At 42.8% G+C, this 144,179-nt stretch overlaps 2 long non-coding RNA genes across 2 annotated transcripts; both read right to left on the bottom strand.

The window, feature by feature from the left end:
- Positions 1–42,562: 42,562 nt before the first annotated feature.
- LOC117021480 (uncharacterized) lies at positions 42,563–74,812 on the bottom strand. The gene is made up of 3 exons (XR_004422864.1): positions 74,754–74,812; positions 47,781–47,905; positions 42,563–44,756 (listed from the first exon to the last, which is right to left on the bottom strand). It is a non-coding gene; the product is annotated as an uncharacterized LOC117021480 (long non-coding RNA).
- Positions 74,813–74,882: 70 nt separating this feature from the next.
- Positions 74,883–112,886, bottom strand: LOC117021329 (uncharacterized). Its single transcript, XR_004422845.1, has 4 exons — positions 112,688–112,886; positions 105,090–105,237; positions 80,291–80,475; positions 74,883–74,934 (listed from the first exon to the last, which is right to left on the bottom strand). It is a non-coding gene; the product is annotated as an uncharacterized LOC117021329 (long non-coding RNA).
- Between the last annotated feature and the right edge of the window lie 31,293 nt (positions 112,887–144,179).

Below are 144,179 nucleotides of genomic sequence, written 5' to 3'. Positions count from 1 at the left end.
GTGAAGTTCTCTCGTTTGCTTAGGCTGGCCACAGCATTGTTAAATTTCAAATAAGAAAAGAACTATGACAGCAATGGAAATAACAAAATATCTAGGATTTACAATAACAAAGATCACACAAGATCTTACAGGAAACAACTAAAAACTCTACTAAAGGAGATAAAATATAATTAAAAATGACAAAAATGGACAGGCATACCATTTTTCATAGATAAAGTGATTTAATATTGTAAAGATGCTAATTTTAGCCAAATTAATGTACAAATTCAAATCCATTTCAATTCATCTCAGAATTGTTTTAAGGAAATGAAAAAAGTTATTGTAACACTCTATGGGAAAATAAGGGCTCATCAGTAGCTAAATCAATTTTGATTACAAAAAGAATAATTTTAATATGTGGTACAGTAGAAGAAAGAGTAAAATAGAACTCTAGAAAACAATAAGGAATTCAAAAATATGTTTATGTACATATGGAGACATAATAGAATACCACCACAAACCAGTGACCAAACAATGGATTTTTTTTAAGTGTGTTTTTCCAGGACCCATCAACTCCAAGTCAGGTAGTTGTTTCAATCTAGTTGTGGAGAGTGCAGTTCACAGTAGCCCATGCAGGGATCGAACTGGCAACCTTCTTGTTAAAAGCACCACACTCTAACCAAGTGAGCTAACCGGCCACCACTGGAAAACAGGGGAAAAACCTGTTAGATCTCTAACTTAGATTACATAGAATAAAATCTATGGATGAATTAAATACCTCAATATGAAAGATGAAACTATAAATATAATTTTTAAATGTAAGAGAAGTGGAGAAGAACTTAAATAAGACCCGAAACACACAGATCATAATATAAAATATTTTGTGGATTAAAGTGCATCCAGTATTTCTATTCTGTGAACATTATAAACAAAATAACAAATGGGTGGGAGATAGGAAAAAGTTGTTTTAGATGCTTAAAACTAACAAATGGATTATTGTCTATAATATACAAGCAATTTTCACAAATAAGTGCAATAAAATGAGAACCCAATATAAAAATGGAAAAGGTATGTAAGTAGGCAATTCACAGAAAGGGAAATCTAAATGGCTAACATATATACAGAGATATTCAACTTTATTAACAATTAAGTAACTGTAAATTTAAGTATCAGTAAGATACTTCTTGATCATCCAAATTTCCAAAATCTAAAGATCATATAATAAGTTTTACAAAGATATGGAGAAATATGAACCCTTATGCATTCTTGGTGCACATATACACTGGTGTTTACAATATGGAAAACAACATGTCAGTACTTAGTACAAGTAAGAATATACATGGTCTAAAATCCAGCCATTTTCAAGCATCATAATCTCACAATTGACTAAATTAGCAGGGATTTGGAGGCAGCTTAAAAACTCATCCTAGAAAAAATGCTACAAACCTCATTGCTGAATATCATTATGGTCACCTTAGAAGTACTCCCCGTGGGAAGCTATGCACCAATGCCAGCACCTAATCCACCCTTTAAAGCAATTTTGGAACTCTTTTTCTGGAATGGCCATTACCCTTGATGTCCTGAATGTCATCAAAATGTCTTCCTTTCAATATTTCCTTTCTCTTTAGGTAAAGAAAGAAGTCATTGGGGGCCAGATCGGGTGAGTAGGGAGAGTGTTCCAATACAGTTATTTGTTTACTGGCTAAAAACCCCCTCACAGACAGTGCCATGTGAGCTGGTGCATTGTCGTGATGCAAGAGCCATGAATTGTCGGCGAAAAGTTCAGGTCATCTAACTTTTTTACACAGCCTTTTCAGCACTTCCAAATAGTAAACTTGTTAACTCTTTGTTCAGTTGGTACAAATTGATAATGAATAATCCCTCCGATATCAAAAAAGACTAGCAACAGGGTTGCAACAAGTTCGTGAACTTAATTGTCAGATCTCATACATACAAAGGATGCCAAAAAAAAATGTATACACATTTTAAGAAAGGAAAAACTTGTATTAAAATTACGCTGATGGTAACTGCTTTGAGAACCTCTTGTAATTGCAGTAGTCAAACGTGACCTGTATTCATCTTTTGTTATCGATATATATTGAGTATTACAATTTTAATACAGTTTTTTCCTTTCTTAAAATGTGTATACAAGTTTTTGGCACCCTCTGTATATATGTTTATAACAAGAATCTACAAAAATGTTCATAGCAACACTACTTATAATCATCCTAAACTAGAAACAATCCAAATACCTACCAAGAGTAGAATAAATACATTTTGATATATTCATACAACTGAATATTACATTGCAATGAGAATAAATGAACCACACGGATTAACCTCACAAACACAATGTTCAGTGAAAGAAGTCAAACAGAAAATAAAACATAATGTAAAATTCCATCTGAATACAATTGAAAACATTGATCTATGGTGTTGACAAGCAGAACAGTGGTGACTAACACTGGGTAGAGGGAGGGATGTGGCTGGAAGGAACACGTGGGGTCTTCCCAGGTTCAGGCCATGCTGTGCTTCATTATCAAATGCTGGTTAACTTTGTTAACTTTGTGAAAATTCATTAAGCTGTATCCTTAGAATTTGTGCAATTTTCTGTATGCACATTGTATTTCAATAAAAATTTACATAACAAAATTCAAAGTGTTGAGTAGCACAGTAAGAAAGAATTAATTCAGCCCTATGTGCCTGAGGTTATAGAAAGAAGAAAAGGTAAAATAAAAACAAAGGAGATTCTGAGGGGAAAGAGAGTACAAATAAAAAAGGAAGAGAGAGGGGAAACTATTTGAATTCTCTATAAGTCAAATCAGTAGTTTAAAGGCAGAGCACCACAGTAATAACACAATATTTACAGATGTGAAAGCCTTCTAAGCATGGGGCCTGATTGCTGCCACCGCCATTAATCTCTTTCACTAACAAATTTGTTTTCACAGTGAAAGTAGAAATGTAATTATTACTGTATGAGTGGGGGGTTTTTTAAAAAGAGAGAAAGGGAGAAAGAAGGAAGAATGGAAAAGGGAAGGAGGAAAGTACGTAGGGAGGGGAAAAGAAGGGAAGAGAGAGAGAGAGAAAAAAAGGAAAAAGGAAAAGACCTCAGTACATTTGACTTTCCATGCCTATTTAAGTCTGGGGAGCCTACTGGCCCAGTGTTATTTGGCTAGATTTTTAAAAAGCAGGAGATGGGGGAAGATTGGGTGGGGAGTATTGCTCAGTTTTTCTACAATTAGTACAGCACTGTGGGCCTCGTGGACTTTTTATTGGACGCAGGCACATCATTTTATCACAAACATCAGATACTCTTTCTTAGTGCATAGTGGGAAACAGTCTCATTTGGTATGAAACGACCTGCCCCAGGCTAGAAAGACATCGATTCCCAGAAATCACACTTTGTTTGGGGTGTTCAAGTTTTTGGTTATGGTTTTGTTTTATTCCTTTTGACCTGGAAGACTTAATTGAAATCAAAATGCCTCCTAAGCAAATTGAGGCTGCATTTTGAGAAGGTTGTTTTGAGCATGGCCCTTTAGGTGTGGGAGCTATATTAGTGTCAACCAGCTTTTGCTCTTTGTATTATAAACTCATTGTGTATTTTCATTCAGCCTTTTCAGAACGTTTCAGAAGAGTCCCCAGTATGAAGAACTGCCCCCACCCCACCAACCTCCCAGTCCCTGCCTTGAACATTTCACACACAAGGATGGAAAACTTTCAATGTTTGGAAACCATAATGATGACCTGCAGTATACCTAAAATGGATCATAATTCTTCTTGTTTCTTTTTTGTACTGAGGTCTTCAAAGTGTCCAAATTGATCAAATCATGTTTCCTTGAGATATTCCCAACTAATTCCCAAAGTCATTGCTCACGGGATAAATGTCCTGTCCCTTCTTCAAAACCCTCTTAGTCACCACCTCTTCTCTACTCCTAGATCACATGCATTGCACATCTGCACTACATGTTCTGCACACATCTGTCATTGCATACATGTTATACTACATTAAACCAATGTGTATGCATGGCATGGATGTCTCACTGACTGGACTATGAGGTTTCTGAGGGCATGACTCTGTTGTATTCACTTTTGTAAAGTCTAGCACCTAACACAGTATCTCGCATTTGATAAGTACCCATGAGTATTTGCAACATCATCGTGACTTGGTGAATGGATTGTGGATTGTGGAAGTAACCATTCATGTGGTCTATTTCTAATTGTAAGAATGGAGTTCCGCCTAGAGGTTAAAACAGTATGAAGGTTATGAAAGCAGGTACCACTGTTCCACTAAGGATCTGTTCTGCAACCTGCTTCAGTAAAATCTCAACAGATCTCTTTCTACTCCACAGTGCCATCTCTCCTCTAATCTTTACCTCCAAATACTTTCTCAACTCTTTCTTATTCGTTTTTAATTTCCTTTTTTTTTAAAGAAAGACTTGGTCTTGCTGAGAAATTTACTCTCATTAAATCCCTTGTCTCTCAGCAAATGGCTTTATACAACCTTAGTCCAAGTATCAAATATGTCTCCTTTCAGAATGCATTCTTTACTCTATTCAATTGCACAGCAACAGAGCTAGATGGCACAATAAAGTGTTATTAGTTTTTCCAATTATTTGAGCAGTTCAAGATTTGCAAAGTACTTTTATGTATTATCTCATTTTCCCTTCATATTAATTCTTAAAATAATTCCAAGTTTACAAATAAATAAATTGAGACTCAGAAAGCTTTAACAACTGCTCAAGACCATGGAGCTAATAGATAGCAGAGTTAGGACCTAAACCCAAATCTTCTGCCAAGATACCATATTGTAGCAAATAACTATGCTTCTGATAACAACCGTCATTCATTCACATGAATACATGTACCTAGCCACAAAATCTTTATACAGATAATACTGTAGAGTTATAATATACATCTATACACTACTTAAACTCTGTGGTATTATTAAGAAGTATAAAAACCTAGCCCCTAGTGGTTGGATCCAACAATACACCCAGTTATACCAATCAAACATTCTGGACAGGAGCAAGTTCCCTCTTCCATCTCCCTCTGCAAGAGGAGAAAACAGAAGCACCAAGGACTGCTTGTCCTTCTGGTAAAAAAGACTCCATTGCACTTTTGAGTAATCATTTTGACAAAGTGATTTAATGATCTGCTCCTCTGGAAGTAACCCCCATTTTTGCAAGTCAGGATGGCAGATAAACTTCCCTGGTAGGTACAAGGTTTTTCCAGCTCCTCTCCCACGGGACTATGCAGACACACATCCTACCAAAAATACACCTTTTAGATGCCAGCCTCACCAGGCGTGGGTGGGTATTTGCTTAGAACAGATGCTGAGCACCATGTGGCAGAGGGAGGGAAGGCTGGGCTGATCATGCTCCTATCGTGGTATTTACTGGGGTCTAAACTCCCTTCTCAAACCCTCTGTTATTGGCCTGGGTGTTTTTGTCCTGTTTTGCTCTTAGCTCCAGCTAAAGTAACAATGGCTTTCAGCCAATGCTCTGGTAGAAGATTTAAGTCAATCAACAACAGCCTGACCTGTAGCCAGGACACGTCCCACAGTTAGGGCCCATTCTTTGAGTCCTAGAAAGATTGCAACCACATAGAGGCTTCAGAGTCACTAGCCACTCCATTATACAATTTTAAAGCATTTCTAAGCATGTACTATGAAGTAATCACCAAAAGAGGCAGTAGAGAAGATACCAATGAAGTCAGCCATTTTTGTCCCTTCAAAACATACACGTAAAAATAGAAAGAATCCATCATTCATTGAGTGTCTACTATGTCAACAGTCTACTAGGTCTTTTGCATTCATCATCTTAGTCAGTTCTTCCAATAACACTTTAAAGCTGAACATCATTTATCCACATTTTAGAGATGAAAAATCTAAGGTTCAGATAGACAAAGAAGTTTGCCCAAGTTAACACAATTGAAAGTACAGAGCTACAATTCAACCCAGACCTGTCTGGCTCCAAAGCATACTGGGTTAGACAGAAATAATACACATTATTTGATGAAGGACATGATAATGGGGGCCAGGTGGTGGTCCTATAGAACCAAGTACTCTCCTGTCATATAAGCAAAGGGAATCCAGTTCTCACTTCAGGATCCATGAGGAAAAAAGTTCAAATGGCCAGATATTGGTCCCAGACCAAGAAGAAATTGAATATCTCACAGCCTTGCTGATACCTAATTCACTGGGGTGAGCAAGGGGAGGGGCCTTCCTCTCGGCAAGATTGAGAGTGACAGGAGCTTTGATGGTTTTCTGTTAAAGGCAACTTTGTCTGAATCATGTTTATATTCCCCACAGCACCTTATACCAGGTTTTGCAAAAACTAGGTGCTAAATGAATATTTGTAGAAGGTATAAAGGAATGGAGGAATAGAAAAAGTCAGTTATTTGTGGAATGGCAAGCAAGAACAGCAGGAAAATAAAAACAGGGTAGGCTCGAAGAGTAATTTATCACCCTTTCTTTGTGAAATCTTCATGGGCAGCTCAAGTTCTCAGCAACTTTTTCCTCTTCTAAACTGCCTAGAATTTTATTATAGTGACACTTCGTTATTAACATATGCTAACTTATGTTTATTCAAGTATTTAACAAATAATAATTATCTGTAGAGGATACAATTATTGGTTATTCTTTTATGCAGCTCTCTGCCAGTATCTCCCCAATTCATGTTTAAGGTGATGTAGAAAGGAAAGCTCATTTAATTCAGCTCTGTATTCCCTCTGAGTGCTCAGGGCAACACCCATCTATAAGAAAAGTGTAATCAACATTGGCTTAACAAACAAGCTTCCTTCTAGTAGGTACTCCATAAATCCTCCTAAAGACCAAGTTCCCCATTATCCACTGCTTGCTTTGGCCGCCAGAAACAAATCATCTCCACCTACCCAGGCTTTGGTAAGGCTTGCCTGGTGGACTCCAGAGTCTCTCCTTTAAGGATCTCTTGAACCTCATAAGGTAACTACAGGAATATACTCCCCACTCTTTACCCATATGCCTCAACAGAACCTGCTTGGAAGGGCCCACACTGGAGCCATTGCCTATTTCCTTTAAGTGAGAGGGAAGCCTGGCTTTGAATACAACATGAGTTCCTTGAAGCTTAAAGTGTTCAATTTTACTTCGCCATGCCCCCAGTATAATCCATTGAAAGGGCACTGTCCTTCAGGCCTTTCAGCTGGGTTGACAGCTGCCCGCTGATTAATTGACAGGTTAAAAAGATTGATTCCACATGTCAGAGCTGTAACCCTGCCAGAACAATACAGCTGTCACTTGGGCTGTAAAACAGACGCTTACATTAGCAGTCCTGACAGAGCTGCGCACGGACACATGCACCTGCCTTTATGGAGAGCCTAAACACACAGCCACGCGGAGATTAATCATCTTGAAAGCAACATTGGAAGATCAAAGAAATGTTTCCATGATGGAAATAGTGGTAGCAACACTGCCTTGGCATGTTCGTGGTCTGCAGATGGTGCCCAGTGGGCATGCCAAGAACGGTGCAGGGGACAAGGTGGGGCTTCAACAGTTGTCTGCGGTGACTGCCTGCACCACTAAGCCCCAGTCCCTCCACAAGCACTTACACAGTCCCTTCCATTTACAGACAAATCCCCACGACTTGCCTAGGACTCCATCTCTCTGCACAGGGCTATGCCTCCTTCGGCTAATAACAGGCACATAACCAAGCCACAATCATGCCAACGTGTTTGTGGAATGATTATGAAAAACTTATGTCATGCAGGGTGTCATGCGGAGTCTCTGGTCCCACTCCCCACATAAGAACGCAGGATACAGTGAGGCCAAAAAGGAACACCCACGGAGCCATAGATAGGGGAGTCATATCACTATAGTCTCGCTGGCGGCTGGGTTGGAGACACAGGAAGCAGGAGCCACACGATCCGGAACCCGCTGTCTGCTTCTCTGCCAACCAACCTCATTTGCTAGCTGCAATCCACCGTGTTGACTGCAATCCGCTCTTGCTAGCTCAGCCACCATCTTCTTGCTAGCCCCACCATTTGCTGCTAGTGTAGCCACGGCAGTCATATCAGTGGCCAATGGCTCGCTGGTTACAGCTGACGGCCAACTAGCCACAGCTAATGGCCATCCAATCACAGTTGATGGCTATTTACTACCCGAGTGAGTACCTTTCCACATGAGGCCGAGAGCCTGGAAACTGCACACCTGGCTCTGTCCCCACAACTTACTTCGATGAGTGGGTGCCCTAACACCAAAAGACTGAAACCTTAAGTATGTCAAATGTGGGAGAGACCCCAGCAGCCTGGAGGCTACTGTTTTCCAACCAGAAAACACCTGGGGGTACCGAGGACATCTGAAATTGTATGGGCTTTTTCAAAGCATTTTAATTCTTTGGGAGGAATCTTTTGTATTGGGAGAAATATCACCAACCCATTTCTTATATATTTAAAATCTAAATAGCCTGAAAGTGTCACAAGATAGAGTAATGAGGCTACACTAGTCCCAGGAAGAATTCATCAGGAGGATGCTGGGTATCTTTGGATGTAAAACACTAAACCAGAGCTCCTATTCTCCCCCGGAGCTTGGCCCCATTTTACGTCCTCCCATTCCCCTGCAAACCTGTCCAAGGATTCCCAATGTGGGTACATGGCCTTCCCTCCAGGTAATGGGCTTCCCTCCAGGTCAGCAGTAAACTGCACGGCCCACTGGTCAGGTTAACATCTTTACCTGAATCTGTTCAGGGCATCTCATCTAAGTATTATTTATTTATTTATTTATTTTACAAATTTCATATGCTCTAAATATCCCAGAATTGCTCATCCTGAAAAAACTGCTTCTGGAATAAGAAAAAGATTCCTGAGTACAGGTTTTAATGAGAATCTTCTGAATCCCACAGAGTAGTGGTCCTCAAACTTAGCTTCATATTATAATTATCTAGGGGGTGTTTAAAAAGCTCACACACTAGGACCCACAGGAAAGGTGAGTGAATCAGAATTTCCAGGTATAGGGTCCGGAAATCTGTATTTTTAATGTTTCCTAGTTAATTCTCTGCAGAAAGACTTACCTGCTTTCCAGTAGATTCTGAGGATAGAATATGCAAGGAACACAATTACGCCCTCCCCTTTGCATCAAGACAGAAAGAAATTGATAAAGAAAGGAAAAAAAAATTACTGATTTATTCTTCAAACTTAACCGGCCAATAACTAAATTGAAACAGAGGGGATAGGTTTGTAACCAATAGAAAAGACAGTGTCTGTCTTAATACCAGTTTAAGCCAGTGACCTTTGTACAAGTCACAAAAGAATACTTCCATTACTTCAAATCCCATCTCATATGTGTACCCACATCCTGTACAGCTACTCTGAGCAGAGCACTGTGCCACATGCTGGTAAAAGAGGAATAGAATCTACTATCTACAGATCACATACAAAGGAGATGCTACTCAGTTCTGTTATCGATCCTTCTAAGTGATACATGAGTAATATAGATGATACCATCAGGATGAGTCATCTATCACTGGCATCTCTACAAAGGGAAACGGGATGCCATCTCCATCCCTAATTAACACTGACTGAGTGCCAATTACAGGCCGGGTACCACAGGACAATAAACAAACTTAAATCGAGCCACACGAGGAAGGCTTACTTTGAAGGGGAACAAAACATAGATGAGTTGCATGCATAGGAGAAATGGTCTGCATGGAGGAGAAGGAGCTCAGACTCCAGCCCTGGCTCTCAGACATCATTTCTCTAACCCTGGTTTGCTTACGAGCCCAAGTACAGTCAGACAGAATTCCTGAGTTTTCTTCCCGAGGATTCCCCATATGTGGGGATGCGATGGGAACGTCATGCTAGTCATAAACATTAGGACTGTGTTTCAAAGCATCAGAAGTATCTGCTTCACCCACCTCCAAGTCATGAAATTATAGAACTTCTAATCTATCATCTGGTACCTGAATCTCCTCACAACAAGGTTTGTCCAGCTACTGCTCTACAGTCATCAGAGGTAGGGAGTTGGTTACTTCAGCAAAGCAGCCCAGTCTATCTGCTCTTAGCTTTTGACAGTAGTGTGTAAAGATATTTTGATGTATTATCTGATGTGGTTTAGGACATCAGGAGAACCGCCAGCGTCTGCCAGGTGATGTATTATCTGAGATTAGTCCAAGCAAGGTTACCCTCATTAAAATAATAATAATAATAATATTTATTAATAATTATTATTATTAATAATAAGTATTATTATTATTACGTTTCCTTAAACTGAGAGGAAGGGAACCATGAGCCCAAAAGAAAAGGAAGAAATATAAAAATAAATGCTGGATTATCCCTGAGAGGAGACTCCCGTTGGGCCAACCCTGGGGATGACGATAGGCCTTTCAGAGTAGCATGAGGACAGAAAGTCGTCTGTCCCCCTCCACCTGAAATCCCTTCATCCCTGTGATAGAGCCAAAGGACACAGCAGGATCCCCCATAATCTCGCCCATTTCCACTGACATGGGGGGGAATTAATTGAACATGATGGGAGCTTCATACTAGTCATAAACACTAGGACGGTGTATCAAAATAGTAGAAGTTCAAAAAAGAAAAGGAAAAGGAAAACCTGTCCTTTACCAGGAATAATTTGAGAATTGAGATAGTATTTCAAGAGAATGACTCAGCCTCCTCCCACCCCACCCCACTCTACCCTTCCTTCTTTTTTCTAAGTTAAACCACATAGTTCCTTTAGTTATCCCACCTATGACAGGCTAAAACCCCTACCACCCTGGTCATTTAATTCTCGTTGCTATCCAGGAAATTGGGATGGAGAGCCTGAGACAGAAGGCTCCTGTTTCTTCCCAGCTTTTTGCAGTTCCCCAGGCCTGGAGTTCCTCTTTGGAGAGGTTCTAACCGTGGCTGAGTGGCCCCAGAGAAACGTGATTTGGGTCTGAACAGGCTTTGCCACAAGTCTCTTCAAAGCTTTTATGGTGAGATTCAATACAGATATACAGATCAATTATCTTAAAAGCAGCAAGGAGGCCCATCAAATATTTCTAGCTTTAAACAGGTTTATTTCCATCTGCACTTATCTCTGCTATTTAAACTCCATTGCTTGCAGTTAATCTTATGTAATGCAGCATAAGAGGGCTTATTTACTTTCTAATGACATCAATTGGCCATAAATATTAGACATCCAAGGTTCGTTGAAGCTGTGGGGACAGTTTTCCATTCTTACTTGACATTTGACTATTTGCAGAGCTTTCTCTTCTGTTTGTTCTTGTGTGACTCACTTATCGGCTGTCATAGGCCCATGTTCGATTTATTTAAATTGAATGAATAAGTACATTAGGCAAAGCTGTCAGGAAGAGAGAGAGTGGGAACTTATTGGGATGAGTGATAAGTCAACATGCTGCAACAGAGATTCTCCACGAACTGCACAATGCTAAATCAAAATGCTAAATGGAGGTGAAGAGACAGCCCAGGGTGACCAAAGGCAGGTGCATGGAGAGACCAAGGCCCTTCACCCTGAGGATGGACGACCCCTGGCTCTGAGATTACTGTGGGCCTCATTAAGTGGTGGGAGAAATTCTCCCAGCAGAGTGGACACTAAATCTAAAAATGATTTTAACATCCAGAAATGTAAATAAGCTAATATCTAAATAGTTTTGAGCTGAACAGTCAATTTCACATCACCGATTTAATCCTCGTCACAGTGCCTAATTTCTGTCCCCATTTTATAGACCAACATCCTGAGGCTCAAAGGTTCTATGACCTGCCTGAGGCCATAGAGCTCTGGACCCTGACCCCACTCCCTCCACCCCTTTCTTCCATCATCCACCTCGAAAGCAGAGACCCTCAAAATATAGGGCAGTGCGCTTCTTCTCATTGAGATTTCTCCCCTGCATAGATTAATCAATCAGCTAATTTCGTGAATTTACAAAGAGGTTAGAGGCCCTTTGATTTGTAAGTTGCTAGGTGTTTGCCTGTGGTTGGGCCTCTCCCCCTCACGTCCCCATTTTTCACTACAGAATTCCCTACCCTTTGGAGACCCCCAAGACCTAAGTCAGCTATGCCCCTCATTAGACTCTCGGCCTCAGCAAACACTTGTTTGGGATGTTAGAATACAACTCAGTATAAAATTATTTCAACAAGTATTGGTTATCCACTAGGTGTCCAGGATTATGTCTTCTAAACTGCCCCCCATTTTCTCCTGCTGGTTAGAAAGTACATATTGGGGAATGTGCCAATAACGCAGGCCTCTAGATTTCTCTGAACTTCTTTTTAGAAAGGAGCAGTGACAATTTTGGAAAGGATAATGGTTGTCTCTCATAGGGGGCAACTTATTTCCTTTTCATTCATCCATCCATCCATCCATCCATCCATTATTTCCTTCATCTAGTGCTCAGACCCTGCTAGAAATTGGAAATTCAATGGTGAGGAAAAAGAGCTAAAGTCCTCACATTCAGGAAGCTCAATACCTAGTAGAAGAAAAGATGTGAACCCAATGACCCCACAAGTAAATAGACAATTACAAACCATTCCTACTTTGTGGAAGCATGTGACTGAGGGGAGTGGGCAGGAAAAGAACAGTATTAGGGAATATTTCCTCCTTTAGCTAAGAAGCAATTAACTATATGAAGAATTGAATAGTGTTTAATGAATGAAGAGAGGGAGAAGGATCTCATATAGAAGAAAGAGCTTGTGCAAGGGTTCTGAAGTGACACAAACATAGCCCAGAGAACTAGAGATAGTGGTATAACATGAGATTGGCAAGCTAATCGGGCTGGACTGCAAAGGGCCTTCTAGGTTGTTCAGTCATTTGGCCTTTATCTTAAGACCAGTGGGAAACCCCTGGAGAGTTTAAAGCAAGGGTTTGATGCAAACATAATCAGATTTTCATTTTGAATAAAAGAACATCATGCAGGCTGCAGTGTGGACAATGAACAAAGGGAAGACAAAAGATTTGCAAAGACTGGTTAGAAGGATTGTGGAGTTGCTGAGTTGAGAACAATAGTAGCTCAGACTTGCATACTGGTGCTGGACACAGACAGCAGTAGATGGATTCAAGAGTTTGTTAGTATGTAAAATTGATGAGACTTGGTGAGGGGCTGGGTACACGCGGTGAGGCAAAGCGGTGTCTCAGTTGTTACTCAGTGAGGTCCTTCCTCAAATAGGCACTAGGAATTTCTCAAGACCTTTAGCAACTCTTCAAACATTGTAATTCTACTGCTTTGAATGTAAGCCCCGTGAGGGTTAGAGTCTCTATTTTTTTTTCCATCATTGTATTTCAAATATCCAAAAGAGTGTCCGGGTCATAGTAGGTGCTCAATAAATATTTGCAGAATCTCAGCTATTTCTGTTCCTCTCTACTCTACACAGATCACTGCAGCTGAAGGAATTTCCTTAGATGTAGCTACAGTCTGAAAACACTTTCTGAAAAATTTCCCATCTCAGAATGCTTGTAGATACCTTCAGCTGCCCAGTAGAAATGCCTCTTTGTCTCAAATGGAGGAGATATATAGACCTTTTGCTGGATACCTCTCGGGGAGCCAACAGCCCCCAGTGGCCTCCCTTTTCTGGGGAATATTACATACCTCGAGCCATTGCCGACTGATCAGAGGCCGACATCAGACCCAGACAGGCTCAATATAATTCTCTCTTCCAAAAATTTGAAATTTGGGAGAGAGACATAAAAACTGAAAATAGTTGCAATCAAGTCCCTTTGATACTAACAATTTGGTAGAATTCCCCTGAAGTCATTTTGCAAATCCCAAAACTGGTTGTTCAAATTTTCTTTCAATTCTAAGATATTATATTAATTTCCAATAAATCTATTTTGGGGACTTAAACTAGCAAAATTTTGTTTTGTTTCTTCCTGAAATCAGGAAAGGAAAGTTTTAGACACAAGAAATGTTAGGGGACTTACTCAGAAGCTCCTGTGGCTCTTTCTTTCCTGTTTCTTATGATCAGCTGTCCTTTTGACTTCAGCAGTCTGTTGAGGTTTTGCCATGTAACTGCTTATTCTTCAATAAACGTGTGTTTTAGCAGCACTGTTTTGCTATGGCTGGAGATCCTGTGAACACATTCCAGAGGGCTTTTGTGGCCAATTTTAAGAACCACTGAGCTAGGGCTTGGTTTGCCTGGTTCATGCCGAAGAAATGATCCTCTATTGTCCAAATGCTGGATGACATGAGGACTTGGCCACGGCCCCCAAAGCCCTAACAATGATAGCTTGAGCCCCAGAAATGCTTTTCTCGGGTACTGTTTTCCACCTTTTGCTACATCCCAGGCAGGCATTTAAATCCCACCAGCTTATTAACACAAGTTTTCTTTTCTCTCAGTCACGTGAGAGCCTTGGTACCAGATGTAGACAAGGAGCCTGGATTTACACCCCAGAGCCAGGGCTGACAGCCATCATCATGTGTGAGGATTATTTTAGAAGGAGAAACAAGCCAAATATGTATCAGTTAATAATGGCCGGGGCCGGTAGCCTCCCCACACCAGAAGGAGAGCAGTGCTGACTGCTATACTTCCAGCTCTGACCCCAGGGCAGACAGAAGCCAGCGCCTCCCAGCCACTGGCCAAGCAGCCGCTGCAAGGAAGATCCAGCTCTGACCAACCTGTGCAAGAGTCAGATGCATGAAACCTAGCACCCCATATTCATGAGTTAGAAGAGTGGAGGAAGGGAATATGAGAAAAAACTATCCTGAATAAATCAGCTCAGAGTGGACTAAATACAGAAGACTACAGGGTCCCCCAAAGCCATTTACAGATGATCAGGCCTTGAAAGTACTCGGCAGACTGGAGAAAGAGTACAAAATTGGGCACTGGGAAGCTTTGGTTGTGAAGGGGCTGCCCCAGTGATCGTGTGCTTATCTGTCCCTTCCCAGCTACAGCAGAGTAGTAGGCATTGCTAAAGACAGGCCTTGCTCCATGTCTTAACAGAGAGTGGAATAAGACCTAAGGTGCAAAGCAAAATCTGGTAAGTCTGTGGACAGTAAGTATTAAGAGATCTTTATCTTTTCTGCCCCTTCCCCATCATCCCTTCTTCCCACCAGACACTCATTCTCCCCTTCCCCACACTGCAGATTGCTAGTTTTCACCTTGATGGATGAATCTTTGGTGACATTAGCTGGCTGGCAAGTCCACCAAAGCCAGGAATTCCTCCATCCCTTCCTCACAGAGGGAGTTGGAGACAGGAAGTAAAGGAATCCACGTGTCTTGGGCAGCTCTCCCTGCACCACCTGGAAATACTGGCACCTCCTCAAAGGGCTGCCTTTCCAAGAGCCAAGGAAATCCCAAAAGCTATGGCTTCAGGCCGCAAACAAGGCAGGAGATCTGGCTCCCCTCCCTCTGCCACTCAGCTGAAATGCCCACCCGTGGCCTCGGAGCTGCCAAAGCCAAGAAGTGACCCTGAGTTTTCCCTAGAGTCCTCTCTCTCCTACCTCCTCCTAGTAGAACAGCCTAGCTGACAAGGGGCTCCTTCCTCCTCGCCCACTGGAAGCAGCCAGGCCATGCAAGGATGAGCACCCCAGCAAAGGAGGCTCAGGATCCGAGCCAGTAGAGTGCAGACAATCTTGGGAGACAGATGGCCAGGCGGATGGGCCGGCAGATAGAGGCTCCTGCTCCTTGTCAAGATGACACTCAAAAGTACATCCCCGTCATCACAGGTTGTCAGTGGTGTGTCAGCGTGAGATGCCGAGTGTGTTTTTGGACACTCTGTGAGTTTGGAAGGCTGAGCTGGTTCCCACTTCCATAGCAACAACAAAATTCCAGCCCCAGACACAAGTCCGTGAGTTAGTGTCAGACAACAGGGGGGAAGTGGCAGGCAGAGAGGGGTGTCACTCCCAGCAGAGCGAAGCAGTAGAGTGGCAAGGGTGGGCAGCAGGCAGATTTCTAGATGTCTGTGGGGAGACCGTGTGTGGGCACAAAGTGACAGAAGGCAGGAGCTAATGGCTGAGCTAACGGGAAATGCAATCTGTCGGCTTGAGCAAGCTGGGAGTAGGGGTTTCCTGAGTGCTGGTCCATTCCAAGATACCTGAGGGTCCTCTGGTGTCCAGAAAATCCTGTTGATTCGAACTTTGTGAAGAGCTATGGAGTAATGAATTTGAAGCTCTTATAGCTCCTGGAATGGAATTAAAATTGAAGGGAAAAATATAAGATTCTTCAAAGACAGTAAGAAGACACAGAATCATGAAATGCATTTGCCCCTCTTTGACTGAGGGAGCTAAATTTATCCAGACTCTGAAAATAGGCTCATTGCATGCAAATGGCTGAGGCTTTGTGAATCTAAAGAAAGAGCTCTGGACGCAATGGCCCCTTCACCATTTCTTCTCCTGCCCTGCTTCCTCTGGTCAATCACTAAGTCACTGAATCTTTGAATTCTAAATCAGAGAGCCTGTTCCTAGGCTGAGCTCTGCCAACCACTAGCTATGTGAGCTGAGGAAAGTCACTCTCTCCCCTGGTTTCAGTTTCCTCTCTGTAAAATGAAAAGGCTCTGAGATGGAAGGATGACTTGCTACATGGATTGGACCATAGAAGTGGTGGCAAGGGATCAATCCTCTTTGGTCAGTAAAAGATCCACTGTCCTTGTGGTAGGCTGAATAATTGCCCCCAAAGGTGTTCATGTCCTACTGCTCAGAACTTGTGAATATATTACCTTACATGACAAAAAGGACTTCAAAGATGTGATTAATTTAAGGATCTTAAAATTAAGAGATTATTCTGAATTATCTGGGTGGGTACAGCATAATCAAAAGGATTCTTATAGGTGAAAGAAGGAGGAAGGAGGGTCAGAGTCAGAGAGAAGATGGAACTACAGAGGTTGGAGTACTGTGATCGCTGGCACCACAAGTCAAGGAAATCAGGCAGCCACCGGAAACTAGAAAAGGCAAGGAAACACACTCCCCTAGGGCTTCCAGAAGGAACACAGTCCTGCCAACATCACGATTTTAGCCCAGTGAAATGCATTCTGGATTTCTAACCTCCAAAAATGTGAGATGATAAATTTGTGTTGTTTTAAGCCACTAAGTTTGTATTTGTTATAGGAGCAGTGAGAAACTAATACATACCCTGGCCTGAAAACTTTCCTTTCTTGGCTTATCATAAATACTATGGGGAAAGGAAGGTGCAGAGTCAAGTGGAGTTCTTGTGTGCTTCCAGAGCTCCTAGCAATGTGTTTGGCACAGAGAAGTAATTCAATCATCTGAATTTATTGGCTTGATTTGATTTAGCAGTGAAGGAAGAAAAGGGTTTGGTGGCCTGGCATCACTAAAGCTTTTGAGCAAATAGAACAGGGAATCCAGGAATGAGAGATCACTTTTTAGTGACCTCCCACTTGTTTAATGTGTTAATTGTCGAGCATGGTGAGTGGCTATTCTCTGCCTTGATGTTCATGCATGATAAGCAGCTCAGAAGCCCCTCCCAGCAGTATCATATGTCAAATGCAGTAGCCAATGGGGGGAAGCTAAGCCAGAGATTTAAAGAATGCTCAGGAGATGATGAGAAATCAGAGAAAGTTAGTCACCCAACATTCTCCCAGCAAATATCTCTTGAGCACTATCCTAGATTCTTGGGATAGCAAAATGATATAACATAATCTCCATACTCAAGGAGATCACAGATCAGCAGAGTATATAGACATAAAAGCAAATAATTATAAGACAAAATCTTAATTACTAATAGCTTATAGCTTATGGGGGCTCAGAGGAAGTGACATTTGGGTTGTGCTTGAGGAAAGATTTCTTTACTCAGAAGACCACGGCAAGTAAATTTCCAGGCAAAAGGAAAATTTTAAGGAAATCGTTAGCAGTATAAAATTGCACTAGGAAACTCAGAAAACCAAGAATATAAAAGAACTTTCTCAATATAATAATGGGTATTTTTGAAAACCCATAACTAAAGTCATACTTGCTGGTAAAAGAGTAAAAGCTTTTCCCTTTAAGATCAAGAAAAGATAAGATGCCCCGTTCTACCACTGCTATTCAATATTGTACTGGACGTTCTAACCAGAGCAATTAGACAAGAAAAGAAAAATTAAAGGCATTCAAATTGAAAAAGAAGAAGTAAAACTATCTATATTAACAGATGGCATGATCCTATACGTATAAAACCTGAAATGATGCAAAAAAAAGTTACTATAACTAATAAATGAATTCAGCAAAGTTGCAGGTTACAAGATAAACACACAAAAAAATCAGTTTTCTTTTTATATACCAACAATGAACAACAAGAAAAAGAAATTAAGAAAACAGTTATATTTTAATAGCATCTAAATGAATAAAATACCTAGGAAAAAATTTAACCACGTAAAATATTTTTACACTAAAAACTACAAAACACAAATGAAAAAAATTAAAGAAGACCTAAATAAATTGAAAGATGTCCCATGTTCATAAATTGCAAAACAATATTGTAAAAATGTCAATGCTACTCAAAATAGTCTATAGATTCAATACAATCCCAAAATCCCAACAGCCTTTTTTGCAGAAATGGGAAAAAAAAAAAAAAAAAACAATTCTCAAATTCATATGGAATTGGAAAAGTCCCTGAATATCCAAAACAATCTTGAAGAAAAGAACAAAGTTGGAGACTCACACTTCCCTATTCCAAAACTTACTACAAAGCTATAATCATCAAAACAACACAGTACTGCTTTAGGATAGACATACAGCCCAATGAAATAAAATTGAAAGTCCAGAAATAAACCCGTAGATCTACAGCCAATTGAATATTGACAAGAAAGCTTTCCCTTTAATGGGGAAAGAATACTCTTTTCAACAAACGGTGCTCGGACAGCTGGATTTCAACATACAAGAGAATGAGGTCAGACCATATGTTACACCATATACAAAATTACCTTAAAGTAGATCAACAACCTAACTATAAGAACTAAAAGTGAAACACTGTTAGAAGAAAACATAAGGGTATATCTTCATGACCTTAGATTTGGCAATAGATTCTTAGATATGACACCAAAAGCACGAGCAACAAAAGAAAAAAAATACGTAAATTGGACTTCATCAAAATTAAAAACTTCTGTGCATCAAAAAACACTACCAAGAAAATGAAAATACAACTTACATAATGGGAGAAAATATTTACAAATCATATATTTAATCAGCGTTTAAAAACCTAGAATAGGGCTGGCTCGGTGGCTCAGGCGGTTGAAGCTCCATGCTTCTAACCCTGAAGGCTGCCGGATCAATTCCCACATGGGCCAGTGCCAGATGGCTCAGTTGGCTGGAGCTCGGGGCTCTCAACCACAAGGTTGCCGGTTCGACTCCTCGACTCCCACAAGAGATGGTGGGCTGCGCCCCCTGCGACTAAGATTGAACATGATACCTTGAGCTGAGCTGCAGCTGAGCTCCCGGAGGGCTCAGTTGGTTGGAGCGCATCTCCTCAACCACGAGGTTGCCGGTTCGACTCCCGCAAGGAATGGTGAGCTGAGCTCTCTGCAACTAATGGCAACTGGACCAGGAGCTGAGCTGCACCCTCCACAACTAAGATTGAAAGGACAACAACTTGACTTGGAAAAAGTCCTGGAAGTACATACTGTTCCCCAATAAAAGTCCTGTTCACCTTCCCCCCAAAAAATAAAAAGAATTAATTCTTTAAAAAAAAATAAAAAAATAAAAAATAAAAAATAAAAACCTAGAATACATAAAATACTCCTATAACTGAACAACATAAAAAAAAAGCCCAAATGGAAAATAGGCAAATAGACTTGAATAGAAATCTCTCCAGAGAAGATATAAAAATGGCCAATAAGCACATGAAAAATGCTCAACATCATTAGTCATTAGGGAAATGAAAATCAAAACTTGGATGACAACAAAACACCATTTCACATCTACTAGGATTGCTGTAATTTAAAAACGGAATATAACAAGTGTTGACGAGAATGTGAAGAAGTTGAAATGCTCACATATTGCTATTGGGAATGTAAAATGATGCAGCTGCTATGGAAGACAGGTTGGCTGCCCTCAAAAAGTTAAACATAGAATTACTATATGACTCAGGATTTCAACTCCTAGGTATAATATATATCCCAAAGAATTGAAAACAAGGACTCAAACAAATATTTGCATGCCACTGTCCTTTGCAGCATTATTCGCAATAGCCAAAAGATACCATCAACAGATAAATGGATAAACAAAATGTGGCTTATAAATACAATGAAATATTATTTAGCCATAAACAAAATGAAATTGTGATACATGGATGGACCTTGAAAACATGCTAAGTGAAGTAAGTGAAACACAAAAGGACAAATATTCTATGATTGCATTTATATGAAATATCTAGAACAGGCAAATTCACAGAGACATGAAGTAGGTTAGAGGTTATCATAGTCTGAAGGGTAAGGGGAATAGGGAGTTATTGTTTCATGGGTACAGAGTTTCTGCTTAGTGATGAAAACATTTTGGAAACAAAAAACATTAATGAATTTATATCACAAATGTAATTAATACTACTGAAAATTAAACATAGTTAAGATGGTTTTATATATATATATATATATTCATCATAAAAAATATTAAAAAGAAAAAGTGGTTTTGGTTTGGGAGCAGACGCCAGGGAAATGTGTGACCTGGAAAAGCCTAAGATGCTCTAAGATAGTGGGGTATGGAGGAAAATGGATGGCCCAGTCATGCTGAAATCAAATGGTGAAGGAGTTTCAAAGTCATGCTAGAGAGTTTGGACTGCAAAAGAGTGCAATGTCCTTAACTATTTTATTATTGTTTCTGTTTTTATTTTAATGTGGAGAATGGATTGACTTGGAGAGAAACTATGGGCATAGAGCTCATTGGGCAACCATCACGAGGGTACAAATAAGAAACCAGAAAGGCCTGATATAGGGCAGCGGCGGAGGGGCAGCAGAGAGGCGGCGGCTTCAAGAGAGTGGCGGAGACTGAATCAATGTGATTCAGAGCAGAATAGAAGAGGACGGTGAGGAAGAGCAAGAAGTTGAAGATGACTCTCCAAGAAATTTCGTCCACTGCTTTTTTCCCACTTGAATCATCCTGAGGCTGGGAGAGATTAGGTGGCCAGAACAACAGTAAACAGCTAGTTACAGGCAGAACCAAGGCTCTAATCCGGGTTTCCTGACTCCCGGTACATTTGACTCATACACATCATCCTTGAGTCGCATAAGTTTTAATCTGGTTTGAAAACTTTGAATACAGTTTGATCACTTTGAGGTTGGGGTAATCCTTTGGTCTTTCGACTCAGTTTTTTTTTTTTTTGTTTTTTTTTTTTGAGTTTTAACTCTTTCAAGCCATCCATTCCATGGAGCCACTTGCTTGGTCAAGAGGATTCTTCCCAGTTAAGCTTTGGCTTTGAAAACTTCTCCTTTTCGTTAGTTCCTCTGTTCCCCTGCTTGCAGACTCCCTGTTTCCCCCTTTCAAAAGAAAAGCGTGAGCCCTGCCAGGTCAAGAAAAAGTATGTAGATGGTTGTAAATTAATTTCCACGGTTTCATCATTACTAATCTTGTCTGGGCTCGTGATTAAAGGCCAACGACATATTAATTAGTCACTGTAATTAGCAAGTGTCAGAGCAAGTCTGGGGCTCCATGGCATGGGTTGCCTTTGAGAGCAGGGTAGTTCAAGGCCAGCCTGCCTCCTGTCAAAATCTACTTTTATTCAGCCCGTTATCCAACCCAAGGCACATTCTATGTGTCTTACAGGTTTATTGCATTCTCACTGTAAACAAGAGTTTCCTTGTATATATCTTATATAAATGGAGATCTTATATATAAGTGGAGATACTAAATGATGTGATGGGTGTGATTTAACTAGAGGAATACAAAATGAGGCAGAGGGTAGAACTGCAGGGAGTCCAGAGAGGCAGGAAAATTGAATCCATATCTGAGCTCTGCCAACGCCTGGTGTGTGATCTCAGGCAAGTCACCTCACCAGCCCCATCTAAGCTGGGCCTCTGTTTGCCAGATCTGGAAGTGGGAGAGAGGACTTTTGTGTATAATTGCTGTATTTTGACTTACCACTCTCTCACAGATCTGGCAGTGAACACAGTCGGTTACTCAGTACTGCCCCAGTGTACAGCAGTTTTATACCTTATAATGGAGGCTAACTCATTAAATATAGAAGTAAATATATACAAGTAAATGTGATTTCATTTTTATTCCTCTGTAAGACTTCTTCTTACAAATAAACGTCTAAGACACAAAAACAAAATTGTCGAACTATATATCCTGAGGTTTTTGTTGCTGTTGTTGTTGTTGTTGTTGTTGTTGTTGTTTAGGGAAATAAATCCACAGATTATTACATTTGGATCCTCCTCAATAGAATCATGAGAAGGGTGACCTGTACAGGCAAACTCCAGGCATGATGGGATAACTGGCCTCAGAGGTACCCCTTCACATAGATGCTGCTTCTGCAATGAGACAGCCCTGGTGAGTCCACTGATTAATTTTCCTACAACACCAGATCAAGCACTGCAAAAGAACCTAGAAAAATCTAGACAGACTGGCAGTCTCAAACTATCTTTTATAAGATCAACATAGACTCTCCTTCTGAATTATGTCTGTCCCTTCACTTCTTTTAACCATGTTCTGATTATACAAGCAGATAGGGACCTTCTTCCAAGGGTGGCCAGGGGAGGAAACATGCTTCTTACCCATTTAGAGAGTTCCCTCAATCCATTCTGGTTGGCACCTCCCTCATCCATGACCATGCTATGCCTAGAACACTGCTCTGAAGGGAAGAATGCCCACTGATGTTTATTTGCATGCCCGTAGCCACCTGGCCAGCAAGTGATAGATACCTTCTTCATTGGAGTGCAGCTAATCCTTTGCTTAGGGGTCTTTCCCTAATCAGTGCATTATGGGATGAAAAAGCCAGGAACATCAGTGTTGGGTCTCCATGTGTCTCTCTGGGCCCATTACCCTGTCTGTCATCTCAGCCTTCATCCACCACATGGCCTGATGGTAGTTGCTTGATAACTACTTCCTTTCCCTCCTCCACAATGAATCTACCAAATTCTGACAGATTTGTTTGTCTCTAGTGATAGGATCCCTGCAGCACAGACAAATCATCAGCATATAGCACATTTACAGGGCCAGTGGTGACCAGTTCCACCTCTCAGGCTGGATTCTCCCCTCATTGTAGGTCACTGTCACCTCTTTCCCATTCAAATACTCTCCATCAGCCTCCAGATACTCAAATAAATGAGGCTTTTTCTGGCTTAATCTTTAGGTTCAAACTTCAGTATCAATAGCTAACACTGCCAGGTTGCATCCTTAGCTCCCAGTTGCTACCAATTTTCCAGACCCAGAAATCTTCTTCCACATGCCTTTTCCTAGGATTAGAAACCAACTCAACCCTTTAAGTCTACTGCTCTCTCATCTTGGGTTACATCTTCTGACTCATTCCTTCCTGTCAACAATGTAATAAAGTTCCTTTTTGTAACTTAGACATTTTTGCCTTGAATTCAAATATGTCAGACACTAAGATTACTATCCCAGTTTTCTTTTCTTTTTTTTTCTGCTTTTTTTTTTAATTTATTGGGGTGACAATTGTTAGTAAAATTACGTAGATTTTAGGTGTGCAATTCTGTATTACATCATCTGTACATCCCATTGTGTGTTCACCACCCCAGAGTCAGCCCTCCCTCCATCACCATACATTTGATCCCCCTTACTCTCATCTCCCACCCCCCAACCCCCTTACCCTCTGGTAACCACTAAATTACGTTCCCCAGATTAATTTTCAAACCCCGTGGCCATCTTGTGGTTAGTTACTGGTTGTTTTCTAATCCCCTCACCTTCCCCTTTACCCCCACCACCCCCCCCGGCCATCTAGCGACCCTCAGTTTTTCCTCTTTGTCTCCAAAACTGTTTCTGATTAGTTCATTCACTTATTCTTTTCTTTAGATTCCGCATATAAGTGAGATCATATGGTACTTATCTTTCTCTGTATCCCAGTTTTCTTTTGGTTTGTATTTGCCCAGAATATCTTTTTCCACCTCCCCTTTTATTTTCATCCCCCTTGTATCATTTAAGTGTGTCTCTTGTAAACACTTTTTATAATCCAGTCTTAGAATGTGTCTTTTTAGAATTGTGGTAAAATAGACATAACATAACATTTACCACTTGAGCCATTTTTAAGCACGCAGTTCAATGGCGTTAAGTGTATTCATATTGTTGCGCCACCATCACCGCCATCCATCTCAGGAACACTTTTTTTATCTTGAAAAACTAAGACTATATACCCCTTAAATAATAACTCCCCATTTCCCCTCGCCCACAGCCCCTGGCAACCACCATTCTACTTTCTGTCTCTAGGAGTTTGCCTATTCTAGGTACCTCATATAAGTGGAACCATACAGTATTTGTTTTTTTTATGTCTGACATATTTCACTTAGTATAGTGTCTTCAAGGGTCATCTATGCTGTAGCCTCTGTCAGAATGTCCCTCTTGTTTAAGGCTGAATAATATTCCATTACATGAATATAGCATATTTTGTCTATCCATTCATCGGCTAATGAACAATTGGGTTTGCTTCCTCCTTTCAACTAATGTGAATAATGCTGCTATGAACATGGGTATGCAAATATCTCTTCGAGCCTCTGTTTTCAATTCTTTCTGATAAATACCCAGAAGTGGAATTGCTGGATTATATGGTAATTCTATTTTTAATTTTTGTGGGCGTTCCCATACTGTTTTCTATAGCAGCTGCACTATTTTACATTCTACCAACAGTGCACAAGCGTTCCAATTTCTCCACACCCTAGCCAACACTTGTTGTTTTTCTGTTTTTATTTTAGTAGTCATCCCAATAGGTGTGAGGTGGTAGAAAATTTGCCTTTTAATTTAACTCATTTAGATTTATGAAGTACTGTTACATTATGGATTTATTCTATGGTATTTTAATTTTTCATTTTCTATAATGCTTTATTCTTTTTTCTCTTCTTTCCAGCTTTATATTGAGCAGATCAAGTGTTTTATTTCTGAAACTCTTATTAAATAGGTAGTCATATTTCTAATTCTCTTCTCCATAACTCTTAGCATTCTGAGAGGGAGAATTCTTCAATCTTATATTTCACTACTATTATTGTTATTTTATCCTGCATATTATGATCTTTGTTGCAATAATATATTTGTAATACCTAATATTTTCACTTCATTCTTTTTTATAATTTATTTTGTGTGTTACATTTTGCTAATATTGTTCTTTATTGCTGTATATTTATTTAGCTTATTTTAAATTCTTTGTCAATCTGTTCTAATGATTCTGCTTCAGTGGGGATGTATAATTCAGTTTACCTCTTCCTTTTTTATTGGTTTTGTCTCTCAAATGTTTCATTATTTTAACCTGAAAGCTCATTTCCTTACTTCTGGGGATTTCAGCTACTTCATCTGGTAATGTATACTGGTGAAGGGCCACAGGTCAAACCTTAGTCTTTGCTCCACTCAGCAAAATTTAAAAGAGAAGTAATGAACCCAAAAATGAAGATTTCCAGGCACCACAGAACCACTGCTGGTTCCCGTTTGATCCACCTCACCTGTGGAGAAGTGAAAGTCTAAAGGCTTTGGTCATCCTGCACATACTTCCATAAATTCCTCACCCCATCAGGGCTTGGCACTGCCCTGAGAGAAGAATCCTAGACTGCGGCTCTCCATTCATCACAGTGGGACAGGAGATGATGTCTCAGAGAACGTGTGAGATAGGCAAGAGCACATAGATTTCTTGGTCTCTCCTCTCATCTGCATCTGAGGCTTCAGTTACTCCTTGTGCATGCGCGCGCACACACAGCAGTTCACCACAGCCTTCCCTATCCTTCAGAGTTGTCCCCAGTTCTCGTGTGATTATTCGTTCCTCTGATCATGTTTCACTGTCAAATGCTAGTTCTCCATCATGATAGAAATGTCCAGTGGTGTTGAAGGCTACTTAGCACTAACTGGGACTTGATCAGATTCTTGAATGCTTTATGTCCCTGAATGGACAACTTTAGAGTTTGTTCAACCCAATTTGTTTTTCTTGGGTGTTTTTTTTTTTTTTTTAATGTGTGCAGCGTGGATATACCTCATATTGATGTCAAAACACAAAACACAGCCATTCAGGTGTACTCATATGTGTGAAGGTCCCAAATGCCAGGTTGTGTCCATTTCTTTCCATTTGTACAGTCCATCACGGGGTGAAGCCACATGGTCTTCACATCAGTGCTGTGAGATGAGTAGGTCAGGAAATATTGATCTCCTCTCACCTGAGAGGAGACTGAGGCCAAGAGAAATAAAGAGATTGGCTGTACTAGCACAGCAGCTCGTGTTCTTTCTGCTGTGGCTTACGTTCCCTGAAGACAGTATTCAAAGAGCCATGTTTTAGCTTAGGAAGTTAACTTACTGGTGCCAGGCATGTGGAAGGGTCCCGATAAGGGCTGCACAAGTGCACTCACATGCTTCACAGTCTAGGTCCAGACTAAGAAAGAATTATTTAATATCACCACAAAACTCTGGGTTTTATCAATGTCATACTGATTGTCATCTCATTAAATATTTCTCTGCCAGAAGGAGACTGATGTTATACTAACATATGGATCAGATGATGGAGTAAGGAGGTATGACAAGGCTGTCGAGGGTGTTATTATTGCAATTGTTCAACCCAAAAACCTTTCCGTGATCCTTGACTCTCCTCTTTCTGCCTCACCCCAGTCCCAACCATAAGCAAATTCTATCTATTTTACTTTCAACAGATATTTAGCATCTGACTCACCACTGCTAGGGAAGACAGCTGGCTCAAGTCATAACATTTTTCCTCCGGATTTTGGAATAGGCTCTTTTCTGCACTGCTACCTATACAGTGGCCAGAGGGATCATTTTAAACAGAAGTCAGATCTCGTCATTGCCCAGCTAAAAATTCTCCAGTGGCTTCTTGTCTCACTCAGAATAAGAAATCAAATTCCTAACCATAGGCTATGAAGCCCTACCTGGCCAACCACCTGCCACTTAGTTCCCTAACCTGTGACTATTCTTTCCCTCATCCATTCCACTGGAGCCACTGACTCCTACTTTCCTGAAATATGCATGCTCACCTACAGCTCTCACCTGTTCAACCTGCTGGAAACATTCTTAACCAAATATTTGCATGCCTTGCTCTCTCACTTCCTGTAGTATTTGCCCAAATGTCATCTTATAAAATAGGCCTTCGATGACCTCGCTAAAAATTGAAAATACCCCTACCTACATTCCCTGTTCTTCTTACTCTGCTTTGTTTTTCTCCATAGCTGTATCACCATCTGATATAGTTCCTGTTTATCAGAATAGCCATTTATCAGAATGCCTATAGAAATAACCATTTGCTAAACCATCCAGAAAAACAGGCAAAGGCTGATAAGTTTCCAAAGAAAAAGATCATGGAAAATCAATATCACTATCTTACAGACTGCAGTGGATAGGCCGGCAGGAAAAAAGAAAAAAATGAAGATGGACTAATGAAGGAGGGACTCAAAAGCAGACCTTTTTGTCCACATGAAAGAATGTCAGATCCATACTTCCGCTAGCATGGACTCTACTAAGTAGAATCGCAGGAAGCCATCCCACTGCAGTCTAACCCAGCAATGGCTTTAGCTGAATGAGTTCTTATCATTCAACAAGAAGATAGCCTTGCACGTGTTCCTTGCCTCAAGTTCCATATATTAATATTTTCATGGCATCTTGCAGCTTTTTAAAAAATTAACCAACTAATACAGTTGTTTGACAGCCATTGTTATCTGAGATGCTTTTTCACATTTGCAAAACAAAACTTTTCTTCAGATAAGTATTTTTTTAAAAGCAAGGGCAATTTGGAATTTGGGGGAATCTAAAGAAGATTATATCGATTTTTCTCCATTTTTTTTAAAAAAGAAACCAAGATGGCAAGTAAGAAGTATGTATACTAATTATCCATCAGATTGATGTAACACTTTACAAATCATGAGGCACTTTTCACATGTAGTATGTACTTGATATACATAGAAGCTAAATAAGGTAGGGAGATATAATTATACCTATCTTATAGATAAAGAATTGAGGCACAGAGAAAATGGTTAATTTGCTACCTTCACACAAATGGTTAGAGTACAGATTCAAGACTCAGACCTACACACTGAGATGTTAAGTACATTGTTCTTTCCACCATATATAGCTATGCCTCTATTCAACTTGACTTTAAGAAATTATGTTCTATATAAATATATTATGAAATGGTCTTGAATAAGGCAATACAGATGGGGCATGAGCTGAAAGCCTGCAGAATTTAGATGCAAAATGCATGTTAGTGTCAAACCAACTTGTCAGAGAGACTTCTCACCAAACAAGGCTGATCACAAGGCCTAATCTCTCCTTCTCTTTGCAGAATCAGTCTCTCTCTCCTGCAGAAAGGGACTTGGAAGATACAAAGAGAGGCCTGAGCACTAGTCAGCACCACTGCAAAACCAACATTTTCAAAAGAATCAGTCAAATCTATAAAAGATCCACTTTGGGAGCCAGGACAGATTGGCCCAGCTGAGGTCCCAGTGTCAGGCTGGCCTGTGATGAATCACACCCTAGTTAGTTGTTAACTGTGTGACCTCACATAAGCTGTCTGATTCCTCTGAACCTAAGTTTTCTCAGCTTTAACGCAGAATACGATTTCACCTATCTCAAAAGTATACTGTGATGCTTCAGTGAAGGGATAGCTATGAAACATGAGGCTTTAGTTCTATACCATAGATAATGCTCAAGAAGTGATCATTTCCTTTCTTACTTCTTATGACCAATAGAAACAAGAAAATGGGAGATGACCGACCTTGCATTCTTATTTTCAAACTTGTTCATTGGGACACACAATTCTTGTCCCTGTAGCCCAGTGGCTAGCCTACAACCTGGTTCTGTCTGTGTCTATTGAATTAGATTTGTAGAAAGATGATTTATCTGTCTGTATAGCTGTTTCTCTATAGTCATCTCAGCAACCAACAAGTAGCCACGGGGAAGGAAACTTCAGTAGGTCTTCACTTAGGGTGGATAATAAAAATTAATCAAAAGGCTAGCTTCCTGTTTCCATCAGTTTACAACGTAGAGTAATAGAAAGAGCAGTAATGGAGAGTCCTGGGTTCCATCTGGCTATACCACTTGAACACATTGTGCCTCAGTTTTCTCATCTGTAAAAAGGGGATACTAATCTCTTCCTCCATGGTAGAGAGTGTGTGTGTATGTGGAAGTAGAATATGAAATGCAGCCCGCGGGTAAGATACTAATACTACTAGTAAGGCTAGATTTGTTTTCAATTTCCCAAGGGGTGCCTATTGTGTGTCACAAGTCCCTATCCCACGTCACTAGCTCCAGCTCAAGCACGACTTTGGGAAGCTGATTTGGAAAGCCCTGGAGTTCTGACAAAGGGATATGAAACCTTCCAAGAGGCAGGGAGAGGTTCAGGCCTGAGTGCGCCTTTCTAATGAGCCACTAAACAGAGTAGATTTATAGGTCAATAAACATGGGCAGATTGAGAGTGCAGGGTCCGATGGCCCCGCTGGAGAAGACCTGCGTTGGTTGCATATCTGGCAATTCACCGAAGAGGACCGAGGGACTCTGGGGAAGGGAGCATGCGCAGCACGCGCAGGGGACTCCGCTGAATCTCTACCTCCACCTCACCCCTTTACCCTCCTAAGAGATGGAGTGCCAGGCTCCACTGGACCCATTCGGTAGAAGGAGCACCCAAGGCAGGGAACACAAACCAAAAGGATGCTTTGATGCAGAACAGGCATTTGAGATCCTCACCACAAAACCCACCACAGAGGAGCTGGGCCTCCCATGTCCTCACCTGGAAAGGAAGGACAATGGTGGTCCAGTGTCCGACTCACTCAACCTGCTCCAGGAGCAGCTAGTCCTGGCTCAGAGACCTGGAGAAGGCACCAGATGCCCCTTTCAGGGGGTGTGGCCTCTTTAGGAAGACCCATTCTTCAAGGACCCTGCAGGCTGCAGCTATGCTCCCACTAAAATACACGTATATAAAACGAGAGTTTTATGATTTAAGCAAGAGTTGGAAAGAGCTAAAATCCATATTGCTAAAAGTATTTTTTCCTCACCAAATATTGAACCAATGCCTTTCCCTACCTAGTTCCTTTAAACGGAAAACCCCCATGGTGCAATTAATATGACCTTTTTTTGGCGAGGTGTGGGGGGTGGGAGGAATGGGCTTTCTAAGCACTCTTCAGTCAAAAGTAGGTGCTTCTCTAGTGGGGTAGAAAGTGCCCCTGCCTCTCTCCACCAGGACCCAGGGCCTGATCTGAGCCTGGCTATTGCTGTGCATAGGGGAGGGTTGTCATCTCCTGTCACAAGACTTCAGGGGCGTGCCCACCACACAGACACCCCCCAGTAGGACAGTCATAGTTACTGGAGCCAAGCAGGGGCATGCCTTACCCCTGTCTGTCAGCTGCTATGGCTGGCATGCTGAGGTCTCACATCAGAATCTGAGGATATGACACATCTTCCTGTATGTCAGCAGTGGGGGGACACTTACGTGTCCGGACACAGGCAGCTGATCAGCAGGCCATTTGTTTCATTTTAGCGGAGGAGGGGAATGTAGTATAACAGCCTCAAAAAGCACAAGCCAGCAGGAAAAGCTCTCTTCAAAACCTTCTTAGCCTTCAACCCATCAATTCAGCATCATGTCAAAACCAATGTAAAAACAAAAAATGTCCAGGGAGGGGGGAACAATTTTTGCTGGAAATCTGAAAACCTCCTTGATCCTGGGAAGCTGGTGCTGCTAGAGGCCCCCTTCCTGCAGTTCAGCTTCATACTCTCTGAATCCTTATGTGATTTTCCCTTGACTCACATGCAGGTAGCTCTGCCAACCACGCTGATGAGAGACCAGGAAGGAGCCTTGGGTCACAGGGTCATCACCGCTTCATTGCTTTCCTGGCTCTTCTCTCCTGCCAACTGCCCTCCTGCAAGGATGTTTGGTGTTTAGCTCACTGGGGGGCACCACAGTTACTGAGTGACAGGGAGAGAAGCTGGTTATCTGCTCACCGTTGACTTTAAGTAGTAGTGTGGGACATGTGTTGACCTTGCTCTCCTCAGGAGCAAACAGTCCTAAACGTCTTTGTCTTCTTTGTCACCTGTATTCTGTTGACAAAGAGCACCCCGGCTTCCTTACCAACCTCCTTCCCAGCCTATGGGCAGAATAGATGTAAGATGTATCTATTCAAAAAGGTACCCATATCACAAACAGGCAGAATAGATAGGTCTTCTCCAGCCAGTAGTTTCAGAGGCCAGGGTACCTCGCCATCTGATGCCCCACACACCCAACAACTATCTCCCTCAACCAAATGACTAATCACTTGAAATTCCACCATTAAAGACTCCCTCTTTTGTTTGGGGGCTCTGATCAGCTATAAATACCCAGGACAGACAATCCGACGAGTTCCCCAAGGTGTTTAAATTTTAGAGAGAAGCAGCCTAGGAGATCTTTACTTGAGATGAAATTTTAGTAAAAAAAAAAGCAAACTTGAAGAGGAAGGAGCTTCCCTGAGGGAAGTAGACAAAGGCGGCAGAGAAAAACCTTACCTTCCTCACCCAGCCTTCTCCTTACCTCACAAGTGGCTCAAGGGAGGTGGAGGGCAAGGGTTGAGGCGGGATGGGAGCAAACATCAAGTTGCCAGGAGAAAGCGCTCAGCACAGAGGCAGGCCCGGGAGCCACCTCCGGTGCCCACCTATGGCTCCCCCGACAGGATGTATGGACTCCCAGTGCCACCACTTGAGGTAAGCATCCGACAAAGCTCTCAGCCACTCTGGGCATTTGCTGATGTATGGCCCGAGCCATTTCCACTGTTTCCTTTACTCTGTCTCCGTATAGAATAATATGCGATTAATTGATTTTCTGTCACTCTTTTAGTACAGAAAATTAATTTCATAGCAACCTTGTTTTCTCAGGGTATGAATCCTCTACACACAGAGTAATTCAGCTGTTCCATTATTCATGAGAGAAAATGGTGATGGAGTGTGCGACGGAGACGCCCCAAGGCCACAAGCTGATAGTCTGTGTTACCGATACAACAATATTCCACCAGTGCCTCTAAATAATTCACATCTACAACTCAATTTGGGCCTGTGAACCACTCAGGATGTGGCTGGGGAGGCATGACTGCGAGATTTTGGAGATTGTCGATGACAACGAGAGGTGAAGCAGCAGAGCCTGTCGATGCCATCCATCCCGGGGACTGTGGGAGACAGGGACTTGGGCCTGAGCTTCCTACAACCTGTTGCCCCAATCCCGGGCTCCCTTTGTACTCTCGCTTATAGCAAAGCTCACACACATTCTATGAGAGGGCTAAGAAGCAGGATACTGGACCCCAGAGAGGGAAATGGGAAAGCGGGCCCTATAAACCCCAAACCTAGTTCTAAAGAAGGCAAGCAGGACACCGCAGGCAGTTCAGATTAAGCAGGTCAGCTCTTTTCTCTGAACCTCAGATTTTAAGGTTTCTGTGTGTTTTGTTTTGTTTGTTTTAAACCTAGTTGCTCAAATTCATCTGAAGCATTTGTTAAAAACAGAGATTCCTAGACCCAAACCAGACCTACAGACTCAGAATCTCCTCTTACTATGTAGTTTATACGAGTTCCCATTCTCATAGGAATGGCAGGACTGGATGATGGCCGAGGGCCCTTCCAGCTCTGACATTCTCTGATGATTCTAACAAAGAAAAGCATTAACCCAAGCCTGTGGAGGGAAGGGCTGCCTTGCAGGACCATTGGTAACCAAAGGAGTGAGTGGATCACCTTGTCTGCTGGGGAGAAATAGAGGGAAAGGAACCAGGCCTCAAAGGAGTTAGGTCCCCATTCACCATTGCCTCCAAAAGAATGACAGAGGCTATCTGGGCTCTCATGACCTAGACATGGTAAGTAGGATTCTAAGATGGCCCCAAGATCCCTGCCCTCTAGTGACACACCCTGTGTAACACTTTCCCTGGGGTTTGGGCAGGAATGGTGAGTAGGACGGGATATCACTCCCATGATTATGCTAAAAATCATTTGACTTTGACTTAATCCAAAGGGAAATAATCCTAGGGGGGTGGTGACAAAATCAAGGGAGCCTTTAAAAGAAGTTCAAGGCAGAGAGTCGTGCATCTGTTAGCCTGGATGAAGCTAGCTGCCATACTGTGAGAGAGTGGAGTCCCTGTGACCAGAACTTGTACATGGCCTCTAGTTGCTGAGAGTGACCCCTAACTAACAGCCAGTAAGAAAATGGAGACATCAATCGTACAACCACAAGGAACTGAATTTGGCCAACTTGGATGAGTTTAGAAGAGGACCAGAGCCTCAGATGAGATCACAGCCCACAGACTGACCTTGATTTAGCCTGGTGAGGCCCTGATCAAAGGACCCAGACACCCCACACCAGGACTCCTAGTGCACAGAAACTGAGAGATAACATGTGGGTGTTGTAGCCACTAAGGGATGGCGATTCATTTGTTAGGCAGCAATAGAAAATTAATATAACATGCAATTAAATAAAAACAATTGGACGTGCATGCCCTTTATAGTTTATAAAGTGCTTCCAAAGCCCACATCTTATCCATCTCTGCCTGCCCAGTGGTCATCTCCACACAGCGCCCAGGAAGTATTCACAGAATGAATCATCTCACATTGACACTCAAGGCACTACTGTGAAGCTGAGAAGGCAGTTTTGTTTTGTTTTGTTTTGTTTTGTTTTTTTGTTTTGTTTTGTTTTTAATTCTGTTTCACAGATGGAGAAATCAAAGCTCAAATAAAGTGCTCTGAGGTCATACAGTCTGCAACAGAACCAGGACTCATGGTCAGGCTTTCTGATTCCAAGGCCAGAGATTGTGCCCTGTAGGGCCTATCCTCTCCAAGAAGAGAAGGTTGTTTTAAACTCAAGTCCCAGGGCCCTGAGTGTCTACAACTCTCTAAGAAAAGGAAAGTGAGTGTGGTTGGAGGAAGCCGAGTGCCACTATCTTGTTAGTAGCCCAATCGGTGGGCAGGGGCTTGGCACTTAGAGGGCAGCCGTGTTCTGGGCTCCAGGGCTATAGCTGCCCTGCTGCTCACCCACCATCCCAGGGCCCTCAGCTGAACCTCCATGTACCTCCCAGCCTCCCTGTCTTCTCCCAACCCAGGGGGACTGAGGGCGCAGCCTACCTACTCATCAACAGGCCTATTGTCATTTGTCACTAATGGTGTCTGATGATAAAATCCAAGCAACAACTGCAAAACCAGACTATGACATTGTGCTCTTTATTGCTGGTGTTTCTGTGGAATATTAGCAATGAGAAGCCTCCAGAGAGAAGCTGTGAAGGGGGAAAAAAAGAGAGCGTAAAAGAAAGCTTGAAAGGTACTTCCCTGGCTGCAAACTTCACGACACAGCCACTTTGTAACATGCACCATATGCAGCAGCCACGTACAAGGCCCAATAACCGCCTTCCAAATGGTAATAAATCCCCTCAGACCCCGACACACTTGTAATTTACAACTTGGCTAAAATGAACATTATTTCAAGCTAAGCGTATTCTCAGAGGTGCGGGAAAATGTGGCAGCTTTCCTGCTGACAGAGGAGTTTCTTTTTAAATGTCATGCATTCACTTTCATTACTTCCAAATAATTGCCCGAAAAGATTGGCTGCTGGACAGGGCTGCCCACTTTACATCACTATGAGTCAATTTCATCATCATCAAAGGAGCCCCTGGGAGCTGGTTTCAGCCTGGGGTGGGCTCAGCCCTCAACTGCTGGCTCCTATTGGTCTCCTGGCTGTACAGAAAAAGGTACCTCCATCATTCTCTTGAGACAGCTCTGGGTAAGATGGAATGTTGTCTATAGGTAGACAACATGATCTGTCATCACTGTCACCGTCAAATAACATTCTCCTGCATCCACTGGATCATAATGTTATTGGCTGCCCATCCCCAAACGTGGGGCCTGTTATCTGGAACTAACTGAGGGAAATGTATTCCTGTTCCTCATGGAAGATGGCCCTTTGGCCAAGAATTAAAAAGCAAGAAGATGTAACTCATTGGGGTTAAATAGGGTAATTTCCCTTCCCATTCCCACACGAATATATTTTGTAGAAAGCCTGCTTTCAAAACTAATACAGTCTTTGCTTTCAGAGCTCTGATTTTGGTTATCAATCACTGCATAACAAGCCACCCTAAAACTTGGTGGCTTAATTGTTTCTTACGATTCTGTGGGTTGACTGGGCTCAGCTATGTGTTTGTCCTTCTCCATGTGATGTCAGCTGGGGTTGCAGTCATCTGGGGATTGGACTGGGCTGCAAGGTCCCTGGTGGCTTACTCATGTGTCTGGTGTTTTGGTATGGAAGGCAGGAAGACTGGACTCAGCTGGACGGATGGCCAGCTGGGCCTTCCTCTCTCTCTATCATGTAGTCCCAAGTCCTTTCTCTCTCCACATGGCCTTTCCATATTATCTCTCCATGTGGCTTCTGCAGGGTAGCTGGACTTCCTACATGGTGGCTGAGGACCCACAAAAGCACAACAGTGAAAGCTACCAGGACTAATACAGGATCATTTTGCCACATTCTACTAGTTAAAGTGAATCATCAGGCAGGCTCAGGAGAATAGACAAGGGTGTGAACACCAAGAGATGTGATGCGTTGGGGGCCATCTTTGGAGACTAGCTCTAAATCAGGAAGATGGAGAGGAGAGAGCAGAAAGCCCATCTCCTTTGTGAAATATTCCCAAATAACTGCCATCAATCCTAATCTCCCTTAAAGAGTAAAGAGGATAAATATAACAAGTTCCTTAGGGAGTCTCAACTCATTGGGATATAAGCACAAAACAATTTTATTTCTTCCAATCACTGCCTCAAACTGTGATAAGTTTAATCCTCCTCTCCTGTAACTTAATGACATTCCAAGCAGATTCCACAACTTTCTAGTCACGTTCACTGATTAAAATTGTCTGGTTCAGTGTGTTAAGATGACATTAGGGAATTATTTTCTTCAGGTGTGATCATGGTTTTGAGATTATAATGAAGAATATCCTTAATCTTAAGAGATGTTTAAGGTGAAGTGTTATGACAGTGCAATTTACTTTGAAATTGATAGGTAAGTAGATAGATAGATAGATAGATAGATAGATAGGTGATAGAGAGACAAGTAGACCAACTAATCGTTAACAATTAGTGAAACTCAGGGGTGATTAGATGGGTGTTCATTGTTCTTATCATTCAATGTCTCTGTATATTTTTAATTTACATAATAAAAAGTTGAAGAACAAATCCAGTCCACTTTACAACTTCAATTTTATATCCAATTTAAGGTTATCCTTCTCCCGCACCATGGGCACAACTTGAGGTTTTAGGAACTTGCAACCTGTTGTACTGGAGAAGGAAGCATCCTTGTACCTAACTGTGTGATGATCCTTCTATCCATGTCGGGTTTGTATTGCTCCTCTAGTCAACAACAACCAAAAGTTACTATTCCTTGTATGGCCAAATTGAGGTTTTTGGTGGATCCCACAGGTCCTCCCCACCACACGGTTCTCTGATAGGTGAGACCTACCTCTACTTTCCCTCCTATATACCACCTCCCTCAGCTCCTAACACCAGTGGTCCACTTCAAAACTTCTTGCTCCTAGGACCCTTTTTGTGAGGAATATCTCTAAGTGAAATACAGGCAAGATGGCCCGGGCCAACTCTTCTCCACTGTGCCTCCTTGATCAAAGGAGGACTTTCCAAGGTATGGTGGGGGTACAGGCTACTGCATGGCTGCCGTTTCTCCAAGCCCCACCATCTCCAATTCCCTTTCCCTTGCTCTGAGACAGGTCTTTGAGTCCTTTGCTAAGACATCCAGCCAGGGAATAAGATGCTAGTCTTCAATGTTTACAACTGGGTCCTCTGCACTTGGTTTGGTGGGGAGAAGAGGGGGTTGGAAGCTCCCCTTTTCTCCCTCCTTTATTATTGACATTGCACTCTCCACAAAGAAGACAATCCCGATGATGCCCTCCCTAGTCCCCAGTTCTCTCCTTATATGGACTAAGGTTCAGTGGGAAGGGGGATTGATGCCAGCAATTTCATGCTGCCACTTCATAGGAAGCTCTGGGAGAAGGTGCTAGCCCAGTTGTAGGGGCTCTCTTTAAAACGTAGTGCTCAGGGCCTCCTATCTTCAGCAGTGGGCCTTAATCACTAATTCTAGTGCAACAGGAAAAGCATCTACTCCACATCTCATTATAGAGGCATAAATATGGCTAATGTATGTGGACAAAGAAAACCCAGTTTACAGACCTACTCAACTGCTAACTTGCTATATGACCTTGATCAATCACTTAGCCTCTCTTACAGTTGGTTGATACGGGCTCACCAACTGGTCCAGTAGGTTTCCAAATGAATATTACAGACTCCTGGGGCCCCTGAGAGCTACTTTAGAGGCACTGCAAACATCAACATGAAACTAACCAAACAGTGATGAGTTAGATTAGCCAGGAAATTAGTTCTTCACTCAAATCTGTTTTTCACATTGGAGTTCCAAGTAAGATTTTCATTTCAAAAAAGAGCTCTGCTGTAAAATGTTTGAAAGCTATTCATCAGGCCAACTGCCTCATTTGACTGCCATAGAAAATGCCAGCCTCTGAGGAATGGTTGATGTGGGATGTGCTGTCATGCCCATTTAACAAACCACTGGTCCTCTCTGCTAGAACCAGATGAGAAAACAGTTCCCAGCTTGTGGTCAAAGAGAAGAATTTTTTGACTTGTTATGTCCAGGGAAGAATCACTCTCTGCTTAGGTCTGGGGTGTGTGTGTGTGTGTGTGTGTGTGTGTGTGTGTGTGTTATTGTGTGATAGGATTAAATTTAAAACTGCACAAGATCTCTGAGGCAGGGTAATCAATCACTTCATCACTGCCACTGCAGATAAAGAGAGAGGCAAGACAGGAGGAAGGATGGAAAAGCATGTAAGTGAGAGCGATAAATTCCCTGCCTCAGAGTCAGCCTGAGCCACAAGCCACGTTCCTTTGGTGCTCATGGCAGGGATTGGATAGTGAAGAAGGAAGTCCCCAACAGAAATCTAAATTCACTCTGAAAGAATTCCAGGGCTGTCTTCAGACTTCTGGTGTGCTGGGAAAGACTGGAAAGGAAAAGGGCTCTGTAAGATCTTGAGTTGGAAGAGAATTCGTTCTGCACACATAGGATCTCCAAGGAGGTCACTACACATGTACCTGCTCAGCTAACTAACCAGCCTGCCCCATGCGTGTATTCTGGGATGTTCCCTTACTACTGAAACAGCAGCAAGCATGGCAGGGCCTCAGGAGCTGGGAGGACCCCACTGTCACCTGGCTGGGTCATGCCTCCATCCTCCCAGAGGAATGTCAGGGCCAGGCTCTGGCAGGAGAAACTGCAGTCTGTCAACTCTGAGTGGCATCACTAGAGTACCACGTTCCAGCGCCCTGTGTCCTCTGCATAAATGCAATTTCCCCAAATGTCAGGAGGAAAGCATTACAGATAACACATTGTGTGTGTCTTTGACCCAGTAAGTGCTGAAATCACAGATCTCATTATTCTGACATGATAGAATTTTCTCTTTCTCTCTCCCGATGCAGGCTGACTGCCGCTGTTTTCTAGACTGCAAACCCAATTGCCAAAGGTGCAAAGCCACCATAGGAAAACTAGTCTCACTTATGTCTTCCCTTCGAACAAAATGCCAGGTCTCCTCATATGAGAAGAAAACTATCTTAAGGGCAGCTCATAACAGTACAATAAGTTGCAGATATTTTTGGTCAAGAGCTTTACTGAATGGCTGAAGAACAGACAGTATGTGACCTTGAAAGCAGAGTTTCAGTGTATAACTCCACCTGTACCTCTGACCTCCAGTTCTGGGACAGACTGGGAGGTGGGGCAGGGGCAAGGGCACTGAATGTGCCAGAACAAGGCTTGGATTTGAATTCTAGTCCTGCTACTTTCTGTGTGCCGTGCTCAAGTTGTTAACCCTCCTCAGTTTTTATCCCCTCATCTATAAAATTAAAAAAATGCTCTCCATATAGGAGAATGTCATAGGATAGATATGAGGAATAAAAAGATATTGATTGCATATAAGATGCTGAGCAAATAATTGATGCTGAAAACATCTATTATAGTCAAATCTGAGGTTCCACTTCAAGGATGTAGTCAATAAATCACCCATTCAATCAACAAACAAAGAAGTATTTACCGAATGCCCTGATCTTGAAGCCAGAAGACATGGGCTCACTAAATATTTGTTGAATGAATAAATTGCTTTTCATCCATCACTAGGTGACTCTGAACCAGCCACCAAATCTCTCTCACTGTTTCACAGCTTCTAAAGCACAGGGTTGAGAGGGATCATCTTGAGGCAACCTCCCAGTTTTGATACTCTGTTAGTTGAGTGGGACCGCGTGGCAGCACCAAGGGATTTAAGACAGAGTTCCAGCTCTCCCAAGCCTTAACACCTAGTGAATAAGATGTGTCAGATGGACCTGTATGATGGTAGCCAATAACCAAAGGCCATGTGTGAGGAGTGCAAGTAAGAAGTAGCTGTAGGTGCTATAGGCATCCACAGAGAAAGAGGATGCCAGAGGGCTGGTAGTTGGAGGAAGTGAGGCCAGGCCTGAGCCTTGGAAGAGAGAAGGTATCATATTAGCAGCAAGAAGAGTGATGGCATTCTGGGCAAAGTGTGCTGAAATGCATAACAGAAGCTAGAATGATCACATTCCCTGAAATTTCAGTTAAATTCAAGTCAAGTTAAAGGAAGTCAAATTCTCGGATACGAGGGCCAGGTATTAAAAACTGATCCACACGGTGACCTTTCCCTACCTCACATGGGCATTCTAACAGGGGCTCTTCAATCATTCCATCTGGCCAGGCCAGCACATGCAATGCCAGCGAGAGCCTGGAACTGCTGACCTTCTCACCTGTTTCTCCATCACCTCTCTGCAGAATCTTTCTGAAAGGTTCCTGCCCCATGTTTGTCTCTTCTCTTGCCCAGCTTCCCTTCCAGGCTTAAGGGTAGAACACCAGAAAGCCATAAACACTGGACAGGTTCTCTTCAGTCTTAACTCCCCGCTTGGATTACAAATGCAGTATTTTCCCCAGCCAGATTGGTCTTGCCTTCTCCTTTCCACCACAAAACCAAACAAAAGAAAAATATGTAAATTGAGTTTTTGATTATAAAGAATAATACTGCTTTACATTCATTGTAAATTTTGGAAAACATTGACAATCATAAAGAAAGTACTACTCAGCAGTGTTAAATATAGATATAGATAGATAGATAGATAGATAGATAGATAGATAGATAGATAGATAGACAGATGATAGATGATATTCATCTATCAGAAGGATGATATTCAAAAGTGGATATGCAGCTTGAGATTTTGTTTGGTTGGTTGGTTGGTTTCACTTAATATCCCATTATGAACATTTTCCTATGCCCTTAAAACATTATTTGAAAGCATGTTTTTTAATGACTGTATAATAATCCATTGAGTAGATTTAATCATAAATAATCTAACTATTCCTCTATTGTTCGACATTAGGGTTATTTCTCAGTTTTAGATATTATAAATAATGCTACAACAAACATCCTATATCTTTTCCTAAGATTATTTTCTAAGTTAAATTCCTAGATATGGAATTTTTTTTTTTGGTCAGTGTTTTCATAACTTAAGGCTATCGATACATATTGCATTCCTCTCTATCTTTTCAAATGTTCTATAATTCATTGATTAGCTAATCTGATACAGCTAATGATTACAATGACTCTTCATGAAGATGTTTTGTCTCCCCAACTAGACTGTGCACTCCTCTCAAGCAAGAACCAATTACCCCCTCACTTGCACAATGGTCAACAGATGGGTGTTGAGGGAGCAAATTAGAATAAAGAGAATCTCAATGAATTTCCTCCCTACCAGAGGAGCATTAAACAGGGCTCACTTTAATATCCCTCCCAGGGAGTTTAGTTGCTCAAGTGCCAAAAACTTCGTTATTACTTGATCTCGCCTGAAAAGAAATCCCACACCATAACTTTTAGTTCCTGGTGATTTCATCTCAGCCTAAAGAAAAGCTTCCTGACAGCCTGTGTTCCCCCCAAATAAAATAAACTTCCCTGAAAGATGGTGAGTGGGGACTATGTGACAGGGATGTGCTAAAGGGATTCAACATGAGATGAAATTTAAGGACCATCCAATCCTGAGACCCAGGGATTCTTTTCATTATTATCAATTCTCGTAACCTCGAGGGATAGCAGACTACCTCAAGGGCTTTCTCAGCAAATGCTGTGGACTGAATGACAGAATCCTTGACCAGCTCAACAATTGACAGAAGTGGGTTGAGGGCTAAATCCACGGTGTTCACAAACCGAAGGTGCCTGTTAAATCTTTCTTCACAGTATCAGTTACACGATGGCCATGTAAATCTTTTAAAATGGCTCCAATATTTCATTTCAGCTGTGGCTCTACTGCAGGAGTTAGTCAGTGGTGTGCCTCCCACAGGTTAAATTCTACCCAGGGAAGCCTCAAGACACAAAGAACCAAAGGGCATTGCATAGAAGACCAAGGAGCAGACCCATCCCCAGCTGAGGGAGTCCCCCAGGTGGGGCCAGAATATGGTTTGAGGATACACAGTATAATCTCACTAATTTGGACTAACTGAAGCCAAATGAGGGGACACAACCAATTCCTTTCAAAAATCACTGACTGATTTAAGTATAACAGCTTGGAAGTACCAGTAACCACAACCAACTGAATGACGTCCTTGTCTGGGAGGTCCTGGGGGAGCTTGCCCTGGGGCAGGAGTACATTGTAAGCAGTGCACCACCCTTAGGTAAGTGGTTGTGGGGTATGTGTGTTGGGGTTTCCTCTAATAAAAAGCTTATCCTATCTTTAAAAAAAAAAATCTTTTTTAATTTATTGAAACTCAGATTTATTTGTACCACTTGGAATCCGCATGTGCTAAGTGAAGATAGATTTTGAAGCATTTCCCTCTGAACTGTCACAGCTCTGTGTTGAGGTCAGAGTTAATGAGTTTTTTTCTAAGCCTTTCAAGGAAATGAGCTGTAAGGTTTTTCCACAGTGTTTAGCTGTGGGACAGGGGATGAGGACCCTGTCCTCTGTCTCCCCAGCACTCCAAAGCCTTACCAAAAGAGAGACAGAGAAGTCTATAATTAATGTGGCACTGTTATCCCTAGCAAGCAAAAAGATGATCAAAGGAGCATGAATGCTGCAGCCATCCTTAGTCCCTGAGCAGATCTGGCAGCGCAATGGAAGGGAAAGAGCTTTACTTGTGTTCATTAGTAACAACCTCTGCTGCTCATCCTCCAGGAAAGGTGGGGACCAAAGCACATCTCAAGCGTGGACCATTTCAGGTGGTTCTTGGGGCTCTTCTGTTTCAGCATCTTGTTGCCTTTGTCCCTCTCCCATTGCCACTGTATAGAAATGAATGATATGCTCTGGACAGCAATTTTGCGGTAATTTCCTCAAAGTCCAAGGCCCTGGGGACTCCTGATCTTCCTACCAAATAACTCAGCCTCCTAGACATCTTCAGAGCCACTCTGGCGCGAGTTCTTTTTTCCTATTTTTCCCACCTTTCACTCCACTCCACCCCCGCACAAGCACCCACAACATGTTCATTAATGAATGCATTTAATCAAGTTTATGAAGCCTCTTTATTATCAATAACCTTAATCACTCTTAATTGCTGCATCATTAGTTCGGCCACTCTCAGATATAGCAGTTAGGCGGAGCAGTAAATGACAACTCCAGAAAAATGACTTGCTGTATAAAAGCCTGGGAGGAAAACACCGACAGGAGAAGAGGCAAAGAGAGGAGAAAAGAGTGAGAGTGCTCAAGCTGTGCAAGACAGCCTGCTGCTGGGCAGAGTGAGGCGTGGGGAGGCTATTAAGAAGTTCCGCCAGGTGTAAAGATGCCGGTGAGCCAGTTTTGCATATTTCTAAACTTTGGGGAGCGCCGCATCAGCAGCCTGAGTGTGCTGTTCTGCTTCACAAAAGTTGATGTTATGTTAATATCTAGCACCTGCCACCCTCGGGGATCTCCAAGTCCTCTGCAAGCTCCATCGTGTTCAAAGCCAAATGCTTGGTGGATGAGAGGTGAAAGATGCACCTTGTCATTGGGAACGCAGCAAGGGGTGGCCTGCTGCTGGTCTTTGTTGAGATGTTAACTCTCGGGCCTTTCCATGTTCTCGAAGGCTCTGCCCAGCCAAGGAAACCATTGAGATGCCTCCGGTCAGAAAGAGGTGATGGCTGGCAGCATGCTCCTCCCTAGAAGCTCAGAGTTCTAAGACCCTGTTCAAACACAACCTTAACTTGTTATCTTAGGTCTCTAACTCTTCATCTGCCTCATTTCCCATTCCATAAAGAAGATTTCATGATACCCATGGCAAGCCAACTTCAAACGGAAGCTTAGAGTAAATGAGATCACATTGTGGGAGGGTTGTGAGAAACGCATGGGGTACTCCAGTGTGGGGGAGCTAGAGAAATTCTCACTATTTGCTGGTGAGAATCTCTACTTGATGGGTCCCTCCATCTTTGCAGTTGTTCCTCTCCTGTTTGCCTTTGTCTTACCATGTATGAATATCTCCGTAATAAGATTTCATATGCAGGAAGTCTGAATCCTAGAGGCGCAAAACTCTTCTAACCTCCAATCTCTAGAATTTTCTTTTGCACCCCACCCTTCTCCAAAATGTAAAACCAGCATTTCTACCTCCACTGTTTGTTGTTCATATTCATCTTCAAGTGTTCATGTTAATTTCCTACCTCTACCACTTAATTGTTCATTGAAAAAACATTTGTTAACACCTACTATGTGTCAGGCACTGGGAGTATAATGGAACCTGTCTTGAAGGAGCTTATGGTTTAGTAGTGAACCTAATTAACTCTAATATATCTGTGTCCCAACTCTACTCACCACTTAGGTGCTAAATATTCTGTAAAGAGACGCTCTCAGTACTAAATAAATAGCTAGTGTTTTATCTTTCTCCCATCCCTTTTGTGTCCTCACATCTCAAGGCTCCACCAAAATCTTTCCAAGGGCAAACCGTCTTTGGGTAGTACCCGGATACCTGCAGGGTCAGTCCTGCTCCAGATTAGGATGTTCTAAAAGCTTCACCCTCGGCAAGAGGGGTCTGGAGCTCTTGAGCCATTGGCTCACCAAGCTGTTCTCTTTCTCCCCCATCACTCGCATACCCGTCCCATCCACGTGATTCCTTTTTGAGTGCTGAGTCACGCATTGCCTGGCCACAACCAACCTACCTGCCCAGGGACTGGCCCTATCCCCATCCCAGTTGAGGGCTGAACTCCTGCTCCTGGCCTGATAGTTCACCTGTAGCCACACCTCTAGTTTCCCCTTCAAATGGGCATCAGCCCTCCCACAGCCATGGAAGCCAGCTTGCCTGACTTAGAGGCTCTCCATATCACAAATCCGCAAAAAATTAAATTTGTTAAAGAATGCATGGGGGCTTTTGTTGCTCGGGACCCAGCCCTTGGCACTGGCACAGAGTAAAGCAATACCACTGTAAACATTAGTACTTGTGGCTAATGTTGTCCAGGCTCCAGAAAAGTTTCTCTCCGTCTCTTGTCCTCCAAACACAAAGAAGGTTTGTGGATTGTGTCACTGCTGTGATCAGAGACTGATACCGCCTGAGAGTATAGAGATGATCTGAGAGTCAGAGGCATTTAGGTAGAAGTGAGCACAAAGTCATTAAGCAGTCCAGTCCTTTCTCACAAACAGCACGAGTGCCACAGATTCTTGCATAATGAAGTATTATTTCCAGTAGAGGCAAGTATCCATTCTATTGCTTCTTTTCCTGTTCTAACCCATCGTTCCAGAGGCATTCATGAAGTACGGCTGTATCTATAAGAGCTGCACATAGTGACAGAGGTATATTTTGCATTACTAAACAATTCATATTACTTTATATATCTATATCTAAATTTAAATGGGTAAAGTGTGATACTGACTCCTCACATTTGTGAATAGATCTAGATATTGCTTTAAAAGACAGTGAAAATCAAGATATAACCAATAAATGGGATGAAAATGATATACTCTGTAATATTCGCTGAACTAAGGATAATTTATCATATGTGACCCACTTCAGTGTTTGAACAAGATATGCAAAATTCATGTTCATTTCTGAATCTATATATTATTTTAAGACTTATATTGACAATTGCAGTTGCTACTGCCTCAGCCAAGCAAAATTGCTCCAAACTGGAATTAATAAGACTACACAAGAACTACAGTGACTCAAGAAAGTTTGTCTGTTTTGGCATTGTTAATGCAATACACATTGTGTGAAAATCTCAATTATAACAATATAAGTAGTGATTTCGCTGAAATAAGGAAAAATAATAAATTTTATGGAATAAATGCATAGCTATTATGAATTAAGAATGTCTTTTTGTCACTCACCCAAAAACCACACTGACCCATCAACAGCGCACCAAGACATGCAAAATAACAAGTAAATTTGGTCATCTTTGATATTTGCCCAAATTCAGCTAAATAAAACTAGAGTTTTACCCATGTTTGAAGGTATATTTGTCAAGGTGGGAGAATAGAATATTTTTAACAGTTCATTTATTTAATTTAACATCGAGATATGTCACTCTCTATTTGTACTCTTGCCTTCAGCCCTGAAAATGTTCGGTGCAGGCCTGCAAATTCTTAATGCTAATCCATCAAGGTTTGAATCAGTCATAATGTATTAAAACAAAGCCCTAACTGGTAGACCTTTAGGTCAGTTAAAATTCTTTGCTATTGTAAATAATATATCAGTTAACATTGCATGTGGATCTTTGCGAATTTATGAGATTATTTTCATAGAATAAATATATAGATGTGTAAATGCTAGGTCAGAGGGAATGCCCATTTTAAATTTGATGTGCATGGATAAGTTGCCTTTCCAGATGATTGCACCAAGCAATTCATACCTCCACAAAAGCATGTTGCCACACACTCTTAAAACATAAATGTTACCATTGTTTCTAAGAGGTACAAAGTGGGATCTCCCAAATTTAATATGAATTTCTTTTCATTAGTGGAAGATCTTTTCTTACATTTATTGAAAATTTGTATTTCTTTTTCTGTGAATCACTAATTCACATCAATTTGGTGCTATTTATTTTTTTTCTTATTGGTCTGTGGGAGTTCTTTACATATTATGATTGTTAAATCTTTGCCTAACACACATAATGCATTTTTTCCAGTTTGTCTATTAACTTTGTTTACAATGTCTATTGATGTGGAAAAGAATATAATTACGGTGTAATTACATCTGTCAATTTTTTAAATATTTCTAGCCTTGATGTAATTCCTCAGAAGATCTTTAGAAAGATGCACTCTCACACTAAGATTAAAGAACATTTTCCTGTATTTTATATTAGCATTTAAATCCAAACCCCTCTGGAATTAACTTTGATAAATTAACTAATTTATCAATTCCTATGCCAATAAAATATAATTGAATTACTACAACTTCATAGAGCATATTTCATAGCAAAGCAAATCCTACCATCATTATTCATCTCTTTTCCAACATTGATAACTATTTTTATACATTTGCTCTTCAAGCTGAACTTTAGAATTGATTTATAAAGTTCAAAAATATCCCACTGTAATTTTGAATGGTGTTCTATAAATTTACATTAATCTGGGACAAAAGACGTATTTACAAATATGAGTATTTCCAGCAAGAATATCGTATGTTTTGCAATTTTTTCAGTTATGTTCTTAGCGCCTTCAATAGTGTTTCATAATGTTGTTATATAGTTCTCTCATATTTAACATTATTTTAATTTCTAGCAACTAGATACATTTGTGAATAGGATATTTTCCCATTCTTAGACTCCAGTTGGTTATTGTTAATGCATAGGAAAATGATTGAGTTTTGTCTTACATGTGTATCAGCCAATTTGCTGAGCTCTTATCTAGGAGATTCTCATTTGATTAACTTAGATTTTCTAGGTTTACCATAATACTGCTATAAATAATGTACTTTTTTGGCTCTTCCTTTCCAATATTTATCTCTTATTTACTTTTCTTTGTTATTTCTTTAGTTAGACCTCAACAATAATACTGAATGGCAACAGTATTGGAGAGGAGACTCCATTTATCCATTTCAGCTCCTTTACTCTTTACTATGATGTTTAGTATTGGTTTCTGATACTATTTTTGGTTATGCAATTTCCTTCTATCTATAATGTACTAAAGTTTTCTAAATTACTATTTTCAGTTCTGAATATTAAATTTTGTGAAATGTAGCTTTAGACCCTAATAAGATGTTCCTATTTTTCTGTTTTAACCTATTAATGTAATAAATTATATCACATTTTTTAAATTACATAAATTTCCTTTAAAAAAATAATAAATTTTCTAATTTTGAAACAAGCCTCCATAATCTTTCTTAAAATAAATCTTCCTTGGTTATGGCATATTTTTCCTCTAATACATTGCCGTATTTGATTTGTTAACATTTTTCTCGTGATTTTTATGTCTCTTGTCAATAGAACTTGCCCACAAATCTATCTAGACCTGGTATATTTTTTGTGAGTCTCTAAGAGAAGGGGCAATTTATTGTTCTACTTATTGCATATTCTTGAGTCAATATTGGACATTTTCAGTTTTCCAGTGGGGAATACCATTGCATTTAGATTTTTAGATTTATTGGAATCATGTTGCATATAATATTTCCTTAACACTTTTAATGTTTAATTTGTGGCTAAACAATGTAGTTGGCTGAATAATATTCCCCCAGAGATATCCATGTCCTAATCCCCAGAATGTTACTTTATATGGTAAAAGGGACCTGCAGATGTAATTAAGGTAAAGATCTTAAAATGGGAGATTATCCTGGATTATTCATGAAAATCTACATGTACTTACAAAAGCCCTTATAAAGGGAGGCAGGAAGCTCAAAGGAGGATGTAGGAGATGTGATGACAGAAGCAAAGGTTGGTGTGATGCAAGGAAGAGGTCAGGAGCCAAGGAATGAAGGAGGCCTCCAGAATCTAGGAAAAACAAGGAAACAGATTCTCACATAGAAGCCCCAAAAGGAGCCACCCCAGCCAACAACTTGACTGTAGCTCAGTGAAACTGATTTCAGAACTGTTAAGAGAATGAATCTGTTATTTTAAGCCACCCAGTTTGTAGTAATTTGTTACACAAACCATAGAAAACCAACGCATGCAGTCTTTTTCTTATCAAAGTTTTTCTTTTTTGGGGGTGGGGGATATTTTTAAAGAACTCACTCTTTTTTTCTGATTCATTTGTTTCTGCTTTTATCTTTGTTGATTTTTACCTCTTACTTTCCTTGTTTTTCTTTATTGTTATTTCATCACTTGAATTCAATTATTATATCATTTACTCTTCTTTTTCTCATTACTAAAGTCATCTGAAGATTTGAATCATCCTTTAAAGAATATCCTGCCACATTCCATAACTTTTGATATGCAGGGTTTCAGCTTTTAATAATTTTAAATAATCTATCATTTCTATTTTTATTATTTTTCTGACCCATCAGTTATTTCTTAAAGTTGTTTTAAGTTTTAGAGTTTTTTTAATCTCAATTTTTTTTAAGTGTTTGGCACATATCATTGTATTAGTGAATTCAAATTTTTTTTTTTAATTTATTTTTAATGTATTGTGGTCAGAGAATGTGACCAATAAACTTTCTGAGGAAGTTATTACTATAAAAGTTCAGTTTTGTAGATGTTTCACTGGTCTTTGGAAAGAACGGGCATCTTGGTTTTATGGGAAACTTGATTTCATATATAACTGGGAACACACACCTCTTGATTTTGTTATCACATCTTCTATGTCCTTATTTATATTCATGGCAAGTTCTGTCTTTATCCCATAAGCATGAGGGTTTTAGGTTGAGAGTGACATGATAAAGTTTACATATTCAGAAAGACCACTCTGATAGTAGGATGACAGAATATGGATTAAGGGACAAAAATGGAGGCAGTTAGGAGACCCCACAGGCAAAAGGGAGGAATGCCTGAATGAAGCCATGCAGTGGAGATGGAAAGTAAAAACAGAAAAGGCCCTTAGAAATCCGTTAGCCCAACCCTCCAATACTATAGATGAGAAAACCAAGGCCAGCCAGAAGATGCAAATAACTTACCCAAGGTCACATGGGCAATTAGCAACAGAAGAGGAGACTCAAATCCAAGCCCCCTGACCAGCAGCCTTGCGTCCCTTGCACCATGTAATGGTTTTGGAGTCCCTGGGAATAACTACCCAATTCTATAGACTTTCCCTTGTCCATTCTGCAAGGGCACCTAAATCTCTTCATTCTTCTTTTTTGTCATCAAGGACCAACGTATTCAAGAATGTGACTGTGCCCTCATCCAAAAGAATAAGTTAGGCCCCACCTTGATGAAGCACTGCTAAGGCACTGTTCTGCGAGTTTGTGATACTGCCCCACCCAAGACACACAACGCAAACAGCAGTGAGCCCAACGAGCATCCACGCTGTGTCAGTGTTAACTTCTTACATCACCAGACCTGCAGAAGCACATTTGCATCATGCCCATGTCAAGATTAAATGCATTTTGGCACACTTGAAAAAGCAATTGGTCTTGGACATCGGGGGCATTAATAAATGTCACATTATTTTTTTAATAGGATAAAAAAATGTGTTCCTTCCTCCTGCTATGCTGCGCTGAACAATCATTCAGCCAGGCTTCATTCTTCTTACCTCTCCTTGTTGTCCTGACCAGTTTTGGGGGGCATTTTAGAGAGAAAGTCCTTCTGAATTTGTTTAAGTTTGACTATACTTCAAAAACATCATCATGCTCATTATTGTCATGTTGGTAGTTGACACCACTGCCTCCACTGGAGGGTTATTCCCTTAACCTCTCTAGGCCTCAGTTTCCTCACCCCAAAAATGGGGATAACCTACAACCAAGGGTACTCTACCCAGCAAGGCTGTCACTTAAAATTGAAGGACAGATAAAGAGTTTCCCAGACAAGAGAAAGCTCAAGGAGTTCATCACCACAACACCAGTATTACAAGGAATATTAAAGGGGCTTCTTTAAGACAAAAATAGAGAGAGAGAGAGATCAACATTATGTATGATAAAATGGCAATAACTGCATATCTATCAACAATTACTTTCAATGTTAATGCATTAAATGCTCCAATCAAAAGATATAAGAGGGCTGAGTGGATAAGAAAACAAGAATCTTACATATCCTGCCTATAAGAGACTTACTTCAGATTGAAAGACACACACATAGACTGAAAGTGAAGGGATGGGAAAAGGATATTTCATGAAAATGAAAAAATAATAATAAACAAAAAAGCTAGGGTAGCAATGCTTATACCAGACAAAATAGACTTTAAAACTGAGACTACAACAAGAGATAAAGAAGGACCCAGTAATCCCACTTCAGGGTATTTGTCTTTAAAAACCCAAAATGCTACTTCGAGGGGCCATGTGCATCCATATGTTCATTGCAGCATTGTTTACAGTGATTAAGACGTGAAGGTAGCCTGGGTGTTCGTCAATAGAAGAATGGATAAAGAGGAGATCGTACATATACACAGTGGAACATTGCTCGGCCAGGGAAGGGAATGGGTTCTTGCAATCTGCGGCAGCATGGATGGACCTGGAAGGTACTGTGCTCAGTGGAGTGTCAGACAGAGAAAGACAGATTCAATGTTATTTCACTTATATGTGGAATCTAAAGAACAAAATGAACAAACAAAACGGAAACTCTTAGATACAGAGAATATTTTTTTTTCTTTTTCTTCTTTTTTTATTAGTTTCAGGTGCACAAGACAAAGTAATACTTAGACGTTTATCTTTTATATCCCTCACATTGTGTGAACCCCGCTCCCCCCATCCACTAACCCTCTGACATCGCACAGAGCCATTACATTTCCACTGTCTCTATTCCTAATGCTGTACTCCACTTCTTATAAGTACATATATATATATATATATATATATATATATATATATATATATATATATATATATATATATATACACATACATATACATACAAACTTGTAGTTGACATTCATTATTGTTCAGCTTCAGCTTCAGGTGTACAGTGCAGTGATCAGGCATCTACATCATCCCTGAGATGGTCTCTCTAATGAGACAAGTGTCCATCGGATACCCTACAAAATCTTTACAACATTATTGGTTACGTTTCCCAAATTAATTTTCAGAACCCCATGGCCATCTTGTGGTTACTGACTGTTTTCTAATCCCCTCACCTTCCCCCTTATCCCCACCTCCCTCCCATCTAGCAACCCTCGGTTTTTCCTCTATGTCTCCAAAACAGTTTCTGATTAGTTCATTCACTTATTCTTTTCTTTAGATTCCACATATAAGTGAGATCATATGGTATTTGTCTTTCTCTGTCTGATTTATTTCACTTAACATAATGTTCTCTAGGTCCATCCATGTTGTTGCAAATGGTAAGATTTCTTTCTTCTTTATGGCTGAGTAATACTCCATTGTATAAATGTACCACATTTTCTTAATCCAGTCATCTACCGATGGGCATTTCGGTTGTTTCCATGTCTTAGCTATTGTGTATAGTGCTGCAATAAACATAGGAATGCATAAAGATTTTTGAATTGGAGTTTTGGATTTCTCCGGATAGATACCTAGGAATGGAATTACTGGATCATAGGGTAGTTCCATTTTCAGATTTTTGAGATACCTCCATACTGTTTTCCATAGTGGCTGCACCAATCTGCAATCCCACCAACAGTGCACAAGGGTTCCCTTTTCTCCACATCCGCACCAACAGTTGTTGTTTGTTGATTTATTGATGATAGCCATTTTGACTGGGGTGAGGTGGTATCTCATTGTGGTTTTTATTTACATTTCTCTAATGATTAGTGAGTTTGAGCATTTTTCATAGGTCTGTTTGCCATCTGTATGTCCTTTTTAGAAAAATGTCTCTTCATGTCCTCTGCCCATTTTTTAATTGGGTTGTTTGTTTTTTTGGAGTTGAGTGAGTTTTTTATAAATTTGTGACATTAACCCCTTATCAGATATATCATTGGCAAATATCTTTTCCCATTCAGTAGGATCCCTTTTTGTTTTATTGATGGTTTCCTTTGCTGTGAAAAAACTTTTTAGTTTGATGTAATCCCACATGTTTATTTTTTCTCTTACTTCCCTTGCACGAGGAGATATATCAGTAAAAATCTTACTCCAGGTAATGTCTGTGAAGTTTCTTCCTATATTTCTTCTAGGAATTTTATGGTTTCAGATCTTACATTTAAGTCTTCAAGCCATTTTGAATTTATTTTTGTATATGGTGTAAGGAGGTGGTCCAGCTTCATTTTTTTGCATGTGTCTGTCCAGGTCTCCCAGTACCATTTATTGAAAAGGCTGTCTTTACCCCACTGTACATTCTTGCTTCCATTGTTATAGATTAAATGGCCATATAGGCATGGATTTATTTCTGGACTCTCTATTCTGTTCCATTGATCTATGTGTCTGTTTTTATGCCAGTACCATGCTGTTTTGATTACTGTAGCCTTGTAGTATAATTTGAAGTCAGGTATTGTTATACCTCCCACTTTGTTCTTATTTCTCAAGATTGCTGAGGCTATCCAGGGTCTTTTATGGTCCCATATAAATATTAGGATTATATGTTCTATTTCTGTGAAAAACGTCATTGGTAGTTTGATAGGAATTGCATTGAATATGTATATTGCCTTAAGCAGTATGGACATTTTAACTATATTAATTCTTCCTATCCATGAACATGATATGTGTTTCCATCTATTTATATCTTCCTTCATTCCTTTCTTCAGTGTCTTATAATTTTCTGAGTACAGATCTTTTACTTCTTTGGTTAAATTTATTCCCAGGTATTTTATAGTCTTTGGAGCAATTGTAAATGGGATTGTTTTTTTAATTTCTCCTTCTGATGTTTTATTATTGGTATATACAAATGCAACTGATTTCTGAATATTAATTTTGTATCCTGCTACTTTACTAAATTCATCTATCAGCTCTAATAGCTTCTTGGTGGAGTCTTTAGGGTTTTCTATATATAGTATCGTATCATCTGCATATAATGACAATTTTACTTCCTCCTTATCAATTTGGATGTCTTTTAGTTCTTTTTCTTGTCTGATTGCTGTGGCTAGAACTTCCAGCACTATGTTGAATAGAAGTGGAAAAAGTGGGCAACCTTGCCTTGTTCCTGATCTTAGGGGGAATGGTTTTAGCTTTTCCCCATTAAGTATGATGTTAGCTGTGGGTTTATCATATATGGCCTTTGTTGTGTTGAGATATGATCCCTCTATTCCCACTTTCTTAAGGGTTTTTATCGATACAGAGAACATTTTGATGGTTGCCAGATGGGAGGAGGTTTGGGGGGTGAAAATGGGGAAGGGATTAAGAAGTACAAATTGGTTGTTACAAAGTACTCATGGAGATGTAGGGTATAGCATAAGGAATATAGTTAATAATATTGTAATAACTATGCATGATGTCAGATGGGTACTAGATTTATCGGGGTGACAGATGGGAGGGGGTTGGGGGACAGGGTGAAAAAAGTGAAGGGATTAAGTAATAGAAACTGGTAGTTACAAAATAGTCATTGGGATGCAAAATAAGGCACAGGGAATATAGTCAGTGATATGGTAATAACCATGTATAGTGCCAGGTGGGTACTAGACTAGTCAGGGGGATCACTTCTGAAATGATATAAATGTCTAACCACTATGCTGTACACCTGAAATTAATATAATATTGAATGTCAAAATAATGGGGTAGATTTGGGGAGAGATGTTATAAGCAGTAAAAAGTTGATATATGTAAAGTGCTTTCAACAAGGTTGTGTTAACTTCTGCTAGTAGTATAATATCTGTTGTCAGACTAATTTAGTAGTAGGAGTAGGAGTAGTAGGAGTAGTAAGTAATTTTCTAGAGGGACAGATTGCCTGAACCATTCAGCCAGTTTCTCAGAATCCACGCTGGTAATATTCTTTCTTGTAAGAGACAACTTAGTGTAGTAAAAAGAGCTCTGGAATCAGACAGAACTGGGGTGGAATCTCACCTCTGTCCTAGGCTTAGCTATGCTATCTTGGGCCAGTTTTTTAGGGCCTAGGAGCCTCATTCTTATCATACGTAAAATAAAAACCACAATCCCCAACCTCTAGAGTCAACAAACACACTGATAGAACAAAGGAACCCCATTATTCCTACCCCCAATCAACTTCCTTACTTAAAATAGCTAAGCTTTTTTTCTCCCAGATAAACGAGACACATCAGATAGGGGAAACATGGAGTCCATTCCTGGGACTGAGGAGATCAATGCAATGGAAATGGGACCCTGGGGAGAAGATCGGGTGAAACAGGCCCAAATGAAACAAATGCAGACAGTTTGATGTGAAGATGGGGAAAGTGAGAGGGCAACAGGAAAACATGATGGTACCATTTTCATACTCTACTCTGCAGGGGGTTGGCTAAAGCTGGAAACGCCTGTGTGGGGAGAAAGTTAGAAGAAGGGACAAATCTTGGGGGTTCAAAATATATATATAAATATATTTTTTTCATATATATATGAACAAATCAAAAATGCAATGTAGCAAACTAACCAACTCAGTCATGAATGTTGGAATCTCTCAGTAAGTTTATGTACTCTTGTTATTGAAGACAGATCCATGCCAGTGAAAACCCAGCAAAAGGGTTGTGAAAATGAGAGGTTTGTATATATAATGACTAGCAGTGTGCCAGGTATCACAGGTACTGACATGGACCGTGTCACTGTCGCTATGAGTGTACTGTTACTGCACATCCCTGTGTCGGCCCACATGGGATGCGTCACCTTGCATCAGCCCATGATCTATACAGTCTTGCACTCCTAGACATTATCTGGAGGCCTGTGGAGCTGAACATCCTGGTTCCAGAACACACTAAAGGTACAGTGTGGGCTAAAGCCAAGAGGAACCCAGTGAGTCCACACTCTTCCCTGATCAACCTGCAGGGCATCCGCTGCTCAGATGTGCTTCAGAGAGATGCAGTCACCAATCTACCCTGTTCTTATTACAATTTGTACTATCTCCAAACTATATTCCCCTGCACTCCCAAAATCTGGTCCCCTTGGAAAGATATGACAACATTAGGGCACCCATATAGAGGCTGGTACTCCAGAAAGTGACGAAAGACTTTAAAAATGGCTGTCAGTCATCTGTCAGATATACCACTATCACCTCACAGTGGGTACTTAGCCATAACTGACCGGCAAACAACTTTGGGATAAACCAAGCATTTATCAGTTTCACTTCCGTCAGAGGAACAAAAGATATTTAGACCTATTTGCAGCGGCCAGGAGAATGAGGACAAGTATAAAAGCGGCAGTCACTGATACACACAGAACCACTGTGATGGGATGCAGAGAGGCACAGCCTGGGTTCTAGAATTTGGCAGGCATAGAAACTGGTGTTCCATCCTGGCCTCTCCTCTATTTTTCCATCTTTCTCCTCTCCCAAGGTGCCTGGGAGGAGCAATGACCCAGCTAAGAACAGAGCAGCAATATCAGAAAACATACCACAGGTAACTATTTCAAAGAAATTGAAAAAGGTGACATTTTCCATTATGGCCCAGTGTGTCAGCGCTAATATTCCCCTTTTCTTAACCACAGGCTCTGCGCTGCCACCCGCAGACTCTTGACTTCACTTCTAAGAGGTACTATGGAGAAGCCTCAAGGAGAGGTTTTGTCTTGCTGACACATCTTATTTCCACTCTTGTTGCCACAGAGAAGGCTACTTTGTTTGTGTCTGATTCCAGCTGGGCCACAACCGGGCCCTGCCTGATGAGCCGAAATAATGAGAAGATTGCTCCCACCTTGGCCAACGACACAAAAGACCTTATGCTAACCCTCTCCCACCTCCACAATCACACCCTCACACCCCCACAACACTTCTGGTCCCCATGTACTTTGAAGAGGTACCACTGAATGTGGATTGTATAAACAGCAGTGACTAAAACCTCGTGTCTCAATAAACGAAGAAAGTAATTGGAGTGTGTAACAACGTTCCCTCCCATAGAGGCTCTTTCTAGGCCAAGGTACTTAGTCAGAAGCTGATGATATGGTGAAAAGCACTTAGGTGTTGGAACCAAAAAGAATCTGTGTTTTATTCACTCATTCAACAACACATCTATCCAGTGACCACCATGTGCTGGGTACTCTTGTAGGTGCTGGCAATCGACCACTTAATAGCAACGTAAATGATGCAAAAATCCCTGCTCGAATGGGAGCCACATTCTACTGGGCTGGGAACCAACGGTAAACCAGTAACACTGGGCAAATTACATCAAATTACATCACTTTCTGCATTGTAATTTCTTAATTTATCAAAAGGGACTAACTGCCTTATGAAGCCATTGCGCCCTTTTGCAATGCGCTGCTCAAATATGTTAGTTATTTATCATTAATATTTTCACAGCTTAGACCCAAGGAGCATATTCTTAAGAGAAAAGGAAAGAAACTGGAATATGATTGCCCTGATTCTCTCTGGCCTAGGAAATTGAGCACAGCCTCAGATTATAACCTTCCTAAGCTGACACAGAGTCATCTTTTCCCCTACTGTCCCTTGTAATCGTATCTTCTTTTGTCATAGTATTTGCCACACTGCACAGGCATTGTCATTACAATAGTCCATTCCTCTGAACAGCCCTGGGAGCATGTGCCCTCTCTTATTTAACTACAGATCCCCGGTGCCTAGTATCGTGATGCTATTTCCTAGGTAGTTACAAACCATTAAATTATGAATGTGTAGGAATGAATAAGGAGTCTCTGAGTACTGTTGCTCTATTTATTGCATACTTACCACACCATACCCTAAAAGAGCAAACTATGCAGTTTATTCCATAAGTGGCACTGTCCTCCGAGCTTGTCATTGTCCTTCAAACCTGCCCATCTCCTTATACAAATATAGTAAAAAACATGGACTGCTTGTCCTCTCCTGAGGATGCTTCCATTGTAAGCCCCTTCCTAACAGAGCCATTGTTCATTGTACAATGCCTAAGGAGCTAGGCCAAGACAGGTGGAAAGTGTCTCATAAGGGGACATACCAGGTGGCTTTCGTAATACCGTGCCCAAGGCTGCCAAGAGCTAGAGTTGCTCCTAGAGCCAAGGGTCAACACAGTCCAAGTTTGAGTCCTGTGGACGCGTGCACTGCTGTGCAGGATGACTGCCAGCATGAGAAGAGAGGGTTATTCCCACCTCCCAGATATCTGCCTCGGGGCTTTTCAGGGAGGACTTTGAAATCAGAACGACCTACGCTGTTTCTCTGAAAATAAGACCAAGCCGGACAATCGGCTCTAGTGCATCTTTTGGAGCAAATATTAATGTAAGACCCAGTCTTATTTTACTACAATATAAGACCAGGTCTTTAATACAATATAATATAATATAACATAACATAACATAACATAACATAACATAACATAACATAACATAACATAATACCGGGTCTTATATTAATGTTTGCTCCAAAAGACACATTAGAGTTGATGGTCCGGCGAGGTCTTATTTTCGAGGAAACAAGGTAGACCTAGTTCTAAGTTCGAGCTCTGAATCTACTAGCTGTAACCAAGTGACTATTCTTCCCTGAGCTTTCACCCAGTTTCTGCATTTATAAAATGGAGCTGATAATATTTATTTTGATGTTTATTATGAATATTAAAGAGATAATTCATATGACTTATAGAGAGTCTAATACATAGCGGATGCTCAATAAATGGCAATAACAGCATTAACTGAGGGTTTACTGTATGCAGGCCCCTTTCTAAGGGCTTTGCGTATATTCACTCATTTAATCTCCCAACAAGTCTATGAGTAGGTAGTTTAAATGGGGATAAACATACAAATAATAAATATACTATGATGTATATAGAGAGATTTAAAAAAAAAGAAAACTAAAGCATAAAGATGCTGCATAACCTGCCCCAGGCCATTCAGCTGATAAAGTCCTCAGTCAGAATTCATACCCATTCCCCTAGCCCAGAGTCCTCCCTCTGCTGCTGTTATTCACTCATACACGAGTTCCCTAAAAGAGTTTTATTCCACGTCCCACCCCTGAGTGACATAGGGTGCACAGCCACATCCATGTCTCCCGGGGTAAAACGCAAGGCTTCTCAGGGTCATTATGAGTGTAGCCTGTCCCTACCCTCAGTTAAACACACCCCCATAAAAGGTCAACCTCCAACTTCCGAGAAGCTGCCAGCCTCTGCAGTGAAGACCAGAGCTAAGGTGCTAAGATTAAAGGAACCACACAGATGACCTCAGCCCTGGATGGAAAGATGGAGAAGGAAATTGAAGCATTCTGAGATAGGCAAGCAGACGCACTCTGGGACTAGGGAGGCCTCGGATGCGATTGACATTCTGTTTTAGCTGAAAGTATGGCCCAGTGATCCAGACAAGAATTGTTGCTTCCTTAAGTGACAAATTGAGCACAAGAAAATCTCAGCTTGACTGAAGTGTAGAGAGATAAAGAGAACCAGAGAGAGCACCAATTTCTCTTCTTTCCTTGCAGTAGCATTCCATGCAGTGACGTAACTTCTGCCCTGCACTTTTATCTTCTCGTGCATGTGTGCCATCTCCACAGTAGACTATAGCTCTTTAGAGGCTGTAGCTAGGTCTGTTGACCTGGGACACCACGTGGCACCTACTCTTGGTTAATGTTGCACACTGATCATTTGATTTGCCCAGTGCATACAGCTGGGAATTACACATGTGGAAAGTAGACTTTCCATCAGGATCAAGAACAAAGTGTCAAAGACAGAATTCTCACTATCTGGAAGGGTGTCACCTACACACCGTGGTGTGTGAAACAGACACAGAGCCCTCCTTCTCTGCTCAACCTTATGTCGAGGCTTCCACGAAGCATGACATTCAGAGCAATGTTTAATGTCTCCCAGCCCACCATGAGGGCAGCTTTCTCCCTGTGCTCTGCTCTGCCCTGGAGGAAATATCACCCAGAACCGCCTGAGGCTCAGGCCTGGCCCTGAAGGGACCACTGTTGCCTGAAACACCTCCCTCTGGCAGAGAAAGCAGAAGCCCAACTCGCCAGCTGAGTGCAGCTGTGGCTGTAGCTTAAGAGCCTTCCCGTGTGCAATAACCTCTCATTATATTTTAATGTTGTTGTAACTTTATGGCTTAATCAGTATTTGCAATTTGTTAGTAGCCTGGGCAGCCATAAAATTGTTTTCCAGGTACTGAAACATCCCATCAAGGTTTGTAAAGCCGTGGTTCTTAGTTTATCATGCCCATAAAATGCCCTGGCAATTTGACAGATATAATAACTTTTTTTATCAAGTGTCTAATTTGAGAGGAAATTAAGCCATACGTTACACGCAGCTCACACTGGGGTTGGGAGCTCCTCAGCCTCTGAGTCTCTCAGGGAGGCCCCTCTCTTCACCCCATCTGTCCTCTTCAGCCAAGGGCTAGAGTTCATGCATGCTCCTCACACGGGGCCTGCTGCCATCCCCACAGAGCTGGGAGCTGGCATCCACATGGCTATGGCACGACCTGTGGTGCAGGCATTCCTGAGGAACTAATGGTTTCACACTGGGGCACCAGCAATGGTGAAAAATTAGTCCCCAAAAAGAGAGTGAAAGCCCTGCTAATGTCTCCCCTTTCTGTCTCGCCTCACACTGATATTCCCCAAGCCTACTCTAATCTTGGATCTGTGTAGGAAAGGGCACAAAGCTCGTTCTCTGCTCTTCACTCATCCACTCATCTCCATTCTCCATATCCATTTTAACCTCTCCTGCTTTTCTTCACATTTGTCTACTCATAGGGAAAGAGCAATTGTGTTAGAAAGACACATGCAAAAATTTTGCTTCCCAGTGACATGGGCTTGCTTCCCTCTGCAATTTTCAAGTGTTCATTTCTCAGGATGATGTTGAGCCAAAGAACAATTTTGGTCAAGAATATGTTGCGTGTATATATCCTTTCCTGTTCCACCCAGACCCAAATTGTGACTAACCCATAAAAAGCCAGCCTCAATGTCTACGTGGCCCAGCAAAGTGGGTCGAGCTGATTTCCCCTTTAGTCCTAACGTTCACAGCCCACGGTGCTATTGGTGGGGAAGAGTTCTCACCTAGCTTTCCAACACTCAGCTGCAAAAGTGTCCTCCTATCAAGACACCCAGCCTTAGACAGTCAACCTGGATAATGGAATCAGGATGACCTTACACTATTCACCATGATGCAATTGGTTGGCCTTTACTGGGCCACCATTATGTGGCCAGCAGCAGCCCAAGCTCTAGAGGACAGAGAAACAACAAAAACACAGTCCCGGCCTTCAAGGGTCCCACCATCTCACTGAGGAAACTGGCCAGAAAGGCAAAGTTTAGAACTACAGTAGAGCTGAGAGGTCTGACAGGAACATAGAAGAGGACAACAACTCGGCCTGGGCTAGCAGGAGAGTAACTCCAGAGAAGGCTCCTCAATGGTGACTCTTGATACAGACGTGTATCAATCAATAAAAGCTGGCCTGGTACACAAGAATGGGGAAGAAGGACTATTGATGCAGAAGGTTCTATAGGTTTGTCAGCACAATAACTCACAGGAGATTGAGACAATAGCAAATGTGAGAAAGAGCCAGAAAGCAGTATGGAAAAGCCAAAGCCGTATGTGAGTTGTGGGCTATGGCCAGAGGACACCTGGAAAGAGACAACGGCCAGGTCCACAGCGTCTACCACGCTAGGTTAAAGAGTTTGGGGCTAATTCTGACACTGTGGGAGCCATCAGAGGATTTTAGGCATGGGAGTCACGTGATCACAATAGAATTTTAGATCACAATGGCATGAAGGTCATGACAACCTAAGTGGAGGTAGAAAGGTTTAAGTGTGCAGTCAGGCTGTAGAAGATATTTGTCATTTTTTGCTTATCTAGGATTTAATATTTTTCTTCACATCCCCCTGATACACCTTTTAGGAGAAACTCTCCACCATTTTGTGCAGTCTTAGAGGAAGACAATTCCCTCGTCTGTCACCAAAGGGAAAAGAGTCTCCCTTTCACCACTCTGGAGTTGCCAGGAGCAGGCTTATTAGAGGCATAGCCAGTCCGACGCTCCCTTCTAGGAACTTTGCATTTTGAGAGGGTAACTGAACAACAGATCTTTCACAGACTGGCAATTGTCCTTTCCAAAAATGACCACAGCAATATTTGCCATCCCACATGCTCTTCCAGATCACAAACCCCTCCCTCGGTAGGCAGGCTCCATTCCCTCTCCAGAATAGAAGCAGTGAAAGTAACACTGCACAACTTCAGAGATCATGTCATAAAAAGTGAAATGGCTTCCATCTGGCTCATTGTCTCTCAAGAAGCTTACCCTTGGAACCTCGCCACCATGTAGCAAGGAGGCCCAGAGCACATGGAGGAGCCATGTGGAGGTGTTGCAGCCAACAGGCCAGCTAAGGTCCCAGCTGCCGGCCAGCATCGACCACCAGACATGTGACTAAGGAAGCCTTCAGATGACCCCAGGCCCCAGCCCTCAAGCCATCCCAGCTAGTGCTAGGTAGGATAGAGATGAGCTGTCCCCTCCAAGCTACGCCCAAATTGCAGATTCACGAGCAAAATAAATGTTGTCGTTTAAGTCACGACATTCCAGTTCTTTTGGTAGAACTGGAACAGTGAACTTGACTGAGGATCCAACTGCCTGATCTCCAGAGATCTCTTGACTCCGAGTTATTTTCTAGTCCTGCTCCTCTAGCTTCCCACCAGTGTTGTGTCGGTACATATCCTTCCCACAGACATTCCAACTACATGACACAGCAAGATTGGATGTCTGTTGTTGCAACCACTGTCCTCAACTGATGAGAAGACAATTGTCATGGTCCCTGATAGGGATGATGAGGGCCTGAGAACAGATGTGATGACGGGGAAGGGTTGGAGCCGGTAAAAATATAGGGCGCAGACTCCAACAAGACTTGAGGAAGGTACGGGAAAGGATGCAGGCAAGAATGCTTCTCAGGTTTCTAATGGGGCCACCGGGCAGATGTTCATGTCATTAACTAAGGAATATAATTCAGGAGAAAGCAGCTTTCAGGGAACTAAAACATGCAAACTAATTATAAGTTTAGGTATCAACTTGGTGATTTTGAGACGCCTGTGGGAAACACATGTGGAGATATTTACAAGACACAAGAGCACAGCCGTGCTTTCTGGCTTCACCACATCATTTAAGAGACAATGCTGTGGACCAGGATAAAAGTCTCTTAGAGATGTAGGAACCTGAGGAAAGGTAAGCCCTCACACTGTTCAGACTGAATCTTTAACTTTAAAAAGTGCTGCCTATTAGGGGTCTGTGTTGAGTGTGTGCATGTGCATGGTTGTGAAAGCATCCAGGTGAATATTCATGCCTTCTCAGACTCAAACTGAAAGGGAGCAATTTCTTCCATTTCTTTCATGACCACGCATCGTCTCTGGACCAGCTCAAAAGGTTGATAACTGACTTAACATAAGCACAAGAATAACTGTGCATTTATGTAAAGCCTTCCTCAAAGGAGCTCTCAGCTCTCTGCAGATAATGGACTTATTTATCCTTAGAGCACGTCTGTGAAGCAGTTACAGGACAGGGGTGACCAGACTCTGTAATAAATAATGTCAAGAACAGCAAGAAGCAAAACTAGCCCATAATTCTGAGGCCCTGGAGGAGATGGGATGGGCTCAAGGTCACCCAGTGAGTTGGGAACTACTCAAGCCTTTGTGCCGTGATGGCATGACTCATCTTCTCTCTGAATGTCCCCCTGGGCTTGCTCAGTCCTGTCACCTGTGTGGTGAGTCTGTGGTTATAAGGAGTTAAGAGGTAAATCTGCCGGACTGACGGGTTTAGACAGGCCAACACCCCCTTTTCCAGCCAAGAATTTCCTTGCACGCCCACAGGCATAAAGTGGCTGCTTGGAAACCCAGAGACAGAATCCACATAAGTAATTGGGAAACTGGCCCGACCAATTCAGCTTTCAAAAAACTTCCCAACACAAGGAATTGCAAATCAATAGAGAAGAAATCAACCTGTCTCACACACACAGAGACTGACTCCTGCCCTGTGAAAGCAGAGGTAGTATCAGTCATAAAAAGAATGGGTTTGCTCCAGAGGCTCCAACTGAAAACAGAAGTTGAATAAGAGCTATATACTGTATTTGTTTAAATTTCATGCAGTGAAGGTCTGTGACGCAGGAGACAGGTTTATGGAGAGAGAAATAAAATGTTGACAAATGGCCCTGTAATCAACTGGAACATGCAATAAATCATTAGAATGCCAATAACACTTCCAGGACAAGCTTAGAAAGGTCATTACTGTGTCACAATATATCTTCCAGCACCAAACAAAGCAAACAGAACATGTTGGGAATAGGATTATGGGGGGAAGCATCTGTCAGTCCTAATTAAGAATTAACTACAGATTGTATCTTGGGAGATGTATAATTTATTTTCCCTCTTCTTCCTCCCTACACACTCACAAAAAAGAAAAATAAATCAATAAAAAAGTTAACCCGTTCTAGGTCAGAGATGGCGTCAAAAAGGCAAGCACAAAGTGTGGATCAGAGAGAGCTGAGATGCTGAGGGAGGGGGAAGCTGAGCCAAGGGAGGAGGAGAGGGTCCTGCCACCAAAGTGGGCCAGGACAGAGAGCGGGAGAGCTCAGACTCAGCCTGGACCCCCGATGCTTCTCTCTTTGTCCCAGCCCAACACAACCCAAGACACTCGGTTTCACACCATCAGGAATGTTGGGGTTATTTAATACTTTGGCAACACGGTCTCATAAGCAAGAAAGTGGCAGCAGGAAGGCTGGAAGTTAAAAAAACAAAAAAGTGCCAAATCCTTTCTACCTGAATGTACCAGTTATGATTGAGTTTGGCTGCAGGTACAAAAAACCCAACTCACAGTGATTTAAACAAAGAAGTGTTTATTTTTCTCATGTAACAGAAGTCCAGAGGTGGGAGGTGCTGGATCGGCTTTCTGAATGTCTGCCTTATAATCTTTGGGGTGTTGGCTTGTGCCTTCTTTGACTCATGGTCATAAGATGGCTACTGCAGCTCCAGACATCATGACCATGTTCAAGGGAAGAACAGAGGAGAAAGGATGACTCTGGCTTTTGTTATCCCTGTTATCAGGAAAGCCAAAGCTTTCCCAAAACAAACCCCCCTGCCCCCAGCAAATGTAGCTATTTCTCTCATTGACCAACATTGTCTCAAATGGCTGCCAAAAAGCCTGGGAGATGAAGTGAACACATTGTAACCCCAAATAAAAATAAAGTTCTGTTTACAAGGAAGGAGAGAGGAATAGGTTTTGTGTTAGCAACTAACAGGGTTTGGCACGCGGAGAAGTGGGGTTTGAGTTGAAGCAGGCACCCTGCAGAGGAGGGGCCAGCTGTGTGTGTGTTTGTCTTGTGCTGTTTGCAGAAATGCCCTCTGTCCCACTAGGAAAAGGCGCTGGTCCATAAGCTCTGCTTCCCAGCTCCGCCCTAACACAATTGCTGCTGCTAAGTGTGCCTGGCCACACCGGCCAAATGTGCTCTACTTTGTTCTGCTCCATTCTACCAACGGCAAGGCCCATGGCTTTTGTGCAGCTTAAAGTAACTCAGGGTATTCAGAGCAAAGTCATGTCAGCCATCTGCGCAGCACCCAAGGATTGAGGAGAAAATATCCACTCCTTCACCACAGATCTTGCTCCAACTGGCTTTTTCATCCGGGGTAGCAGCCCAGAAGGCCCCAAGATGTCTTTTATTGTTTACCTGGGTTTTGCTTTCCTCCAAGCAGCTCCTTACCCTCTCCTCTGATTGGCTGTGTGTGTGTGTGTGCGTGTGTGTGAGGGCACTGTGTGCATGCATGTGCACGTGCCTATGTGTATGTTCCTCTCTCATTGTCCCTTCTTCGTTCCTCTCGTGAGCCAGGCCCTGTCCTATCACAGAGGTGGCTGCCCCAGGCTTGTTCAGGGAGGTTTTGATAACCGCCTGCTTCTTGATGTCATGATTATTGTGACCATCATAACCAGCGTCACTGTTGCCATCACGCTCTCTCATTCTACCTGCCTTCCCTGCTCGGCTCGCTTTTTCTGCTTGAGTTTGCATTTCTGCCTTTTTTATTTTATTTTATTTTATTTTATTTTTTCTGCTGACAGAGACAAGAGCCCGTCCTAGTTCACCATTTCAGGATTTGTTGCAGACTTCAAGGTAGAGGTTTATGGCTGCGGGTGTCCCGGTTATAGTACGGTTCTTATGGGTTCTCATAAACTCAGCTGCTCTAGGGTCCTCTTAAATTCCGGTATGAGAGATAGAGAAAAGGCATCATTCAGTCCTGTTACATGCCGGAATCCTCACCCTTGAAGACTGAGGATAATGTTTCTTTCTTGGGGGAACAAAAGCCCATAACTCTTGAGTGCTGCCCAGGAACCAGAGGGTAAAGAAAAGTCCTTTTTTCCTTCCCACTTGCCAGGATGGATGGCAGGTGGGAGTTGCAGTTGGGGCTAGAAAGATGAGCACAGAGCAAGGATTGAAATCCGGCAGTATTTTTTTGCCAATCCCAAAAAGCCTATCCTTAGATGCTGAGCATGCAGTCGGGCTGGTTAAAAATCCCACACGCTTCCATCCTGCACAAAGCCCAGGCTATGGGCCTCTGTAGGGCAGCCACTGAGGCCCACCTGGAACAGCCATAATCACATTCTTAGATATAGATTTTCACACAATGTTTTCACTTCTTTCGCAAGATTTTCATAAACCTGATTATTATTCCAATTTTGCACATAAGAAAGCCAGAGCTAAGAGAGGGACATTACTTATTTGAGATCACACAGCTGATAAGTGGCAACTGGGACTCAAACCCAAATGGCTGTCATGTAATCCAAGGCTAAATCCATGTCATCTAGCTGCCCCTATTGGAAGTCAAGGGCTGCCGACTGACATGGGAGCATCTATGCCCAGAGCTGAAGTCGTCTCTAGAAAATCCTGATGCGACACAGCTTTGTGGAGTGAAGTGAACACTGGCTGGCGAAGTAACTGCCTTAGCCAGAGCTGTGTATTTTGGGGACAGTCACTTAACCTCTCTGGGCCTCAGCTTCCTACTTTATTTAATGAAGATTATACTCATGAGGCAAAACCCTAGGATGCTTCAGTGGCTGCTGTGTGAGAGAGGGGCCCACTGTGCCCCCTCTTGTATGGTTTATATCTTGAGATTCCATGTAAAGGTGATGTGGTGCATGAGATTCTACTGATAAAAAAAGTTTTAATGTTTGAAAACATTTGGACAAGACGTTCTCTAGGACTCCTATGCTTATTTCATGAGTGGCATCAACAAGCCACCCATCTTTGTGTGCTTACAGGGAATTGTGCAAGTACCTGGCATGGAGTTAGTGCTTAGAAATGACAGCCACGCAATGCCCCTCATGGTGAACATCCAGGAAAAGGGATGCCTCCTGTGCATGGTAAGAAATTTCCTAAAGTAGGGTGGTGCGGTGACCTAGGGAGTGGTCTTTTACCAAGTTTTTTCTTGAGGATTTAATGTTTAACCAACAGCCACACCACTGGCGCTGTAAGATTCGTGTTCAGATAAAGTTTCAGACTTATTGTTTCCCTGTCTCCGACATAGATGAAGAACACTGGTGTAATTTCACCTGCAAAATGATTTTTTATTCATAAAGTTGTGCAATTGAGAGTGGTATTTTGGGTCACCTTAAGCTCTCCCATACAACCTGGATTTTGCATTAAATGAAAACCATTAGTATTCGAAAACGCTTTACCATGAGGGTGGCTGTGTGACCGTGACCTCTGTGCTTATGTAAACATGTTTTCATTACCACCAGGCCTGGGGTGGGAATGGAGGGAGCTGGAAGAAGCAAAGCCACTGATTTTTAACACTGTCCTTGCAAACGTCTGTTATTAGCATCAGCTCAGATCTACCGGGGTCAAGCATTGCACATTGGTTCTGAATTACTCCATCACAGCACGCACACCCAACTAGAGAACACGGGCAGGGACCCCGGGCTCAGAAAGACGCCGTGCAGTGTTTTCTTCAGATTGTCTGGATCCCTGCCTCCCCACCACTCACTTTCTCCCTCCCAGGAAACAGTCCAGAGGTCCTCAGACTACTGTCCATAGCCCAAATCTGGCCCACTGCCTATTTCTATACAGCCTTGGAGCTAAGAACGGTTTTTGCATTTTTAAACGACTGAAAAAAATCAAAAGAATAATGGTTTGTAACATGTGAAAATTCTATGGAATTCAAATTTCAGTGTTCACTAATAAAGTGTTATTGGAACATAGCCATGCTCATTTATTTACATATTGTCTCTGGACAATCACTCTTACGATTCTCCAAAGGCAGTTGAGTAGTTGCAACAGAGACTATATGACCCCGAAGCCTAAAATATTTGCTATCTGGGCCTTAACAGAAAACACTTTCCAACCCCCAAGCTAACCCAACATTGACTCCCCTTTCCCCCTTGGCAGTCACCAACACCTGATAAATGTCTTCCTAACATTTCTGGAATACACCCCTTTCTCTTACTGCTAGTTAAGGACTTCAAGTGTCTCCCACCAGGACTTCTGCAACAGTCTCCAGATGGATCTCCTAACTTTTAGACTTGCTGCCTGGAACATCTCATTAGTGTCCCCAGAGTATAGCAGAGTAGACTGGATAAGAGCACGGACTCTGGAGCCAGACCACTGGCTCTCAATCCCAGCTCTGCCCTCTTATTATCTGTGTGCCCCTGGGCAAGTCATTTAAGTTCTAATCCTCAGTTTCCTCATTTGTAAAATGAGGATGATAATAACACTTATTTTTATAAGGTCATTGTAAGGATTATTTGCAAAGCCCTTAAAACTGTACCTAGGACAATACTAGTATATTTTCCATGGAAAATTCTAATTTGACCATGTCATTGCTCTGCCTAAGAGATATCAGTGGCTCTTCATCATTTATCAGATAAAGCCCAAACTCCTTAGCGTGGCCTATATCCCTCTGTGATCTGATTGCCGTCTACACGCATCAAACTGTATCTCTTCCTAATCCCTGCATCACATCTCTTGCTGTAAGTACTCCAATTGCTTGTAGTGCCCATACCCTTTGCTTATCTCCAGCACTCCTTTTGGAGGCCCTGCTCAGATTTCAGTTCCTCCAGGAAGTCTTCTCTGATTGTACCTTCTCTTTGCACACACCATACCCTTGCAGAGCTCTAAAACCACTTACCACATTGAATCATGCCTGTTGATGCCTCTGCCACCATTAGATTGTGAACTACGTGAGAAACTAGGAAGGATCTTTGGAGCTAACTTGAGAGAAAGCAGAGACAAGTGTCAGAGGATGAATGAGGAAAGACTTCTTGAAGAGGGGCTCCTCTGAGCAGAGCCTTAGAGGTTGGGTCGGACAAGGAGTGGCCGTGTTCAGTTTTCAGTTCCCAGCACCTAGCACCGTGCCTGACACATTTAGCTCTTTCCTAAATGTTTGCTGAATGAATGACTGAATCCACTGATTAACTAATCACTGTAACCCATTCACTCCTCTAGGAAACTATAGTTTTATGTGAGTTCAAGTTTCAGCCTTATCTCCCATGCCCTGTACCTTTGAATCAATGATTTTAGACTGAAATACGATTCCAGGCACTTCAGAAAGCAGGGAGAGAACCCCGAGGGGGACTCCCCATTCATAGCAGACACAGTGGCCAGATTCTCTCTCTGATTCACTCACTACAAAATCTTCAGGGCTCCTCTGGCCTACAGAACGAAGGCTCACCTCCTGGAAATGACTTCCAGCCTTGCCTCCCATGACTTACCTACATACGCCAGAACTACTGCTCTTTCAGTGCCTTTGCTGAGCACGTTCAAACAGTACCTAGCATGGAGAGTGCTTTGCAATATTACTTGTTATCATTATTGGAGTAATGGCTGAATCAGATCACTTTTGTGGAGACACTCTGCACTCAAGTCGGAGTCACACTTTCTCCCTGTTTCAAGAATGGAATTCCTCTTGACCCTCTCTGTGTCCATTTCCTACTCATCCTTTAGGCTCAGAAACCCTTCCAGGACTCTCCTCCACCTCATTCATCTTTCCCCCAGAGTAGATTCTCCCTTCTCATATTATGTTTGCTTCTTCGAGTGCTTCCCTTTTCTACCCTGCATGATGGTTATGCAAGGTTATCAATGTGCAGATTTGATTTCCTCTTCAGAGTTAGGAAGAAAGATCACTGTCTGTCTTAGAAAGTCCATGTCTCACCACAGAGCCTGACCCCTCAAGAAGCTCATGCCATGCTGACTGTGTGAGTGCCGGGAGCCTCTCTCCAAACGGGACCCTAACTAAGAGGGGAAATGACTGTGCCAGGTACTAAGCTACAGCTCCTCCAGGGTATCAGGACACTGTTCTACCTCACACTATCCCCTAAATCCACTTGGAAAAATCCATTTTTTAAATTAATTTATTTCCCAATTACAGTTGGCAGGCAATATTATATTAGTTTCAGATGTACAAAATAGTGATTAGGCTTTTATGTACCTTATAATGCAATCACCCTGGTAAGTCTGGTACCCATCTGATACCATACATAATTATTACAATATTATTGACTATATTTCTTATGTTGTATTTCACACCCCCGTGACTGGTTTTTGTGACAACATGGATAGAAAATCCATTTTATAGATGAAGAAACTGAGACTCAGAAAGGTCAGCTTGCTCAAGGTCACACAGCCAGAGAGTAGTGGAAGGAGAAGCATCTTCTCTCTCCCCTCCCCACATTCATGCCATTGTCCCACAAGGCCACAGTGTAAGGACAAATGGTTCACTGGGGGCTTTGGGCCACTCCAGAACCACTTCCATCAGGAGATATTAACACAGCTCTGATAAGACAGAAATTCAGCTAGCTTAATTGAAGATGTTGACATCCTTCTACTTCTTCTTCATTCCCTCCCCACACCATCCCTACTTCCTACCTCCCGAAGCTCAGGAAAGCTGTTTGAGGTGAATTGTGTTTATACATAGTGTCTGTCATTACTGTTAAGAAGAACGTTTGCAATGGAGTCTCGGTACCCACTCTACAATCGCCGTCTGCAGGGCTTTCTCTCTGTCTACCTATGTGTTTACATAGCGCCTATCACTAACACATCAGCAGCTTTGACAAACAAGCTGTGTAGTGCAGGAAGGAAAGAAAAAAGTTGTTTGTGACTGACGCTGTTAATTATTGCTTCGTTACACCCAGGCACTCCTTAGAGTGGCACATGGTTGTTCTCAGGCCTCTGCACATGTGCATGTATTTGGAGACATCCTCCCCCATCACAACACGATATAAACTACAATCATTATATAACATGACATGAAACGCAGTAGTTCTCGCCCACGTGGTCGTCATACCACATAATCAAAACAGCTGTAACCAGAATGGGTAAACTTATTTATTACCTGACAAGGACTTTCGTTGACCACAAGTTTAATGGTGCCAAGAACACAATGTGACTGCTAAATAAAAACAATGCTGGTTCACATTTACACTTTCTTAGTGGAAGCAGAAGTTCCAGATCACAGAAAGTAAAGACCCTACTGTATTCGGTGATAGGCAGACCACACTTTCTGTATTGTGTGAAACTCGAAGAAGCACGTTTTAACGCTGGAGGGTATCCCGATCAGGTTGACCAGGATGATGACAAATCTGGTAACTAGTCATGTGAGACATGTTAAAGGAATATGCATGTTTCATCTGGAGAACAGAGTGCTAAAGGGAAACAGAATCACTATCTGAAGACGTCTGTTCTCTGTGGCTCCAAGTGCCTGGGCTTCTATGGCACCAATGGAGATAGACTGGGAACAGTAATTAGAATCCTAGGCTGACGTGTTGGAAGGCAACATTAGAAGTCAGCTTATCTATAATACTCCCAGTTGCAGCTTGGGGTGCAACTGAGATCTTAGGAAGTTTGTCTCCAGCCTCATAGAGCCCCAACTCTCCCAAAGAGTATTGTGAACACCAAAAGTTTACCTCTCATGGTCATCTCTGCCTCTAGGCTCCTGCTTCTGATGCTATCTGTTCCCATCTACAAAGGTTCAGGGATGGAATGAAACTCTTTCTCAATCGCCACACACACACACACACACACACACACACACACACCACTTTACAAAGCATATATGATCCTAGAAGCCTTCTCTATTAAATGGGAGAAAGAGATAATGGAGGAGAGTTTTACATTGTAGCTCCAACAACTTTAAATGAGGCAGTAGGCATTCTTATAAAATGCCCTTTGTTCTCCCATCACCCTGAAGTTTCACTGAATCTTGACTTCACCCAGTTTAAGGCTTCCTCCTCTTTCTGGTTTCTTTCTTTTACCCATTCTCTTTCCTCTCTTCTCTTTCCTCCTCCCCTTCAGGAACAAATACAGTTCATTGCTCCCACTGTCTCATGCAGAGTAACTTACTCTCTTGATGTCTCAGCATCTAGTAATATTTACATTTACAAAGTCACATCCCAAGCTGGCTTACCTTCAACCTATAAATCACCATCTACAAGGGGAATTCTGGTGCCAGATATTAAGAAATCAGCATTTCATCAATCTAATGAGATCCGGAAGGAATTTTCCATGGACAAATTTGGGACACTGTATACTGCAGACCCCTCATGGAAATTTACAGTTAACTAAGTAACTTATTAAAATGTCTACAAAGCCCTCTAGTACAGAAACCTGCTTAACTCTGTGAAACCCACTATTTCCAGAACTTCCTGAGCTGTGGGTTAAGAACACTTCTGATATTCCATAGAATATGCCTTAGGATGTGCATGTGAAAGGCCCTACCCAGCCCAGGGGACATGTGGTCAGGCCCTGGGAGCAGAAGTGCTGGGAAGAATGAGTCACCTCACTGGAGCATGAATACTTGTCCTATTCTCAACTTACTGGGTGACCTTGAGCCCATCCCATCTCCTCCAGGGCCTCAGAGTGATGGGCTAGTTTTGCTTCTTGCTGTTCTTAACATTACTTATTACAGAGTCTCGTCACCCCTGTCCTGTAACTGCCTCACAGACGTGCTCTAAGGATAAATAAGTCCATTATCTGCAGAAAGCTGAGAGCTCCTTTGAGGAAGGCTTTACATAAATGCACAGTTATTCTTGTGCTTATGTTACGTCAGTTAACAACCTTTTGAACTGGTCCCGTTCTCTGTACAGGTTCTGTGGAGTAATAGGAAAAAAACAGGTGATGTGACCCCTGGCCAAATGGAGCTTTCAGTCTAGTTTGAGATGGCACATCTACATACTTATGTGCTTACACACACACACACACACACACACACACACACACACACACACACAAATACTAGGTGAGACGCTCTTGAGATTCAATATTTAGGGTACCCAACATTACTGCCTTACTTCTGTCCAACTCCTTCATCTCTGCAGACTTTTGTTCCGGTAGTGGGGTCCTCTTTCTCACATGTCTATCCAATCTTGTTTTTCAGAAGAGAAAGCTGGGGCCAAACAGATGAAATAAATTTTCCAACCTCCCACGGGAAATGGATGGCAGGACGAGGGCAGATTCTGGAATTCACATCCTGTTGCCTTTTCCCAAGCTTGTATACAGGTGTCCAGACTTGTCTTATTGGAAACAGCCTGGTACACTTTCTGCTGCACCATACCTCCACACAGAGATCTTTATAACAATTGTAGATATCCAATAATAGATGGTGTTGGGTTTACGGTTCGTAAAGATATCTGAGCAGAAGCCAGAATCTGTCTAGGAAGCGATGGACAGGTGGAATGTGGAACTAGATGCTTCATTCTTCCAGTCACTCATTCAACATTTATTTCTCATTTCCATGGGCCATGAGTTGTTCTGTTCTCTATACAGTAATAAAAAAAAACAAATTTTCTACCCTTATTTGAACTTACATTGTAGTGGAAAAGATAGACAATATGCAAATAAAAATATGTGCTAATGACACGTAATGGTAAGCATCAAGAAGTCTAAGACAAGTGAAAAGATGGACAGAAGTAGACTTGGAACAGAAGAGGAGGGAGAGTGTGGTCATAAGAACCTGACTAGGAAGGTGACATTCGAAGAAAGACTTGAAGGAAATGAGGAAGTGAGCCTTGATCATGTTGGAGTGATGAACCTTCCAGAGAAAGGATGCATTGAGAATAAAGCCTTGGAACTAGCTCACGCATGGTGTGTTGAGGGACAGGGAGGAGGCCAGTGTGGCCAAAGCAAAGTGTGTGTGGCAGAGGTGGTAGGAGATGGAAGAAGTGGGAGGTGAGGAGGAAGCTGGTAGAGTCCAGGCCACAGTAAAGACTGCTGCAAGGGGCCTCCGAAAGCTGATTGCATGAACATGTGACTACGTTATAATGTTGGGTCCACCAGGTCCTGATTTTTATCACTCTGAGAAGCATACTGGTCTAGTTTCTGACCTGACTAACATACACTATCAGGGCTTGTAAAGTACCTTCCTGCTGGGTAGCACAATGCCAGACGGAAACAGTAGACAGAAAAGCTGAAGGAAGGAATCTATTTTTCCGTTGCCATACTCTGCAAAAAATCCTAACAATCTAGTGGAAGGGAGTTACCTTTATCCCTCATCTCTCAAGTGTAACACACATACCATATAGTGCTGTCTAAAATGCACTAGAATTGGAAAACACAGCTGCTGTTTCTTTTAGTTCGGCGGAATTCTCTTACCTTCATCAACAACCACATAAAACTGGAATTCAACAACCACATAAAACTGAAGCAGAGTTTGATACAAGTTTAGGTCTAAGGTCTAAGGGATAAGACATGAGGTCTGGGAAACACCAGAAGTAGAAGGGAGGGATCCAGAACCAAAGGCAGTAGATGTACCAAAAGGGAAACAAGCAGAACCCCTGTACTTGTGACAAGTTTAACCAAAACCAACCGCTGAATCTAAGGATTACAGTCCTCAAGTCTCCTATTTCATCCCCGCCCAAGAATGGAGGCTGGTCTGATGGGGTGCACTTCCCATACAGATGGTCATGAAGTAGTCCCTGTGCCCAAGGAGAGGGAAACAAAGGGCAGAGAGTCAGTAGGTGATTGTCATCTCCACAAGAGGGTGACACCTTTTCAGTCTATCCCCTCCCTACCTACAGTCAATTCAACACATATTACCCCCATCTTCCTATACCAGGCAAAGATCTATTCCTCCCAAATCTCAAATCACCAGGAACTCAACATAGGACTGGACATGATAGCAGAGGAGGCCACTGCCTCCATACTGTGTTTCTACCCAGTACAATAGTCATAAAGAACCCTCAATGTCCATGGGTAGTAGAGCACATTGAAGTTGAGTTTTCCACTGGACTGAGGTATGGGTCCCTTGAGGCAGAAAGACAAAAGCAAGCTCACTGGGGAAAGAGGGACATTGAAGACAATCCTCTCCTGCCTCACTCTTTCCCAAGGGCTGAACTTGCCTTTATTGTTCACAAAAACTTTATCCATCTTCATCTAAACAGAAATGGAATGGGATGCACTTTCATGAACCATAGTTTGTAATCTGAACCGCTCTATGCACTTACAGCCACAATTTGACATGGACCCACATTCTCTCCCCTACAGCTCATATTTGTGGAGAAGGTTTATAGCAGTCCCGGGATGCTTTCCCCAGGGAATACATGGAGAGCCCAAGTGGGCACATCTGTCTGCTCCCCCAACTCTTCCTTTCCGGATTGAGAGAAGCCAGAAAGCTGCACTCCAGGAGGAAGAGCCTGTAACTGGATCAACTATGGTGCTTTCAAAAGAATTCCTGAACTAGTGATGCACTTTCAAATACAGCAGCCATTAGCTACAGGTGACTATAGTGCACTTGCAAGGTGGTTCACCCAAACTCAGGAATGTGATAAGTGAAAAGTACAGTGGATTTTAATACTAACTACAGTAGTACCTTGGTTTTCGAACGTCTCCGCTGATGAACATTTCAGTTTACGAATGCCGTAAACCCGGAAGTAAATCCTTCGGTTTTCGAACACGCCTTGGAAGTCGAACATGTCACGCCATTTCCACTGAGTGCAAGATCCTGAGGCCTAGCTGTCGGCTGTTTTCCAGCGTTTTGGAACTCGAATGGTCTTCCGGAATGGATGATGTTCGAAAACCAAGGTATTAAAAAAAAGAACATAAAATATTTCATTACTTTTTGTATTACTTATATTTTTGATATATTAGATTAAATAAAATATATTATTCACATTAACTTTCCCTCTTTGTTTTTAGTTTTTATATAAATATAATGTGGCCATTAAAAATTTTTTAATTATACATGTGGCTCACATTATATTTCTATTGGACAGACAGCCCTAAATTGGAGAATGAACAACCAATGATGGCATTGGACAAGCAAGACTAGTTCTTGCCAAGCTGAGCACCCCATGTGCAGAAAGTATTGAATATCAAGTGTGTCTCAGCTTACCCAGCAGATGTGAGGGTCAACCTAGAGAGGTGGAAATGAGTCAGGATAGATAGCATAGAAAATTGACAACCCACTCTAGGGTACAAGGTGAGGTATCTCACTGGTTACACAAGTAACAAGTGACTGTACCCAGTACCTGCAGCTGGAAACAAGAATCAGTTTCATCCAGCCAGGCTCATCCCTATGACCTGGGACCTGACCTTTAGCTAACTTTAATGTCATTATAACGTCATCTTCGTTACGGTTACTACAATGTCCATCATGCATCTGACACCATGGCAGTTCTGGAGGAACCAAATAAGGAAGAAAAAGAAGGAAATGGAGGGTCCCGCCCAGGGGGAGAAGATGAACAAACCACCACAATGGGATGCCAGCAATCCCCTCCCCAGGAGGGTAAAAACCCCTGATCATGACCTCCTTGGTGCAATTCATTCTCTGAGTTCACCCACACTTTCAAGTGTGTGATTTCACTTTCAAAAAATCACTTTCACTTTCCTGCACCTGTCTCACTCCTGAATTCTTCCTTGCATAGAGACAAGAACACAGTCACCACTGTTCCGTGTTGAGTCCTCTCTTGGACATCCCCGTTGAGCTTCTGACAACAGAGATCTAAGCACCAAGAATACAGACCCGAACACTCCAGCAAGCGGATGTTTTACCATATCAAGGAGTCAAGCCAAATCCAGGCCTCTGATTCACTAGTTGTGACTGGAGCTGGCCGGTACACCTACCACATCTTGCTCTCTCCACGCTACCTTCCTTTCAGAAGGTTTGGAGTTTCTAGCCATGAGAGACCTCATACCCAGCATCCCCTATCTTATACGCCCTAGATGGCTTCTGGAAAATCAGAACAGCCTGAGTTGTTCCAGATTAGATGACCTTTGGTCCTTTCTGGATATCGTGTGGAAATGTGGGATTTGGGTTAGACAAATCTGGATTCAAACTTCGGTTCTACTGTTTACAAGCTGTATGAACTTAGACAAGAAACAATCTCTCTAAGTCATAACTTTTTCATCATATGTAAAAAAAAAAAAGGTAAAATAACTTAAAAGTTTCAGTAAAAATTTCACTGGATATGTGCAAGTGCTTTCCCAGTACCTGGCACATAAATGGTCGCTATTATTATTGGTCTCTGTTCCTATAAAATTTTATCTCCTTCATTTCCTTGATTAAGTCCTATTTTATTTTTTTTTATTTTTTTTTTTTTAGCCTTTTGCATTTCCTTTTTTTTTTTTTTTTTAATTTATTTTTAATTTATTGGGGGTGACAATTGTTAGTAGAATTACATAGATTTCAGTTGTGCAATTCTGTATCACATCATCCATAAGATTAAGTCCTATTTTAAATGCATTAGAGAAGCTCACTGTCTAAAGGAAACCTGTTCGGAATCCCTGTCTGATGGGAAGAGCACTTTCCTAAAGAAAAGAACTGCCTGCTGCTTTTCTATCCCAGCATTCTCCCATCTGTCGGGAAACCCTCCTCTCCTCTGGTTTGTAGGCAATCCAGATTTTTCCTACTGAATTCTCAGGTTTACCTGAAGTGAGATGCACCAGTTCTATAATTCAACATCTAGTGCTACCACAGGTTCCCTAAGCAAAACTTTCCCTCCATACCCACAGCAAAGCATAGAAAGAAAAATCCCACCCTGCTTGCCTCCAAACGCCCCAGCCCTAGGGGCTGGGGAGAAGAGGCGACTGCCTGAGGAAACAGTCTGCTCAGATATGGGTAGCGGGAGAGGATTTGGCATGAAGTGGAGAGAGCAAAGGAGGAAGAAAAAACAAACACAGCTTTAATTAAACACAGTGTATCTAAATCAGAGAGATATGCTCAGGGAGCAAGGAAGGGTGAAATGGAATTTTTAGAAGAAAACAACGGTGCCCACCTTCTTAGTCTCATTAACATTGAAATGAAACCCCTGAGGAGAAGGAGCCTGCCTCTGCCTGAGAGGAAGGAGAAGAGGGCAGAAAGCTCCCTGAGCCTCTAGCCAGCTTTGTGCCTGCGAATTATCTGAGAAGACAAGGCATCCCCTTCTGAGCCTCCCCCTGAGGCCTCTCCCTTGGCCTTGGTTTCTGGAGGTGAGGGGTGACTGAGTAACAAGGCTTTACAGGAAGGTGTCGGGGATATGACAGGGATCATTTCTTGACCCAAATGGCTCTCCCAGTTCATTATGCCCCATTCCTTACTCTCTCTTCTTCTGTGCACAGCATCCTGAGAAATCTTCACCACATAGAAGCCAGTGGATGTGTTGGGTGCATCTGGGCTTCCTATCTCTGCTGCTCTCCTCTCCTCATACTCAGGAAACTTGATGCTTACCAAGTTCAGGAACTTAGCTTTGAGCCTCGCTTGCTGCTGTTTAGATCCCCGGTCTTATCATTGGATGTCTCCCTTAGCTCTGGCAGCTGGCCCCACACTGAACCCCAGTTCTTACATCTGGGCTTCTGTACCAAGGTCTTGAAAATTGTCCTAGGCCCCTCTCTTTTCTAAGTCACTGCCCTCTGGTGTCCTGTGAACATCAGTCCAATGGCTGGCACTTTGTCAAGAGAAATACCCAGCTCCAGCTCCTCATCCCAATACTTTCCCCCATCTATTTGGAAACCCTTTGCCATCTCTTGCTTTTACATAATGCTTAACAGTAGGGGATCAACAAATGTGTGTTGAACAAATGGATGATTGGTTGAGGGTACCTACCTGGGGACTTGGGAATGCTTTATAGGGCCAGCCGTGTGTACTTGAATGCTATCCTTGCTCTGCAGCCTGCTTAGTCTCCAGTTTTAGTAGAGAACCCCCTCTACTAAACGGCCAAAACATATTCATAGCCACCCAGTAAATGACCAGTCCCAATGCTGATATTCAACAAAACACTGTGTGTTAGCCAAAGTCAAGTTGGGCCACATTTTAGCGGACTCGATCTGCACTGCATTTAGAGCAGAGAATCCCTGAAGCAAAGAAGGAAGAGGAGGTTCTGTTGTGAAAACTGCACCTTCCCCCTGTTATTTACTATTCAAAACTTCCATTGTACAACCTCAGTGAACGGCAATGTACATTTCTTAAATATTTCTCAAATAAATGACCATAAATTTGAACACAAATTGAAGGCCCTTGGGGCAATGAACAAAGTCTATCTAAAAAAAAATCTATAAGATGGGAAATGGGGTTCACCCAGTATAGCCCATGAAAAAGAATGATAAAGAGAAAATATTCAAAACAAAGTTTTTATATTATTTGGATTTACATAACAAATATCTGTAAAAGCATTTATTTGTGTTTTATATTCTCATTCAATTTCAACATCACATTTTGGTAATTTTAAGTACGAAAATGGAAATGTTCAGGAATGGAAATACAGGTACAACACTATGATTTTTGAAGGAATACATAGGAATAGAAATAGGAAGAAATAGAGGTTTTTTCATATGTCCACAAATTCTTTATACAGGTTTCTTCAAGAAGTCAACCTTAATTTTCCTCCTTTTGAGAGTGGGCTGGACATAGGAACTCACTTTTAACAAATAGAGTGTGACAAAAGTGACAGTGTGTGACTCCCACCCAGGTCTAAGTTGTAAAAGGCATTGTGGCTTTCTCCTTGCTATCGTGGATCACTTGCTCTCAGGAAAGCCAACTACCATGTAGCAAGGAAACTCAATCAGACTTGTGGAGGGGTCCCTGTAGCAAAGAATTGAGGCCTCCTGCCAACAACCGGAGAGGAACTGAGGCCATGTGAGGAACTGAGCCAACTTGAAAAGGAATCTACCAGCCTCAGTCAAGCCTTCTGACTATAGTCTCTGCCAAAGTCTTGACTGCAACCTCAGGAGAGACTTTGAGCCAGAACCACCTACTGTGTTTCCCCAAAAATAAGACCGGGTGTTATATTAATTTTTGCTCCAGAAGACGCATTAGGGCTTATGTTCAGGGGATGTCATCCTGAAAAATCATGCTAGGGCTTACTTTCTGGTTAGGTCTTATTTTCGGGGAAACACGGTATATAAGCTATTTCCACAGAAACAGTGAGATAATAACTGCTGAGCTTTGGGAAGTAATGTCTTCCATAGCAGTAGGTAACTAATAAAGATAAGATACTTCAGTGTTCCATACAAGGTTAGAACTACAGACCAAGAGTTGTGGTGCATTTATTCAAAGTAACCAGCAGCTTCAGCTATAGTCCTAATAACGAGAGAAAGAAACTTGACTCTTGGGTTTGTCAAGCTGGGCCTTCCTATCCCAAGCACTGAACCGATAGGAGACTCTTCCATAGCCCTGCCAATGACCGGTCAGCTTCAGGGTTTGGAAACCAAAAGTGTGTCTGAGAAAGCTATGCAAATCTCTTTTCCATGGCCCCAGACAGGATCTGAAAGAAGACTTACCCTGCCAACCCATTAAAACATGCTGGTGTTATCACTATCTAAAAGTTTCTCAAAGCAAATGTCCTCCACTTTGGGTAGCTGGGAATGAGAGCCACAATCTTATAGTCATAAAATAGCACATTCCAATATCATCTTTCTGTTTTGCCAAATTCTCCTATAAAATAATAATACCTATCCAATTGAGTGTACGTTATTCTGTACGCAGGAAGGTGGCTACTTCCAAGAATCATTAAAAGAGAAGAAATTCTTTTCCTACCCTATAAATAATTTGCCTTACTGTTATCTGTACAGCAGGCGTAGAGGTGAAAGGGGATCCATGATTTTCATACATTGAATGCTCCTAATGTGAAGTCCAACTGTATTCCCAAGTCGTCCCTCTTTGCTTTTTACTCCTCTGGTTCCTGGGCACGTGAGAAGCCCACTTCGGAGGCTTTCCCTAATGATGCGGCATAGACAGCTTGTATAAGTAGGTGTCTTTCCCCCAGCAGCAAAAGAATGTCTGTCTGAGTGAAAATTTCCTAGTGAGGCAATAGGATTAAAAATTGCCATAGGACTAAACTAGATCCACTTTCCTGCTTTTTATATAGTATCAACAAGATCAACAACATTTGTTCTGCCACCCAGCAGGTATTAAATTCATCTTATTGTGCTTACCTTGTTTGTCCAATGCACAGGCTAACAATAACAGAGGAAGGTCTCCTTTGAAGCTCCAAAGAAACCCAAGTCTGTACCAGAGTCTATATATCATGGTTAGACGTGCTCAGCAAGTTGCCGTTTATTTCTTCCCTACAGATTGCCATCATTGAGGATTTCTGAATGCCATGAAATGGGAGATATATCTGTAATGGATGATTGAAAGAGAAAAGGAATTAACATTGATTAAGTACCTAACTAGCCTCACAACAACCGCACGTTGCCCATTATACAGATGAGCAAACTGAGCTTCAAAGAAGTTATTTGCCTTAGACAACATAGCTAGTGAAATGGTGAATCAGGATTTGAAACCATGTCTGAAGCCACAAACTATGTGTTTTCACTACATTATGCTGACTCTTTAGGTTACAGATGAGAAAGATTGAGGACTCCTGGGTAAGAATGAGGAGTAACCAAGAATTCATGGGACATTTAGTTTTCAAATAATCAACAGAATTTTGACACCAACTACACAAACGCTTGGTAGATTTTTCCTTAGTGGTTTTCCCTATTTGTGAGCTAACCCCACAGTCCCATAACCAGAAAAAAAAAATGAAATTTTATTAAGGTCCAAATGAGAATCGTGGATGTTCAGAGGTTGGAAGCAGAAGGGAGCAATTCAGAAAGTATACGAGCCCAGCCACCCCCAGCACCCAAATCTCCCTGCTGTGTTGTCGTTCTTAACACTTACCATGGGCACTATAATTCTACTGAAATAATAAAACTATGTTTTGTTGTGAAAAACAAAATGGTCATGGCATGAGTCAATAAAATGTTTAAGTTGTAATATATTTTTAAATTAAACATAACTCCTTATGGGCATGTTCTTAGGAGAAAAAGTCAGAAATCTACACAAACTTGCCTTTGCACATTAGGGCAAACTGGGGAATCGGAAACAGTTTTGAGATCTATGTTTTCCAGAAATTTGGATGTATTATATAGCAAATCGCCACATGGACTGCTAGGGAGATACTCAGAGGGATGAAACATGATTGAAGTCTCCACCCCTCAAGAGACTGCAAGGAAAGCTCCAAAGCAACGTGAGCACTGGCACACAGCAGCTTCTGCTTAGTTACCACAGAAAAGGAATAGACAAGAAGTTCTGGACATTCACAGGGGACAGACCACTCACCATGGGTTGTGAGGACAGGACCTTTTTATGAGAGTGTGACCTTAAAAGAATAATGAATAAAACTTGGATGGGGATGGGGTGGGAGAGAGGGAAGAGAAGGAGGCGTGCCACTCGCATGAGCAGATCTTTCTGGCCAGTCTCTACACCTCCATGTAAGTATCAGTATATGGGAAACTTTACATTAAACATAAATCGTTTTTTGTGGCGCAGTTTATAGAGCCTAGTTACAGCTCTGGACACATCACATACCTAATAGGTACTTAAAAATGTTTTTGAGTTGTAACCTTTCAGTTCTTGAAACTGTGTTTGTGTAACTGCATTCGCACGTGCGTGTGTGTGTGTGTGTGTGTGTGTGTGTGATATGTAGATAGGTGGGTGAGACATCTGTCTCTCTGGAAAAGCTGAGATGCAAAGCAGCAGAGTGACTCCTCCAAGCGTCTGAGTCAATGAACAAGGCTGGAAGCGGCATTTGCAGTCACGCAGCTGCAATGCAGTTCACAGCCAGCTCTTCAGTGGAGATGGCAAGCCCCTCTTCCATTCAACAACAAACACCAGACAAATTAAAGCAACTCTCAAACGCCTCTCAAAGGTCTTGAGAGGAAAGAAGTTGCTGGGGTGTGTCGTGGGAGGGCGAGGCAGTGATTATAATAATTAACAAATAGCTCTCAACCCCCAGATCCACAAACGCGGGAAGCTCATTGGCCTGAAGTGTTCTGAAAGTGACCTCACCAGTAACTGCTGGTCCAGGGCTTGGAGACCAGAACCCCAGCACAGTAGAAGCCACCAGAGTACCTCTGAGTATCCCCTCCCCTGTGCTAAGACAGTAACTATATATAACTGAAGGCAGGAAGAGAAGGCATCCATCTCAAGAAAAGCCTGGGCTGGTGTCCAGTGGCTCCTAGGCCAGGTCTCAACCCCCCAGCTCTCTGCCCTGACAGGCGGCCTTCCCCTGTTCTAGCCTTGGCAAGGCTCCAGGTATCAGGGATAGATGCAAATTCCCCACTGTGGATTTTGAGTTCCCAACTGAGATGCTCCAGCTGAGAAATCACTGTAATCGACACCCTAATAGCTCTTTAAATATAAGTTACACTTTTGACTTGGTGGAGTTTGCTGAATGGCTAGTAGGGAAGAAAAATGTAAAGCAGAATAGAGGAGAAAAAACAAAGCAGCATTATCAGCCAGCTTTGATCTCAAGACTGTTTCATTACTGTACTCTGGGTTAAAAGGAGAAAAAAAAAAAAAGCAACACTTCAGGCAGGAAATGTCTATTATTCAGAATGTAATATAATTATGTGTCTGGATGGCCCAGTTTGTCAGACAGCATTTTCTGGGAAGGATGTGGTGGGGTTAGACACATCATCTGCTCTCCTCACCAATTCCTTCCACTCCCAACCTCCCTTCCTTTCCTGCACCTTTTTTTTTTCCTCCAGGACACTTCCAATTTCCCAGATTTCGTGACCACTTACATGTCTTTCCTGAGTGTTTTTATATAGCGTAGGAAATTGGGTAATGAAAGCCGAGTCATACATTTCTGCTTTATGTTTCCAAAGAAGCAAGTGTGACTGTCAGGTTTACAAAAGATTGTTTATGTTCACTGGCGTGAAATGGGGAGCGAGCGTTCAGAGCAGAGAGAGAGAAAGGCTGGCCAGGCTGGGATGACAGCAATGCATTCATCCTCCACGCTACAGCAGACAAAGCGCGCTCCCTGCCTGACAGGGACCATAAATCATGGGCAGGAGATGCTGTACCTACAGCTTATACCATTCCAGATGACAAACACACAATAATCCACACAGCACAGCACTTTCTCTCTCCCCTTTCTTCCCCCACCCTCTCTCCTCTTCCTGGCTTTCTCTCCTAACTCTCGATTTTTTTCCTAGCACCTCCTTGTTTTGTTTTGTTGTTTTCTCTCTTCTATTTTCTCTTCATTCTCTTGGTTTCCTGGCTCTTTTCTCTCGCTAGCTTGTCCCATCCCCTTTTTCTTCACTCCTTTCTCCTTGTTTCTTCTCCACCTCCTGCCTGCATTTCACTTTCTCTTTTTATCTCTTCTCTGTTCCTTCCTCTTCTCTCTCTCTTCCTCTGTCCCTTGCTAATCTCCCTCATATTTTCCATATTGACTTTCTGTTATGTTATCTTTTGCCTAGTTTTTCTTACTCTCTCTCTACTCTTTTCTCCTCCCCTTTCCCTCTCCTCCCTTCTGCCCTCCTCCCTCTCTCCACCACAGCCTCTCTGCCTCACCCCGTCTGCTAAGTAAAATTTCACCTCTACCCTGCAGATCCCCTTGGCATGGGAACAGAGAAGACACAAGGCAAGTTCTCCAGGAGTGGAAACCTCAGCACTGTGGCCACACTAGATCCCTTACAGAGGACGGTAGTGGGGACAGAGAGATTTGGGCCTGTGACCAGATGGTCCAGGCAGCGATTCTCCCACAACATCCAGGGCAACATGAAAATCTGAGAGCCAGGGCAGACATGCAGCCAATCCCTTCAGCATGGTAAGAGTCGGTGGATCTGCAATTCGGAACACATTCAATGCACAACTCCAAGTTTGAGTTTATTCTTCTTCCCCAAACCAAGCAAACACTCCTCACTCAAGGCTGAAGTAATTCCAGAAAGACACTTTCTATACTGGTATTGAGATGCATGCATACATTTTTGTGTGGAACCCCAGTAAAATCAAGGGAGAGTGTGTGTGTGAGAGCTCCCCTCATTTAGTCATATCAGGATTTTTAGCTAGAGCTTTATATGAAAGGCTAAATCTAAGAGACTTCTCTTATAGACCCTGTTCCACCTGTTTATAACACAACTCTCTCAGAGTTGAATTATAAGGAAACCCAGAGAAGCCACCTCCTCAATCTCCATCCCCAGAGGAACAAACTCCCTTTCCCTCAATAGGGACCCCTGGGAGCTTAGGACCAAAGAGAAGATGAATCACTTTGCTGATTTGTGTTCAAAGTTCCCTGGGCCAGGGTTAGGGGTTCTTCCATAAAGGTTACACCCTGACACCCAGGACTAGCTTTGCTAACAGCTCATTTCTTATTTAACTTTACATGAAGCACTGGGATCATTGCGTACAATCAGCAACACAAACTTAGGTTGCACTGTGATGAAAAACATGTCATGGCTTTATCGTGTCTTGCTCCTCCAAATTATTTTCACTCATTAATCCAGTATTGTGAAATGCAGAACCACTGGTGCTCAGGGAATACTCAGTCTAGAATCAGACTTCCCAGGTTCTTGTGAACCATATATCTTCATCTTTTTGGAAATGGAATCCAGAGCAGACAGCTGGAGCCTTGGAACCCAGGGACTAAAAGTGGCTTGGCCTAAGGTACAGCAAGTGATTTACAAGGATGGCTTCCAGCAGGCCAGCCCACTGACGCTGCAGAAGACGAAGGCCCAGAGGGAGGGCTGTCCACACCACAAGGCATGACCCTCACTCTGTTCTCCTTTTAAGGTTTTAATGACCTCACCAAGCACTGGGAAGAGTCCTTCTAACATTGGGTCAACTCAGAGCTGGGTGTGAGCTGCCAAGCTATTTCTCATCAGTCACTGCCATTGTCTCTCAAGAGTTACTGCCTCTCAGGCCCAGAGAGCAATGTATACATATATATATATATATATAACCTTCCATCCAACCTCACCTCACACCCTTTCCCTTCCCCTTTCAAGTCAATGGACTACCTTATGAGCGCTATTCTAGGTGGTTGGGGGTTCAAATGTGGTTCTTTCTCTAGAGAGCTTCTGTGTAGCCCACTGCCAAGATCCAGCTGAAAGGAGAACGGCACATGGAGAACACTGGGGTGGCCATGGTCTGGGATAATTAACGAAGCCTGGCGGAGAAACCAGAAATCCAGTGAGAAATAGAAAGCAATCCCTCTCATGCTTCCTTCCTCTGCTATAACTTGGTGGGAAGGGGAAAAGGGCTATCTGCCTCGACAACTCTTAAATCGAGGCATCCTAATTAACGGAGGATTTAATTCATCAAAGTGACAGCAACTCTATTTACATCAGCTCCTTCAACAGGGCTTAGGGTTGGCCTATGTGGTTTATCATTCCCTTTCCTTTTTCCTTCTCTCTCTCTGTCTCTTTCTAACCGGGTCATGTCGAGATTTAAGGAGGAAGGTAACTTCAAGCTGAGAATTGTTCAACCTTCTCCCCACAGTCTTCTTAATAGGTCCCCTCACCCCTCCGATTTGGCCTGGAAAATAATGCAGGCCAGTTCCAGAGGCAAGGATGGCAGCACAGCTGCCCTGCGGCCTGGCAGTGAGAAGGAGAGGCCTCCGCGGACCCTGCCTCACAAGCCAGTCATGGGTCAGACCGCTGCCCCTGGCAACCCGTAGAGGGCCCCTCATTTTAGGGATGAAGAAACTAAGACTGAGAGAGAGTGAGTGAAATACCCACAATTATGCAGATAATCAGTGGCAGAGCCAGAACCAGACCCCCCAAGAATCAGAGCTCTCTCCAGCTCACCACTTCTACTGTGACCGCCACAGGACCGCGTGGCAGCCACCGAGATCACCTTGTCATACATACAGCTCCCTGCCACGCTGGCTCCTTCTTTGGAGTGGAGGCATTCTCTTCTCTAATCACTTTTTATTATGATTAGCTCTGTTAATCATTATTATTAAAAATAGTCAACACTTATTAAATACTATATATGAAGGACTGTCTAGCCCTTCATATATATGTTTTATCTAAGTCAATCTTCTTAGATGTTTTATCTAAGTCAATCTTCTGAATGTGATAAGGTGGATACTACCTTTTATTCACATTTTTAAGATGAGGAAATGAACTCAAAGAGACTAAATGACTTGCCAAACAGAAGATGACTAACCACTGCTGAGCCATTCTTTTAGCCACTAGCTATAATGCCACTTTTAAATTGAAATTACTCCCAAAGGGCATTGAGTTAAGCTCTTTACATTTTAGTGGGGAGGAATTTAACTGGAACTTTGTGTTCAAAGAGACATTTCCCCAACCCAGAGCATTCTGACACTAAAGGGAAAAGAGAAGACTCACCCCTTCTCTGGGTTGTCCCAAGCTCATGCTCTGCTCCCCCAGAGTGGATTTCGGGAAAAGGGGGAGCTTTCCACATAAAGTCAATATTCATGACATAGCCAAGCCACCATCCTGGGCAGCTGCGGCTGTCCACCAGCAACGCCACAGTCCACTGAACCTTCCAGAAAACATCTACTTCCATCTCTTTCCTTGCCCCTGATATAGGATTCCACCAGGGTCTGCCTTAGTCTTGACAGATCCCTATGTTATAACTGTTAGTAATTGGGCCTATTAGAATCCAAAAAAAGCGAGAAAAGAAGAAAAGAAAAATGAACTCTGGCCCCTCCTACTCTATCCATTAGTCATTCACTGCAGAATCTAAGGCCAAAGAACAGCTCCTTTCCCAGAAACCAGGGAAAGTGGGGGATGGGAGGGGACCCAAAACAAAATGCCAGGAGGCTCATGGGTAAGCGACCTGGCCTTTCTTCTAAGTTGGGTTCCACTCACACCCCATCAGTCAGAACGGGATGAAAGGGCTATGAAACCAGCACAGCGCCTGAGACTGTATGAAAATATATATCCTGATGTGTCAGGAATACCTGGCGTGCCTTTAACCTCAACTTCAGATGAACCAACACGCCTCGGAGCACATTTATATGCAAAGGCATATAATATGTCCCCTGTATCTAATTATCTGTCAACCTGAGGCAGTTTGTTTTCCAAATCGGCCTCTCGGCTGTGACTTTACGAGGTCATAAAGAAAACGATGCCACTCTGCACTGAAATGCGAGGAGCGCCTGGATCAACAAATTATCCTCCTTAATGGTGTCTCTCGGCCTGAAGATTCAGGCCCAGCAGAAAGAAAGGAGGCACATCCCTGCTCTGGACCCCCTGTCTTCTGCATGTGGTGAACCTACCAGGGCCAACAGCACCAGGGAGGCGGCTGCAGGAGACGGGCACAGAGCAAGGCCGATTCGAAATAATTTCCTTGTCTTGTTCAGCTGTCCACAGCTTCGCAGCTCTTCCTGGGCAAAGTCCATCTGCAAAGTTGTCAGTCTGGACTCCACAGGAAATGCGGTGGAGAGGATGCTTCTACCATCATCAATACCACCCACCAGACTTCTTGGATAGTCCTGTGTTCCCAGGAGCATTTTAGCTCCTGAGATTCCCAAGGATTTTTTGGTTCCACAGAGAAAGGTTTAATCCAGTCCGCATGAGACAACCACTGCCTACATGAACCCAAATATCAAGATTCTAGTTCCACAGGAAAGTTAGTTGGAAAATATTTTATTCCGCCATTGTATCTGGGAGAAAGAGTGGGTGATTTTTAAACTCCTAAGCAAGAGGAGAAAATTCCTTCTCCCAAAACAGGGAAGGTAGGTGGCAGCAGCAGGAATGCTATTGTCTGAGTCACTAGCTGAGACCATCTCTCTTCTGCCAAGCTCAGCACCGCACGTGTAAATGTGCACAGGCGAGCGCTCACCACACACACACACACACACACACACACACACACACACACACAGGGAAAGGGCGGAGGGATGGGCCCGGCACATAGTCTTCAGCTCCTATTAGTTCTCCTCTGATCTTCAGCAGATTAATTAGGAAGTTTGTCAGGAACCAGCCGTGAACTCCAGCCGCTCCTCTCTGGGAGTGGTAACAGTGCCAGTGAAATCCAAGCTGCAGGAATTCCTGTACCCACACTGCTCCCATGATTAATGATAGAAAGGAATGAAAAAAGAGGGGTCAACAGCTGAGTGCAAAGCAAGTTGCTAGACAGGGAGTAATTAAGATACTTGGGTAAATATGATTAATAAGCTCAAACTGGCAGGGTGTGCAGTAAACAAGGACTAACCAGATGGTCCCTCTCTTCTGACAAGGCAGGGCACTCGGAAAGCGGGGGGAAGGGGAGACACCAAAGCGGGAGGGGAAAGGAGGGCAACTTGAAAGGCGTGATTGAAACTTTACTTTCTTTCACTGACCTCATCTAGAGGGAAGGTTGGATCCCTGGGGAGGGATTAGGACAGAGAGGTGGCTTTGAGAATCCACCAATCCTCTTATCACAGGCACCAGACAAATTGCTGGGTGTAAAAGGATTCCTGCTCAGACATCAAGGCCGCACTTCTAAAGCCACTCCCGCCATGTGTCTGCAAGTGCTTTCTCTCCCTCCCAACCCTCCCTCCCTCTCTGGCTGTCTCTCCCTTTCTCTCTCTCTCTCTCTCTCTCTCTCTCTCTCTCTCTCTCTCTCTCTCTCTCTCTCTCTCTCTCTCTCCATTTAGCTGCTCACAACAAAGTCAGACTAGCCACATGGCATACAGGTGAATGTTATCGTATTCACTGGCTCTGGCTGCCATAACAAGCACCACACACTGGGTTGCTTAAACAGAACTGTATTGTCTTACAGTTCTGGAAGCCAGAAGTCCAAGATCTAGGTGTCAGCAGGGTTGGTTCCTTCCAAGGCTCTGAAGGAGACTCTGCTCCGTGCCTCTCTCCTAGCTTCTGCTTCTGGTGGTTTGCTGGCAATCTTTGCTGTTCCTTGTATCGTAGAAGCACCACACCATCTCTCCCTTTACGTTCACAGGACATTCTCTGTGCATGTTCGTGTGTGTGTGTGTGTGTGTGTGTGTGTCTTTGTCCAATTTTTTTTTTTTTAATAAGGGCACTAGTCTCATTGCATTAGGCCTAACCTAATAACTTCATCTTAACTAAGTATATCTACAAAGATGTTATTTCCAAATAAGGTCACAATCTGAGGTACTAGGGGCTAGGACTTCAACATATACATTTTGGGGGACAAAATTCAACCCATAATCGCCCCTAATCAGTTTGAAGCGCAAACCAGGAAACCAATTCTTACTCAGTTGGGACCTGAGCCAAGAAATACATGCTGTCAGAGCACTGTTTAGAAGGGGGTGTGGCATGGACTCCCACTTCTCAGCCCACGCTCTGCGTGGAAACTATGCTTCCTTCCAGTCCTAACTAGTGTCTTGTAAAGCATCTCATTTTCTGTGCAATGTCAAGGAGATAGTCTAATGTTTCCAGAGATGAAGGTGAGAAAGAGCCATGGTTAGGTGTGCCCAGTGGTCCCGGTTAACAGGAAATATGTGCAGGTGCTAAAAGAGAGGCTCAGAGGATTTGCCCCTTAAATAGCAGTAAAGTGCCCAGACACCTCCACCTACAGATATGGGCAATTACGATGTGCCCCAGCGAAGGCCAAGGCCTTGTTGGGAGATGAAAGAAGTACAGGATTAGTCCCTAGACTAAAGGAGCTGACTGTCTAGATTCCTGTATTCGTTTCCTGAGTCTGTTGTAACAAATTACCACAAGCTTGGTGGCTTAAAACAACAAAAATGTATTTTCACACAGTTCTGGAGGTCGGAAGTCCAAAATCAGTGTCATTGGGCTGAAGTCAGTAAGGTTGTGCTCCCTGCAGAGGTTCTAGGGGAGGGTCCCTTTCTTGCCTCTTCAGCTTCTGGTAGCCCCTGGCATCCCTTAGTATGTGACCGCATCACTCCAATCTTCAAGGCCGGTGTCTTCAAACCCCTCTCTGCTGTTTTCACTCTCCTTCTCCTCTGTGTGTAAAATCTCCCTCGAACCTCCTTTTATAAGGATACGTGTGATTTCATTTAGAGCCCATCTGGATAATCCAGGACAACCTCTTCATCTCAAGATCCTTAATCACATTTGCAAAGATCCCCAACTAGCACAGGTTCCAGAGATTAGGAAGTGGAGGTCTCTTGCAGGCCGTTTTTCAGCCTACCTCAGTTCCCATAAGAGTTTCTTTATGTAATCACTTTTCTCAATTTGTTTGTGTAAAGCTAGGAGGCCTGGTCTCTGCTCCCCATCTTACACATAAGGAAAGCCAGCCATGTGGGGCAAAGAGTAGTCCTTCACAAAAATTCAAAAATCATTCTTAGGTAAAGACTCACCAGGTACTTAATCTGTCCTGTAAATCAATTCCTTGTCTTTTGTATATCACACAGATCCATTAAAAATATATTTAAAGGGGGTGTTAGAAATGATGAGATTGTTGTCAACTTTTTATTTGGCCAACTCATAACATTGAGCAAAAAAACTTACTATATATTTCCATTTATAAAGGAAAATATCTAAATTCTAATAAACAAAGTAAAAAAAACATATGTCAGAACAAAGCATAGTCCTCTGGAAAAAACTTTGGGCCACCTTATACCTCCATGTCCCGTGTTATTTTTTTTTCACCGTGCTCAAGGCCGTAACCACTCATGAAGGACATGCTGTTGAAAAATACCCTCCTCTGACCAGGGGTTTACTTTCAGCATATGACCTAGTTGGGTTTCTCCCAAGTGAAAAGCACATAGACATTAACAGCAGAGGGACCAAGGAGATGAAAAAGAGAGAGGCTTTGTTATCACCTTTCTGCCCTATCAGAAACATTCTCTTGCCCCAGAGACAAGTGGGGCACCAACCAAATCAGGCACAACCGGATGACGGAGGCCAGCTGACAGGGCACGCAGCCTTCTTGCCAACCTCAGACAATTCCGTCTCAATTGTGGAGCTCAGCAAACAGCCCCAGAAAGCTTCCTGCTCTGTGGTTAGGATTTTCCCTTTATAAAGATGTGCTTGACACAAAGGAGCTTGCTTGACACAAAAGCTTGACATTCCACCTGGTGAACCACTTCCTGGTTCCTTTTCCTCTCTCACCCTGAAAATAAAGTGAAAGAACTATAGACAAAAACTGTACAAGGTCATCACAGAAGAATACTGTGGCAAAGGCTTTCTGCTGAGAACCTTACCCAGGCTTCCAGTGACTCAGTCTCCACCCCTTTCTCGCTTAACACTGTTCTCTCAGACAGGGTGAGAAATTCTGCTCCCAGTCCCAAATCTGACCAGTGAGCATATGTGAGAGTAGCTCAGCAGATATCTAATTTAGTCCCATGATAGCACAGCAGGTATGTCTTCCTTCTTTCCCTGGGACTTTAGAACTTCGCAGGATGGGGTTTTGTTTCCAATATCTTATTTACTCTCCTGTCAATTTCTCATTTGTAACAAGAGAGTCAGGATAAAAGAGATGCAATCAGATGCTGTCTGTACCAAACTGGGACCAATGCAAACTCACAAAATGCAAACACAACGTCACCGTCTTTTTTAAAATTTTTGTTTCTTTTTCAATTATAGTTGACTTAAAATATTATATTCGTTTTGATACTGTGCTAAGGTCCGGCTGTCTGCCACTTGCAAAAGTTAAAAATCAAGAGTCATGGGTGGTGAAAAGAAAAGCAGGGTACAGCATAGGGATTAGACTTTTATATAACCTACGAAGCAATCTCTTCAAGAGAGCCAGCACAAGGGTGTTCTTGTCACCCAGCTACATAACCCTCCAGGCAAACTTCTTGCCACAAAGGGCCATGAGAGGGGCAGAGCACACAGCGGGGCAGTCATGCCAATATGATTTGGCTGGTTGCTTCATTCTTTGGAGCAAGAGGACCATCTAAGTCTCACCAGCTTCACAAAAATGGAAACATGTTTAAACAGAAAACGAAGTATAAGAGAATCAACTCAACGGAAGTATGAGCAGCAGATGTGTGCCAGGCGCAGCACTCAGTGTGGGCATGCAGAGAGGACAGTGTCTGTTCTCCAGAGGGTCAGAGTGGAGGAGGGACACCATGGCAATGCACCGATACACTGCAAAATGGGCTGTCATAAATATGTACACCGAGCACAGTCACAGCGAGGGGTTCTTCGTTGGGTTCTCCCAGAAGCAGTCCCCAAAGCAGAGACTCAAGAACAAATACAGTTGGCCCTTAAACAACATGGGGGCTCTGACCCCACACAGTCAAAAATCTGCATATAACTTCTGACTCCCCCAAAACTTGACTACTAGTAGCCTACTGTTGACCAGAAGTCTTACCGATCACGTAAACAGTCAGTTCACACACATTTTTGCATGTTACATGTATTATATGCTGTGTTCTTACAACAAAGTAAGCTACAGAGAAGAAAATGTTATTATGAAAATCATAAGGAAGAGAAAATTCATTTACAGTACTTAATGAAAAAAAATCTGCATATCAGTGGAGCCACATAGTTCAAACCCATGTTGTTCAAGTGTCACCGTACATTATTGGGGGAGAGGGGTTAGAGCTGGTGAACAGAGAAAACACTGATAGTGGAGTAGGGGAATGAGAGAGGGAAGGGGAAGAGCCCCTAAAGGGCATATGAACCAGTTGCTATTGTGGCCAAGTGGAGCTTAATTCCACGGGAGCCCCCCAGGAGCTCCTGTGAACACATACCTCAGAAATATCCTGTCCGAGGAAAGAGGGAGGGAGCTGCAGTGTTTGTTTACCAACTCCCATCAGTTATTGGGAGAGGCTGCTCTGAGGACAGAACTCCCAACCTTTCCGACCCACCCTGCACATGGGCAGAACAGGCAGAGAAAGGCCTCAGAAAAAGATTACTATGGGAGCTGGCAGCGGAAATCAGGCTAGCCTGTCTATGTGGTAAATGCTAAAGAGATGTGGGTGGGGCACTGACGGCAGCTGCTATAGACCCATGAATTCTAACCCAAAGTGAAGGAGGAGGTCAGGGAAGGTTACAAGGAGAGCTGACATTTGAGCTGGACCTGGAAAGATGGGTAGGAGACTAATGGGCAGAAATGGGCAGAGGGGGCCAGTGAGGGAAGGCAGTCCTTCCAAAGTGAGGGAGACACATGAACAGAGGCAGCCTACAAATTGCGCGGGTTTCTAGCTGTTGTGTGGACAGGAAGTCCAGACAGGTAGCTGGAGAGGCCGTGGGGAGGCAGGTTGGGGCCAGTCTGTGAAGGGCCTGCATCTATACCAACAGGTTTGGCATATGCAGACAAACAGGGAGCCATCAGCGACTTATAAACAAGGGAGTGACACAGACACAGACGAAGGCTTAATGAGCTTCCTGGTCCCACGCTAGGCAATCTGTGCTATGAGTCAACCTCTAGAGGGCAAGGGCTGTATATGTTCTCTGCAGTGCCCAGTACGTTGCGGGGAAAGATGGACGTCAACCCAAGGCTTGAGTACACTGAGCTAGCATATGGGCTTGGTGGCACTAATGAAACTAACTTCTCATAAAACAAACAGCTGAGAGAAGCAATGAAATAAATGAAAATTTAAAAAAGAGCTCACCAAAGTGATGGCATGGTCCTGTGCACATGGGACCAAATATTCCTGGAAAACTAGGCTCCTGTTTCAAGGCAGCCTGGAGCTGCCTCCACGGGAGTATCTGCAGGACCAGGCAGTGCCTTCTTTGTTTCTAGTCACCACTACCTTTGGTCTGAAGAGCTGGCAGCAGCATCTGTGCTCTGACCCCACCCTACCTTTGCAGGGGACCATAGCACCAGGACAAGACTTCCTATTATTGCTTTGCAAAAGTTTGTCCTGTGCATCATGCATACATCATCGTATCACTTGAGTAAGTGATAGTAAAATGAATCAAAGGCTTGCCCAAGGTGTGCTCATTTTCATTCATTCCAGCCAAGCTTGGGATATGGTGACGTGCCACTATGTTTAGTTTAATTTGCTCCACGATAGAGTCAGTTGGCTAGGGGCTGATTCAGGACAGCACCCTCTCAATGGCTACCACAACATTTTAGGAGATACTGCCACTTTCAAAATAGAAATGAGGAAATGAAGTTGTTAAAGGTGGGTTCTGGCCCTGAGGGTTTTCCTACAAAGGTATTGTGGGCAGAGGACTTCCAGGTTGGTCCCAATGAGCCCACCTTCGGGTATGCACACCCTTGTAAACTTGGAGTGTGGACAGGACCCAGTGACTCACTTCCAATGAATAGAATACAGCAAAAGTGATGGGACACCCCTTCAGAAATTAACCTCTGTTAGGCTGTGAGTTCTATCTTCTTCACACTCTTTTTCTCTCACTCTGATTAAGCAAACTGGCATGTCATGAGCTGCTCTGTGGAGAAACTCCGATAACAGGGAACTGAGCCCCATCCAACAGCCCCCAAGGAACTAACTGAGTTCTGCCAACAACCACTAGTTGATGAGCTTGGAAGTAGATCCACCTCCAGCTGAACTTTAAGATGAGTGCAGCCTCATGATGGACTAAGAAGCAGAGGGCACAGCTAAGTGATGCTCAGATACTTGACCCACAGAAACTATGAGATAATAAATGTGTTTCAAGTTGCTACGTGTTGGGATAACTTCTTACACAGCGAAGATAACTAATGTAGGCGTCTTAGTGGAGGAGACAAGTGAAGAAATATACAGATATACAAACATACTCAGAAATCTAAGACCAAGAGAAAGTCACTACTTTTGCTATTGGTATTACATGTCTTGGGCAGGGATGGGCCTTCCCCACAGAAAGCCATGTTGCTATACAATGTTAAAGCAGAGACACTGGGATAGCCCCACAACCCCTAAAGTACCCCCACTCATTGATTTGTTGACTTACGCTGAAATTCCACAATTAGTCATTTCTTTCCCCTAAACTGCTTTCTCTTAAAATACACTAAAGCTTGGAGTCAGGAAACAAAAATCAAGTCCCAGATCCTTACTTTATTAATTGTGCAACTTTGGAGGAGTCGTTTATGCAAACCTCAAACTACATATATGAAACAAAAATACGAATTTCGAAAAGTTACTTAACTTTTCTATGCCTGTATTTCATTTTAAAATAAGAATAAATAGCACCTCCCTTATACAACTCATGGCGTTGTTGAGATGATTAAATGGGGTAATATGGGTAAAAGTGGTTTTGAAACTATAAAGATCCCTGAGGCTCTCTCATACGGGATACACTTTAAATGATCATTAGACTGTTATACTTTAGCACAGTGGGCTCTTATAAGGCTTTTCCCTGGAAGCAGGCTTTTAGGGAGAGAGAAGAAGTGGAGGAAAAAAAAAGCAACTGGGGTTAGAACATGTGGGAAGAGGACAGAAAGCCAGGAGGCCCCATTTCACATCTTTTACAGATTCAATCCCAGAGGAGTGAACAAGAGGTTGACAGCTGACACCCAAGGACCTCGCTGGGGGGCTTGCCTGCATGGGTTTACAGCAGTCCAGGCCCTCGTGTGCTTTTCTTTTTGCAGTCACGCATTGAGCACCCACAACATGGCAGGTAATGTTCTCATCTCTTCAGTCGCACTAACTGATTTCACCTTCCTCACAGCCTGTGAGATAGGAACTATCGTTATTCCCCTTTCACTGATGCTGAAACTGAGGCTTAGAGACCTTAAGGAATTTGCCAGGGTCATTACAGCAAGTACATAACGGAGCAGGGATCTGAGCCTGTCAACTTGAAGTCAAACCATGTTCTGTAAGATGCACTTTCTTGTGCCTCATCCTGCATCGTCAAGGAGAGCCTTTCTCTCCCTTGTCCTTTGTTTCCATCTTCCTATAAAATATGCTGTGACACTGAGCCATGTATATAAATCAATTGCAATCAGCTGTATTTCTCTCCTGATGTTAAAAGACTCATAAAGGAAAATGCACTTGTTTCAAACACGCTTTTCTGACACTAAATCAACTCTCCACTGGAGGTGGAATTTCTGCACAAATTGAGCTGGGCCCTCATGAGACCAAGGTTTACCAGCATAAATCCCAGGTTTGCAGAGGCTGTCTAGTTGTATTAATAGAAAGAGCTGATCTGGCAGCTGAGCTTTCTGAGGGTTGGTGGCACCTTTTTCACTTTTAGTTCCGGTCAGAAGGACATTTGGCAACTCTCTTTCTAATGTGTGACGTGAAGGTTGACAGGGACAGTACGGCAGGGGTGTGGTCCAAAGAGAAGGACTGCTCTCAACCCATCACGCCTCACCACTGTACCTCAGGGAAATCCCAGTCAGGATCACTGTCTTCTGAGGAAACATCGAGGCTTCCTAATAATAAATTGCATAGGAATAAAGCTCTCATGGGATATTCACCAAATCTGACCCAAAACAACAGTGCTTCTTTGATAGGTGTTAAACATGCCACAACCACAGAAACTTCATGAGTTCTAAGGGCTGCTGGTTAACTCTGTTACTCTGAACACACCACATTATTTCTCATTTGCCTCAGTTTCTTTTCTTTGCGTCAGTCCTCTGAATCGGTTTCCTCATTTATACAATGGAGATACTAACGCCTTCTTTCTTTTGTATAATAGAAGAAAAGGGTTTGAAGGGTTCTCCAGAGACACTGACCATTTCCTTTTAACTATGTCATAATTCTGATCACCAATTATAATGTATAGGGTTTTCCCCAAAGAAAGTCTGCAACACCAGCTGGGTGTCCTATATTTCAACTCAATTCTGACACTATCTACGTGGAGATAGCATCAGATCCCACAGGTTAAGGTTCAGCCCTACCAGACTGCCCCCTGCACACTTCAGATGCCAGTCACAAGTCAAGATTGTTACCTGTGCTTCTGACTGATCATCTATATAGATTGGAGGTTCCAATGACCCCCTCTTTGGGTTTGATTAATTTGCTAGAGTGGCTCACAGAACTCAGAGAAACATTTTCCTTGCTAGATGACTAGTTTATTATAAAACGATATCACTCAGGAACAGCCAGATGGAAGAGATGCATAGGGTGGGCGATGGAGAAAGGGAGCGGAACTTCCAGGCTCTGAGCACGCCACTCTCCCTGCCCCTCTAGATGTTCACTGACCCAGAGGCCCTCTAAACCCTGCCCTTTGGCTTTTTGTGGAGGCTTCATCACACAGGCACACTTGATTAAATCACTGGTCATTGGTGATTGGGTTTAACCTCCAGCCCTCTCCCCTCCCCAGATGTCAGGGGGACAGGATTGAAAGTTCTAACCTCCAATCACAGGGTTGGTTCCTCTGGCAACCAACTCCCATACTTAGGTGTGGTCCAAAAGTCATCTCATCAACATAACAAAAGACAAATTCTAAGGGTTTCTGTACCAGAAACAGGATGCAAACCAAGTATATGTTTCTTATTATAAATCACAATATCACACTATCCCTATAAAGTCATGGAAATCTTCCTTTTGCCCTTTTGCCCATCCTAACCGTTCTTTCTATCACCGAACCAGAAGGCAGGGGAGTGTGTGCCATGCTCAGATCTGCATTCAGAACACAGGCTGCTAACTAATTTTATTTCCACATGAACGTAAACAAGGTGATGGTAGATATAATGCAATCAAAAGGAAGATACTCGATATGGTTTTACATTTTTGTTGTATACAGTGGTTTTATGTTTTATTGAACAATGAAGACGGATGATGTCAGCAAGAAAAAAACACTGCTAGGGAATTCAAGAATTGGCCTATATTCATTGTTTATTTATTTTACCACTTCAACTTTCTAAAAAGAAGCAGCCACCACCTAAAAGACTTCTAGTTCACTCTGGAGCTATGCAGGAACTGTTCTCCCTCTGCCGAGCATTTTGGTGGCGATCTGGAGGTAAGCATGTATAGTCACTAATGATTCGGTATGGTGAGCACAGCATGCCTGGGACATAGCCACCAAGCATTTGGTTTGGCCTGCAGGGGCTTTGGGAAGACTTAGCCCCCAAGCAGAATTCTGAAAGAGTCCTTGGCGGGTAAGTGGGATTGCAGGGCAGAGAACATTGGAGCAGACACTCAAAGAAGAATCAGACTGAGCAAAGGGAAAGTGCCTGAAGTACTGGTAGGGGTAAGCTGCTGTATGCTGCGACAGCAGGGACCTGACTCCCTCTCTTGCCAAGGTTCTCACCAGGGCAGCAAGTGACATTGTTCAGAGCTGCATTTAGAACATGAGCTCAGGCAGCGATGTGGAACATGGTTCCAGGCTCTTCTGGAACAATTGGCAATGGTCTAGGATAGAATCATGAGTGAAGAGCTGTTTCAAGGCCAAGTACGGGGGGTAGGAGGGATGGGGGTTTGGCCAGATTCCAGAGTCTTCAAGGTAAAACCTTTGTTAATCACAGGCTAGACATTACACCTTGATTGCAAGTGTCCCTAAGAACTAAATATTGACTGAGCTTGCATCTTTGTTGCCTCAAAAATGCAAGACTTGTAAAATTCAATGACACATATGATTATTCAACATGTATTATCTGCTGACTGCTCTGATGGAGACAGAGGAGTTTAGTTGAAGCAAACGAGTAGAATCAACAATAGGTACATAAATAGATCCCTTTATAATGAATTTACTGATCTTGCCATACTTCTAACTTTATCTATTTTATCCAGATGTGCCCTTATCCGTGCAACAGCCCACAGAAATGGCTTAGAAAGTTTTAAAATGTACTCAGTCAACCATTTTGTCCACATAAAACAAGAGACTGGACTGATTGGAATTAAATGATTTTCTTCTTAAATCTTTTTTGCTGTTCGTCATGGCATTGTGTAGACAGATAATGAAATTATTGCCTTCATCATCCAAGGAATTATAGCAAAGAGCTGGTACGGTCTTGAAAAATGTTCCACAAATGGTTATACAGAGGACGGCGGGCTCCCCTGGGAACCACCAAGACGCTCAGCACTAGGTGGGAAGGAGGCAGACCGAGATTGAGGACAAAATTGCAACCCATTGGCATAGCACATATTTTTCCAATATAAAAGCAAATGGAGAATCTGTAAATAAATTGACTATATAAAAGTGTCCCTTTATATTACTGCCTCACCTTTCCAAGGGGAAAACAACAACAACAACAAAAAAGGCTTCTTTTCACGGCCCTTCTATAAAAACATCATTTCTTCTGGGTAATTTTATAGTACCAACAGCAGTCCATATCTATTTAAAGTACATATGCAGCCCCCCAACCAGTTCCCCTTGTACAAATGACTGAGTAACTAGCATCAGCCCGACTGCAGAAGCAGCTGCCACATAATTACAACCTCTCATCACACGTGTAGGGAAACAAGTTGTGGCATTTGGGAAAGGTCTGCAAAAATAGGTGTCAGACCTTAACTAATAGTGATTGTCCTTCCATTCTACTGTAATTTACATTTAATTCACACATTTCATTTCCATTTAAAATATGATTACAGTGTTTTGAAGCACATCTCACCTGTCCCCTTGAATTACAGGGAAATGAAAATAACAGGGAGCAGCAGGCACCAGGAAGGCCGCTACAGCCCTTGGCGGCAGGGTCACAAGCTCCCACCTCAGAGGTCAGAGTGGGACAACTGAAGAGAAATGGGGGCTATGGAGGAGAGGAGGCGAGACACAGAATGAGGGAAAAAGAGTGAAAGGACATAGGTGACAGTATAAGGGTGGAGAGGGGAGGAGCCCATGGAGGGAATGGTGATTCCAGTCTTCTGAGTGTTCCAGAGTGCTTGTTTTAGAAATTCATTCTTTTCTGGCATAATGTCCACCTTTTATTTCATTCATTTCAGGTTCATGACCGAATCCTAAATACATGCAGCAGGAAGCAGGTGTCTGTTAACTCTGAGTTCTGTTTTTGTTTGTTTGTTTGTTTGTTTTCCTACTCTGGAGACAACAGAAAGAGCAGAGGAGAGGGAAGGCAAAGGCTGCAATGCACAGACTCAGAGAGGCCAGACAACCTACTGGATACATGACACCCTTCAATACACACCCCCTTTCTACCTCCATCCTGCACCTGGGGCTCTGCAGCTGTTGGCAGGGGGTGAAAATGTGTCCATGTGCTCCAGGTCAGAGGAGAAATTTATATAACAAGATTCCTTAGGAATTCAGTGACCAAGTTCCTCCAGGTGCGGCAGAAGATGGGCTTGCCTTGTAATGAATTCCAGCCAATGGCACCTAAATTCACAGTGAGATTTTGTTGCCTGCTCAGAGGCAGAAGGAAAGAGCCCTTGCTCATTCATAACTATCCCCAGATGGTCATAGGTACTGTGATCCCTGAGAGAAGGGAAACAAACAAGGTGAGCCTACTTTTGCCAAATGGTACCTTCTGGATTACATTACAGGAAACAAGAATAATAGCAGAGTACAGTGGTTTCACTGAGTTCATCAGACAGAAATCAAAGTTTGGGAAGCCAAGTGACTTGAATTTTCAGGACAGACCATCAGGGAAGAGGGGTTGTACAGAGAAAGGGATCTTGAGTCTTTGGCTGGATACTAAGGTAAGGTTCCACAATGCCAGCAAAGAATAACTATCAGAGTGCTATAAGCTAAAAGACTTCCAGATATCACAAAAGACTGAGATATGATCAGGTTCCAATAAACCAGACTGGTAAGACCCTGCTGAACACTCAGGATACTAGGGGCAGAATCCACAAATGTCACACCAAATAAGCATAAATACACTAGCTTTAGAGTAAAGGCTACTCTAAACCTAACTTTATGAATTGAGGGGATCCACATGAAATTTAACTGCAAGCCAAGACAGATTGTACACTCTATAAATAAAAACCACAAAATCCAGACACTTGACATTATATTCTAAATGTTCAGCATCCAATCATGAATTATTACACATGAGATAACATTCAGGGGAAAAACAATTAGACCATAGAAACAGATCTAGATGTAACAGAGATGATGGAACAAGCTGACAAAAGAAAACATGAAATGAATAAAGACAAAAGAAAATACTAAAATAAAAACTAAATGTAAATTGTAGAAGTGAAAAATATAATACCTTAAATAAAAAATTTCACTGGAGATTAGATACTGTAGAAGAAAAGATCAGTGAACTTAAAAAAAAAATCACAAAAGTAACAGTCCTCACTAAAGGATCGAGAGAGAGAGAAAAAAGTCTGGAAAAAAGTGAACAGAACATCAATGACCTGATGAACCATATCAAGCAGTCACTAGAGTTCCAGAAGAATGTGGAAGGTAGAAAAAACATTTGAAGAAATAATGGTCAAATTTTTTCAAATCAGATGAAAACTATGAACCCATAAATCCAAGAACCTCAATAACACAAAACAGGATAAACACAAACAAAAAAACCACATCATAATCTAATTGATAAAAACCAGTGATAAAGAAATGTGGGTAAATATGAAAGACACAAATAACCAATATCATTTTTGGAATAAAAGGACATTACTATAGATCCTGCAGACATGAAAAGCATAACAACAACAAAAAATATTCCAAACAACTTTATGTCGATGATTTGACAACCCAGAGGAAGTGTTCAAATTCAAATAAATATTCAAAATAGTTCAAATTATTAACTTATAATACATTAATTTAATGAACTCAGATGATACAAGGTCAATATACAAAAATTAATTGTATGTTTCATTACCATGATGTAATGAAAAGTCCAATATGAAATTGAAATTTTAAAAATACCATTTACAACATTATAAAAACATGAAATATTGAGAGATAAACTTAATAACGTTTGTGCCTTATACACTGAAAATTATAAAATATGGTTGAAAGAAATAAAAGAAGACTTATATCAATGTAGAAATATATGATGTTCATACATTTGAAGATTCAATGTTGTTAAGATGTTAATTTTTCCCCAAATTGATCTACAGATGCAAAGCAATCCCAAACAAAACTGAAGGTGGCTTTTCTTGCAGAAAAATGACAACTTGATTTTAAAATGTATGAAAATTCAAAGGACCCAGAATAACCAAAATGATGCTCAAAAAAGAAAATATTGGGAAGACATTCAATATCTGATTTCAAGACATTATAAGTCTACAGTAATCTAAACAGGGTGATCTATTATGTATATATAATAAACAAGGTGATCTAGTATAGATGGAGAGATAGAGAGATAGATAATATATAAATGATCTATTTTATATATATTATACATAATATATGTAATATACATATTATATATATATGGAGAGAGAGAGACAGAGACAGAGAGAGAGAGAGAGAGAGAGAGAGCCCAACAAATGTATACACATTTTAAGAAAGGAAAAAACTATATTAAAGTTGTAAGGCTCAATATATACCAATAACAAAAGATGAATACAAGTTATGTGTATACATTTTTTTGGCACCCCCAGCATATATATATATATCAGAATAGAGAATACAGAAATATGGTCAATTAATTTTTAACATAAAGAAATATAATTGAATGGGGAAAGGATGGTTGTTTCAACAGTGGTGCTAGAACTAAATATTCATATTTTTTAATGAACCTCAACACTTACCTTATACTAGTCACAAACATTGACTAAACCTCTGTCATAAACCTAAATATAAAAGCTGAAACTACAAAACTTCCAGGAAAATATCTTAACTAGATTTCATCAAAATTACAAGTTTCTGTTTTTAGGTGGATATTATTAGAAAGTGAAAAATGAAAAGACTACACACAGATTGGTAGAAAACTATAGATATATGTCACAAACGACTCATAGAATAGACATAGAACTACAACAAAGTAATTTTTAAAAACTTCAATGAAATGATAGACTGAATGGTTGTGCAGACACTTCATAAAAGATTCTTGACTTTGTCACTAGAGCAATACAAATTAAAACCACTAACATATAACACCACACACCAAATAGAAAGGCTAAAGTTCAGAAGACTGACAATATCTAGTATTGGCAAGGATATGTGGCAGCTGGAAATCTTGTATATTGTTGGTTGGGTGGAAAATGATGCAACCACTTTGGCAAACTTTTGGCAGTTTTTTATAAAGTTTACATTTATCCTAGCACCCAGAAATTTTAGTCCTAGGTATTTATCCAAGATAAATGAAAACATATATCCGTATAAGACTTATACATGAATGTTCATACCAACATTTTACATAATAGCAAAATTTGGAAAAAATACAAATGCTCATCAGCAGGTGAGTGGTCTACTCAATCTGTGGCATATCCACACAATGAAATTCTACCAATAAAAAGATTAAATTTTGATACTTTCAATAGCATAAATAAAACTAGAAAACATTTTGCTAAGTGAAAATAGTCATACACAAAAGAGTACATGCTGCGTGATTTCATTTATATGAATTCTAGAACAACAATATTAGAGTTTAGTGAAAGAAGGCAGATCAGTGGTTACTTGGGGTTAACATGGGGGAGATCATCAATTGACTCCATATGGAGCACAAAAGAAATATTGGGGGTGATGGAAATGTTTTATATCTTGATTGTGGTGGTAATTACATGGGAGTATATATTTGTCTAATCTCATCAAACTGTACACTTAAAATTAATGCATTTTATTGTATGTAAATTATATTATACCTTAATAAAATTCATTTAAAAGTAAAAATAAACAATTAAAATTTTTAAATTAAAAATGTTTAAAGCTCGAAAGCTTTTCTTATGTTTTCAGTATAAAGACCAAATGTGCTCCATGAAATGCTGGATGGTCCATCTTCCTCTCTAACCCACCTCACCTCCTAGCACCCACTGCCCTCTGCACTTCAGGCATGCTGGCTTTCTTTCACTTCTGGAAAAGTCAAGCTCTTTCCAAATGCCAGGCCTTTATTGTTTTTTAAACTAGATTAATCATAATCAATGATTCATGACGTACTCTCATTATAGGATATACAGCCTGCTTTACTTAGTTAACTACTCAGGTTGTTTTGTTTTGTTCTATTTTTGTAATGGTTCTCTTCACATTTAACTGCCCTATGTCCCCCAAAATAAGATCTAGCCAGACAATCAGCTCTAATGCATCTTTTGGAGCAAAAATTAATGTAAGACCCAGTATTATATTATATTATAGTATGTTATATTATTATATTATTATATAAGACCTGGTCTTATATTATAGTAAAATAAAACTGGGTCTTATATTAATTTTTGCTCCAAAAGACGCATTAGAGCTGATTGTCTGGCTAGATCTTATTTTCGGAGGAACACAGGGTTTCTTCCTAGGCAATCTCATTAACTCTCATGACTTCAGTCACCATCTACATATTCATGATTTCCTTGTATATCTTCAACTAACTCGTCTAAGTTATGGAGCCCTATATCCAGCTGCCCACTGGATGTCTCCAAAACATCCCAAATGCAATATAGTCAGGAAAAAAAAAAAACAAAACAACTCCCTTCCTTCCTAACTGGTCTCAGAAAATATCCATCATCTATTTACTTCACAAATGAAACATAAACATCATCAGTGACTCTCTCCCTCATGCCACGTATTCAATCCAACAATATCAACTTTACTTACTAGTGTTCTTTCAGTTCTACTTCTCTCATCATCATCTCATCTTAATTCAAGCTACCATCATCACCTCTTACCAAGAGTCTTGATAACAGCCTCCCAAACTAGCCTTCCCAACATTCGCTCTGACCACCACTGATAAAACATCCACAATGCAGCCAGCATGAGATTTTTGAAATGTAAATATCATCATGTCATCACACCACTAAATCCAAAAGCATTAACAGGACCTAGGAGAGGAAAAAAGACCAGGTCTGAAAGATATAAAAGGTAACCCAGAGGGCCAGTAACAACGACGCTCCCACCCAGTCACCAGTTTATAGAGAAACTAGGAGTGCAGAGGCCGTGATCAGTACTTCCGTACCTTATTAACTCATGAAAAGAAGGCCATCACACAAAAGGCATTTGGTGTTATGCTCCAAATGCCTTTGGTTTTATGGAGCCAAAAAACATTTTGGAGAATGATGGTGAGGGAGGAAGGGGCTCCAGGAAGGGGGAGGGGCAGGTGCGCTGTGCACCTGTTGCACAGTTTCATCAGGCAGACTTGCTCCTTTCCGGCGCACTGCTTGGAAAGCCCAGACCATTCCACCAGACACTGATTCGACAATCCTGTATTTTAGTCCCTCACCATCGGCACATTCCAGTCTCGTCCTCCAAAAAGGCCGATTAGAGAACCCTCAAGGCCATCTTCTGACAGCCTCCCTCCTTTGCTGTAAACACAGACACTTCCAAGCTGAATTTTCTGCAGGCAGTATGTCTTGGGTTCTTTTTCACTTCTGTCAAGACAGAAGGGAAAATAGAAGGGAAGTTATCCTTGACTTCCTTTCCCACCAGGGCGCCCCTCGGGAGGACAATGACTGGCCCTGGGAGCTTCTCCCCGGCCACAATGGGAGAGAGCGAGTCTCAGTGCATCATTGCTGTTTCCCTTTCATTGAATCGGTAAGCGTTCTGGCCATTTCGAAGTATTATTTCCCCCTTTAGGACAATGTACTTGGGTCTGGGTTCTTTTTGCTTTGTTTATCCAGTAATCATTACAGCAAGAGGGATGCACCTGTTCCACAGGCCCATTAGACTCCGAATGGCTTCTCTCCTGAGCAGAGGCATGTAGGAAAACTGGCCTTGGCACTCGGTGCACACTGCAGTAGGAGAGAGTACGCGGGAGTGCCGCGAAGACTGAGCTGTAACCTTGAGCCATAACACCAAGTGGCTCAGAGCTGGGAGAGGGAGGCGGGCTGAGCCTTAGTGAGAGACAGAGAGAGAGAGAGAGAGAGAGAGAGAGAGAGAGAGAGAGAGAGAGAGAGAGAGAAGGAACATGCCCAAGGTCACACTGCCAATTAGTCATGAAGCAGGAGTTACAACTGCAGAAAGCTGGTCTGGCTGGCTCCAAGCCCACACTCTCCCTACCTTGTTATATCTTGGAGCTGCTGGGGAAAGAGAGAGGTGGGGAGAGGAGGAAAGCCTTTACCACGAAGTCAGAGGCGTGTGCCCCCACAAGCCAAGGGCTTTCTTTGTATCTTATCTCCATGTGAAAGCGGCCCGCAGAGGCCTGCTGATGGAGCACGTTGGGAGCCACTGCAAGTCCAGGGGGATGAAAGGGAAAGAAGATAATGGGTGCTTCCTCTAACTCATACTTTGAGCTTCCACCAATAGTAAGTCCCACTCCCTTGGTCAAATTCCTCCTCCCTATATTTCCCTCACACTGTAAACCCAAGGGCATTCTGATTCTGGGATGAAAATGATGAGATCAAATGTCCTCACTCAGGCCTCCTGCATCCCCATGTTGGGGAAGGGAGGGGAGGGCTGCTAGAATGGCTTGCAGAGTCTTTTGTTTGGTGTGTCAGAGCCACAGCCCAACACAGAAGCTGCTCCTGGGCCCTGGTGACTTACTTTGTCATCTGCTGCCTCTCGTGCAGGTGTGCGTATTTTAGCTGGAGGAGCCCAGGCATGGAAATCGCTCTCCCTGTGCCCATATATTATCAGTATTTTTTAACATGTCGCTTTCCAAGCAGGTAATGCATTTGCAGAGACAGTGATCTTTCATCGGGAGATTACGATGATTTGTGTCCTCTGTCTAAATTCCAGCATAAATTTCAGAGCCAGCGAGGCATTGGCTTGTGGAAAGAGCTGCGTTCTGAGATGTGGCAGGCTATCTGTGCAAAGCTCAGGCTCTCAGCCATTTGTCCTGATTAGGAAAAGGCTTTGAAATTCTTGCTGGTGCCTCACCTTCTTCATATTTTTTTTTTTCAGATTGCTCTTCCAGCCAGTCACCTTTGCAGCTGGGTGCAAGTCTCAAGTTATGCTTGCTGGGCTGGTCCCAAACAAAGCATTTAAACAATGCAACTGCCTGAACTCCTGGTTCTGCTGAAATTAGCAGTGTGGCTTGGGTCATGTCACCTAAGCCTCCTAGTTTCAGTTTCCAATTAGTAAATTGGAAATTGTAATCCCTACTTCACAGAGTTAATGGGAAGATTAAATAAAGGAGCACAAGTGAGAATTCCTCTTCCCATAGTACTCAGAAAACTATAGATAAAACTATGCATTCATCCCCAATCTAGTTCCCAAATTATGCACACACACCTGTGACCACACCTTCATTGGATGGTACCTTCAGTTAGCCCCAGTTCACCCAATGGTTGCCCTGAAATTCCCCAAAAGTATCTCTAAATAAGATGAATAGTAAGTCGTCTTTTTGTGTATATTACTTTGCTCAAGCTGTACAAAGTACCATAACAAGGTACCACAGATGGGGTGATTTAAACAACAGAAATTTATTTTCTCACAGTTGTGGAGGCTGGGAGACCAAGATCAAGGTGTTAGCAGGGTTGGTTTCTTCTGAGGTCTCTCTCCAGGGGTTATATTTGGCTGTCTTATCCCTGTATCTTCACATGGTCTTTACTCTGTGCGTGTCTATATCCTGATCTCTTTTTTAGAAGGACACCAGTCATATTCGATCGCCCAACAGCTTCATTTTAACTTAACCACCTCTTTAAAGACTCTATTTCCACATACAGTCACGTTCTGAGGCACTGGGGGTGAGGACATCAACATATGAATTTGGGAGGGATACGATGCAGCCCATACCACCATGTAATTAAAAGCATAAACACATGTTGTATGATTTTAAGGATGTCTCGAAGTCAGACCAAGAGTGATGGGGCTCCCCATCTCCAAAAATAACAATGTCTTCCTTCTGTATCATGATAATTGGCTTTGAGAGTCCTGTCTCAGCCAATACATGCCAGCCCTCGATTGACAAGTGGAAAAACTGAGAGGGAAACAGAAAGGAGGGACTTACTCAGGGTCACACAGGTAGTAGTGAGTGGTAGGAATGGGTCTGGAACCTCAGTGTGCAGCTCCTGCCCTTCTCAGTGTGATTCTGCACTGTCACCTTGGGAAGGTTTTCACCTCCAAAAGCACATGCCGAAGGTGGCAGACGGCTCCCACATCAGATGGGTCAGTGCCTTCAGGGCAATCCCACCACCTGTGACATGTGGCCAGCCTGCTGGCTTGCTCTCTCCTTTGCCCTTCCCACTGCGTCTAGCACAGAACTGTGCATGGTTGGAACAGTAAATGCTGTCTACCAACTCACCTGTGCAGCTCACCTGTGCTGACCCAGAGAGCCTGCCCTGATGCGGCCTAGAGAAACCATCTCCCTGGATCTTGTTTTGGTTTTGCTCTGTTTCTTTGTTTTAACAGAAGACTCTTTGTGCCCAGCCCTTTCTGTTGCAGAGATTGCAATGAACCAATAGGTATGAGAGAACTATTGTGCCGCTGGGACATGTCGCGTCCCGCACGAAGAGGGTTATGGGGAACGAGGAGGGTGGCATAGGGCTAAAAAAGACAGTAGTCAAGAATAGTGTGCAACTGGGGCCAAGGGACTCCAGCCTCAAGGACTGAGCCCCTAATCAGGTGTATGCATAGCTTTTATTAGGTGGGGAAGTAAAGGAGATAAACCTTGTCAATCTCAAGATCTGTGAATCCCATACATTATAATAGGAAACTGATTCAAGCCAGTCACCCTTGCCTTCAGGCAGCAGAACCTTGAGTCTCAGGAAGTATGTACCTCCCCAAGGGACAAAACCTTTATGCATACGAATAGATGGAGAGCACATCATTGGATCTCTTCCCTTGCAGGTTGTGGGAAGGAATGCAGCCACAGAGGCAGAGGCTCTCCTTAGCCGGGGGAAGGTGGGGGGCTGTGCCCACCTCTATCGACCCCGTGGATTCTCCTGTTCGTCCCCACTCGGCTGTGCCTGGCTTGAGTTGTCTGCCCTCCCCCCCATCCCCCCGTGGGGAATCTTACTCGTCATTGGCTGACCAGCCATCTTTCTGGGGCAAAACAGGGAGACATAAGGTGCAAACATAAAGGTGAAGCAAAGTCCCTGAAAGGATACGTCTCACAGACTCTCCTTTCTTTAGGGGCAGGTACAAGGAGACAGACAGGTAGGCTGCTGCGTGGCAACAGGGACAAACACAGGAAGAGGGGAATTTGGCTGGTGACATAAATAGGCATAAGAAGCCGGGCTGTGAAAATTCACAGCCAACAGCGGCCCGCTTGACAAAGCTTTGGAGACAAAAGGTGCAGACAAGGCATTGAAGACCTCAGTTACCATACTACTGTGCCCAGAAATGACTTTGGATTTAGGCCACCTGGTCCCAGGGACTATAGCCAGCTTTGTTTCCAATCCAAATAAATGAATAAATAGATGAATTAATTAACTAATTAATTAATAATGTGTGTATCTGTACACACATACAAGTGTACACACATACAAATATACATACATACAAGTATATCTTCCCATAGTAGTAGTATTTGCTCATCTCCACAGAGCTCCAAATTCCTCAAAACTTTTTATTCACCAGAGTAAGTGAATGTTCTGGGGAGGACAAGTACTTATTTTTAATGGACTTCTTGTGGGTCAAGTGGGAAGCAGCAGAGTGAAGTGGGAGAAGACCCAGGTTCAAGACCAGTTCTGCCCCTGGCCGGCTTTGCAACTGTCCAAGTCTCTAAAGGTCATAGTATGAGCTTCCTCAGAGAGGATGAGAAGCTCCTGATATGATTTCGAAAAGCATAGGCTTTAGGGTCAGACAGGACTTGGTTCACATCTCTTACTAGATATGTGCCCTTGACTCCAGCTTCTTGACATGAATCTCCACGTCAGGGGGGCGGAAAAGAGCTAAAAATGCCCGTCTATCAATGGGCTCTTTGACAGGAAGTGAGGTAGCATTTGTGAAAGGGCCTATTGCATCCCCTTGGCATTGGATTGTCCTCCTCCCTCCTTGGCACAGCCTTATGGTAAGAGAGGAAGAAAGAGCAGGAGGGCAGGCTGGCAACAACTGTAAGCCCTCTGATGGGATTTGTGTGTTCTGATGCCACCACAACTATGACTCCGCCGGCTCACTCTCCATACAGCAAAGCCCCAACTTCCCCATTTCTCCTCCTTCCTCCCTTCTCCTGGGCCTGGCAGAGTATCCAAGAGCAACTACTCAAATCCCTGTGACACCCCCCCCACCCCGGGCAGCCAGAAATCATGGGGAGAAAGAAGCAGGCGCTGTGGCTGTGGCTGTGGCTGTGGCTGTGGCTGTGGCTGTGGCCCGGCAGGCTGGTACTCTCTCCAGAGCTGGCCAATGACAGCAGCAGCCCATCCACAGCCACATGGATTCACAGCTCAGCTCTTCTCAGCCTTCAAATCGTGGGGTCAGGCCCAGGTTCTCTAAAAGCAATTCAGTCTTCTGAATGCTCTCTCAAGACTCATCAGTAGGACGATGGACAAGGCTGGATGAGAGCCCAGGGTGGGGAAGAGACTGGAGAAAGGGAGCAGAGAAAGGTCAGTTGAATAGAGAAGGGTTTTGACTTGCACTGCAATCAGCTTTGGCACCATCAAGAAAAGTTTTCAAACAGCAGGAAGCCAGTGTCTGGTTAAAAGCAGGACTTCAGAAGTGTGTGACGATTAAATAAATACATGCCCAGCGCCCAAACCACGTCCAGGATTGGGCCCAGTTGGAATCACCCTCTCCCTCCCCTATTTCACATAGTTCTTTGTTCCTCTACGACCTCGCCAAAATCAGCTGAACAGTCATTCATTCTGATTCTTCAGCGGACTGTAAGTATTTTGAAGGAAGAGACTCTAATTCCTGAGGTTTGAAAGGCACAAAGAAATAAGTTGTTTGCTAATTTATTTAAAGATAATACCTATGTCCCACCTACAGCCCCGCCACTGAGTTCTCACAGGACTCCAAGTGCCTGCGGCATTTACTCTCGGTTAGTCATCCTTGGAGCACTGAAGTCAGATGCTTCAGGGTCTCCAATTTCATTTGTTTATTTATTGTGTCATGGTCAAGTACAGATGATCCCATTGCACTTACGCTTTTGCAACTTTATGATGGTGCAAAAGCAATATACGTAATACATGACGTGAGATATCCAATGCTTTGTTATAGAAGAGGCTTTGTGTTAGACAGTTTTGCCCAACTGTAGGCTAATACGTTTTGAACACGTTTAAGGTAGGCTAGGCAAGGGATGATGTTCAGTAGGTTAAATGTACTAAACGCATGTTCAGCTTCCAATAGGTTTACCGGGATATAATCCCATCATAAATTGAGGGGTATTTGTACTTGATCATCAGCATACATCACCAAAAAGGTCCCTCTAGATGTTGAACCTCAGAAGTGTTGCTTCACAAAGGTAGGAGGAGACCAGAGCTGACTCTATTGTCCAGCCTTCCTGTATGTAGAGACACATTTTAAAAGCAACCCCAATCTAATTTTCACTTTTTTCTTTTTGATCCTTCAAACTGTAGCTAGCGAGCCCAGAATATAACACTTGGAAGCTCATCAATGGTAAAGAGTAGAGTCAGAGAAACTCAGGTTTGGGAGAGACTCTAAAATCCATGTGAGGCTTTTCTCCACACTGTTACCACCTACACCCCCTGGTATTAGAAGAGAAAGCACAGGCACATGATCTTTACCACCTTTTCTGAATCAACACTGACTTCCATAACATTTCTAAGCAGAGACTGATCACTGAAAAGCACTTTCCCGTGTGTAATAGCCCACAAATTGGCCAGAAGAGAAAACAGAAGTTACTTCTCATCTAATGTCACAAGCATACATGTGACAGTGGGAAAGCAACCCGTTGTCCCCAAACCACCTTTCTTCGGGTAAAACGCCATACTGGGCCCTGGACAGGAATGGCTGCAGGTAACTTCTCAGAAAGAGAAAAACAAAAGGTATTGCTTTAAAGCAGCACAGAATGAAACACCCACCCACATGGTCCTCCTCTTCCTCGGTTCCATCCACCACACCCTTTCAGAGGGACACTTAGATCAGTATCTGCTCCAAGAAGGGGAGGGCAAGTGGAGGAACAAGAAGAGAACACTCAGTAAACAGTATTATTAACCCATAGGCTGGCCATAAATCAGGGCAGGAAGGTGACCTCAGCAGGCTGGAGTAATCCTGCATGTCAGGATGAATTTATGAGGCCAATTTTATTGGCCTGCATGACCCAGGCTCCTTGGAGACGTCTCAGTAACAAATCCAATCCACTTCATTTATGAGCTGTGTACAGTGTCAGCCATGGGACCCAGCCAAAGCACACTGACCACCTCTCCAAGAGCGCACCCAGGAGCGAGGCCCTCAGGGAAGCAACGCTCCCAATCCATCCTGACTGTCACTCCCTCTGAGCCAACCAGACCTGCTCTAGGAGTTGTCACCTTCAGACTGTTTGTCCTAGGTTCTCATCCTGGCTCTGTCCTGAGAGCCAGCACAGCTTGCAGAAAAGCCCTTCCTCTCTCCAGGCCTGTTTCCTCCCTGCAGAAGGAGAATGTGGGACTACCAGTGTCGCTCAAGGCCAGCCCTGGAGGCATTTGGGGAAGGACAAATCCTGCTCATTGCAGGACTTAGCATCTCATCTCTGGTCCCAACTGCTATAAGACAATACTTCCCCCACCCAGTCATGAGATCAACCAAAAGTGCCCCACACATTTCCGAAGGCAATTGGTAATTACCGGTAGATAATACCTGAGGTCCCTCCGTGGATACAGACATCCCAGAGAGGTCTATGAAGGGACTGTTTCTCCCTCCACTTCCCCACCCTAGAAGCAGAAAAGCTGATACTCCTTCGAGTGGCAGCTAGAGGGACCTCAGGGCCAGCCAGGAGCCATCGCAGTGAGAAGAGGCAGCGGGAATCAGGAAAGTCCTTTGAGCAGAGGACCTGGTGCATACCTGGACTTCACCTGGTCTCTGTAGGCTCCGCGAGCTGGGCAGAAGGCAATCCAGTCTATTTGACTGTCCCTGTCATCGTAGGGTTTACGGATGGTTAATTTATTCTTTATAGCACAGTCATTGATGGCTGTTAAATCACAAATGAGAGCCAATAAAGGGTGAATAGCAGCTGAAATCACACTGTTTATGTGACAGCAGAGCGCTGGCTAAAAGATTCATATGCTGCTGATGAAGTCTGTTATAAATTTTAATTACCATAGTTTGTACAAATGACATGTTTGAAATGCTATTGAGTAATGTGACCCTGATAATGAAACTATAAAATAAATCATTAACTTTCTGAATGAGCTTTTTTATTTCAGTACTGCACAGAGTAAACTTTTCAGTTTATTCCACATCGGTCTTTTTATGTGCCCTCCCTCCGCCCCTTGCCTAACCAGCTCCTCTTTCCACAGGCTGAGGACAAGGAGGCAATAAGACACTGGGGACCCTGGTGAATGCCTGGAGGAGCAGCCTGGCAAGACTGACCACCACCACCTCCAAGAAATGGCCCAGAGCCTGGGCCGGCGGAGTCAGCCCGGAGCAAGGGTTCTAGATGTGCACCTTAAATAAACCCCATAAAGATTCCCACCTGAGGGGAAGATAGGACTCTTTTCTGAAACTGCAGGCCTTCTAGAGACCTCCACCCACTGGCAGCTGAGCACTGAGGCTGAGTCACCTCGCAGAGCACTGGTGGCAAAGCCCAATGTATAGATTCCATGTGGGGGTTGGGCTGCACAGCAGGTGAGAGAATCAACAGGAAACTGGGCCAATTGTCCTGGCCCACAGCCCAAGTAAGAGTCCAGAAGAGAAAAAGACAAACAGGCATTTAGTGGGCTTTCCATTGCTAAAGCACCCCTATTTCAATGCCCTGGTCCATCATGTTTATGAATTGTCCCCCTCACAATACTCCAAAGGCACCAGTCACCATGGTTAAACACATTTTGCAGAAAAGAATCTCAAGCTCCAGGAAAAACCTAGAAGGAGCCCCACCAAGGGTCATTTAGGGCAACCTCCTGCTCCAGGAGTCACTGGCCCAAGGTCTCTCCAGCAGAGATGACACACTCAGTCCTTCAGGACAAGAAACACATTGGGAAGTTTGGCAAAACCCTGGCTTCATAGGACATTAGCACATCAAAAGACCTTAGCCATCATTGAGTCCTAAAACTTTCAACATGGGCAAAGAGGGAAGGAAGTGGGAAGAGAGAATGCCAGGGAAGTTTTAACTCCTAGCCTTATATACATTCCAAAAGAAAATATAAAGTTTGGAAAAGCCCCCATATGTTTATTATAGGCCTTCTTAAGGCATGTCTAGCCCAGACCTCTCACTTTGCATATGAAGAAATGGGGAGGCCCAGTAAGCAGCGGCAGACCAAGGATGAAAGGAGAGTAGAGCTTTTTTTATTCAGTAGGGCCAGGCTAGCCCAGGGCTATCTTGGGACAGACAGCATCACTTCACTGATGCTATAAAATGCAGCCAGCATCCTCTCTGTTTCCCTTCTGGAGAAGAGTCACCTAGATGCGCCTCTTCCCTCTGCAAACAAGCTGCCTAGCAGGGAGGTGGGGCTGGTGTGAAGTATAGTTCTCTCATTTCCTCCATTTCTCAGAACAAATCTGGTCTCTGGAATGTGCCAGATGAAAAGAAGGTCACACTCAAAAGGAATACTATGGGGCAGCCTCTCGAAGATTCCTCCCAGAGGTCTGCAGAAGAGACCCTGGCACTACAATTGTGGCTTATTAAGAGACACTGCCATTAAAAGCCCTTCTAGTACTTCAGAGGCCTTGCTTCAACCATCCAGTGACAGAAGAGAAAAGGCATTCACTGCACATCCCGTTCTACAGATGAGCCAATGGCAACAAACCTGGGAAGGGATTGCTCTTATATCACAGAGCTCATGGGTAGCTGAAGCAAGGAAAATCCAAATGCATTTAGGAGACAATGTGGGAAATTTGAAATATGATTGAATATTTGAGGCTATTAAGGATTATTGTTAATTTTTAAGATCTGATAGCGATGTTGCTATTATTATTATTTTTTTTTAAGAATCCTTAACTTTTAGAGATGCATACTGAAGTGATAACAGATGAAATAGTATGATATCTGTGATTTACTCCAAAATAACCCAGGGTGGGAAAGGATGGGGGTCTGGCTGGATGAAACAAGATAGGCCATGAGTTGATAACTACTGAAGCTGGTAGTGTTTACATGTGGGTTCATTATCCTATTCTTCTGTCGTTCAATTTTTCATAATAAATATCAATTTTTCATAATAAAAAAAATAAAAATAAAATACCCAAATGTCCTCATCCCCTACCCTCCGTTTCCCCGTGTATCCCCAGCAATACCAGGCTCCTTACTCATGGGGCAAGCTTCCAGCAATGAGGGAAGGTCTGAACCTTCCCTTTGGTGGAGGAACTCCCAGGGATGAGAAGCCTGGCATCACGGATGTGCCCAGTCCACTGCACTGGAGAGAGAAGCTCCTGGTCCAGAAACTCCTGGCACAGCTCCCTGGTACGTACACAGCCAGAGGCAGAAGGTTTACCTGGGCGGGACTCAGACCTGCTGTGTCAACTTGAGTAGGGCCCTTCACTTCTCAGAGCTTTGGCTGCCTCATTTGTAAAACCAATATTGTAGCCCCAACTAGCTACCTCAAAGGGTGTGAGGATCAAATTAAATAATGAAGAGAGACTTCTAGAGAGATGGTAGAGTGTAGGAGTAAGAGCACAAATTCTGGACTCCCTGTGTTCCAGTCACAGCTCCACCTTCGATTAGCTAGATGGCTCAGACAAGTTTTAGTCTCTTCTGCCTTGAGGTCTTCTCTAATAGAAGCAGGGTTGTTGCAAGGATTCAATAATTAATTTTTGTAAACAACTAAGAAAACTGCCAACTATTATGTAAGCTGTTATTATTACTATTATTATTATTATTATTATTATTATTATTATTAGTCTATAATGATATACTAATATGAGATGTCAATATTAGGAAAAGAACCACAGAGTGTTAAACCAGAAGAGACTTGAGAAGTTATTGAGTCCAATTTCCATCTTTCAAAGGCTCATAAAAGTGACGTGATTTATCTGGAGTCACATCACAAGTTAGTGCCAGCACTGAGCCTGGAACAGTCTCCATCCCACTAAGCAGGTGGCCACTTCTTCTGTATTACCACCCCCCATGAGGAAGCCCATGCTGAATCATGTCCTCAATCCAGAGTCTCATGCTGGACATAAGTGTCCAGGAGTCCCCATGCCAGCGCCTCACTGGGACTATAACAAGAAAGGACCATGGGAGTTGGAAGAGAATCCTCTGTTCCTCATTCCACACCTGATCCCCAGAGAACAGAGCCTGGGCAATCAAGAGGCCCCAACATGTCCTCTACCTTCCCTGGTGCCCTGCTGAAGAGTGGGCTGCAATGGGAAGACCTCCCCTCTGACTTATCAGCCACCACAAAAACATTTTCAAGGCGATGGTGCAAGCTGCCCTACTTACCATTAAGAGAAAGGACCACATTATTGCTGTTATAAACCATTGATTAAGGTTTATAATAGCAATAATCCCCTCGAAATTCATTGTTACTGCAGTTAATGACCAGTTTATTAGAGCGTTAACCATCCTTGGCAATGGGCTGAGTCGTTTAATGCGGGTAACGACCAATTTCTCAAGGATTATTGCTTAAATAACAATTCTTTGCGAGATGTATGCGCCACCACAAGTGCGGATCTGGCTGGAAGCTTCTCCTCAGAAATAAGTGTTAATTATTTCCTCAGAGTTGCACCACCAGAACTATACCTAACAAACCCCAAACAAAGTAATATTTCATAGACACCAAAGAATCAAAATGTTGGACAAGGGCCTGGAGATGGTCTGTGAGGGAGCCAGAACTAGAGCCACCACTGGGTCTCTGGCCTCCCAACCGAAAGTGCCATTGGGAAACAATACCTGGCTCTTAGACTACTCTTTCCTCTTCAATTGGCTTCATTTCCAGAATTTTCTACCTGCCCAAATCCCCCACCATCCCCAGGGGAGAGGGATGAATAATGGGAAGCATGACAAACCCAGGCTTCATAAAAGTTTGATACACTCTGAAGCAAATATTTGCCTACACCTGACCATTCACGTCCTAGAAGACTTGGTAGAACAGGGCTGCAAACAATGAGTGGTACACAACAGTTTGCACAGTACAAAGTGCTTGTCTGCTGTAGCCGTTGGGTGCTTTGGGGTTTGCTCCAGGGAGAAAAAAAAAAAAATTAGTGTTGGCTACATGCCTCATAGCTCACCGTGGGCTCTGAGAAGTCCAAGCATCATTAAATATAATAATAGCGCCAGGGGACCTTATTATCATCTAGGCCACCCTCCTTGTTTTGCAGGTGAGAACGAAGGGCCCAGAGAGAATAGGAGACTTGCCTAAGTCACACAGTCACTTAGAGAAGAGTTGGAATAAGATCTCGATCTCAGTCTTCCCACTATCGACCTTAAGACCACTTTGTTGGACACACCCAAACCAAGAACTGTGTCTCAAGAAACAGTCAAAGGATCACTCAGGGCCCTATCAGGGAGAGAATGCAATGACAAGACATCAGGTCCATGAGCGCTTAAACAGGAGTCTCAGAAGAAGCCAAAGATCTGATTCTCCCTCTCCTCCCACTCCCCAGCCTTCCTTTTGTGCCTAACTCAATCCAAGCATTTCAAGGCATTAACTATTTTCCATCATTTTACGTTACAACTGTTATTTCAATAACTTTTATTTTTTGACATGATTTGAAAACGACTGATGTGATTACACTCTAATTGCATTATATTAACTAAAATAAATACTAATAGGGTGTGAACCTAACATAATAAGATAGAAAATTGCTATCACAGTGCTAGTGTCAGCTAGAGAGAAATCTGCTGATTGACACAACAAACATACACTAAGGTCCTGTTATGTATGAGTCAAATAAAAAGGCAATTTTCTTTTCTCTCTTCGCTAAAAATTAATTTGGTGCAAGAACAGAAAGTAGAATATCACAGCCTCCTTGAATCTATGAACCCTTCAACCTCCATGTTTTGACTTAATAGCAAGAATCATCAAATAGAAATAACGGCAAGGGGCAAAAGAACACATCTCTCAGTGAAGGAAGTCCCAGCAAGTCTTCATTCCTCTCATCCTTTAGACACATAGACTTGTGTTCTTCTTTGAGGCCAGATGAATCAATGGGGTAACAGTTCCCTCCCATCAGATATGCAGAATGTGCTGGAGACAAGGGTGGGCCTTCTTCTCTTTCCCGCTCTCTCATTGAGACACTGGCCAAAACTCTGACACCACACTGATGACATTGGACCCCATTTTCCCCAAGTTATAATGCTGACAAATCCAGATGTCAGCATTTTTTTCTTAAGCCATCAAACTGAATCCGCAATTGTGTGGATTAGATAAATACTCTCACTAAATCACAATAGTTCAATATCTTCTACTCAAATCCCCATCTGTGTTATTACCCATATGCTTATAGGATATGATGAAATTTTTATTTGCAGCCACACAAGATAATAATACCAATTACACATCATGTTGGAGCTGTTTGTTACATACCGGTTTGTTACATCAAGCAAATAAATTAAAATATGCAAAGTGCTAGAAGAGTGCCTGGCACATAGTAAGGGCTAAGTAAATGTTAGCAGATATTACTGTTGGCTACAATGCAATGCCTGATAATAAACGTGATTTTAAAAAATCAGTCAATTTCCTATAGTTATAAAAGAAATGCAATAAGTCTAATAACTGAAAGGAAACCGATATAATTTAATTTGTTCCGTAACTTTCTGAACTGGGAACAATTACCATGGAGTATAACTGCATGCGTTTATAAATGATATTATATACAGAAGGTGCCAAAATGTGTATACATTATTTTGGCACCTCCAATATATAAATGACTTATATGAGGGGGATATATAGTTAACAGATCACTACCGTCCTCACCTTCAATAGTGGCAGAATTACAAGAATATCTTCAGTCCACAAGCAAAAATCACTCTTTGCCACCAAGACTCCAAAAATTTACCATAATTTTCCTCTGATTCTTTTCATTCCTCTATTCTGAACTCAGTTCCTTTCAACACTGAGCATTTTCAAGGTGCCAGGAACTGTGCTAAGGAAGCACTGGAAATGCAAAGAAGAATGGTATCATTTCTGCTGGGAGGCAGCTGGCAGATCAGGGAAGACTTACACATAAAGAGCTAAATGTAATACAATGTGATAAGTGCTACACCCTCTAGATTGTGAATGAAGTATACATGAGAGGGGGCTGGGCAAAGGAAGGGCTGGACTGCCAAAGTAAAACAGAGAGGCAATTATTTCTGCCTACTGAAAAGGGAACTTAACCAAGGAGGTGAAGTTTAAACTGAACCCAGAGCTAGTTTACCAATATGTGGGCTAAAGACTTGTTTAGAGAACCGACAAAGCAGAAACACAGAGGGAGAGAAGGAGGGAGCACAAGAGGGAGGGAGGCAGGAAGGAAGGGAGGGAGGAAAGAGAGAAGAGTTCAGCTTTGATGAACTTATTCAAAAATTTAATTAGAAAATCTGAAGGAGTGTTAATTTCAGCATGCATGTGTTTAATTTCATACTAATTTTTTTAACTTTTATTAATTTACAAAGGGGTCAGGGTTCATACTTAGGACCCAGAAAGAAACTGATGCATCCTCACTGGATCTTCAAAGATTGAAACAAGATTTTACAAGGCAGAAAAGGAAAAAAGACAAGTCAACCAAAGGAAATCCACAGAAACATGTAGAATATTAGGGCCTGAAGAAGCATAGAGATGTCACTTGGACCTATCTCCTGCTTTAGGGCCTGACTCAGACTATCCAAAAGGATTGCTAGCTCTTGACTTAACTCCCACGAGGCTCTTTCCAGTATTTAGGGAAGAATTCACATCTCAAATGGAAGCACCTTAGCACTGAGAGGCATTTGAAAAGAAAAAAATATTGAGGAAAAGCCCAGAAACTAAGCTCAGGTGAGTCTCTTTTTATCACCAGGAAGGAACCCTGGTTTCTTATGGCAGCTGTCCTTGGCTGGCTTCTGAAATTTCACAAAGAATGTTACCAAGTCTCTCTGCCTCCTGGTGTCTCTATTGGAGAGCTGTCACCTAGACAGAATGATTTTCCTTCCCTTTACAGAGATTCTTTTTTTCTTTTTTTTCTTTTTTTTTTTTTTGAGAGGGGAGAAATTCTTCTTGGTGGGGGGATGAGAATATTGCAACAGAACATTACCTTTCTAGTTTTGCTTTACTTAAAGAAAAAAAAATTTTTTATTATAAAAATTTTTAGTTTAAAAAAGGAGAAAACAGCACGTGTTGGTAGGTTGTGGAGAAATGAAAACCTGAGCACTGTTGGTGAAAATGGAACCGGTGCAGCCGCTGTGGGAGACAATGCGACTGCTGAGAAATTAATGGTAGAATGTCAGCTATAATTTAAAAAAAAAAAATAGTCATGGGGATATAAAGTACAGCATGGGGAATATCGTCAATAACATTGTGATAACTATGTATGGTGTCAGATGGGTTACAGACTTATTGGCGTGATCTCTTTGTGAGGTATATAACCGTCTAATCACAATGTTATTGTGTATACTTGAAACGGATAAAAATAAATAAACAATAAAATACAAAATTAACAGTGGAACTGCCCTGTGCCCCGACAACTCCATCTCTGTGTTATGTACCCAAACGACAGGACGCAGGTGTGCACGCCATGTTCACAGTGGAGTGACTCACAGTGGCCGAGAGGTGGAAGCAGCCAAGTGTCCATGGACGGATGGAGGATAACCAATACGCAGTCCATGAGACAATGGAATGTTGTTTAGCCTTCAAACTAGCAGGAGGACACCCTGGCACCTGCTACAGCACAGACGGCCCTGGAAGACGTCATGCTGAGTGAAACAAGCCCATCACAGAAGGACAAGCGCTGTATGATTCCACTGAGAGCACGTCCCTAGAGTCATCACAATCATAGAGACAGAAGCAGAATGGTGGGGCCAGAGCTGGGGCAGGGACAGTTTGTGTCTGAGAGGGAGAGAGTCTGTTTGGGAAGATGAAGAGGTCTGGGGGTGACAGTGGCAACGGCTGCACACCTGTGTGAATGTGCTTAATGCCCCTGAACTGCATGATGAAAAAGGGTTAAAATTGTAAATTAAAAAAAATTTTTTTTAATTTCTAGATTTTTACTGTCATCATTTGTCTTTGGTTTCCTAGCTTTGTTGGGTCCCTAAGCCTTCCTGGTTCACAGTCTCGGTCCACAGCCAACAATGACATGGACCCACCCTTCCTTTCCCAGCCTGGAAGTTGGAACCATGTTGACAGTCGCCCATGCTGGGGAAGGAGAAGGTTCTCTGCACTGACGTATATTCTACGTGATGTGTGTGACCCCAGAGATGGCCATTCAGATTTTCTCAGGTGCTCAAGGTTTCTGAGTTCTCCCAAGAGTCCTTTGGCTAAAGTAGGTGGGGGTGAGAGGTCAGAACTAAATTCCCATCCAGCAGGTTTGACAGGTACATAGCATGTAGCAAGACTAAAAGCCCCAATTCCACTCCTTAATTAAAATCATTTCTCATCCCAAACCTATAAAAGGCAGATGTGCCGCATTTCCCCGACCACAGATCGCTGCTTGGTAGTGAGTGCTACCGCTCCAATTCTTCCTTCTCAGGGCTTGGAAACACAGGCCATCAAAGCACGGTGCAATCACACTTCTTCCTCCACCTTCTCCTCACCCCCTCATTTCCTTTTTTGCAAAGAAACATTCATTTCCATCTTGGCAGGGGCCATGTGTTTTAAGCTTCTCCTGATACCTCCATGCACAAGTGTGGTGGGAAAGCAGCCCATCTTCCAGGATAGACAGGAGGCAGCTTTTGGTTTGTGTTATTCTAACACACCTTTTCACCTGGTTTTTTAAAAAGAAACTCAGGCAGCAGGTCCTGCCTTAATGAATCAGCTGTCCTGAGGCTGTAACTTCGTTCAGGTTGTCACCTCAGCTATCTAGAAGCCAACCTTTCAGAATGAGTGAACCACTTGCTGAGGTGGTCAGAAAAATGAAAAGAATACTTGCTTATGAGAGTTTTCTACCTTCAATGCCTCCTTTACTCCTGAATTCCCTGGAGAGTGAAGACCTCAGTTTGCCTACCTGGGACAAAAAATTACAAGTTCGATTCAGGGTGTGTTGCCAATGTTCACTGGTCAGTCAGCCATCAGTAACTCTGCGTGGGGGTAGCGAGGGAGACGATCCTTATAACCATTTGTTTTGTTCCTCTATCTTCTTGGCGTCCTATCTTTTTGTCTGGGGCGTTCTCTGCTTTATTCCCAGTGATAGTCTATACTACACAAGGGTAGGATAGCAAGCCTTTATTCATAACTCTTTCCTCACTGGGCCCAGCTAGGATCCTGAATTCAAAGATGATCTCAAGAAGGTTGTTGATAGAACAATGTGAGGTTTTCCACCTGTTGGACCCACTGCCATCATTTAGATGCTCTCTCACTTTATGGCCTTTCTCTTTCTGGGTCCCAACCAAATGGTGTTATTAAATGTTAAAAAACAAAAACAAAAACAAAACAAAACAAAACAAAACAAGAAAACCTTGCTCTTGTGAGTGATATCAAATGCAGTCAATAAACCTGAAGGAGAAGGAAACCCAAGGCATTCACAAGACATTGTTAAGATTTAATTGTTCCACAGAATTTTAAGCAAGTAGTAGAAAGAAGCTAAATTGCATGAAACCACATATTTTGCTCTAGGCTCCTAATTCATCTCACTTGCAGGTTCCCAGGGGCCAGTGCCAGCACCAGCAGCGTGGAGTTTGGGACTTTCCAGCACAGACAGGGTTTGTACCTCCTCCAAGCTAAAGAACCTCCCTGTCTCTGTGAAATGGGGCAGTTGATCAAAGTCTTCTTTACCCTGAAAATGCCTGGCTTCAAGGACACAGCAGGCTGAGCAGTGCAGAAAGACATATTTGACTAAACACAGGGCACACCTTCTTGCTTTTCTTCCCAAAGGGAAAGACCTGGGAAAGAGGAAGCTAGTGCCCAATACTGAGGGCTGCATGCAGGTACAGCAGGCACCCAGAAGCAGGATCCAGGGCCCCAGAGAGGGGCAGACCAGAGTCCTGGGGCTGCGGGGTCTGGAAGCCGCAGTGTTTCACTGCTGCTTACAGGTTGAGGGAACCAGTTAATGAGGCATATCTGCTTCCTCTGGGCTTGACCACTTGGGATAGAAGGAATCCCTCAATCCCTAGGAAAAGCCTGCCATAGACACTCCACAGATATACAACAAAAGCACAGACAAGCACCCTGCCTGTCCTATCAGAGTGTAAAGAATCCTGTGTTTATTCTGACCAGATGCTAGGTCAAAACACAAGAAGACACCGTGGGGAAAGCAGCTGTGGGGCTGCATTCTGTGCTCGTTGCTGCTTTTGGAAATACATTGCTGCAAGGAAGGTTGAGATGAGGGGATTGGGGATGGAGAGAACATGGGACACCGACTGCCTGAGAATAGGAAGCAGTTGAGTTTAGTGGAAAAACACAGTCTCTCGAGTTGAGCAGACCTTTACATCCTAACCTTGAGAAAGTTACTTACACTGTCTAAGCCTCAGTTTCTTTATCAGTGCACAGAGATCACGAGAGTGTCTATAGGATAGTAATTGTGATGACTAATAAAAGAGCACACGCGTATGGAAAGTAGTTTGAGCTGTCCTTGGCCCTTGGTAGGCGCTCGATAAATAATAGATATTACTTTAATAATAATTAATAACTACAGTCTGGAAGGCAATAGCATAGGGAAGGAGGCCATCTGGCCCTGGGTTCAATGGCCTCGACTGCGTTAAAGGAAAGTGAGGGTCCGATCGCCTGCCAAGAGGCAGCTCGGCAACTGATGAGCCTCCCAACCCCCACTCAACTCTTTCCAACGGGGCTTTTGCTTGTGTCCAAACTGGGTCCTGGCACCTTTCCAGATGCTCAATTCAAGAGACCATTATAGCAATAATATAGCTCCTATTATACACCACCACTTAGATAAGGAAGAAAAATGGTCCTGTGCGTCTGAACCTAAATATATTTCAGAAAATCACTGCCATTAGGTGTTCAGACAGACTGCCATAAAAACAAACATACTGATTTCTGACCAAGACACCAAAACATGCTGCAATTTCAGGAAATTAAGGTGGCTGTGCACTGCTCTGCGGTAACACAGAAGAAGGTAACACCTGCTCTGAGGTAACTTCAAAGGTCCATTGGCCCAGGTTCTGGAGTCCAAGGACTGGCCAGACTCTATCCCCAGCCATCTGTGTGGACGTGGGCAGAACCATGGATTTGTCGTGGAACAAGAGGAGATATTTGTAGAACCTTGATCAGGGCGCTCGCCATAAGGGGAGTGCTCAAAACAGTGATGGCTTTGCCATTATTCTTATCAACACTGGTGCTGCCCCACTTGAAGAATGCTGAAGTGTAAGCAAGCCTATGCCAATAAACCAAACGTGCAGCTCTGGGAAAAGAGAGGATCAAAGGGGAGCCCGTGACCAGAGGTGTTCCTCCTGATTTCTTCCCTGAGGACCGAGAGCCTGACATGTTTGGTGTCATTGCAGAAAGTTGTACTTCTTTGTGTAGCACATTTCCAGATCAATGATGATATTATGATATGAAAGCCAGGAGGGTTTATAGAGAGACTGTCACCATACATACCCCAATTTGATAAGTTCTGCTGGGGCAACATTTTCACAAAGGCTTTATGTAGAAATAGTCTGCCCCCTAGGTCTATCCCCCACCCCAACTCTCCCTGCACTGAGGATTGCAGTGGTGAAGCTCCCTATGCCACAGAAAAAAGGTCTATGTGTGCTGACAAGGTCCAGCCCAGGAGGCTGGTGGGCACCCTGGCACTGCCCCCTAATCTGCATCCAGTGGGCAGCAGCTCCTGTATTCAGGCCCTTGACCAGGTGTTGCAGGAGGTACAAAGGCATGAAAGACACAGGCCTTGCCTCAGCTGATCCACAGCCATGCTAGAGAGGAAAGAGCACGATACAAGACTGAGTATATTTTAATACCGAAGAGGGCAAAACACCTCCAAAGCCAAATTCCATCACTGTGCTGCTCGAAGCAGACAACAGCCAGGTCCTGGAAAGCCTCTCTGCTATGTCCAGTGCTCGACAATAACACTAATGGGTTAGAATGGATTTTGAACAGTATTTTCAATTATCCAAAATGCCCACTTGTATCGTGCCTGCGTTTCTTACACATCTGGGGAGTGTAGCTGTGCTCGGCTAATTTAACACGGAGCATTAAACGGAGCCAGTTAGGACGGGGCTCCCCACAGGACCACCCATTAGGCTGCTGGCTGCAGCTGCCCTCCACACTCCCTCCACTTGTTCTGAGTCGGCCACTCCCCCTGTGCCCACCTCCCCTCCAACCTGCCCCCCAACTGCCACCAGCAATTTTCCAGATCACTGAGGAGCTGATGGCTTGTTTGTGTCACACTCCTGGGCCTTTCAGCTCCTGTTTTCATTCAGTTTTGATCTTCCAGGACAATGAGATAGGAAAAGGAGATCTGTTTTCCAAGAGCAAGAGCAGAGTTAGGGTGCCTCTTTCCAACTCGGAGATGTCCCTCCAGATTTCAAGGTGAATCAGTGAATAATTCCTGGGAGAGTCCTCCTGAGGTGGGAGTGGGAGTGGCAGAGGTGGGGGATCGCCATTTCTTCATTCCTTTAAGGATGAGAGAGTGAGAACCCAAGGCTGTGATTGTTATCTCAGCTGTAGGAAGAAATGAGGAGGGCCTTGCAGGCACCTGGATACACTGGCCTTACCATTTCATAGCAGCCAGCATGGGTCACTGGGGACCTGCCCCCTCTTTTCCACCTACATGTTATTCCAGCCATAAATCCAAGTGACAAGCTTGAACTTTCCTCAATTGACATGTTTACAAGGGAAGTCCACATTTGACAGGAAAATTAAGCCTATCAATCACTTAACAGACTCGTTAATGAATGGTTCTCTGATCTCCTCTGGTAGCTGGGTTTATTGATTATGGAGGGGGCAGCCCGGCCCCAACGCCTTTCCCCCTACCTTTCACCCAGCTCCCCACCAACCCCTCCTTCTACCAGATGTTGCTGCCCTCTGACCTCACTCTACCACCCCCAGCCCCCTCTTCTCCCTGAAGCTTGGCAGAGGGTTCTGGTTCAGGGTTTATCGGGAGGTCAGACCCCCTCCTGGCTCTGTTCTCTGACAGAACAAAGGGAACAGATGCAGGCTTGGCCTCCAAGCACCCACCCAGCATATGGAAGCTATCTCCTCTGTCCCAGTAATTACCCAGGAGCTTGCTTGTTCAATGGCTTTGGTTTTTATTGCACAGAAACCAACCTATTCCCCAACATAAAACACTTTAACGGTGTCTCCCTCCGGGGTTTCTGGGAGAGGTCCTGTCAGGTATAAAATGTGCAGAACCCCTCTGACAGCCCACAGGAGCGAGGCCTTCACAATTAAAAAAGGGGGACATGGCAGGGAGGAGGAGGGAATGCCTGGTAGAAGAGACAGGCCTGCTGATGGCAAAACGGAGTTGGGGGTCCCATCGTGCTTTGAGGATTGTGCAGAACTTTCTGGAACATCCAACACTGATGTTAAGAGGGCAGGAGGAAGAGCTAAGATTGACTGAAAACACAACCAGTCTCCTCCTGTTCTCAACACACAAGGAGGTAGGAGTTCAAAGTCTGGCATCAAGCATTTGTTTTGTGACTATTTTGTGTAAGAATAAACGATAGTATAGATAGATCATGAAGAGGCCTGGAACTTAGTATATGTTCAATTCATATAAGCAATATATTTCTGCTCTTGATACTATCTCCAGGATAGCTTAGCTACAGCCTTGCTAAAGAGAATAAACTTGGACTTAAGAATTGACCAACAGAATGAAGGAAGAAGTGAGCCATTGGCTGGAAATAGATGGATCTTAAATCCGACAAATCTCTAAGCTCCTGTTTCTAGGAAGTGAGATAATAGAGACACTCCTGAGTTTCCTTTGTAAAGCTTGTGCTGGGCTCCTCGGAAGAGGTGGCAGAGCTCTAAGTGATCTGAGAGAGTCTGTTAGCTTCCTAGGGCTGCAGGAACAAATAGCCAAAAACTGGGTGGCTCAAAACAACAGAAATTTTTTCTCTCACAGTTGTAGAGGCTAGGAATCTGAAATGAAGGTGTCCACACATCCATGCTCTCTCGGAAGCCTCTAGAAAAACATTCTTCCCTGCCTTTTCCGGCTTCTGGTGTTTCCCAGCAAGGCCTGGCCTGTGTGCCTTGGCTTGTAGCTGCATCATGCCACCTCTGCCTCTGTCTTCATAAAGCCACCTTCCCTGTGTGTCTCTGTGTTCTCTCCTCTTCTTATGAGAACACCAGTCATTGAATTTAGAGGCCACTCTAATCCTGTACATCTGTAGGACATCATCTTATTATACCTGTAAGACCCTATTTCCAAAGACAGTAGTCCGCACCTTATTCCTGGGGTATATGTTCCAAGAGTCCCAGTGGATACCTGAAACTGCAAATAGTACCATACTCTACGTGTACTATGTTTTTTCCCATACATACATACTTTTTACTTAAAGGAAGCATTTTACCACTTCTCTCTGGCATAGCAGAACTGCCAGAATCACTTTTTCACTTTGGGGTCATTACTAAATAAAATACAAGTTACTTGAACACAAGCAATGCGATGCTGTGACAAGTGACCTGATAACAGAGACAGCTACATGACTAGTGGACAGGGAGTCTATATAGCACAGAGACACCGGACAAACGAATGATTCCCATCCCAGGTGGCACGGAGCAGGAGAGCGCAAGATTTCATCACACTACTCAGAACAGCACACAGTTTAAAACGTATCAATTGTTAATTTCTGAAATTTTCCATTGAATCTTTTCAGACCTCCACTGACCATGGATAACTGAAACTGTGGAAAGTGACAATGCAGATAAGGGGTTGGGGGGAACTACTGTAAGTTTGTATTCCAAGGTTCCAGGTGGACATACATTTCAGGGGAACACTATCCAACCCAGAATAAATAAGGAGGGTAACACAGCAGAGGAGAGGGAGTGGAGTCGGGGTGAAGCACTTCCTGGCCTGGACCGAGCTGGAGAAATGGTGATGTGTGGAGCCTTTCCACAGAGCCAAGAGGAAAGACCGAGGCATGAGGGAAGTGCTGAGGGAGACAGGAGGAGAATTGTACTAAGGTAAATTGCAAATACTAAAAAATATGAAGACGGCAATTTAAGTGTTTAAAATGTGCTCTGGGTAATTCCAAACAAATTTTAAAGTCATTTTCAGACCATAAAATCTTCTGGTCTAAATCACCGGCTCCCAGGCAGGCCTGGTGCTCAGGCTGCAGAACCTCCCCCAGATGGAGGCTGGCAGGTTTGGGAGTCTCCAGCTAATCTGGCAAATGAGTGATGATTCTTCCCAATGACCGGAGAGCAGCCCTTCTCAATTTCTCTAGGCACCTGCTTGACTTACAGATTGATTTGCTGGTACTTCCCCCCCTTTCTCTGCAGCTTTTCCCCAGAAGGGCAGCTCGGTCATGGGAAATATGAAAACAACAAGCTTCACTGACGACATGTCCAATTTTGGGGGTTGAAGTCTACTTCTTTGGGTCTGTGCTTCCCAGTCTCCTTCCAGCCAAGAGCGAAGACCTCCATGAAAACTCTTTCTAAATATCGTGTGCTGGAGTGATGGAATCCCTTCAACATGCTGGTCTTGAGCACCTAGACCATGACACATTGCAAAACTCATGGACTTCTTGCTCGTATCACTTCCAACAGCACATGTCCATTGTGCTGGAGGGTATGAGAAGCGGGGCAAGTTTCATTCCAGAGCCTAAGGATAAATATACGCTCTACCAGAGTAGAAGCTGGACCTAATCAAGAAATTTACTATTTAATAAGTTCCCATGTAATAAAAAGAAGTCATGGGTATCAAGAGAAAGCACATTTTTTGTGTCAGACAGATCGTTTTGATACCTGGCCCTGCCTGCCACTTACTAGCTATGTGAAAAAGGGTTTCTATTTTACATCTCTGAGACTAGTGTCTTCATCAGTAATGTTTATAGAATTATAACAAATAATGTATGTAAGGTACTGGCCATAGTAGGCCCTCAATAAACAGAATGTCCTTCTTTCCCTATGGCTACTGATGTTGAATAATGTATTTCATATATGGAAATTGTTTGGTGAGATGAGAGATAGCAGTGACGGGCAAGTTAGAGAGTCGATGACCAACTAAAGAATAGCTGACCAATGTATAGATACCCTCCCATGGAGCAACAATGGGTTTTCTGGAACTGTCCTGGATAAACTGGGTTTTTCTGCATTGCACTGTATTCAACAAGTTTGCCATCTCAGTGAGCCTTCTGCTACAACATTTTTTAAACACAGAAGTAGATATCAGTTCCTGTATCTTTGAAGTAAAATTTTCTTTTCATGTATCTGAGAGTGCTTACCATCAGAGGAAAGTTCAACTATTATAATTAGTGGGCTCCACTCAGAAGTTTCCTCCAGGAAACCTCCCCAGCCCTGAGCTAAAGAGACACCTGAAAGAGCAGCTTCCAAAGGAGTGTTGCATCACCACAGTGAGAAGGATCCACTTCCATTCAATCTCACAGCCCCTGCTCCTGTCCAGCTCCCACTCCCTTGAATGCCCAAGATGACCTCCTCCCTGGTCTCTGGCTTCCGGGTTATTCCCACACCCCTCCACCCTATACCTTCTTCCACACCCATGCCTCCCCCACAGGCTTTCGCTTACACAGCTCAGGACTCAGAAAATATTCGGTAATGCTCCATCGTTTTCAGAGTAATCCTCAACTCCCTAGGGAACATTAAAGACTCATTGCCATTTGTGCCCAGATGACTGTCCAGCTCTGTCTCCCGTTTCTCCCAAATATATCTGGATCACCCTATCACCATCCTTTGGCTCTTGCGGTTTGCTTTGTCTGCCACGCCCTTTCCTCCATTGCCACATGTCCATGGCCTCCTTTTCTGCAAGCTTCCTGTGTGCCCGGACAAAAGCGATCTCCTTCCTTCCGAATGCCCACAGGCTTCTTTAGCCTTCTCTCACAACACCCATCACTATCGGTGACTTGCATATGCAGCTTTCTCAAGTCTATAATCTCCTGAAAGGCAAGATCCATGTTAGATTCACTTTTATTTCTTCCTCAGACCCAGCACAGTGCTTTCTATCTAATAGGTGCTCAATAAATACTGGTTGGTTTGGGGGGGAAAATGAATACAGACTGAAATGAAGAAGGTAATGTTAGAAGAAGGTAATGAGCAGAGAAATCCTTGGAATCCCAAGCTAGCTGGGGGAAAACGACGTGTTGGTGACTCCATGTAGCATGGCAGAACCCCAAAGGTGAATAGGAATCTCAGTCTCTTGAGACCTACATGACTTACAGAGACAAAAGAAGGAACAACAGAAATCCAAGGGGAGCCAACAGAACTAAAAGAAACCCTGCCCAGTGCGAAGAAGGGAGCCTGGGTTTGGCTATGAGAGTCAAACCCAGAAGCAGTGAGTTGAAGAGCTAATAAAATAGACCTGGGCCTTTGATTAACCCTAGACATCTGTAGACCAGCTTCTCAGAAAAGAGGAAACAGCCATGTAACCCTCCCAGGACCCAGCTCTCTCTGTGTGGTGCCACAGGTATGTTCCCTCCCTCGCTTTACCTCTCCCTCTCTTTTCCCGAATCACTATTTCTAGGCACAGAGCTACTGGCTGGTCCTTTTGCAGAAAATCCATAATACAAGTGCTGGCGCGGGTGTACTAGGTTCTGCCCGCACCTTTACGCTCAAGTACAATCAACGGCACCCACTGAAGAACAGGTGACTTCTCCCATGGGCGCCTGAACTCTGTGACTCACGCCCTGGTCTTGGGGAGAGCATCTTTCTCGTCTTTTTTTCTCTTCCCCTTGAGCCCATCTTTTTTCTCCCCACCCTTTCCCCCCTTTCACCAAACAGATGTAACTATTTATTCCTTATGTCCTAGTTTTCCTGTAATTTCATAAAGTGCAAATTTGCTGTCCTGCTCCCAAATGCCGAGTCGGTGGTTTGTCATAACAGTCATCAGTAACTGTCGCTTTCTGCCGCGGGCTTAATTAACCCACTCTCTCATTAGCATGTCCGTGCACTTGTAAGGAATGAAAGCCTGATTATTTTCTACAACAGTCGCAGCCAATTACTGCATCCAAATGGAACCACATTAATCAAATCTTTAGTACGGTGGCAAATTCAGAGATATCAGATTGCAAAAGACTGCAAAACTAATATGTCACTGTCAGCAGGGCTGCGCAGGCATTTAGCGAATTGCATTAAATAGATGGCTTCGCTGAAGCCGCATGAATTTAATATGTGATGGGATCTGGAAGCTATTAGTGTGACATGGCAAAGTAGTGGGAGCTTTGGCAGCTCTGGACTTTATCCATGAACTCAGGAAACTAATATGAAAACTTGTGTGTGTGTGTGTGTGTGTGTGTGTGTGTGTGTGTACACAGGCCCGAGCTTCAGTGCACACATGCGCTTCCTGGGGTATGATCAACAACTAAGAAGTACTGTGGGTTGTAGAATAGCAAACATTGTTTTATTTGCATGCACTCACATTAAAACAAGAAATGTCTAAGCGGACTAAGAAGACAGCAAACACAGCCATGGTGACATGCTTTCACCCGCAGGGAATCAGATCACAGGCCGCTTGCTGAGTCAAGGGCCAGAACACAGGCCGGAAGCCAGAACTCCTGGTTCCATCCTCTGTGGTACTAGTCACAGGGTCTTCTGACCCAGGGCACGCCAGTGACCAGGCCTCAGTTTGTCCATCTGCAAAGCTCAGGAAAGGTCATTACACTACGGAGCTGCTGGCGGAAGGCAATACTATTGTCAGGAAGCGGGGACTTTCTGAAGTGCAACATGAGTCCATCCATCACCCAATCTCCATCAGCTTAGTCCCTCCCTTGACTTTCTGGCCACTGAGCTAATTGAAGAATTTGTTCGACAGCATCATTACACAAACTGCTGTGGAACCATTTTATGTTATGATATCTTACTGCAGAGACTGGGATATACCAACAAAGTTTACTTTTTCCCCAACAAAACTGGAAATAGCAGACTAAGGTCAGTCTTTAAGAAGGCCCTGCCCTAAACACACACAGTATAACCACGGGGTCTCTTTGTAAGGCTATTGAACTTAGAGGAGTAAATAAGGACAACAACTCTCCCATTAGAAATAAATTAGCTTATTTAGCAAGTAACCCTGATAATCAGAAAAGTAACATCTACCTCAAAGAGTTGAGTTCTTCGCAAGAACTGTGAAAGCTGTAGTGCTAAATCTCATGTATGTAAAGTACCCGTGTACATGCTAGGTATCCGAGATCCCCCTTCCCAGGGAAGAAGATAAAGACAAATTCCACACTAAACTCAGCACTGGCATAACTTCATCATATATGTATCTTACTAGTATTGTAAATACACACGACTTGGGGTGAGAGGTGGACGCTTGTACTTTACCTTGGAGAGGTAGTTGTTGTTGCTTTTAATGGGAGGGATATGGAGTGGGGAAATGTGGAATGGGAGTGATGTGCACGCACATGCGTGTACGTGTGTGTGTGTGTGTGTGTGTGTGTGTGTGTGTGTAGAGGGAATTAATGATGAGCAAAACCAAAGAACTGGAGGGGAGAATTCAAGAATAGCAAAGAATTGCTTCTTAGATGCAAACTCTTGTTATTGTGCATTTACTATTATAGTAACATGTATATCATTAATGTTGGATCTAGATCAGAGAACTGGAATCTGAAAGGACCTAAAATGTAAGTAGGTCTTAACAACCTTACCTCCTGAGTTCATCAACTCCTAGAGGCGTGGGAAAGACCATGATTTTCTTTTGGTTGTCTTATTGGCCAAGAATGAGTAGTGGGCACAGCCCACGTTTTGCTACAGCCTGCCCAGAGGAAGGTTCTGGGCCTCTGATGACCACACAAGGCACTTTGGAAAGGTGATATCCAGGCTGCTGAACAAACAGAAAACCCCTAACTTTATCAGCTCCTTTCTGATTCCCCTCCACTGGGAAACTCCTGCCCCTGGGGCCCAGTGAGACAGGATTCATGTGGAGGGAAGAGGAAGAAGAAGAAGGAAGACACAGGGAGCCCAGGGCCCCTTTCCTGCTGCACAGGCAGCCAGGGAGAGAATGACAGCAGAGACAGATGGGCCCCAGCAGCTAGGGCCTGCTCTTACACAAACTGCCTTCATCAGCAACTTGCTGCTACCATCAGTTAATCTTCTTGCAAAGGTACATTTGTACATTTCCTTTCCCAGTAACCTAATCTACCATCTCCTTTATGCATACATGCTCTGAGGTATTTTAGGGGATAGCACTGGGGGTGGTGCACTCACCAGGAACCAATCTACCCAGCTATGAACTACATTGAATTTAAATACAGGAGGATTCATTGCATTAGCGTGAGCAAAAGAACATCAGCTAATCCTTCCCTCCCATCTCCCGCCTGTAAAAAAGATACTAAATAGACAAAACATGACGTACAGATGGATATGTAGATAGAAAGAGCCTATTATTCGAAGTAATATGTAATTAATTAAGATATGCAGTTTTTGTATGACTGTATAATTTCTAAGATAATATACCAAATTATTTAAGTAGTAGCAGAAATAGAATCTGAGCGGCTGTAGGGTGAGAGACATCTCTGTTTACACCCTACCACCAACACAGCACACACACACACACATACACACCTCTTATTAAGTGAATTTGGAAAGGGTTTGATCCTCCTAACTCACATTTAAAAAAAGAAAACTATTTGGTGATAATATTGTCTAATAATGAAAACCTCTTTCTGTTCCCAGCCTAAGAAGACAGATTTTTGAGCGCAACTGAGACAGGCATATTGGCAAAAACATGAACACAACGCCCATGCATATAAACACAGGCCTCCGCGCTCCCTCTCCGCCAGCCACCCATCCTCACGTGTTCCCTGTGCCCAAACAGAAACAAAAAGAGACAAACATACTGACATCACTGAAAAGCTGAGGATGTGTTTCCGGCAGAGCTAACTGCTGTTTTCTGAATGTTTTCAACCTGGGAATTGTCTAGCAACCTGAAATGATTACATGTTTCCTTGGGCAGCTGAAGAATTTCTGTAAGTCTCTCCTAACGTGGTGAAAACAAGGGTGGGTAGGTATGAAGAACTGGAGCGGGGAGGGCAGGGTGACTCCAGCCCACCCTATGTCTCGGGGCCCAACTTGCCCTGCATAATGCGTCTGTCCTGAGCCCCTTGCCCTCAGAACCCCTTTGTCTGCTGGCTACTTGCCTAATGCTTCTGAAGAGTTAAGGAATGGTGCATAAATGTCCCACATCTCACGAGGCCCGATGCCGACAGTATTTTAATTCAAAGGAGTAATTTTAATAGCAGGAATTTTCAGCATGTCAAAGGTCTTTAGGGGGCTGATATTTTTGGTGGAGGAACTCTGTAGATTGTGCTTTTGGTCCCTGATTCTGCATCCTTTTAGTGTACTAGTGATCTTTGCAGTGCCCGCCTCCTTTTGGGTGCCCCTCTTTCCCAGCCTCTTGACTTTGGGTTTGGCCATGTGATTTGCTTTGGCCAATAAACCTTGAGAATTTCCACTTGTGCTCTTGCGCTTTTGGCATTGCCGTGTGAGGAACATGTCCAGGCTAGTCCACTGGTCCCATGAGATAGGTGAGGGACACATGGAGCAAAACCAAGTAGACCCACAGAAACCCAACACAGATCCACCCAGCCCCAATCAACTCCAGCTGACCTGCAGAGTCATGAGAATAAATGATTGTTATTTTTAAGCCACTGAGTTTTGGATAGTTGTTTTGCAGTGTCTTTGTGGCATTGACTAACTGATACAGGAGCCTTCTTGTATCTCTCAAAACATACCCCAAAGGTGGAGTTCAGTGTCCTGCAAACGGGATCAGCCTAGGTGGAGGCTGTAATGGGAAGAGACAACGGCGGCATGCAGACCCTGGGCATCCAGAGAAAGAGAGAACTGGGGTACGGGGTAACAAAAGGCAACCGTTTCTTCCTTATTTTCTGCTACAATCATCTCACCCATGACATACATGTAGCCAAGATCTGGGAATTTTATGTATCCCCACCCCTTAACCCGATCGATGTACGTGACTCCTGAATACAGTGCAAAACTGAAGTCAGGGGAAACCGTCCTTCCCACGCTATGTTAGCCACACCCCTGAGTCTGTACTCAGGGCTTGAATCTTTCATCACTCAGCCCTGTTGCACCAGACCGCACCTGCCTGTCCCTCAGCACTATCCACCTTGGGGCACAGACAGGAGTGGGGCCCAGAAGAAAGAGAAGCTCCAGTTACAAAATCAAATTCTGACCTAAGATGAATTCCCTGCCCAGCCCCCCCTTAGTGGGGAGGAGAGAGGAGTTTACACAAATAAATTAGAGCTGCCATCCTTGTGAAAGGCACAGATTGGGTTTCCTAGAGAAGTGACAGAATGCCCAGGAGATCAGGCCCCTGTGACAACCCTTCCACCTGTGGCTGGTGAATTATGGGTCTTCTCTTTGGGGAGGCAGCATACAGGTAAGAGTCTGGGGGACCATCAGAGCAGCACAGCACAGCCCTCCGTGCCCCAGGGCACCAGCCCTGTCCTCCAGGGTCAGCGCTTACAGGGGTGTCTCTGGGCTCCAAGTCTCTTCCCTCAACACTTTGGACCTAGCCCATACATACCAGCAGGACATGGGCAAGTCTTTACCAGGGACACCAGAGACCAAGAAGTCTTGTCTTCTCTGCTCTTTAATATAACAAGAAATCAGAGGCAAAAGAAGTATGAGAGGGGCCAAGAGTCAATGCCGAGACAATATAAACCAATGCTGTGGAAACCAGACTCCAGTTCACACTGAATTCTAGACGAAATGCCAATCATCAGGGCAAGCCAATGAATGGAGAGGAGAAAATGGCAACTGGAGTGGACTTCAGAGGGACTGTTCTACCACACAGCACCACCCCTTTCCCCAATTCCAATTTTTTCTTTTTCTTTGAGCTTTCTCAAGACCTCAATTCTTCAGCTGTTGGAGCTCCTTGTTTGACAGGGCCCAGATAGATGCTGCAGCTATCCCCAGATCTACTTAGTGACTTTCAGAAATGGCATCTTTCCAATCTAGATTAAATATGAGGAAAACTTTGAAAATGAGTATGAAGTCCTTAATGAGAAAATAAAGGCTTTGATCTGAAGGGGAATATTGCGAGTCAATCTAAAGATTGGCCAGCCAAGCCCTTATCTCGTAATGAACACACCAGACACAATTTTTCTATAGAACAGAGACTTGGAGGCAAATGGTCAGCATTGCCAAACATCACCATAAATTCATCCTCAGTCTGTCTTGTGTAGAAAGTGTCAGCTTATCTTCAACAGAATATGATTTTTGTCTTTCTGCATGCTCCAGGAAGCAAGAATATTCAGAGGACTCAACTAAATGAAGCATTGTTTTCCAAAAAAGTAGATGAGTTTTTAAACAGTTTACAAGAGATGTATCCTGTGTTTTGATTTACACACTAGATTTCCTAACAAGTACATAATAAAATTTTATAAACGCCATGCAAGCTATGACCTACAGGTCAAACTCAGCCCGCTGTGAGTTTTTGCACAGCCTGTGAACTAAAAATAGTTTTTACATTTTTTAGCGGTTGGAAAAAAATCAAAAGAAGAATAATATTTTGTGACACATGAAAATTATGTCAAATTCACATACCAGAGTTCGTAAACAAGGTTTTGTTGGAACACAGTCATGCTAATTCACTTATGTATTGTCTATGGCTGTTTTTGCACTACTGTGCAGAACTCAGTAGGTGTGACAGAGACTGTGTCCCACAAGACCTAAAATATTTACTTCCCCGGGCATTTACAGAAAATATTTGCTGACCCTTCCTCTAAACACATTATAGAAGTGCTTGACAGAAATCTATGAATATTCCTCTAAGGTGAACAGCTCTAGTTCACTTTGGCTCTTGAGTTCTTTTAAAATAAGGTATTTCTGTATTTATCACTTCCCACCCACAGTAACTGCATGGAATTTGCCTTCACCCTGTTGGGAAGCTTGTGGGGCAAAATCACCCATGTCCAAAATATACCATCTTAGCAGTAAAAATTGGCCTTGCATTCCAGACAGAGAGTAGAAAGGGAGTTCATGAGGGAGCCAGTTGTTCACTGAAATGTACAGTCAATGCCTGCCTCCTTGAATGGCAGGAGAAGGAGCAGCACCTGCTGAAATCCTTTCTTGGAAATTCAGCATGGTAGAGTAGAAAGGACCTCAGCTTTGAGGTCAGACACATCAAAGTTTACATGTGCTGTCAGTTACAGGCTGTTTGATAATAAGTTCATCTTTCTGAACCTCAGTGTCCTCACCTGCAAAATGAAGATCATGTTTGTCTCATAGTCATCGTGCGGTGATATCATGAGATGGTGTACATGAATGGAGCACCTAGGGTAGGAAGTGTGTTGTGATGGCTTCACTCTCTTGGGTGGATATGGGAAGCTGGTTAAGAATACAGGCTCTGGGACAGACAGAATGGTGTTCTGCCACTTATTAGTTTTGTGACCTTGAGCAAGTCACCCTACCTGTCTGTGCCACTGGTAAAATGGGTATGATAATAGACCAAATCGCTAGGTTTGTTGAGAGGATTCAGTGAAGCACTAAGGATAGTGGTGGGCCAACGGAGAGTGTTCAATAAATATCAGTTGCGGTCATGATCTTTCTCTAGATGATGCTTCAATAAAGTGTTTTGCTCTGGTTAGCAGGAATACACTGGCTGTGCATAGGGACTTTCAGCCCCTTCCCGGGGATATATAAACAAACTCTTCCTTGTCCAAAGGAACTCTGCCAACCTTGGTCATCAACCCTCAGGGTCTCCTTCTGGAAGTCAGATGACATTCACAAGACCTTCTAGAGTCAATACTTGTGTGACGGGCAGAACCAACAGAATTTCCCATTCTCTCTGCTCTTGGACCCTGGGATTTGAAGAACAAGGTCTAGGCAACTGGGCAGCTAGAGCGTTACTAGCTCTTTAACTCACCATCCTGCCTGTGACCTTACCTACCGTGTTTCCCCAAAAATAAGACCTAGCCAGACAATCAGCTCTAATGCGCTTTTTGGAGCAAAAAATAATGTAAGACCAGGTCTTATATAATATGATATGATATGATATGATATGATATGATATGATATGATATGATATATGATATGCTATGATATAAATATAATATAATACGGGGTCTTGTATTAATTTTTGCTTCAGCATCAGAGCTGATTGTCCGGCTAGGTCTTATTTTCTGGCAAACAAGGTGAATCACAGACTACTGTGGCCTCTAAGCCATCAAGATCAGTTTGACTTTCCTGTACACTAGTCATTCTCCTAAACCCTTGCTCATTTTGTACCCTCCACCAGAAATGTCATTCCTCCCACTTCTATACCTGAGACAAATGCTGTGCATCTTTCCATTCCCACCTCAAAGGACACCCTTAGAAACCTTCCCTGCCTGCTCTATAAGGGGTCTCCTCCTCCCATGAAGAATTTTGATCAGAATTCCATTATACCATGGTTTTCACATCACATTATATATAGTTAAGGGAGTTTGTGTCTGTGTTCTTTCTTCTACTCAGTGCATATTGAGGGCAGAGCTAGTTTGCTCTTTCTTAGCCTCCTCAGCACCTACCACAATGCTTGGCACACAATAAGGATGCATCAAATGCTTGCTACCTAAATGAATAAAGATAACATACATTAGCAAGCCACTGGGAAGAATATGGAGACAGATTTTTACAATTCCGTGTGGCTCAGTGTCTCTTGGGTGCCACAACAGGGTGGTCTTAAGGTGTTTCCTTGAAGCCTCCCTCCTTTCAGATGTAGGTGTTGGCTATTTGAGCTTCTTTTCAGGTCCTCACTCTTGGCTGGCCAAGGCACCAGGTGCTAATGCACTTCTAACTTAGACCTGGCGTAGTTCTGCATAATCTGTTAATGTAAACGATCTGTCATCTTGACCAGGAAGGTTAAAGCAAAGAACGTAAAAGAAGAATATGAAGAGCCATGGAGCAGCTTGGCTAGCTCAAGTACAACTGTTTCATAAGAAAGGTCAAGTTCACCTTGTGTCAGGCAGTTGGGCTAACAGTTACTGATTAAAGGAGACAATACCACAAATTTTGCTGGCTTTTTAACTCTTGGTATGCTGCCCACTCCCCACTTCCTTGATCAGAAAGACTTTCCTAGGCTTCTGAGGACAGGTGCTTCTTTGCAATCTCTTCCTTGGCCAGAAAGCACACACTGAGTTAGGTGCTCCTTTTATTTCTGCCCAGTACTTCCTTTCATTTCCAGAAAACAGCCTGGGTTCACCCCGATATGATTTTTTTTTTTTTTTTACATTTCCTAATTTGAGGGTAACTTTAAAGAAAAATGACATGGCTGCAGTCTGCCGCTGGGCCAGAAGGGGGAGGCTGAATGAAGTGCATTTCTGCAAGTCTATAAAAAAAGTACTTTATGGGGTATGTGGCGGGAGGGTAAGAGGAGAGATGGTGAGTGGAAATACAGAGAGGAAGCGAAGGAGGGGTAGTGAAATCAAAATAATAATCATAAAATAATAATTGCAGCCATCATTTCAGTGTACTGGATGCTTTACATATGTAGGCGCATTTCATCCTCACAATAACCCCAGGAGGTAGGTATTAATATCCCCATTTTTCAGATGAGGAAATCAAAATGCCAAAAAAGAAACCCTTCAAACTTTCAATTTGTACACTAATTTTAGGCAGTTGGATTGCTGGGCTATAACCAAGTCATTTCATAAGTAAATACTGGCAGTTCGATTTTTTTCTTTTTTTAATTTTTAATGTTCACTATTCCAGGCCCCGGGTCAGTAACCGAATATGTGGGAAGTCTTTAAAAATACCAATGAGAGCATTTGAAATAGCACAGCTGAAAACCACTACTTTCCACACTGGGCTTCATTCAGAGTTCAAGGTTGTACATTTTTCTCCCACACAAATTCAACAGAACAAGAAACCACAAGAATTGGGTGTTTTCCAAGTCTGAACAGGGAAATATGAACTTCAGAAAAAAGCTATGAGGAGAAATTTATTTGAAAGCACTTCTCTGAAAAACTTTGCACCTCAGTTTCCTGGCTTCAAGGCCCTTGAATCAGTGTAGATATTTAACATATACCAAATCACCAGTGGCAGTCAATAAATATCCAACAATATGAATATTGTGGTGGTCAATTTCCTGATGGCTCTAATACTTGTTAGAACTTTCCAGATGAATCACCCCTGTTTTACCCAAAGTCCGTACCATGACCAAGCTCCATATCTGCCCTCTCCATGAACTCCACCAATATTGCCCACTAGGTTAAACTTCCTTAGATTTTACAAACTGTAGTCATTTTTCTGTCCAGTGTATCTCTGCTACCAGATTGCATAGGCCCCAAAGTGTGTCCTACAGAGATTTCCACATAGTAAGGATTTATTAAGTGTTGCTGAATGAATAAAGAAATGAACTTCAGCAGACTGTATATCTCTACATTTAGGTTTTCTTTTAGTATGAGGGCTTGGGGTTTTGAGGCGGGAAGGGAATAGGATTTTGTTTTTGTTTTTTTTTATCTTTTTATCCCCCATTATATTTCAATTGAATTTGTCAAGAGGCTCGGAGTTTTATTTTCCCAACATGAATCACTGATGATCTAACAAATTAATTACTCATCCATCTTGCCCTCCTGAGTGAGGTCATGGGAGAATGGATGGGTTCAGTAGACCTCCTCTGGACGGTAGTGTCACAGTCTCCATTTAAGAACTTGAGTTCAATGCCAAAATTGCCAGTTTAGGTTAGAATCAGATTTAAATGTATCTTATTATACACAGAGGCACACAAATGCAATATGTCATCTTTAATGGTTCAGAACAAAGCCTAAAAAAAATAGTGTCCTAGCCCAGATGAATTTTATAACCTTTGATATATGGCTTTCATTATTAACAATAATTTCTGTAACTGCATCCAAATTCGGGAAGACACGCGATGAATATTAATTTTATTTTTGATTTATTTTCCGTTCCCACTGGCTCCCTCTAGGGCAGACCTGCATTCCCAGCGTCCCTTTTGCCCTGAGATGTTACATCCTCCAGAGTGAAATTCTCGTGGTCCTGGGGACAGCCTGGTTACAGGAATATTGCACTCTGGGTTTTTGCTATTCTACTGGAAAATGAGAATTTTTTTTTCCCATTGCATTTTCTTACTTCTTTATATTTTAACAAAGATTTCCCCCTCACATACCCTTTGTCATTATATTAAAATCTAATTGCAAGACAACTCTCCTCACCTAAGTCATCAACAAAGACCAATTATTTCTAATGCATGCAGAAGGGGGAAAAGTGCCAAACAATAAAAAGGCAGGCAGTAACCTAAGCCTTTTTCACAGTCAGGCTTCAAGTTCACATGTGAATTTATGCCAGTTTTGACATTAGCCGAAAAAATTAACAGTTCTCAAAAATGAAACTCTCACAAAAGGGGTTTTGTGTTTCAAGCAGAATAAATTATAGTGTGATGTTATTAAAACACTTAGTTGTTAAGTTGCCAAGAAAATCCAGTATATTCACACAGACTCGAGGACCTGTCTCCATGCAAAGTAATTAAATTAGATTTATGGGCTGCATTACATCAGTGTTTGATAGTTCATTTTTCCTTTCTTCATATTTTGCCCTGCTTTATTAGAGCATGTGACAGATGGTAAAAATAGTGTGAAGTTTCTTGGCCCTGTGCTAAATCCCCTTTCGGTAGTATATCTCTCTTCTGTCAGTTCTCCCCAGCGATGATAAATTAACCTCTCTCTTTGTATCCCAAGTGTGGCAGTAAAGCTCTCTTTGACACAGCACTATCACTTTATCTTAATCTGTGCTGTTTCGAGGAGAGAGGGAGATGATGCAATCGCCACCACGAGTTTAAAGAGAAGATTTATTATGTCAGAAAAAGGGAGGATGATTAATATAATATGCATCATTATATTTTTCATTTTGTCTCATTTGTCGCCTTCTCCTGATCCGAGGCATGGAGTTCGCCAGGGTGGGCCGTCCTCTGGACAGCCTGTCACCTCAGGCTCTGTTTGGAGAGCTAAGCCTGGGGGCTGGCAGGTGGAGGGTGGCCAGTCGTCCTCCTTGCTACCCAGCCTCCACCAGGACTCCTCCACCATGGAACGGGCGGGTTTTTCTCAAAGGTGATGGGAGCCGGCTTCCTGCTTTTCCCAAAGGGAGGCAGCTGCACCTGGGTCTGCTTGGCACAAGGCTCCCTTTTGGGAAGGGAACATACCTAAGGTCTCTGGCATTAATTGAAGTACATCAAGTCAAAGTGTGCCCTGAGACTCCACAGGAGTGGGGTCATCCAGCCCCTGTGAGACGCTGCTGGCAGGACTAGAAGAAGCAGGGCCATATATAGTGTTTTGGAGGGAGGTACTTATTGTTATTATCCTTACTTACAATAAAGCTATATTCTCCTTAAGCTACTCCTTGGCTATGAATTGCTTCCATGTGGAAATTGGCTTTATTTATTCAGCTCAATAAGCACTTATTAGCATGGCTATGTGACAGGCACTAGGTTGGTTGCCCGCTGACTGTAGGAGGAGACAAACAAAGGGCCTACCTACACCCTCAGGAAGCTGACATTCTCGCCAACTGGCAGGCCTCAGCCAAACACAGTGAGCATCTCTCCCTCCCAGGTCCTCCCAGCAATGAGAGTGCCAGAGGAGGGATCCCGGACCACTCTGAAGAAAGATCCCCAAGTCAGGGGAAGCAGATTCATCGCAGAATCAGATGAGCATTAGAGGTGAAGTGGGAAAGTATCATTTAAAATTGAAAGGAAGCCTGATGTGTCTCCCCAAAAGTGAATAGCCCTTTTTATGAAATGAATGATCACAACTCAATTTACCTGCTTTAAAAATCTAGATTTTTCAATATTTGCTGAAAGTGAGGTAACCCTCCAAAATCCTAGCCAACTGAAGTATTTTTACCTGGTTTTCCACAAAGACTCAGGAAGAAGAACCAAATGGCAGGAGGTCTGTCTTACCTAATCTTATTCACCTGGTGAATCAACTTTTTGCCTCCTTCTCTGGAGCTGCCCTCCCCCCACACCCCAGGAAAGGCGCCAGCCGCCATGTTTTCACTTGCACTATGTGACACCCCACCCCCATCATAATTGATTGAACCAGGCTTAGACCAATACGGTTTTCTCTCTCTCTCTTTCAGGAAATTGGAATTGATGCAGAATAACAGCCAGTAGGCTGGAAAGGGAACGAGAGAACTCAAGATGCTGGGGACAGCTATTTGAATAGGCCAAAAGAATGGAAAAACAGAATACTAGAGCAGATCCACATGCACAGCGAGGAGACTACAGATGCAGTAAGAGCCTCCTGAATCCTGATGTGATTTCCCATGTACCTCTTGAGTCCTTGAGTGCCATGAAATGCTCTTGTATCCTTAAAGTAAATTTCTTTCTTTCTTTCTTCCTATTCACAAGGTGTTTGGGTACCATTTGGAGAGTTTGAGCAAATGAGTGACAAACGCAAAGCTCTCTTTTGATGTGAAATATGAATAAGAGGGGATTAGCACAATTAAATCATTATAATTTTAGAGTGAACTTCATAACAAGTTAAGCTACCAGTAAAATGGATGCCTTACAAAGCAAGGAACTCTCCATTATTCAAACAAAGGCTGAATTTCAATTCCATGTAAAGGAAGTCTTGTGTTGAAGAGAAAGTAAAATGCTTGGGACATGTTTCTAATGTATTAAAAGAGGGGAAAGTCCCAAAAGTTAGTCAACAGAAGGACAAAGAAAGAAATTATAAAGTACAAAATGTGTTATTCAAATGGACCTCTTTCTTAAGGAGAAAAATATTCAGGAAATATAAAAAATAAGTTAGAAAATGTGGTGGAGTAAAATTAGAAGTGTGAAACTTCACCATAAAATATATTAATATGTTCAAGTTCCAATTGTGGTGAGCTGGACTATTCCTTTCAGGAGTCCCAGGAGACTCCCTTTCATCCTTAAAATAAATTCCTTTTTTCTTAAAGTAGATCAGATTGTTTTCTGTTCCTTGCAATGAAAAGGGTCTTAAGACACCTGTATTTCCCAAGAGTCTTTAACATAGTACTGCTGTTCCAGTCAAGCTAACTTCTTTTATTCTCCCGCAATCAGACCTTGCTCATTTCTACATTGTGCATTTGCTCAGGTTAATTCATTCACCAGAAATGCCCTCCCTTTTCTCATGCTCTAGCCCCATCCTAACTCCAGTGCCTCTACCACCGTGAAAACCACTCCAGCCCTCACTGATGGTCTCTCTCTTGAGGAAGAGATTATTCCCATTTCACAGATGAGGAAAGTAAAAATC

Source organism: Rhinolophus ferrumequinum, chromosome 4 (assembly GCF_004115265.2).
Source record: "Rhinolophus ferrumequinum isolate MPI-CBG mRhiFer1 chromosome 4, mRhiFer1_v1.p, whole genome shotgun sequence".
Classification (NCBI taxonomy): domain Eukaryota; kingdom Metazoa; phylum Chordata; class Mammalia; order Chiroptera; family Rhinolophidae; genus Rhinolophus; species Rhinolophus ferrumequinum.
This window is presented reverse-complemented; position numbering and strand designations above follow the sequence as displayed.